This window comes from Lampetra fluviatilis, chromosome 9, assembly GCF_964198595.1.
Source record: "Lampetra fluviatilis chromosome 9, kcLamFluv1.1, whole genome shotgun sequence".
NCBI lineage: Eukaryota > Metazoa > Chordata > Hyperoartia > Petromyzontiformes > Petromyzontidae > Lampetra > Lampetra fluviatilis.
In genome coordinates, this window is record NC_136283.1 from 7,444,605 (window position 1) to 7,566,500 (window position 121,896).

The 121,896-nt window shown below is 41.3% G+C and overlaps 3 protein-coding genes across 3 annotated transcripts; 2 read left to right on the forward strand and 1 right to left on the reverse strand.

Moving 5' to 3' along the window:
* The first annotated feature begins 40,788 nt into the window (after positions 1–40,788).
* Positions 40,789–60,463, forward strand: LOC144934065 (polycystin-2-like protein 1). Its single transcript, XM_078859438.1, has 16 exons — positions 40,789–41,071; positions 42,879–42,989; positions 44,753–44,886; positions 45,980–46,230; positions 46,750–46,894; positions 47,869–47,948; positions 49,311–49,539; positions 51,234–51,404; positions 51,697–51,878; positions 52,384–52,504; positions 53,123–53,221; positions 55,718–55,839; positions 57,052–57,169; positions 57,456–57,526; positions 59,277–59,453; positions 60,251–60,463. Exons 1-15 carry the CDS (start codon positions 40,789–40,791, stop codon positions 59,422–59,424), a joined length of 2,265 nt encoding a protein of 754 aa, XP_078715564.1. The 3' UTR covers positions 59,425–59,453; positions 60,251–60,463.
* A 9,165-nt stretch (positions 60,464–69,628) lies between these two features.
* LOC144934066 (piwi-like protein 2) lies at positions 69,629–89,934 on the forward strand. The gene is made up of 25 exons (XM_078859439.1): positions 69,629–69,778; positions 70,129–70,216; positions 71,271–71,409; positions 71,711–71,901; positions 73,345–73,483; positions 73,795–73,985; positions 74,636–74,801; positions 75,518–75,628; positions 76,788–76,908; positions 77,152–77,273; positions 77,393–77,473; positions 77,886–77,999; positions 78,944–79,138; positions 79,660–79,744; positions 80,018–80,107; positions 81,263–81,403; positions 81,753–81,866; positions 82,555–82,749; positions 82,907–83,002; positions 84,349–84,465; positions 85,631–85,719; positions 86,574–86,679; positions 87,573–87,829; positions 89,079–89,186; positions 89,504–89,934. The coding sequence occupies exons 1-25, from the start codon at positions 69,629–69,631 to the stop codon at positions 89,658–89,660; spliced, it is 3,363 nt and encodes a 1,120-aa protein (XP_078715565.1). The 3' UTR covers positions 89,661–89,934.
* A 3,852-nt stretch (positions 89,935–93,786) lies between these two features.
* On the reverse strand, positions 93,787–116,331 carry DNAJC12 (DnaJ heat shock protein family (Hsp40) member C12). The gene is made up of 5 exons (XM_078859724.1): positions 116,112–116,331; positions 107,476–107,554; positions 97,141–97,280; positions 95,644–95,815; positions 93,787–94,913 (listed from the first exon to the last, which is right to left on the reverse strand). The coding sequence occupies exons 1-5, from the start codon at positions 116,202–116,204 to the stop codon at positions 94,819–94,821; spliced, it is 579 nt and encodes a 192-aa protein (XP_078715850.1). The 5' UTR covers positions 116,205–116,331; the 3' UTR covers positions 93,787–94,818.
* Between the last annotated feature and the right edge of the window lie 5,565 nt (positions 116,332–121,896).

Genomic DNA, 121,896 nt, shown 5'->3' on the forward strand with positions numbered 1-121,896 from the left:
GAATGTGTTAACTGGGACTCAACACGTTATGGCTGGGTTTAGAACACTGAGCTGTTTCACATTCACAGTATTTTTCCCAACAAGTATAATGTTATACGAAGAAATATTTGCATATTATTATTCAATTTTATTCCCGTGTCCATTTTGCGGGAGTGGATTGGGGCTTTGTCCATGCGTACAACAATGGTTACGGGGAAACAATGTCATTCAAATATTGTTTTGGTCTTTACACCAAAGGCCATGTACAAGCCAAGCAATGCACATCAATAATACATTCCATCCGTTCTCAATCCACTGATTGATGAAGCCCTCCTCATAGCATATCGGTCATGGTGGGGGGGCAGAACCCGATTCTGATTTTACTCGCCACTGATGTTAACCGTGGCCAGGAATTGATCACGGGTCGCCGAGTAATTATTGCAGCACACAAGCCAGTGTATCACCACTCCACTCAGCAAATATCTATACACACTACATGAATTGAGAAGGCAGGCTTGCTTGAGTGTTATGCACAGTGAATGCAATCACTGCACTGTACTCGAAATTCGTTTATTTCATCTTCCATCCTTGCGGATGTGCGTGGGAGGTGTGCATGTGTTTTCACAGGCAGCCGGATAGCTTTGTGGCGAGCACACCACGAGAGAGGGTTTACGCAGGGCCCTCTCTCATTTTTTTTCCCACTGCCACCTGTTGATGTTGCGGGTTGCTGCTGAAGCGTGCTGTCTGCGCGAGACTGACGCTGATTTCGATGCAGCAGCGTTCAGCTTTCTTGATATCTATGCTCGCCGGAGTCTCGTGGTGGGATTGTTCGTCGCATCGCTGCGGTAACGAACGAGCAGACCAGCAGTGCTGCTGCTGCGCGTGAAAATGGGCTATGGATTCATACTCTTAGGTTTTTTTCGGTAAAGTCACGTAGGTAAAAAGAAACAATAATAATAATAAATAATATAAATAATAATATAAATAAAATTATAAATTGTGACTTTACCGAAAAAACCTAATAGCATGAATCCTTGCAGTCACGAAAGCTTCAACTCTAGAATGGGCTATGGAGCCATTCAAGAGACATCAATAAAGGGGCATTATTGTTTACGACCACCTTGATGCCAATTGAAACGCAATTTCTTGTTTGCGTTGTGCCGATGTGTTTAAATGAATTCTAGACAACCAAACGGCACCATTTGAGGCATTTTTTTCCGTGAAAAAATTTATTCACTTATTTAAGTTGTTGCCGTGAAAATTGTTACATGTTTTTTATTACGATGTCTTTCCCCCCCCCCCACCAAATTCAAAACGAGAACTTCCATCGTGACGATTGAAAGCACAGCGGCAACCAATGCGATTGGGGGAAAAAGTGAAATTGCGTAGGCTTTGTGTCATCAGTGTCAGCGAACGTTGGTACTTTCGTGGTTAAGAACAGAACAAAGCGTTTTGAGTATCTTTAAGTTATACAAAAGAAAATGATACAATTTGTCTCCTTGAATGTTTTGTTATTACTGTTGCATTGTGATTTACCTCTTAGAAGAAATAATCAAAAAGTAAATGCTTGTTTATCAGACATTTTACACATGACGTCTATTGCAAATCATGAGCACGCTCCTTTAAAACGTAGTTTCCAAGCACAAACTGTAATCGTCAAGTGATTGTCTCCTCACGCTGCTTGCAACGTTGTGGTTTTACGTAACAAAAGCACATGAAAGGCCTAATAATGGGACAGTAATCTTTTGGTGTCACACTCTCCATTATTGAAGACGCTGGAAGTGTGATTGCAAAAAGTATTCTCGAGCAAAACGCTGACAATTGCATTTTATAAATTGCAAAGAAATAGCATCTGCAGTGGACTTGTCTTGAGTCGTTTCAATACATTTACGTTTCCTCTCTTGTACCTATTTCCATAACATTAATTTCTGAGTGAACTTGTAGGAGATGTAAATATTTTAAAGTTTAAATCTTTATACCATATTCAGTGTACACGACTCCATCTTCTTCCGTAATTTTTTTACAACTCGCTTGATATTTTTATGTTAAGATTGCCCCTGTCCTTGTGCTTCTGCAAATGGGTACAAATGTGTAATGCACTGACCATGAAATACATTTTTGAAACTGCCTGTCACCCGAGGCAGTGGGTGGAGAGTTGGGGACATTTTTAACCATCACATTCCAGCTGACAAAAAAGAATGCATGGTCAAGGTGAATATGTAAAGAGTGATTGCACAGGTATCAATATATCTCGAAGCAATGGCCCTTGATTCAAACAAGTTAATCCCTGAACATAAATTCTAACATGTAAAATTTTTTCTCAGTTGTCACTATTTGTAAATGTGTTACCCTCATTTATATTAATTATTAGTTATGATCCATTAACCTAATCGTAAGAGGAGCATATTATTAGCAATGGGCATGCAATGACTCTTCGCTCGTGATTTTATTATCATGTTTGGTATTGCAATACGATAAAATAGATATGTTGTGTGGTGAATATAACACTTACACTTAAAATGTGGTCTTCTGGGTTAGGCCACATGTTACGCATATCTTTTGCCATGCACTACTGTGTGCATATTTCATAGTTGAAATGAAGATGCCGACAATGGTGTATGGCTAAAGCTTGAGAGAAGAAATGCTCAACACGCAGCCTAATCCAGAAGACCAGACTTGAATCATGAGTGTCTAAGAAAATCTACGTGCTAAATATATCAATGACTGGTTCAGTGTTTGTCGCCTGAGTGTAAAAATTATTATAGTTGATTAATCGACGTGTCTTTGCACATATAATATTATTCTAATTTGCATAAAATTCAACTCACCACTTCTTACATGCAACATTTGATACACATCTGTGGGCCAATGAATCGATTTTAATCGGTAAATCGATGGATGTATCGTTTCATTCCTAATAAGTAATTCCTTACATCCTGCCCTTCAGGATGACAATGACCAATCACATGATTTCATACTGGTCTCTATTATTAGCTCATTCCTGGTGATTTGTCATCTACAGTAATTGGTAAAGCAAGTAATGGGATCATATATCTCACGACTGAATAAAGAACACTTTTACATACGCGTTGAAATTGTATTTTATACGGACACGAAATGCAATGGTTTGAAATCCATTTAGGCAAATAGAGTCTCTTGAAAAAGATGCGCATCTTCCCCCAGATAAGATAATCACAAATGTGATGTCACGTCAAATGTACTCTTATTATAGCTGTGGGCAGACACTGGTCTCGGGGTTGAACGACGGTATATTGTTCCAGAATTGCACCGCAGTTAGGGTTTCAGAGCCTCAGGGCAGAGCGCCATAACAACATATTATGAATAAATACGCGTGAATATAAGTCAACAAAGATTAATGGGCCACCATATTTCGCAATATTTCTTCATCAGGAGCAAAAATTTCAACTGTTAGGGCATCGTCTAAAAATACACGCTTCATTGTCTTCATTAATTTCCATGAATCCTCGAGTACAGCTTAGCTTTATTTTACTTATCCATGTGTGTGTGTGTGTCTCATCTACAAAAAGGCCACGTTTTGTTTTGGGTAAAGAGGCTTATTGGATGTGGTTGGCATAACTGCTGAATGCAATGTTCTCCTTTAGGAAAAAAAAAGAATGACGCAACAGCAATGTCAGTATCATAAGCGACCAACGCAACATCAAGCACAACTTTCCCTACCCATCTTCTTGGTTCTTTCGGTAAAGTCACGTAGAAGGGAAATAAATAAAAAATAAAAATATCACATTATTAAATAATTCTCACGACGATTCGGTCACAACGCAAGCAGCCGTCCTCAGGTGAAGACCAGGTCTGTCGGGGAGACAGCGTCTGGTCTTCACCTGAGGACGGCTGCTTGCGTTGTGGCCGAAACGTCGTGAGAATAATTTTATTATGTTTTATTTGTATTATTTATTTATTTCCCTTCTACGTGACTTTACCGAAATAACCAAGAAGATGAATCCCTGCAGTCACGAAAGCTTTAAATCGAAACTTTCCCTACACCTATATATATTTAAATTAACAAATTCATCAATAACTCTGCCTTAAAATAAAAAAAATAGGTGAAGTTTCGATTAAGGGCCCTTCTTCATCGCATACCATGAAGTGTTGTTGTTATTTGTGCTTGTGCACTACTGCCAACGCAGTATCGCGAAATAATGTATTTCATTATATCCACATGAAGACGTGCTTTAACACATCACGCTGCCAATACCAGCTCCAAGGCAGCCTGTGGACTTGGAACATTGAGACTTCAACATAGGTGGGCTAGCCATTTTTGATTGTGCCATGTAGCCGTTGAGAATTTGTTTTACATATTATTATTCCTTTTCGATGATATCATAAATATATCTAATGAGTAGGAGATCCAAATCTCATGACAGTAAAATAACATCAAACTCAGGTAGGTGGTCATATACGTATTGAAAATAAATGTTTTTCATTCAGGAGGAGCGGTGTTTGCATAAAGTCAGAGCAGTAAATCATGATTTTATGGACAGCTAATAAATACAGCGATTTCTGATGATAATAAACCAAAACAACAGTTTGGAAAAATGTGCGCCTCTGCATACAGGACATTTTAAAATATTTACTAAAGTAAATACAATGGAAATGTCTGCCTGTGTCCAATGCATACTCCACAAAAGCGTGCCATATTTTTTTATTACATATATAAAAATAAAGAAAATCATGCTTTTTCATAAAGCACCAATATCATGAGAAAAATAATAATTTGCGCTTATAAAATGCCTTTCAGAATGTCTCAAGGCACCTTACATGGAAAGGATAAAGACAATAAAGAGAAAGATCGAGGTGGCAATAAAAGGGCCAGGGAGCAGCAAAGCTACGAAGATGAACATCTGTGAGAGGAATAAAACAAAACGCAGAAAGGAAGATAAGAGAATGAATGTGAGTATTGTACGCATTAATTCTAGATTTTAATTTTCGTGACTGCAAGGATTCATACTCTTTGGTTTTTTCGGAAAAGTCACGTAGGTAAAAAAATTAAATAAATTAAATAGAATGAAAACAACTAAAATTAAATTAAATCAAATCACGACGTTTCGGGCGCAACACAAGCGTCCTTCTTCAGGTGGGGACAACAGCGTAAGTGTTGTGCTAATTTTATTTTAGTTGTCTTCATTCTATTTTATTTTATTTATTTTATGTTTTACCTACGTGACTTTACCTAAAAAAACAAAGAGTATTGTACGCATGTACATCAAGAGTATCATCTGCCAATTCATAATTAACCGATTGTATATATATACATCAAGAGTTACATATAAACACGTACAAATGATCTGTCATAAAGCTCATGACAGAAAAAAGCATGTTTCTTACATACGCATTGGATATTACAATTTACATGCAAGTGAAATGTGATATCTTGAAATGTGTTCCGGCAAATAGAGCCTCCATGAAAATGATATGCGTCTTGCCCCAGGTATGATATTCACATAAAAGAGGCATCATGCAAAACGTGGCATCACGTCCAATGTCCTCTATTCTTAGAGCTTAAATCCACTGAGCTGGGTGCCTTCTAACATTGTGTTTTAGTAATTTACAGTGCATATAAATTCGTTCGATATATGTACTGTGTGTCGGCTTGTTCAATTCATCCCATGAATAGAAAAGCTATTTTCATCATCTTATATTTTCCAATTAATTAATGTGGTGGTGCTGAGATCGGCCATAATTTGAGTGAAATCTCCAAAAGCTCTTTGCCCACATGTTTGTTTTATGACTGTGCTGCGCAATAAATCACTGCAATAGGAATAGCGTTCATTCTTAGGATCAGAAGTCGAATGATTCAGAAACTGTTCACGTAGTTCTAGATTTGAAGCTTTCGTGACTGCAATGATTCATATTCTTAGGTTTTTTCGGTAAAGTCACGTAGGTAAAACATTATAATTAATGAAAGTAAAATAAAATAAAAATCACGACGTTTCGGAGGCAACACAAGTCTCCGTCATCAGGTGGGACCGTCACAGCCAGATTTGCTGCATCACTTGATGCATCACTTGATGCAGCAAATCTGGCTGTGACGGTCCCACCTGATGACGGAGACTTGTGTTGCCTCCGAAACGTCGTGATTTTTATTTTATTTTACTTTCATTAATTTTAATGTTTTACCTACGTGACTTTACCGAAAAAACCTAAGAATATGTTCACGTAGTTTTGTATTCTAATACATTGCATGAGACTGCATTGGCAAGCTGTCTAGACACTCGTTTTTTTTTCCTCAAAGCAACATTACTTAATGTCTTCCAATTAATTAATCGTGCTAGTAGTCATCAATACAGCATTAATTAATGACTTGCAGATACACCATGGAATCTAATTTCACAGACAATTAGAAACATATCTATTTTTGCTCAATTTTATTGCCACAAATATAATAATCCACAGATTTTCTCTCAATGCTCCTGTTTCCTCTCACATGCCCAACACACATTCAAGGTATTAGCCAAATATCCTAATGCAAGAAAAGAGCCTTGACACTTAATGATACTTTTCTGGGTAAATACGGCAATTGCATTACATCTAGAAAGGAAAATGGAAATAATATTGATAGCTAGATTGTGCTGTGCCAACATGTTTAACAAGGACAACATACTAAACACAAAAAGCAGTTATGAAGAAATTAATTTTCAATTCAGATTCAAAAGTGCATAGCTCCCAGTGGCATCCTAATATCGGAAGGAAGAGCGTTCCAGACGACTGCAGAAGCACATCTCAAAGCGCGATGCGGTAACTGTCTTTGTTCGATGTCTGGATCGTGTGAAGTACACGATGCACAAATACAAGTAGGACACGCCTGCCATGTAGAGCTGTGGTTTTCAGACTGTGGGTGTCCTTTAATGACTCTGGGACCTGTCAGTTGGGCCATAAGGTGATTGCTTAACAGAATAACAATGAAAGTTTTTTAGGTTTTTATTGATATGTCACAAAGGGATGACCCCTTTTTATGGCAATTGTCTTCAATGTTAAAAGTCAAAGTTGAGAAATAATATGCTTGGAAATCATGGTGAAAAAACACATGGGAACCAATACACATATATAATAGCCCAGATCTGTCATTATCTATTTCATTCTGTGCCTGTGATTAACGCGGCACGGATTGGTTGAAGTGCGTCACGTGACCGCGAGCAAGCAGCCAAGCAGAGGTGAGTCTCTCCCAAACATGTACGCCCCCAGCAACATACAGGTGTGTGAGAGTGAGGCAGAGCCGTGCTCTGTCCACTGCTGCCCTGAGGGACCCCCCTGCTCTCCACTGCTGGCTCGAGGGAGAGCCGCGCTCTCTCCACTGCTGCCCTGAGGGAGAGCCATGTGGTTGTCCGGGGACGCCGCAGGCTGTGGTTGTTGTAGGTGAGATGGCAGAGTAGGAATGCTAGGTGAGCAGTGCTCCAGTGAAAGGATTGTAACTGATTCATGAGTCTAATACCACGTGTGACTTGAATTTCAAATATTTCATTAAATAGAGGTTTAGCAAATCCTGGTAAATACGGAAGAGTTATTTTGTATTGTTCCTTCAATGAAATTGAAAATAGTAACCATGGTAATTTAATAATTAAATTTATAAACAAGAGTTCCCCAGATTATACTAAAATGTCTTTATTTTTATAAGAACATCAACATCACTGGAGTGGTAATAGAAAAAAGGACCAATCCCCCCCCCCGCCCTATTTTTGTTTTCTACTAAGTGTCTGCTTTTATCGATGGGTTAACTTTTCGCTGCAAACTTTTTCTTTTTAAAAAAATCGGTGTGCAAATCATTGAACTGGCAACATAATGGCATCAACATGACAACAAAAAACAGGCAGATGAGAGCCTTTGTGGAGTGCTATTGGAAAACTGAACTTGATAATCTAAAGCAAAATACCAATTTGCTGAAAGGAGAACTTTTTAATCAGTTTGTATTCCCTACTGTGATGTCTAGATCTGAAACACGGACAACGGAAGTGTGTAAAGCAGCATCGACGCGTGCCTTCAATTACAATGGCAGGCGGAAAGAGAAACACGTGGATCGGAGCGCACACACGAGTGAGCTTTTGCGGAACGCATCACAAGAAGGTTTGAAGGACGGTGGTTGAGACTGACAGCAGAGAGGCAATCAATGAAGGGACCACACCAGAGAGGACGTCCACCATGGAGATGGAGTTCGTTTGCAGAGAGCTAGATGGATAATTAAATCAGAGGAGGCCTTCATAAAGTGGCTGCTGTTGATGATAATTAATTCATGAAATTACTGCAATACACATTCTCGTGATAGAACATTGAAATTTGCGCACACTTTTGCGCAATTAATTTAATTAAATTCATTTAACTAAGATATAAATTCCTACAGGAAAAGCAAAATTGTACCTGCCTTAACGAATAGATATTGAAACTGCATGGATTCTCAACTGGCCATATTCGAGGGTGGAACAAAAGGTTGAGAGAGACTAATATAAAAGCTAATGTAGTGGAAATAATATCAGAGGCCATTGATGTTGCAACGATATAGTCATGCCATGCAATGTCGTTTAACATTGAAAACAATATCAAGCAAACAATATGCTAGCATAATTTTTTAAAACAATATGCCAGCATATTGTTGAATTTCAATACAATCTGCCTAAATATCTAAAGGCTTTAAACATATTTAATATACATTAAAATACAATAAATTTGAAAAAATACCATGTCTTTGAGATATTTCCAAAACAATGATGGTTTGGCATTTTAGTTTTTAGTGTAATAAATGGCACGCTTATTTAATTATTTTGCGTGCTTTTTAGAGACGAATACATTGAAAACAAATGCTATCTAAAAATAAAGAACACATTTAATCGGGCATTTCTACTTTTATTCACGATGCCATTATTGTAAAAAGCAGCGGCAGAGTTCAATCCCACAGTGCATCAGAGAGCACCTGCTACTTGCTGTCATTTAAAATCCATAAATATGACGAGGGTTGCTCAAACATCCATGCCAAATGCTATGTGAATGTGCACCATGAGTCCATCCATTCAGGCTTAGCACATTGAACAAGGTGAAATACAAATGGTCTTGCACTTGGCCCAAAAAATGCTTTCTCATCCTCAGCCTTTTGAAATGAACAACCATAAAGATATGATTGATATACTTGTTAGACAATCAAATGTTAGCAGCTTAAAAAAAAAAACTAAATATATTTCTGCAATCTAGTGATAATAAACGTAATAGACTCTACAAAATATATGATCTAAATTTTATTTTGTTCTTTTTTTCTTCAACATTCAATATCTACAATTGAAAATGAGTGCTTGTATAAACTGAATTATTATTATGTACGGCTTCATTTTGAAACCTTAATAAAATAATGAAAATGGGAAAAAATTGTGTACGAATCATACAAATTGTCAGATTATTTTGTACAGCATCAAGGCAGAATTTGATGTATATTCATGGAATTAAATAATGGTGAGAAACAAACTTTAGTTTAAACAGAGGATGATGCTTGGATCAGTGGGTGTCATTTTTGTGCAATTATCTCACTAAATATATTTCTGTTTATATAATTTGACCGTTTGTACTTTTATATTCTTGGTTCTGTCGGTAAAGTCACGTAGACTTTACTGAAAGAACCAAGAATATGAATCCCTGCAGTCACGAAATCTTTAAATAAAAATTTAACCGTTTGTACTTTGCTTAAAATCAATGAGAATTATGTACAGTATTTCAGTTACAAACTTGAGTAGAATAAATAATGTCACCAATTCATAAATTTTAAGGAATGTGTTCATGCAATATGCTTAATCTCTCGTAACATTTTATCCAGGACACAATTGTCAAACAAAGGAGGGTCCATTCCAGATCTGCACAGCAGCACCACCCACATGCCAGTCTGGATTAAACCACTGCTATCGTCATGTCCAGTTACTTTCATGACAACAATTACACACCACTACTCAGTATAATTAGGGTGGTTCTATGGAGTCATTAGACCGAAAATATGTGATAACTACTGATAATAATGGACCCATTACAAGTCTGGATGAGGCAGTGACCCATTACAGGTCTGGGTCAGGCCCTGTGACCAATTACAGGAAATGACAAATCAAATCCTCAAGGCCAGATCACCACAAAGATTATCAGTTACACTCACAATTCGGTGCCAAATTAAAAGTGGCGAGTAGCTGTGATCAGCATAAGTTGCAACACCGGGTAATGGCCATTATTTGTATTTTTATATTTGTAGGCAATGCGCGAGCTAAGGTGATGTGCCTGGGGAAGTAAAAATGACACCCGCACTTTTCCCCTCCCTAGAGTCCCATTTGCCACAACCTCCCTGAAAGCCAAGCAGCAGCATGAGTGAAAATTCATCCGTGGACTGGAAAACAGAAAGCGTTGATAGCACAACACCACCCACGCACAATGCCTTTTCGTGCAGTCTCCTCCAACACAGCCATTCCCAGTGGGCTCACCCGGGCAACACCGCCCCCATCTCCCCCCTTTGCTCCTCCCATTTACTCTCGCCAACCCTTGCCCTGTCATTCGCTTCAACGGAGCTCGCCCTTCCCACCTCGTGGGTGATTGTGCTCCCCCCCTGTTTGTCCAATTATGCAGCGCCCTTTGGAAAGGTGCCGTCATGAATGTAATAATTGAACATGTATAACTATGCGTGATTCTTCGGCGATATTTTGAAATAACTTTAACAGCAATGTGCTATGAGCCCTGGCGACTTGAGGTTGATTCCCTTGCTACCCATCAGGGATGAGTGATATCTGAACAAGTCTTGGCTGCCTACACAGACCAATGTGGCGAAGTATAGTTGAACCCCCATTACAACACACCGTGGGGAGGCCTTCATCCAGCAGTGGATTGATTCATCGTCATGATTATCAGCCATGATCTATCCACTGCTGGGTGAAGCCCTTCCCAAGTTGTTACCATGTCTCATGGTCCCGCGATGCAACAATCCATCTAACTCCTGCACACGAGCTGATCTCACTGCTTTATCTCCTCGGATGAAGCTCTGGTGAATATTGTCTGTGGGCCAATCCTGGTGTGCAACTGCATTAAATACTGCCCATGGCCACGTGAGGCCTACCACATAGCAACAGCCCACAAGTGATATTTATCCATCACTAATCGAGTACTTTATCCGCGGGGAATATTGTTTACCTTTTTCTAATTCTAGCACGCTCAGTCACCTGTCATCTTTCCACCCATTCTGAACGAGCGTGATCGTAATTTATTATAAGCGAATGTGTAGTGAGCGAAAGGTATTTGGGAGTCGTATTCGGACCTCACTAAAGCAAAGTACCCACCCCTTGTTTAAAAGCAACATCTATTATTCTGCCTGCAACGTGTTGGGGTCGAACGTGCAGGAGCACCTACGCATTCTCAACGTGCCTGAGCATAGTGAATTGACCAAAATACAGTAGTAATATCACCATCCACATATTGCAAGAGATTTACTGTCCCTGCGAGACATCTAGTAAGTGTGCTCGAGTGAGGTCACGCATCACGTCTATCCAGTTTGTTTAAAAAGAGTGTGGTCTCATTGCAAGAGGTCAGCAATAGCAACTTATCGATAATTTTCTTGAAGGGACGGGCCCATTAGGAACAGCTTCAGGTATTAGTTCTGTACTGTTTATCATTTCAAAAAGCAATGTCTGGGCTGCCCAGGCCTATGTGACAGTGATCATTTTTGAGGCAATGGGGACATCTGCCTGCGTGCCTATTTCCCTTGCCACACCCCTGTAAAACCAGATTAGTTCTCGGAGGAACCCACACAGAACAATGGGGAAATTTGGTATAAATAACAAAAAAAATTGTCAACAACACAGGCATAAAAAGGAATAAATATATAATGGGCATCACAGTAGTGATCTGGAAATTGTCCAGAAATGTCTAAAACATGTCTACAACATTGCTGCAATATTTGCATTTAGCTGGTAAGCTGAGGAGTTAAAGTGCAACTGTTTGCATAAACATGGGTGGAAATATTATATCCGTATATAAAGGGATTTTCACTTATGTTTGCTTTGTTTTGATATGGGATTAATGTTGTAGAATGTTCTCGAAGGCTTACCACATTTGATAAAGCACATTTAAGCAGGCCCTACGCTGTTGCTAGGTGTTCTTATACCACCTGCCAGGGTTGCATTGTGACACATGCAGTGACTGAGCAGTTGTTGATTTGCCTTTGCCATAAGTATAAAGTACTTGCATGATCATTGTACCTGTCCTCACATACACATCGACACATCTTCTGTATAATATATGGATGTTTCAAGATTGTTAGAAATATATATTCTTTTTAAACTGCATTCAATGGCAGTGGTGTATAAGCATAAATAATAAAAGCTCAACATATGCATTAATATACACTTCGTAAAAAATATGTATATAATAGGCGAAGATAGCCATGGTCTATCTACTGCTAGATGACGACATCCCCAAGCTTTTTCAATCTTTCAATTTAAAGCTTTCGTGACTGCAGGGATTCATCTTCTTGGTTCTTTCGGTAAAGTCACATAGAAGGAAAAAAAAACATTATACAATATGATAAAATAATATATGTTAATTTTATTATTTTCCTTCTACGTGACTTTACCGAAAGAACCAAGAAGACTTTTTCAATCTATCATGGTCCTGCGATAAACAATCCACCTGGCATCTGCACACCTGCTGATTTCATGGTTTCTTGTCCACCGTGGATGAGGTAACCCGGGGCAGGTTACTTCCCTTGACCACTCTGACATTAGTGTTCACCATCCACCATCAACCATTGTGGTGACGTGTCCTGACCAAGCCGACTTTGTGTTTTTGACCTGCGCATATCCTCTCATCCATTTGTTCATCTTTCTGCCTCTCGATGTAATTACAGGCATATATCTCTGCACGGGTCTTTGTGCACTTTAAATTTTTTTCAGATCATTTGTTTTCTGTTTGCGTTTTTACATTTAACCTTTAGCCCCCACGTTTGATGCAATTTACAAAACGCTGCTAGTTTGCATTATCAATTAGTGGTTACATCGATCAAATTAGTTTGCTCCTTCAGGCATTTTAATCTATCGCTTAGAGTTGATCTAACATCAGCAACCTCCGGACCTAGATTTTTAAAAAGTTAACTATCTTATTTTTGCCTGTAATTAGCTTTTCCCTCTCTTTGGCTCTGCTTGCTCCTACATTACTCCAATTGTGTCTTACATTTTGTCAATGCTGCAAAAATAATAATTTCCGCTTAATTGGTCTTAATTAAAAATGTGATTTGTATTCTCCATTCACTGGCTAATCCATTTAGTATGGAAAGTAAACTCCTTGAAAGTGATTAAGTTGATTGTACTATACTTTCCTACTATAAAAACACCTTTGGAGACAATTGTAGAGTTATAAATATATTATGTTATTGTCATATATTCAGTTGTCAAGAATATCAGGTTAGATTATTTTTAAAACAATCGCATGCATCATGACATCGATGCATTGTATGTAGGAAAGCTAGTTATCATATACAATTCTGATATGTAATATATTGTTCCATTCATTGATTATTAAGCTTCCATGTGCGTTTCTAAAAAAAACATTTTCGAATAAAAATATTTCATGAAATTAAATCAAGTTCATTCTACGTTATTATTCGCGGGCAATTTTTTCAATGTCCGAAAACGACTTACAAATTACACATCTTGCACAATAACACCGTTATTACTGTCATCAGATACTGTACACTGAAATGTTTTATGTTAGCGTGGAGAACTTCGCTGAGTGATCTTCTGATGAAAGAAAGAGGGGGACTAAACATTTTAATAATAAATCACAATATCCTGTGCATGGGAACATTGTACAGTCATTTGTTTCTGCCATTTTGGCGCATTACAGAATCATAACAGGACAATGAAAACTGGCGATGGTCAGTATGAGGAGCATGCATGAATGAATGCAGTTAGGAGCCAGGCTCGAAGCATAGATTTACAAGATATATCACAACACAATCACAATGGCATTAGATATGTAGCTATCCAAAAGTATTTTTTTGTTTTCAAACAAAGCACGTGGGGCTTAATAGGAGGCTAGGCATGAAGGCAATACAGTGTGACATGTTTGTATTGTACTGGTACACAGGAAGCCAATGGTGGATGCTGAGGATGGATGTAATGGCAGGGTGAGGAACCGAGGGCCCATCGACCGAATACAACCCATGGACCAAATCCAGCCTGCAATTTAATTTCATATGGCCCATGGTCACTTGAGGCCCACGACTTTGAAATTGCCTCCAAATGATTAGCTCATTCCAGCTTATGTGGCTTTTTATATCTGCAGTTTATCTTCATCACTTAGAGCACTAATCAGGTACCAGAGGGGAATATTTTCAACCTGGCAACACTGCTTCTACTCTTGACGCATCCATCACTTCTCCTACTGCAAGGGCTTCGTGAGCGACGGAAGACACTGAGGTGTGTGTGATAATGAGTGTCATGTTTGAAACACTGAGCCAGCACTGCTGGGATAATGCAATTATGTTTTGTTGTTTCATTAATTTTTTGCTGATGTCAGCACTTGGATATCTATGAATTTAAAAACATATATACTTTGGTTTTCCAACCATTTCTCATTGTAGGCTCTACTAAAAGGGGTTTCCCCCTCTTTTCTGGCAACAAAACTGACACTTTTGCAAGGAATCATGTTAACATTAACCACAATACTTGCAGTCAAATGCAAACAAAAACAATACTCTGATAATTTATGCATTGTCTACATCATGAGGCCTCATGATGTAGATGCTTACCCCTAGCTCTCATTACCCTGATAGTGCGTTGTCTTTGAACTGTGCGCCTTTTGGCGTCATCTGCTCGAACACCGTATGAGACTAGGCTCTAAGAAAAGCTGTCTCTGGTGTGGACCAATCAGTATCAAAGACAATGCATACATTATCAGAGTATTATTTTTTTTTGCATTTGACTGCAAGTATTGTGGTTATTGTTAACATGATTCCTTGCAAAAGGTGTCAGTTTTGTTGCCAGAAAAAAGGGGGAAACCCCTATTAGTATATTTTGGTACTGGCAAAGGAGGCCTCATGATTGTAGGCTCTTTTTATGAATGCTTTCCAACTGAAGCTGAAAGAATGTATGCATTAGATATTGCCGAGGTGTGTGGCCCAATAAAGGCATATGAAAGTCCTATTCAGTTAGGAAGAGCATTCCCACCCCTGGTGTAATGTGATCCGCTTAAATAGCTCGCTTGAAGAAGGCCCTATCAAGCTCATTTCAGCATATTTGGCATTTTTATATCTGCAGTTTATCTTCATCACTTCGAGCATTGTCTCCACCAATCCACCTCCCCTATGGTGATCCTCTCATGTGTGCTTGGATACATTTTTGTTTTAAATCCTACAGTGTAACCTAATTGATATTCATTGTGACATATTTATATTCAAGTGACCTTTTCGAAGAGGCTTTGGCTAATACCACCTTTAAATGAACGCACGATGTCTAGTAATGTCATGTAATCATCATCATATTTATTCACTGTTGACTGTGTCATCTTGATTTCTAACCTACAGCCTTGTGTTAATTTAATCCTGAATGATCGCCTGCCCACGCATTATCAGGGAATTGATTGACAGTACTTTCCCACACTGGTCAGAGAAAGTTAACAACGAGGTGGCTGAGGCTAGCACGAGTTTAGATATCACTCACCACTGATATGAGCTAATTCTAGATTTGAAGCTTTCGTGACTGCAAGGATTCATATTCTTAGGTTTTTTCGGTAAAGTCACGTAGGTAAAAAAGTAAAATAAAAATAAAATAAAAATCACGACGTTTCGAGAGGGCAACACAAGCCTCCGTCTTCAGGTGGAACCGTCACAGCACGCTTGCCTCTACCTACGTGACTTTACCGAAAAAACCTAAGAATATATAACTGATATGAGCCATGGATAGGAACTGAACTCAGGCTGCCAGGTTCACAATGCAATGCACAAACTACTGTGCCATCACCCCCTACTGTGTATGCATATGCATATCAGAATGGACTTTATTGCTCTGAGAATATTAAATATGAACCTTAATCAAAATCCATTTTTTTTTCAATCATATCCTCTACCGTGTATATTTCTAGACAAAATTTGCATTACATTACTTTATGAATATGTACCATCGTATAGAAACAGGGACACAAATAGATAATGTTGCTCTGTTTAATAAAGTTTTAAATTACATTTAAATCCTGCACACATTGCAAAGCAATAACTGTCATTGTTCGTGACAGATATTTAAATTGGAGACCAAATTGTGTTCTTGATATTAAAAAGGCCTTTCTCACTCTCATACAATGCCACATGGCTATGCTTTAACAGTCGGCATCAAAACATTACCCCTATTTTGCATCTAATGGAAAGTATTACCTTTTGAGAATTAAAAAAATAAACGAATAATTTTGCGAGAAAATAATATAATTAAACAATTCACATAGCTGCTTAAAATAATGCTTCAAATCTAGATTAAAGCAAAACTATTTAACTATTTATCACAATTACACTGCAGTACATGATGTAGTAGTAGGTCATGGGGGATGGACCAGTGGTGGATTTTGTTCGTGTACTGGCTATGAGCCCAGAACCTTGAGTTTAAATCCTGGCCGTGGCAAGCATCGGCGGTGATTCATATCCGAGCTTGTCCCAGGCCCTCGTTTCACCAACCCGCATTGACTCGCATGATGACATATGGTGAAACAACCCACACGAGTGACACGGTGTGGGGAGGCCTTCATCCAGCAGTGGATTGGCAAATATTATTGCGTGTGTATATATGTAGGTTGTATACATTATGTATATTTTAATGCTATTTGGGTGCCTAAATCCTTAGACAATTCCAACAAGTTACTTTAAAGTCACTCAAATTCAGGAAACAATGTGCGCGTGGCATTAGGCGTATAACAAGGTAATTCATAATTATCAATGTATTCTGAGTCTTAAGGCTCACTATAATAACAATATAAACTCCGAATGCACACAATATTCACGTGCTCTTGTAGAGAGAGAACAAATCAGAGGTGTTAAATCTCAAGGGTAAGAAATTCTATTTTTTTATAACTGCAAATTATTTGCGAGTCATGGTGTGTTCATTTTACATTATAGCTAATAAAGAAAACTGAAAGTGAGAACGAGAGAGAGGAATAAAAGATAGAGCAAAAGTCACATAAAATAACTGATTCTGGTGTCAAATCACAGCCCTCAATCATGACACTTTGTCCATTAGCCGTAGTGGAGGGAAGGTGGCGTAAATCTTTACACCCCAACACGTGTATGTCGATGGTGCAACAGGATGCCAATGTAGTATTATTGCCGCCAGCAAACCAAACTTCCCTCTTCATTGCTGTGCATAACATTCACTGGACTTTATGTTTTTCAGGACACGCTGGCTTGCAACATTTGCTTGGTAATGTCGAATGCTTATTAGTTTTGCATCAGATTATTATATTCCGCAGTGAAGTTTGTGTTCGTCAAGTGCGTGTGTGCGCTCATTAATTCGTATCTAGATCACCATTTCCACTCCACACTGTGATACATTGCCTGTGCTGTTTTGACTTTCCGCTAAGGCAGTGGCGCCACCATCAATGGCTGAAAATTATGATGTGGGTTTTTTTTATCAGCAAGTAGTTCATGCATTAGTCTGATTGAAATGGTAATTCTGATTGATGCCATACAAATATTTTAATTAGAATAGTATAAATTATTGAGTAACAGGTGCAAGGAAATTCAATTAGATACAGGTCCTCCTGAAAATATCACTTTGTCTAATTGAAAATAGTGTCTAGTATTCATATGAATGATTCTGTTTAATAGATATGGAATGAATAAATTAATATATAGATTAATAAATGGTTAATAAAATATATGAATAAGGAATGCATCCAAGATTATTGAACAGAGAATATCTCAAAACCCCTTACTTGTAAAATTAGCTTTAAAGTTTCGATTTAAAGCTTTCGTGACTGCAGGGATTCATCTTCTTGGTTCTTTCGGTAAAGTCACGTAGAAGGGAAGTAATAAAATAATAAAAATAAAACATAATAAAATAATTCTCACGACGTTTCGGCCACAACGCAAGCAGCCGTCCTCAGGTGAAACCAGGTCTGTCGAGGCGACAGCGTCAGCGTGAAACCAGGTCTGTCGAGGCGACCTGGTTTCACCTGAGGACGGCTGCTTGCGTTGTGGCCGAAACGTCGTGAGAATTATTTTATTATGTTTTATTTTTATTATTTTATTACTTCCCTTCTACGTAGCTTTACAGTGTTACAGTCATGGCCTATCTCCTGAGAGTTCTACAAGTACACATGTAGTCGTGGAATACAGTTAATTATTGTTGGTTTTGTGTAGAATATTATTGATGAGACGATGTTTTATCTGGATTATAGGATGTACTTTTTCACTCTGTATCTTAAAAGAAAAGGTTGTGGAAGGTGTATTGTAATATTTTCGCTGTGTGGGTGTATGTAACCAACATTTGTTTACTTTATTAAGACTGGGCACAAGGCTGAGGTGTGCCTTACTTTCCGGTACTACTGCACAAACCCTTTCGTTTGTCCCAGTGGACAATTATTAAGAAAAAATGTCGTGGTATAGACATGACTTTCAGTGCTCTTGGGCATACAATTAGTTATCAGTAAAATACTTCCTAAATGCTTGAAAATGATGTCAGCTGTCGAGCTCGTGAAAATCATTGAGATGCATTTCGAAATCTCCGCATTGCAAATATATTTTTTTGGCGTGGAGGTGAGCATGCCTTTTGTAATTTATTCACAAAGAAATTTGAACAAAAAATATATGAGAATAACATGATGCCCTTATAAATTATTACGCTTTTATGCATGAAATGCTGAGTATTAACATAAATTACTGGTGAAGTGCTGTGTGCCAGCCATTATGATTTATTTATAACTGAGTGAGACTTGTACATTATGAAGTTTTAAGTTGAATATTGTATTCATAATTATACTTGCTTCATATTCCGCGTGTAATTTATTACACTTTATAACATAATTTGCCAATCATGCGAGTTAAATGTATGAAATATGATTTTTATTTCAGCAAAAGATGGCTTCTGTTAAGGTTGAAGATGGCATATTCTCACTTAGCACGCGAATTGGAATGACGTAATTGTTTTGAGAGCATCATGCGTTATGTACAAAGAAGCCTTGAGTGAAGGTGCTCTATAAATATGAAATAAAATTACTTTGTAAGTTTATTGGTTTTAATCATGTTGTTAGTGACCCTATTATGAAATGAAAATTGTGCCATGCAAACAGACAAAATATTTGTCCGCAGGTCTGTTTATAAGCGTACCTTATCAGAATAAAGTCAGACCATTTTTTGTCCATTACAGGATATTGTATTCTCTTTAGTTATGACACACAAAAGAACGCGTCACAGTAATAATGTGCAGCATAACGGTATGCTGTATATGATAATCACCATCACCTACGTAGCAGGTATTCCTTCGTATAATATTGCCTTAAAATTATCTATTGCAGAACATACTGTTTGGTTCTTTCGGTAAAGTCACGTAGATATAAAATAAAATAAATCACGACGTTTGGGGCGCAACACAAACGTCCGTCAGCTGATGATGGACGCTTGTGTTGTGCCCTAAACGCTTGTGTTGTGCCCGAAACGTTGTGATTTATTTTATTTTCTACCTACGTGACTTTACCAAAAGAACCAAAGAGTATGGATTCCTGCAGTCACGAAAGCTTCAAATCAAGATATTGCAGAACAGTTGCATTCATACCTAATCGATATTTGTATCTCAACAGCAACAAATTAAAGATGAGGATTTGTATTTAAAGGGCACTTAAATGCTTCAGAAACTGAAAGTGACTCATATCGCATCTCATTCCAACCGTTCCAGCACCCTGCTGCAGTCTAGCCAAGGGGGCACCCAGTGGCAGCTTTTCCTGTGCGGCACAAGGTGCAAGTCGGCAAGGTCAGAAGTCTTCATTCGCATATCAACCGACAACGCTTGCTGTTGTAGAAAGGCGAACGCATACAAAACGTGTATATCGCTATATAACCATTGCCACCGCAGCACATGCTGCCAAGCAGCATACACGAATGAACAGCTGCATGGGGAATATCCCACGACTGTAAAAGAGATTTAAGATATGGCAAGGCAGCCTAGGTTTGATAAATACATCACTCTGCGATTGGACATAATAACCGTAATTGTGTGTTGTAACGCTCATCTGATCGCCAGTCCAATCGTATATTATGCACACGTGACGGGATAAAAACACAATGAGGAGTAATAATTCAGAACCCGAGGCTCGCCGAGGACATTACTCTGATAACGCAAATTAAGGCTCATTATCTTGCAACTGGGTCAACCGTGTGCCTTAACAAAGAAAATTTTAACGGAACACATCTGCACACAACATCAAGAATATAATACCGCAAAAGTATAAGGGTGTCAGCTGCGTTGACTGCACCTGCGTGTCCTGATTTCATATCGTGACGCACAGTTTGTACCGCGTGCACACACCATTACCTCGGTGTTGTCATATGCTCTGCGGCTAGAACACAGTGGGCCTGATGAATGTAGAGTTTGTTTTCTGCACTTTTTTTCAAAGTTCTGGCACCTGTATGGTCATGCAGTGATGCACAGTTTGTCAAAAAAATTGTTCATCGTGTACATACATCAGCGGACCGGTGTTTCTTTTTCTCAACTGCGGATATGCCACATGGCTAGGTCACAGTGGGTCTGATCCATATCGAGTTTGAGTCCGTACAACGTTAGGATACGCTTACGCTCGTGTTACTAATACAAATGTAGCCTTTGCAGCCCTTTGTGAATCCACCGTTGAATGTGGACCTCGACGCACCGTGTCGATCTTGGGAATTGGTTTGACCATACTGCACCACGCTGATCAATGCGGGTTAGTGAAGAGGAGGTCCAGGATTTGTCCAGATATCACGCGTCACTGACTGGCGTTAGCCGTGGCTGAGATTCGAACTCAGGTCGCCAGGTTCATATCGCAATGCCACCCACCTGCCCTGTGAATGTGATGAGCGCTGTGGTTTATGCACTCCGTCAGAATCTGTTATAAGCCTCTCTCATAGGTCGAATTAGCATTCAGTGTGTGCCTGATGCACGGTGCACACACAGGGACATAAGAAACGTTCACCATTGTTTTCACTGCCACACCGGGAGATTGAATCAGAGGCCTCTGACTCGCAAGTTCAGTGTACTAACCTTTACACCACGTTTATGCGCTATAAATAAAGGTCATTTCCCGAAACGTCATTGATTATATTTTATTTTAAGGCAGTGCTGTTGATGAGTGTGTTGAGTTTTTTTATTCATTACACCAGTGCAGCATCCAGAAAAGTAAACATTGTTACGAAGAGTCGGCCATAATTCTGCCAAAAAAGTCGAGGAATGGCGGTTACATGAATCAAGCCAAGTGTCTCAAAATAATCAGTGCTTTGTCACAGCAAGGACAATGGATGTTTGACAAGAGTGTTCCAACCCGAAATGTCACATTGTAAGATGCAGCAGCACTCAAACGTATGGGGTTTGGTGACCATGACATAGCACACCAAGGTTTGCTGGTTCGTGGCCCTGTGTCAGCCCTGTTATGAATGCTTTGATGGAAATAGCTTAGTACAGTCCTTAGAAGCAACATTTGTTCTGTTCTCCTTTATCCCCCAATAATACATACTGCTGACTCACTGCAGCTTTTCTTCTTTGGCCATTACTATCCCTCAATCTATAAAAGTGATTCCAATCGAGCCTTGCTTTAACAATATATAGTGTGCATTTCCCACTTCTCATTCAGTGCTTTTAAATGCGGTCGCATTTAGACGCTGTATAAATGTATTGCAAGCAGGTCCCATAAAAGCTCATTTTTTGACGAGAGGATGACAATTAAATGCGACTGCACCTCCAGATGCTTCCGTGAGGGAAGGAAGTGACATGAAGGTGGTGGCAACAGGGGAGGGGGCACTGGGAGCGAGGCGAGATGAGAGAGCGGTGCCGCGGTGTGGCCCAGGGTGAACGAGACCAAGTCGAGGGGACGATGCAACCAGGTCCCAGCACCAAAGAGTCCCAGGGGGCAGTGCGAGGAGCACGGCACCTGCGAGCCCCAGGGACAGCCAGGGCAGCCGGAACCTCACTACTAGGAGCATTATTTGACAAGGTGAACATGTACATCAGAAAAATAAGGTGATGCCAGCAAAGGTTGTGTTGGAAAACACAACCTTTTTATTTTATTATTTTTTTTATAAAACAAACATTTCCCATTTTTCCCTATCACATCATGCAAAGACGCATCCATTCAGATATCTCTCAAAACAGTGCAACCCTTCGTTAGACAATAGCTAATGGAAGCGGATATCAAAAGCCTCCCGCTGAGATTGCTTCAAGTCTCCTCTCGTCCACAATAGGGAACGGCAGCACTTTTAAACCCACTATGCTGCCAACAGTAATGTTGTAATTCATAATCGTTTTTTGTACTTCATCTCAATTTGAACAAATGTTTTGTACAGTCATTGGCGACAGGTCTGATAACGTCAGCTCACTGCAACTGAGAGACAGGTGGCTGGCTGGATACAAAATTATGATCGTGGACAGAGAAAGCGCAGCGCTCTGACCTCCGAGCCACCTGTGGAAACACAACTTGCTATGCTTTGATCGTCAGGGTGAAAAATTGCTATTTGTGTCCATACCACTTTGGACAGAGTGCAGTTGCATTGGATAGAAGGGAGCTACATTTTTTAATAATAGGTGTATGGGGCTGACCGTATTGTGCAAAATACTTTAAAGCTCTTTATGTGTGCCTTCAAGTGCATGTGCTTAAAAAAAAATACGAAAGATGTTATACATTAAGGCCATTATCATTTCAGCAGCCTTCACTCTGTACCATACAGCAACAGGCACACCCGTTCCAACCACAGTTTCCAAGCACCTTTTAGCAAAATCCAATTAACAGTCAAAGACTTTTAAAAAAAAACTGTAATAAAGCAAAGCCAACCCTCATTCATCATCTCTTTCCATTTTCTCAGTGTGATTTCCCAATAGAAAATGAAAACTCCAATGGAGGTGTGAACAGTTGGCACTGGAATTGGTATTTGTCATTCTGCCAGCATGTGGCACAATATAAATCATCTCTGTGGCCAATTGACATTTTCACACACCTCCTAAATCGATATCTGAGGTTTTCCTAGGGGTGAATGTCAATAGGTTTGCATGGGCTATGGGAAATCTATATTCCTCATCATCTCCGCAACTTTGCAAAAAAATATTTTGCTGTGGCACCACGGGACGCCAACCAAGCAACACCCACGGCTCTGATCACTTTTTTTCGTGTTATCTTTTTTTGTGGATGATATTTTTCTCCTAATTTCCCACCACGTAAGAGGCATCATGCTTCGCCACACACATTGTCTGATTTTCTTCCCCAACCTGCATTGTCTGAGTTGCGTGGCCCGTGAGAACTATGCTTGCTCTGTCTGCTAGCACTGCAATGTTCTGGATCGTCTTCGTTCCCATGGCAGCCGAGCATGACCAAAGCAAGCTGGTCTCCGAGGTACCTTTCTCACCTGAACATGGGTGATGCTACCCAGTCGCGGGCGGGGGGGGGGGGGTGATGGGGGGGCTAATTGACTTTGTGACTTGGGAAGGGGGTCAAAATTGTGGGGTGCAGGGGGTTGTGTAAGATTAGCGGTGTAATGATGCAGCAATTCGTCCACTGTAATCCATTCGAATGCACACAATACGCGCATTGACTCGTGCAGGGAAAAAATGGTTGAGTTGGAATCGTATACCGCCACCACTGCTGCGGTGAGTATAGAGGCTGCGACAATTTTTGTAATCGAAACTCAACCCCCCAAAAATAGTGATCTAATCACAAGGGGGCGTTGGGCGGGGGAGAATAATCGTCACAGACTTAAGTTAAATAAAAAAAATTTGCCACATTGAAACACCACAGTCAACATGATAGGACACAAGGCAGCTACGTTTAACGTGCAATTAATGGTGAATTACGAGTTCAATCTACGGTAGGTGCTACTTTAAAAGTAAAAATGGGCTACTAATAAATGCTTTTTGCTGTTAAAATAAAATCAGTTGGTGACAGTTCTCCTGCCCCCATCGTGCCTTTGAACCCAAACTACACGTCTAGGGGCGGGCAGACCGTGGACGTCAAAGGTTCAAATCAAAATAATGACAATCATACTCTGACGTCACTCTCTCGCGTTATTTCCCCTCTCGTGTTTGTGTTCCATAAGAGACATATACAACACATACAAAAACCACACAAAATCCACCAAAAAAACATTTACACGAGTCTCACTTAAACTATGCCTTTTCCTCGAGGGTAGCAGATAGGCATCAAAGGGGATGGAGCAGGAGCAAAAGTTTGGTGGGTTGGGCCCTTCTGGGGACCAGAGCTGCTGTTCCTGGTCCATTCTGGGCATATTCGTAGGCCAGCAGAACTTGGTTTCCAGTCGATATGGCAGTGAAGCAAGTATTCACATTAAAGATGTTCTCTTTCAAAGCAATATCTTCTCAAATGTGCTCACTCGAAGAGCAGCGATTTTCTTGCATTACCGTGCATATACAAAAATGTTACACCCCTTTTCCAACTGCGGCTGGATGGAGGCCTGTCAATGCCCTCCTGGCCATGGTGGCTGTTCGACCAGGCATCATGACACTGGTCAATGCTGGTTGGGGAAGAGTATTATACACTCTATGTTCTTTAATTTTAAAGTTAGACTTAAACGAGTCTTGAGGGTTTTTTTTGCAATAAAAATGTACTTCACACGTTTATTGTCTGCTCTTGTATGAGGAAGCGTTGCAATTTAGCGTTGGGTTTTTTTTTAGTACGAGTTTGAGCTTAATAGCGAAGACAATTGTGCAGGTTTTGTCCTCTTTAGTAATTGCCAGTTTCTTTGAAAAACACCAAAAATAGCACGAGTCACAACATCATCAGAATATAATTTTCTGCTTCACAATAAGCTTTTGAATTCGTGAATGCATGCATGTACTTTCCTTAAATTTTAATCTGTCAACTGTCAAAGGCATTAGTCTCTCAAATGTGATTGAAAATAGTCATGACCAGTGCTGCTATTTCTGTGATGAAGCAGATAGCATTTCCATGTACGGTTCCATATGCAGTGTTTTATCTTTCTTGAAAATACAAGTATGGCTTTATCGAATAGCGACTTGTCACCAAAAAACGAGTCCATAGTTCCTATCCATATAAATATGAACAAGGGAAGGAACTCAAGACCGGAATTTGTATTTTAGAACCATGTTGTTTCCAGGAAAACTGTAAAACATCAAGAAAGAAACAGCAAGATAAAATATAGACGAGAATTGTGTGATGGAAAGAAACATTAAATGTTTGGAGTGACAACGCGAGAGTGATCTATTCTGGAGGAACAAAAGCCATTGATGCGTAAGAGCACTGTTGTTTGAGTAGCCACGATGATTTCCACAACTATACCATCTTGTCCAGGACCTTTCCCTTTCACATGCTGTGAAGAGCAGTGTTTACTTATTCTCATCCTAAGTATGGAGTTCTGCCCTTATATTCTCACCTCGCTGAGGCAAACTATTCCCCATTTCTCAATTTAATTCTGTTTCCAGTTTGATATTGTTTCGTTCCAAAGATAGCGTCTGTACCTTGTATGTAATTATGGTCAAATTAAGGTGTCATATTCCTACCCAGTGCTTCTTAACACCGTCTCCCCTACACTTACCCTCCCACAATAACGTTTAATGAAATCATATTTGCAGGTGGCTGAGGACCGTGTTGCAGGCTGCGTGACCATTGAGGGGAAACATCTGTGACCATACCTCTCCACGCTAGTCAATGTGTTCTGGTGAAGATGCTCATACGATATGGGGACACGCAACACATACTCAGGCAACCTCTAAACCTCCCCCAACCTTTCCCAACCTCATTGTGGTTAACCAAGCATACATTAACCGAAGTGCAATTACGCCAGATTAAACTGAATTATTGAAGGTTCTGATTCTGAACGGCAATTTGCTTTAGATACAAATTTGCAATCATAGATATACGGGTTGATGCATATGTAGTGACATCACGGATGCCACTGTGTGGTTCCGGCCCTAGAGAGGCACGGCGTGCGATGTACTCACATCGCTGACATCACGTACATGTGGGAGTAGTACCAGCTCTAGAGGGGCTCGTTGAGCGCTGGGTCATAGCGCTCAGTGGCACCACGCGTAGCATGCAGTGCTGACTCCTACAGGATGGAGTGTGAGAGTGTCAGCCATGGAATGAGGTTAGCCCAGGCCATGGCACTCTGGTTGACCCTGGAAGGCACGTGACGGGTAAGATCTACACAGGGGCCCCAAGTGGGGGCTGGGGATGGTCACGTGCCGGGGCGAGATCCTGCTCGAGGGTTCGAGAAGGTGGTCGTGGCCAAGGGCGGGGCCAGCCACGGCCAGCGAACATATAAACCGGGTCCCCGAGAGGGACCGGGGTTCTGCGTTGCTGTTGTTATCTGAAGATCTACGATCTACGTTCTGCGTTCTACGTTCAAGAAGAAGTCACCAACACGTGGACCCGGACCCAAGCTGGGGTCCGGTTCGTTGTAGCTACTCCCAGTGTAACTAGTTTAGTTAGCCTGGTGGTCCACCACCATAGGGTGTTATCTGGTGAAGGGGCAGTTACCCCTTTGTATTAAGTGTGTTTGCATTAATAAATGTGTTGCCTCCAAAGAGTACGTCTGCGAGTCAGTTGAATCCACTACACATAATTCAAGGTCACAAAAATAGCACTATACCATTATTATCATGGTACAGTGCAAATCTCCCTGCAAAAATGCAATGCGTATATGCACGTACATGGACTTTACGTGTTGATGATCTTGGCAAAATATTTCCCACAGTCAATGGTCGGGAGAGTGATAATAACTCATTTGAATATTTCACATTAAAACTAGTAAACCCGATAATACTGCTACAGCAAGAGAGGCATTTATGAACTCTTTCATGAATACCATTAATCATAACATAGCAAGTGTTTGAATTCCGATGCATAATTTCCCAGATTGTTTTGTTTTAATTATAATTAATAAATCACGAGTTAACATCCTTAATGTTTTACAACACCACAACATTTCACCTCTCACCAACAGTTAAACGGCATAAACAGCACGACAATAATTACTCGCAAGCAAATTGTACATTAAACTTTAATGCCGCTGTTTGGCATTGCCATCTTATTAGCTGTGTAATGATTATGTATGCTGTAAGCACAATCATGAGGATTTACATTCCACCAAAGGAGCGAAGTTCTCTTCTAGATTTGAAGTTTTCGTGACTGCAAGGATCCATACTCTGTTTTTTTCGGTGAAGTCACGTAGGTAAAACATATAAAATAAATTAAAAATGAAAACAAATAAATTAAATCACGACGTTTCGGAAGCAACACAAGCAACCATCATCAGGTGTTGATGTCCACACTGATTGCCACAGCCCCCCCAACCCCTTGACTCCCCGCCCCCCTAACACCCTATATAAACACGTTATCTCGTAATAACTCTCTTCAGACGCCTCAGTTATTTTGCTGGAGCAGTCAACACCTGATGACGGTTGCTTGTGTTGCTTCCAAAACGTCGTGATTTAATTTATTTGTTTTCATTTTTAAGTCTTCACACTGTGTGACTCGTCAGGGTTATTTAGCTATTGCTTCATGCTGGTCAGTGGAGGTTGGTGAGAAAGGGGTTCTGCTTGGTTTACTGTTTTGGTTATTGCAAACGGAAGTGGGGGCGGGGGAGTTAAGATAGGTTTCTGGGTTGCTGAGGTGTCAGGGCACTGAAACAGCATTGCTGAGATCCTGGGTTCAAACGTGAGTTTTCGGCACCTTGTTAATTTATGGTCTCAGCCACCCATGAATTGAATTGATGGTCTCAGCCCATTCACCAATGAGTGCAAAAACCCCATCACGTTAAATTTGGGTTTTCACTTCATTTGGCTTAATTTCAGCTCTTAGAATAATTTACATCGGTTTTACTGCAATGTGATGGACATTTGAATGTGCAACTCATAGTATTTGGATTTTTAAAATGTCACTTGAAAGGCCCTCAGAAGTCGTGTTATGATATCTGCATCCACAGGCTGCTCTCTGACACACAGGCTCTGAGAATATTTAAAATGAATACATGTATCTCAATATAGGATGGAGCTAGCGCAATGAAATACAATTGGGATGATCAAACTATATATTTCCATTCCCTGCTAAATAAAAAAAGACTCAATACCTATTGGATATGTCGGTTTTTTTTCAGTTCATACTAAAACAGCCATACTTTTGTTTTTGAAGAGAATTTGCCCTGAAAGTTTAATAATGTTAATGCATCTTCGACGAAATGCATTTGCAAAGAATGAATACGTTGTACTGTATTATTATAATTATTGACAATGCACCACTTCATTATGGCTACCTGCCATCACTGATCCAGCGACACCCTATGGTCAAACCACAGCAAAACAAAGCCAATGCCGATTCTTCTGAAGTCAAGAGCTACAGAGCAATCTCCAACGTCACCTTCATGTATAAGGCTGTTGAGAGGCTGATCTGTCCATCAGCGTGTTACCTTCTTCGAGCATCATGGCCTGATCCCGGCCTACAGCATATTCCACTCAACAGAGACTTCAGTTCTCAAGGTCATTTAAGACATGCTCCTGAAATCTGACCGTGGTGATATCACGCTACCCACTTTGCTGCTTTTGATACAGTCAATCGCATCATCCTTAACAACCGGCATATTGATATGTTACTTTCATTATTAAGTTCAGCTTTCTAAAACAACTCTAGATATGCTCTCGCCCACCTCTTTATTTCATCATTTTGACTCCGGTCTTCAATAAATATCATGGAAACACACACTCAGCAGTGTAAAATTTCAATTTAAAGCTTTCGTGACTGCAGGGATTCATCTTCTTGATTCTTTCGGTAAAGTCACGTAGAAGGGAAATAATAAAATAATAAAAATGTAAACATAATAAAAAAAATGTGTATTTCCCTTCTACGTGACTTTACCGAAAGAACCAAGAAGACTCAGCAGTGTTTTCCAGTTATGTCCTTCTGACCTACATCAAAATTTTTTGAAAACTTTCTGTACGTGACCTTCCTTTTGCTCATATTTCTCGTGATCCCAACTTTGCACCCTTCTTTAATATTTTTTTATAACATTTCCTGCACTCCCATTAGATCTTAGAATAACTATGTCAGCAATTCAAACGTAATATTTTCTTCATTTACATGTGTAGTGTCGTTTGTGCGTCCGGATGGCGTGTGATTCACACACGGTCAGCCGGAGACGAGGTGGTCGCAGGAGGCACCGATATCCCCTTTGATTGTTGTTGCCGAGCTCACGCCACCACTCAGGCCCCCTCTCTCTCTTTCACACGACCACGCTGCTGCACGACCCATACCAGACACGACCCTGTCCGCGTTGCACCAACAGCATCGACCGGTACAGCCCACTACTGTTCCGCCGCGCAATGATCGGGCGAAGGCAGCAGCGACGAGGGTGGCGATGACGACAGCGACGACAAGACGAGTCCAATCCCAGAACCGGCAGCCCGGATCTCTCGCTCTCCGCTGCTTATATTCCCCTCGGCGCGGCTTGGCTCTGCCCTAGCCGCGCCTCCCTTCTCGAACCCTCCAGAGGGTTCCAGGGGCTTCCACACGAGGTCTACCGTGACCCTTGCCCCAGTTTTTCCGCCCTGCCGGCACACCCGCGTATATGCTCAGCGGCGTGTGCGCCAAGTGCCCACCTGCAGTTGCAGCTGCTGTCCAACAGTCAGTACTATGTCACTAGACATGTATGCATTTTCGTTCCGTCCACTTTTTGCAAAAGACACAATCTAGTGAATAGGTGTTGCCTGGTGTGACTCCCCTCCTAATTTGTTTGTTGGTGCTTTTCTTCATGTAATCTCAGTGTGGCTGTTCATTTTTGTCAATCGATTTTATTATTTATAAGTATTTTTTAATTACGCCTCGGTTTTTGAGATCTTAGACAACAACAAATTGTATACTGAGCCAATGTTGATTGAAATTCAGAATCTGATTAATTGTATGTGACCGACACTGAAGAAATGTTTTGTAAACCCTGCTTACACCTGTGGTTTATTATTCTGCTCCCAATCATTTTTCTGAAAATGTTATATTTGTGCAAACATAGGCGAATGGGTCTGTAATTCAAGTCAGTGGTATCACCCTTTTTGAATAGGATGATCATTCCATAACTGAGGTATTCCATAACTGAGGTATTTTATTTTTGTGTAATATGCAACAAAATTGTCAGTTATTTTGTCCCAACAACTGGTCTCACTTCTTTGATGATGTCTACAGTTATGTCATCTGACCCAGAATCTTTTCCTTTCATCGTGTGAATGTCAGTATCTACTTCTTCAAGCGTGGCATCTGGAACTGTATTTTATTCATTTTAAAAACAGTTTGATTCTTAGGATGATGACGACGATGATGATATGAATGCGAATTGTATATATATATATATATGTGTTTAATGTATATGTAACAGTGGGTTTAATGATTATGTATGTATGTTGAACTTATTTCGCACTGTATGTAGCCAACTGTGCTAATCAGAGGTGTGGGGCTAATCGGGAGTGTTGGGTCCACAATCATAGCATATACTCCCTTTATATTGATGATATCTGAAAATAAATGTAACTAAACTTCACATTTGTTTAGTAGTAATACATGAAATTAACCAAATTCCTTTCATATCCTTAATCTTAAAATTACCAAATTTATTTTTTCAAAAGTCAGCGATCACTGTTATTTTCTCTTGTGAGCAACGCGCATTTTAGGCACGTCCGCCTATTCACTTCAGCATCAGAGTAGGATCTGCGGTTATTCTCATTATTTCTCCAAGATTGACTCTGACTGACAATTGATTTGAACATAGAGCATGGACCCAGCAAACATCCAAAGGATCTGTCAGCTGAATTTGAAATCTGTACCACAGGCTTATGTAAATATGTGTGGATGACCTTCAGAGCACACCTTCTCGTAAACCACTGTTCACGCCTGGCACAAAGCTGGCTCTATACACCGAGCAGCCTTCCCATGCCTGCCTGTCAACACAGAGTGTAAATGTAGGTCAGGAAAATGTAATAAGATGTACTTGAGTTAGGATTAACCAGTTGACCTTTGGGGAAAAATTGTATTCTTGATGGCTGTTTCCAAGTTAAATGTATCATTATTATGAAATAATTTCTATTGCAGGACTGTGCATCTGTGAGTAGTATAAAGTGTATTTATATGAACACATTATTTAGTGACACTGCATTGGCAGTGATGCTAAATAAGTTCATCAAGAACACTGCCTTCAAAGAAAATGCATGCAACATGTGATGTAGTGGTGGCGAGATGTTATCTCCCTCACCTGGTATGCAGGTCGTGAGCGCGATCCCAACTGCATATTTGGAGTTTGCGTGTTCTCCCTCCCTGTAGGTCATGTGGATTTTTCTCTAGGTCCTCCGGTGTTTAGCTGTTACTAGAAATTCCCAAATAAGGCAAGCCGGTTCGATGAGCTCTCATGTGTGGTCATGTCGCCTCTGAAAAAGAATGAAAAGCTCAGTGGGCTTTACCTGGTAAATACATAGTTTAGTTTAGATTACATGTTTGTTATCGATATTATAAAACAAGTGTATGTTATTGCTTTGTTTGACCCAGATTTCCCTTGACGAGACGAGCCTAGTCTCAACAGGCTCTCATCTGGATTTCAATAAGGAGCAGATATGAATGAATGGATACCTGTGCTATAATGCTTAAACTCATTTTCAACCTTTGCAAGAATCCCACTTCACCTAAAACGTCACCTATAAAGCATTATTTAATTGTACAAGATAAAAACACGACATTTTAAGCCGTTTGTTTCATGAATGGAACAGAGACTAGTATAATTGCTGATTTGACAAATATATATGACTTGTGGTTTACAGAAATATGCAATATATGATCGTAATGTGTTGCATGCTGTTTATGTTTAATATAATTCAAATTAACTCCCAAATAATCCTTTGATTGCATGGCCTTTGCAAAAATCGTAACAAAAATCACCATTCGTTCGTTTAATTTTGCCATAATTCTACTTTTCGATATATTATTTTTAAAGAGCCGACATGATTAAATAGTGGGTTCATATAAAATATGAGCGCATTTTAGTTTTTGTTCATGCCTTCGTGCCTTTTTTTGAAAAAGTGTTGTGCAAGCATTTTCAAATATCGGCGTTAAATAACAAAAAAATTGTTCGAATTATATTACCTCACTCGGAGCTCACCTGAAGTCTGACGGTGAATCCAAATTCAGAAAGTCTGAACCGAAAAGTAAGCACAATAACCAGGAACCAATTTATCTTTCCATTGCACATGGATCACATTTTGCAATGACATGCAGAGTGCGGACAGTGGATGTTCTAAAACTGTTTTTGGAAATGCTTCTCATTATATTATCACACAAATGCATGTTGTAGTAACCAATTTACATATTGTATATATGAATTCGTTTGTATTTCTTTATTAACACATGTTGATTAACACACCTTAAGGATTGGGAGCGATCTAATTTTGATTCCAGTGATATCTAAACCATTCCTTCCCAATTCCCCCTCCTCCCCCAATCTCTTCCGATCCGCTCGGTTAAGTACATGGCTTGAGGCCTTCATTATTTGACACCTTATTGTGTTTATCTATCTAATTGCTACGTGATGTCATGCAGTCCTATGTATTTCCGTTTAATTGTTTTAATCTATAAATAAATAAATAAAGTTGCCAAGCATTCTTGACAATTAGTCATAACGTTGCATGCGTTTTGATTTAAAGCTTTCGTGACTGCAGGGATTCATATTCTTGGTTCTTTCGGTAAAGTCACGTAGAAGGGAAATAATAAAATAATACAAATATTTTATAAAACAATAAAAATTCTCACGACATTTCGACTGCAACACAAGCAATCATCATCAGACTGCAACACAAGCAATCACCATCAGATTGCTTCTGTTGCAGTCGAAACGTCGTGAGAATTTTTATTGTTTTTATATTTGTATTATTTTATTATTTCCCTTCTACGTGATTTTACCGAAAGAACCAAGAATGCGTTGTTTTAGACAATTGTATCCGCAATCTCTTTAAAACAATGCTGTTGTATTGCTTTTGTTTTGACCCACGTAACCCTTGAAAAGGAGACAGTTCATCTCAATCGCCTTTCATAATTATCACCATCAGTAGCCGTGAATAACACTGTTCAACAACAAAAAAAATTCTGGCCTGGACTTTTGTAGCTGTTTTAGACTAATTTCAGGGTGCTGATTCCAAATCTGATCTCAGATTTGCTCTATCACATCATTTTTATGCTATCGGCATACCCCATTTTCATTGATTTTACCCGAAATTAACTCTGTCACTTATGATTGCAAGTTGTTGCGAGTCAGTGACTGCTTTAGTGTTAAAATATGGTGCTGTATTTTTAGGATAGTGTGTTCATAATATCATTTTATGTAGATATCCACATGTATTTAATATTTTTCTTCTGCAGTTTTTATTGAAAATGCAATATTTGATATCTCAAAAACCTGATGTGATAGACAAAAACTGATGCCAGATTTGGAATCGGCACCCCAAAATTACCTTAAAACCGTTGGAATACCTTATGCCAGAAAAAGTGTGTTGACCAGTGTATAATCCATTGCTGGATGAAGCCCTCCTCATCCTCGTCTCGTCACCCACCCTCGTGGTCATGTGACGTCACGGCCCTGCTCGCTGCCGCACGCTCGCTGATTTCACCGCTCCATGACTGTGGCCGTTTGGGTTTTTTTTTTCCTCAAGCACATTCCCACCGCTTTTCCATTTTCCACCATCTCTTCTATCGGGATGTGCAACTTGCCCAATCCCGCTAATTTAAATGTGTTCATCTTTGTGTCTCTCAGCGTAATTCCCAGCGTGCATCTCTTCACATTTATTTGTGTCATGTTCATATTCCATTTTCTTCATCTATATCCATGTTTCTCATCCATTTGTCATCGTAGAAAAAAAACAATGATGTTGCTTTTTATAATTGTTTCCAAAAAGCACTCCAGCCTGCTCTCACTTGTAAATGAATTAGGTTTTCAATTCATAGTGAGTTAAAAATGTTTTTTCCTTCCATACATCTCCCCCTGATTAAAATCGCACATTATAGACCAATAAAAACCAACAGTGACTATGTGAAATGTTTGTGTAATGATTGGCAGTAAATATTATGTCTTTGGAAATGTTGGCGAACACAAAATTGCCTTTTTTTATCCTGCTTGTAAAATGATCTGAGGGAACATTTGAAACCTTTTAGAGTGCAGATTTTAGCTCCTAAAATGTTTATTTTCAGCAATGAAACTTGTTTTTCACTTGTTCATACATGAAACAATATGAATCTGAAACACAATATAGTTACTGACGTTAGACCTTTCACAAATAGGTTTGGCAGGGTTGCTTCAAAGGAAACTATGTTTGCTGTTTTTTTTATTCTGCATACAATTACTGACACCGTTCTGCGTGGTTGTCCCCCAATTGCTGGAACGTGATAATTGTCCAAAGTGTTGTTCTGCTAGATTTACAACAATGTTAAACTCTTCAAGATGTTTTAATCACCCACGGTAAAATTACGCCTTGTTATGACGTCACGAACAAAATGAATGTTAAAGTTAAGTGATATCTTGCAGCGGTGGATCAGTGGTTCGTGCAGTGTGCCATGGTTGACATCTAGATGAGTGACATGTGAACCAGTCCTGTGCCACCACCATTCACTAACACGCACTGGCCAGCTTCAACTACTGTAAAACAACCTCGATGGCTCACACAGCATGAAGAGAGGCCTGCCATAACAAAAGGAACCTTTGCGGTGTGTAATGGTACAGGTGCACATATATTGGAGACGAGAATTAATAGTGTGAACCTGCACCATTGCATGCTTTACCCCCCATATCAAATGTAATATTTCGGTGACATTTTCCATTTTTTGATTGACTAGTTTTGTAGTTGCGTACAAGTGGCCACTCACAATCTGGCAAGCACCATTGGGCAAAGCAGAAAATTAAAGCAGGTGAAAAGCAGATACAGTAATGAAAATGTGTTGTCAACACCTTTCTTCGCTTGAGGTTTTATTTGTAAATAATTATATCATTCATTATTGTGGTGCTGGCATATTGCCTTTTGGCAGCGTGGCAATATATCTTTTTTCAAACATCTGCATCTTCAAACAAAGTATCATAATTCTCGAGGTTAAATTGGATAATACAAGTATCCAGAAATGTCTCCACATGCCATTCCATCCTCGTTATTTCAGCGTGTAAAATAACCATTTGGAGAGTAGAATTGATTTAACCATTTCAGTCGGGGGTGGAGTGGTAACAGAGTGGTTAGAACCCTGCACTAGGAACTTGGCAACCTGAGTTTGATTCCAGGGCATGGCTAATATTTAAACTGGTCTCTCCTTCACTAACCCATACTGGTTAGCATGGCGAAGTATGGTTAAACAACTCCCACGGTTTTCACGCCTTCATAAGACCTTCATCCAGCGGTGATCTTGACAAACGACATAGCAAAATCGCCTCAGGCAATTGCAATCATGATATGGAACCAATTGTGATGGCTTTGAATGATACCCAGGTGTAAAGATGTTAAATGCAATTTACTCTGAAAAACGTGAAGACCACATGATGAACATAACGCCTGTTGCAGAGCATGCCCCTAATCAGATGAGTGAACATCAGGTTAGCAGTGCACTCAGGAGGCCTGGCTTGCCCATTCTAGCAAAAGAAGTTATGTATAAGATGCCGAATTGTCAGGTAGTGAGCTAGATTTTGGTGGGAAGTACAGCAAGCGTTGCATAAAATGTTCCCTTTACATCATGTGACTGTTGCTTCTAGAATGTGTTTATTTCCTTAAAGAACGTTAGCTTCCTCAAATGTGTGAAAAGACTCGAAGGAGATATTGGATTAATATCCCAAGTGGGACGCTGAAGATCAAAAAAATGTTTTTGAGACGTGATTATACATCCCTGGGTTAATGGTTATAACATCTACAATTGCCTTCACGGCATTGGCTTATATCATAGTTTCTGGGGAAATATTTGTTTAAGACCACACGTGTTTCAGTTTTAATATTTAAATGTACATTGTTGTCATTGTGTAGCAATGTAATGCATGCAGAAAATCCATCACAGAGCTGAAATGTAATTTCTAGAGTTGAATGGTATCAGCACGGTCACTAGTGATTGTGTATTTAAAAAAATAAACACTTCCCAAAAAATTGCAGTTGTATTTAATTTGATCCTCCTCTGCTCTGGCAGTCCAATTTGGATTGAGGAAATGAATTCTTAAGCCGAGCAGACACTCCACCAAATGAGTTACAGGGTCTGGAAGTCAAAACTCGAGAAGCTGAATTTGGCTTAGAATTGTAGAATCTTAGTGGAGTATGAAAAAAAATACTGAATTAATTTAATATAATAAAAATACGCAAATAAATAGTTTGTTATGCAATGAGCTTATCTGAATGCCACAGAGAACAAGGGCTCCGGTAAGAATCCGCATGCATTATGCTCATCGTCCCTGTTCACCCAGACATGAAGTCCATGGATATTCACCAAAAAAACATCTCCTCTTGCGCTCCCCACACACCGTTCATATCATGAAAAGAAAACAGATGGAGTGTTTATCCTCTATTTCGAGTCCAACATACAATTGAGCAGAGGCTTCGATCCTAAAGTTAGGCTTTTCTGCATACATGATTAATTTGTTGATTGAATGTGTGCAGAAAGCTCTGCTGTCTGTACACTTAACCCATTGACAAACGTTTCTAAAGTTTTGTTTCACGTAATTTCTTATTTTACTCCAAAAAATACATATTTACAATGTCCTATTTTCTAGCCCACTAATTTATTAAGGGGCAATTGTCTTGGAAAAATATTTCTGGACCTAAACCTTGGGCTTTTCATTCATTCAATATACCTATCCACTAAGTGACACTGAGGCTTTACAAATTATATTTGCTCGATATTTGTTATTAAGTTTACTTATTTTTGGAACTTTTTGTGACCAAATTTAAGATATCTTTCAGTCTGTTCAGATACAAAACTGATAGATACCCAATTAAATAATGCAATGCGCATAACTTGAAAACTGAAACTGACACTAATTCTCTGGCGAACACTCTGCCACCAAATATTCGCAGAGACACACAAATTGGAAATAAGTTTAAATGACAACCACCTAGCTATCAAACAAGACCTCATCGATGAACAGTGTTCCTGACACAAGTCTCGATCCCCATTCTGGGTTCGTGCTGTGACCATCCTAGAATCTCACCCAGATCCAGAAGAACTCTGACAAACAGAGTGGAACAATGCAGACATCCTGAATAAGCACCTCAGAGACCTATCAACATATGCACATTACCTTCAGAAATTGAAAATTAAAGACAACCCACATTATATTCTTGGTTGTTTCGGTTCTTTAGAACCAAGAATATGAATCCCTGCAGTCACGAAAGCTTAAAATCAAAAAATGCAACCCACATTGCAACTGTGGCAATGCAACCCAAACTATGGACTATATCATAAAAAAAACTTTAGTCTGCGCTTTTTCAATGAGGAATATCAAAACTATGCAAACTGTCTCCTGAAGCCCTCTCGTGGCTCGCAAACCTCGACATTGGCATTTAGCTTCTGAACAAATTGCCATGGGCAAGAATACAATTGTCTGCTTTTGTGATGACATTAGTCTGTTGTTGTTAGCGGAGGAAGGTAACAAATTGTTGGTTCGTCTATGAGAACAGATTCTTACTCTCACAATTCACGCATCAAATCAACGGGTGTAAGGATCAATGCGACTTTCGCAGATAAGCTAGTGAAAACACACTTACAAATTAGACAAAAAACGAGAAACAATAGCTTTGTTTTTGTTCAAAGGAGACAAAAAAATTAATAAATTATTTAATTAAGTTATAACCCAAATCGTGACAATTGATCAATAAGCTGGTGACTATACATGAGAAGTGAGTTTTGAGCAGGAACATATGGCTCAAAAACCATGACTTACAAAAGATAGTTTAACTCACTACTTGTGCCTCTAGAGTGCCCGGTCTCATCTATGCTGTATAAACAAAACTTCAAAACGTAGGGTCATTTTTAGGATTGTCCATTATATGCAGTATGGTGATTCAAAAACTGTAGCCACATCAGTGAATACTAAAAACCTCGCTATTCCGTTTACTTATCCCTATTGAGTGTGCCATCATCTTGAAAGGAGACAAAAATATCCAGTGAACCTGATGCTTGGCTGGAACCTGTAGACACTAGACTCCATTTGTCATTATGTCTACTATAACATGACTAGAATATTGTTTTTGTTATTTCTCTTTGTATTGCATTGCTTAGTTCTGACGACTGGGAAATTAATGCATATAATGTAATATCCGTATAAAATTGGTAATTACACTGCAACACGTTGGCACAAATTTACCAACAATCATGGCCAGAAGGTTATAAACAATTACTCTGAAAAGGTAATTACCGGACAAGATTAAGCATTCTGCTTTAGCTGACATATGTGTATATTTAAGAAGGAAGCCTACGTTATTTTTTGTCGGAGATCATGTTCAGCAGAAAAGACCAAGGGAGACCTCTGGTGGACATTGTTTTTGAAGCAAATCACACATTTTCAAACGAATGCTGAAATGTAAAAACCACCCGAGACGTTTGCTAGACTGCTGAACCATCTTACCAGTCCAGATGTTTTCATGCTTAACCAATATTTGCTGAATAACAGTGGTCAATAATGGCCAAAATTTTTTTTTTTCACATTTTGTTTCCATTTATCTTCATCCATTTACTCTCAGTATTATTTTAAAAAAATTATGAAACGTATGACAATTGACCAAATACCCTCTTAAAGATGCTTTCTAGAGCTCCCGGTCATAGCGATCCTTCCTCCAGCAGTGGCCTCAGCAAGCAAGTACAGGGCTGCACATTCACCTTTTATGCGGTTCAGTGTTATGTTAGTTTGAAAATGATCTTACTGCTAATTGTAATATTTTGTATATTATAGGGGAAAAGCTAAACGCAACGATTGGTACTTATCTTCTGATGAACGATATAACTCTGTCACTATCCCTTTACTATTCACTAGTTATTTGGGGCCTTACATGGCAAAATATAATTCGTTTCGTTTAATAGTTATTTAATACTACTTTCCAATATTCCAGACTAGTCTGGAGACAATATTTTAATATATTTTGACAACATTCAGATATAATTATGAATTGCTGCTGAGCAGGTGAATGTATATGCAAAGTTATTGCTTGTCTTTCATCTCACCGGCTTTAATGTAATGTAAATAACGCAATTATTTCAATCTTTGGTACCAGTGTGTGGCTTGCAGGTTATTTATCTTGATACATGGGACATTGTTGCCAATATATTTCCTTTCAGCAGTGTGTCTAAGAACCTTGGAGTCTGGTTTGACTCTGACGTTATTGGCGGTGAGACTCAAGTTGGCAGAAGTCTTGTTTCAGATTATTTCCATTTGCAGCATCACACTCACAAATTTGCTTACCCAAGATTGTGCTACAAGCGCTACAACACGTGGGAAAAAAGAGCAGGATGGAGTGATTTAACTGCATTTGATAAGAACAGCGAGGAAGGATTTTAGTCACGGTATCCAGGGTTATTATGATTATGCTTGTTTACCCATGAAGGACTTATGGAGTTTCACGACTCTTTTTAAGGAGACAACTGACAAGTTTTTTTGCAGTAGGGGGGCGATGATTGCTATGTAATTTCGCGGGTATTTTTAGTTTTATTTGGCAAAGTAGGATCATGACGCCGGCATAACTTGTGATTCATACACCCGCAGCATTCAACGAGGCGGACGCTCAAACCGAAAACACGAGCGTCGAAAACAAGACACGAGCGCACTACCGCAACGCCACCGTCCCTATTTATTGTATCATTCGTTGCTCATACATGGGACTAGAAACACGGACAAAGGTGATTGAACAAAACTAAAACTGAAAAGATCGCATAGAAGCGTGAATATTCGTGCTGGTTTTAACACCGAAAAAAGGCGGAAAGAGGACCGTAATGATCAGAGTTTCAACGTGGAAAGCGTAACAATGTCCACAATAAGACAACAACATCAATATCAACAACAACAAATCAATACAATCGTTGAGACCATTAACAACTCGACGCCAAGCACCGCGCCAGCAACACGCGTCATGGGCCAGTGCCAAATCGCTGTCCAAAAATATCAGCCAGGGCACCAGAGCAAAATGATGCCCCCTCCCCTACACCGCCCTCTGCGCGGACACCTCGCGTGGCCGGGCGGTTGACTGGTGGCAGGAAACTCGCTCGCGAGACGTCACCAGTGGAGCCATCAACAGCACCTGGCGGGGAGGGCGTTCCACAGCTGGTGCCCCCCAACACCACGAGAGAGATCATTGCAACACCGCACACAACAACCACCACCAACCACCTCCTCCTTCCTTCCTTCCTCCTCCCTCTTCTTCTCACCGTGTGTGTGTGTCTGTGGTCCACGCCTTGCGCATTGAGCACAGCTCCGCGAATCCCACGCAGGACATCTGCTCAAGTTTACCACCAACAACAACAACAACACTTTCGGCATAACCTTATCGTACCTGTGGTTGTTTGTTTGTTTTTGTCTTTCTCGCGGTCGGTTAGACTTGTCGAGAGAGAGAGAGAAAGCCAGCCATGCAGCACGGTGAAAGCGGCCAACGCCTTGGATCGACAGTCATCGACGATGCCCTCTCGGGCGGGAAGCTGGGAGGTGGCAGTGTGCGCTCTGTGAGCCACAGCACCGCGGAATCGAGGGGGGCTCCCGGTCCGGGCGGGCACCCCAAGGGGGAACCGCTCCCGGGTTCCTACCTGGACTCGGCGAGCGCAGTGTACGAGGAGATCCCGGAGGGTGGCCTGCACAAGGCGGAGAAGGAACAGAGCGACGAGCCAAAGAAGTCCCACAAAAACGTCTTGCGCGGTGGGTAATCGGCGCGGAGACGAAACGAGATCCCCCCCCGCATAGCCCAAGGTCAAGTGCCGTAGCAACCTGTGAAGGGGGTGGGGTGTGCCAACACCACACCAGGCCGCCTTTGTCTCCCCGGTGGCGGTGTTTACACACCGCACCAGGGTACTCATCTTGAGGCTGAGTTGACCTAGGGTTGGGATAATCGTCAACGGTATTTGTTGGCCGTGAGCGAGAATTGAACTCGAGTTACTGGGTCCGTAACGGTCAGCGCTGACCGCTACACCACCGCTCCCCATAATCGGGCGATAACCACGATATATATATCGTGTGATAATCGTATCGTCTGTGTTTTGCAAATCGTCGTTTACTTGCAGTTATTGTTGCTCGTGTGCTTGTCCCCACAACCATCCCCCAATATCGTTTGCTTTAAAAATAGGAATATGCATGCAATTAACAAACCGTTCTAAACAAATAGCCATGATCCATTGATGTTTTAAAAATGATTCTTTTTTCCCCAGAGTAAAACATTACTCTGGGAGATGGTTATGTACAATACCGTTGCTTAACGATTGGATTGTGTTTTGTGTAAATGCTCGTTATAAACGTTATACACACAGATGTTTATATCGCTGCAATGATGAGACGTATAATAGGAGTGGCAAGGGGCATTTGTTGAGTGAGTGGACAAATGTCTCTTCACTTGGTCGTGATCTGTATTTGGAACGAGATGATCAATTGTGAATGGATCATGACTATCACAGTGCTGTTCCGTTTTTTTTCAACTGCAGCCTGCTTTTGGTATTGCAGTTGTATCGCGAATCGTATTCATTTGGGTTGAATACATAGCTCATTGATTGAACCCCAACAACCTATTATTATGGGTGATTGACACGTGTTGAGATCGTATTTGTGTGCCAGCTTGCGTGGTGTGCTGCTGTGCTTACGTTATTCATATTTACAGTTACGAATTTCATAAATAAGTTAAAAAGTATGAATCCAGTACCCTTTACCAATCAATTGCTGGATGAGGACCTCTTCACACCGTGTCAGTCGTGGGGGTTAATTGACCATCCTGCACCCCGTCCAGGTCAGTGCGCGTTGCTGAAGGTGGAGGAGCATAGACATGTCAGCAGAGTACTGTACAGCACAGTGAAATTTGCTGCGCTGTCCTCTGCTGCTCACAATGGAGCGCCACCGTGTTACACGTGCCACGTTTTAATTGGCACAAATAACCATATTCTTAGGTTTTTTCCCGGTAAAGTCACATAGGTGAAAAATTAAAATTAAAAAAGTAAAATAAATATAAAATAAAAATCACGACGTTTCGGAGGCAACACAAGCTTCCGTCTTCAGGTGGAACCGTCACAGCACGATAGCTGTATCAAGTAAGAGAAATTCTAGAATTAACGCGATACAGAGGTTTTTTCGGTAAAGTCACGTAGGTGAAAAATTAAAATTAAAAAAAGTAAAATAAATATAAAATAAAAATCACGACGTTTCGGAGGCAACACAAGCTTCCGTCTTCAGGTGGAACCGTCACAGCCACGATAGCTGTATCAAGTGAGATGATAATAAGTGAGAGGACAAATAACCATCTTTGTACGTAATGCTGGTCGGTCAGTGAGATCCTAAATACCAGGACAGTTCCCGTATGCGTGTGGGACAGCTGATGGACCTCCTTTGGTCCGTGGTGAAGTGTGGGGATGTGGCGAACTGCATGGGTCTCTCTCTCTCTGTCATCTGACTGATAACCACTGTGAAATATTCACTGCCAGTAGTACAGCCCCTGGCGTTGTTGAGTTGAGTGTTTCTGTGGCAGGGCTATGGGGGACCAGGCTGACGGAGGACATAACCGACCGCGACAAGTATGTGAAGACGACTTTGCGCGAGCTTTTTGTCTACATCGCCTTCCTAATTAACCTCATCATCCGTAAGTCCAGACCCGATGCTTATGTTCTAACACAGATCAATAGGTGCAAGAGAGCCACTTGACATCAAGCACAATTCTTTTGGGGTCATAATTAATGAGCTATCGCAAATTTGAAGAGGTAGCTTCACAATGCTAAAATGAAGGCCCTAAGCCATTCGTAGGTAATGGCGAATGAAAGTAGATTACTTGACCTTTTTAAATAACATAAACATGTTCAATGATTGGACTAGATGCGTGTGGATTGTTTTAATATAGCCGGGGAAATGAGGAAGCAAATCGTGTTGTTTATAGTACATGCAACAGTTTACATATATAATTAAGATCAACAAACTGTTGGGATATATAACTTTGGTCTAATCCCCACTCTGTCAAGCACTCCGTGAATTATGAATGTTACTCCACCGAGCTTGACTCGATTCCTGAACCCTAAACCAGGGGCACTATTTAAATCATACAGTAGGACCACAAGAGCATGTACGGCAAGTGTGCCCATGGCTACGGCTATTGTCTGAGCAATAAATAGAACCTATACTTGTTTTCTCTTTGTTCACAAACTAAACGTAAGGTTGAAATGTGTGTGCTTGGGATAGGGTGTCACATACATAAATGGGCTGTGTCAGAACACAATGAGCAGTTATCTGATCCCAGCAACAGGGCTTGTACAGAGCCCAGTCAAATATTGCACATTGTTCCATTATAGCAGATATGTCACTGCTTGTTGACGTGTTGAACCTTATCTTTGGTTGCAATGTCCTGTGGCATATTATCACAAAACACAGACCTACCTAAATGATTCACAAACATAATGGTAGAGTTTTTATACATTGGCGCTGCTATTTTATTACCAGCAGTGCTTTGTTTTAATGTCACAAAACATGACCTTTTAGCTCAAAAATTAAATTCGTTGGCATATGTAGGGTCAGGTGCCTTGGGGAACACATCAACAAACACATTTTTATATATATTGCAGTTATTTACAGTAATTTAAAGGAATTCTGTCTTGTCATATACTAAAACGTTGCAAAAAAACTAAAAAATATCTGCCATAGCTTTAATAACAAATTTAAATGTTGTGTTTGTATTACTAGGGTGCTTAGGTGCCAGCGTTTTATATTTTAATATTCATTCAACAGGTCCATAAATATCTTAAACGTGTTTAATCAAACAAGACAAAAAGGTTAATTCTGCGGAAAACGTAACTGGCGATAGTTAAATATACAAAAAAATAAGCCTAACTTCGGATGACATGTAGAGCTAATTTGGGTGTAAATACATTTTCAAGATTAATACATGCTAAGCAACACACATTTTATACTGATATTATACACCATGAATTCTGCATTAGATGAGAGGTTTTTATTTTTTCAGTTAATTTGATCAAAGGCAGCATTTTGATCTAAATTGAATGCTTGTAGAATTCATAAATATTGAAAGTGGAATTTTTCACAAGCATGCAAACTGCATCATTTTATTGTGCAAGATAAACGTAGTGGACACATTCATCAAAACTCCACAATCACCACCTAATATAATACAACCACTTTAAAATGCTTACAAGCCCTTGGGCAAGTACATCTACTTGTATTCGCTCTACTGATTAATATATGTTAATATATGTTCTGGGACTGATTGTTATTTTCCATATTGCTAAGCTGATTTGCTGCTCTAAAGTCTCGTTAAATAATGTATTTGTTTTGCTGTTGCACATAGTTTTGTTAACATGCCCATGTGCATCATTTACTCTACCACCATTCTCTCCCCAGTGACATTTGGCATGACCAGCGACCTCATGTATAAGTACACCCTGGCAATGGACAACCTTTTTCTGCAGAACACGGTCTCACCCAATGACAGTGTCAACTTTAATTCCATCTTCACCTTTGATGACTTCTGGAAGGTACTGGCGACGGTGGGAATGCATATGGATAGCATTGCTACAGCATTTTATAAAAAAAAAAAACATATTTCTTACGTAGCATGGGCAGGGCTTAATTTCTTGATATTGTTCGTAATGCTGCTCGGCTGGCTTGAGGTAGGGATTATAGGTGTAAGACACTACTACCACGAGAGTACATCCATAATAGCCCTATGTTATTGTGGCCTATATTGCCACACACCACCACAGACTAATGACCAAATAATAAAGTGAGTTTAATGTGGTGTGGCCAAAATAGTTTCCGGACCGATCCCGCTAAATTGTATCACTGAGCGCGGGTATGCACTCAGTTGACACATCGTGAATACGAGATGTTAACAATCGGTGGTTACAAGTGGGCTGCGGTAGAGTCCTAAACATTTATTTACACCTACAAATAAATGTCTTTTTTTCTTCAATATAATACACACTAAACAATGATATGCTTATTACGTCATTCAGACATACTGAGGCTTCTTAACACACATGTTATTAAAAAATAGTGATCATGTGTATTTTAAGTACAATATCTTATGCTCAAAGTATTTTTGACTGTTTCATGTATATCTCATGGCACCATGTGCATGAGGTGAGAGCATATGGAATTGTCTACATCCCCTTCTAATTTGGAATGTGTGTACTCTTTTATCCAATTTTAGTGTAGCTGTTCCAATTTCAATACATGTTTTCATACTTTCTCTCTACCTTTTTGTAAATGAAAGCCTTGGTTTGTAAAATATCGAATGAATGAACCAGTTTTTATTGATCCAAATTTATTTTTGGTCTGTATACTGTAGTCTTTTACAAAATTACACCAGAAGATGTTTTTTTAAAAATCAAACTTGGCTTTGAGAAATAAAAACATGAGCACAGATATTGAAATATGTAACCATCTAATATTTTCTGCAAACATATTAATTCTGACAACCGATGGTAACGAATTACAGGAAAATTATTGAAGGACCTAACAAAGACACCTCTAAAATGCAGTGCTAAAGATAAATATGAGCAAAGCAATCGTTATGTGCAGTACCAGCCATTGCTGTCCTTTGTATGTCAACTTCTACTGCCTCAGGTGGTACAGGGCCCAGTCCTCAACGGCCTCTACTGGGATAAGTGGTACAACGACGTGCCGCTCGTGGAAAATCAGTCGTTCATCTACTACGAGAACTTCCTGCTGGGCGTCCCGCGCATGCGCCAGCTCAAGGTGCGCAACGACTCGTGCACGGTGCACGCCGACTTCCAGAAGGACGTGCAGGGCTGCTACGCCGCCTACTCCGAGGACGCCGAGGACAAGGCCTCCTTCGGCCCGGCCACCGGCACCCCGTGAGTGGAGCCCTGCGGCCGCAGCTTTTAGCAATGGGACCAAGTGGGTTCGGCAAAACTGTTTTGCGGACACATGTAGATTGCTCGAACAAAGTTGTCTACTCCGAATGATGATCTTGAACGAGTGGTTGGAATTGTGTGCCTCTGCCTCCACAGGGCTACCGCACTTGACCTTCAGATCCCAGAGGAATGAAAGGGATGATTTGAACTCACTGACTCACGATCGGGATTCTGCTGCCCTAATAAGCAATGCCCCAGCTGCAATGATAACAGTGTTGTTATAATTCATGACCAAATTTAAATATAAATATAAAATCTATAAAATATTGCCCATTTTATTCAGGTTTTTATTCCCCATGAGACTTATTTAAATCAGTCTGTGCCATTTGATGACGTGAAAATGCATGTTGATGCTTTTAGCCACGGTGCATTGGTACGAACGTGGTGGCTCGCAGAGTGTGGAAAGCCAACGCCAGGCTAGACGTGGTCACATCACGAGTACTGTAATTTGCATGGCAGGTGGAAGTACTCTACCAGCTCGGAGATGAATGGCTCCTCGCACTGGGGGCTGCTGGCGACCTACAGCGGCGGAGGTTACTACCTGGACCTGACCCGGAGCAAATCTGAGAGTGCCACCATCTTGCAGGACCTCTTCGACAAACAGGTCTAGTGTCGTTCATCCAGACTACTTCTGACAAAGATATTTATGCATTCATAGGCTGTTTTAGATGGAGTGGAGTAACCGTTTTACTTCATGGAATGTAAAACGCTTATCATTATCAGCCATTCATAATAAAGTTGTTTGGGGTAGATCGCGTAAGTATAAATGTGTCGTAACCCTCCACCCCCCGACACAGCCGGTAAGGTTTGTCATGTAAACAATTCGCCAATTAGTTACTACATCAGCCCACCAGTGTTTTCGAGAGTAAATCCACAAAATGTAAAAATGTTACTCTTCAACACACCGGTGGGCTGAAGTAGTAACTGATCGGCGCGTTGTTTACGTGACAAACCTTACTGGCTGTGTCGGGTGGCGGAGGGTTACGACACATTTATACTTACGCGATCTAACCCAAAACCCTTTATTATGAATAATATTGGTCGCGAAAGCCTACGTGTTAAACTAATAATCAGCCATGTTCTCTCCATTGCTGGGTGAAAGCTTCCCCACACCATTGTAAACCAACAAAGCTCTGCATTGCCACAATCCATCTTGAGCCTGCGCGAGCTGACCCCATCACTTCATCTCCGTGGCTGTCATCATCTCGGGGATACTCTCATTTCATGATCAAATAAAGTTTTTCAAAAGCACCCCATTCCGCCCTTGTTCACTTCTCTATTTCATCATTTTGCATGTGCTTGTATCACAAGCTTGGGAAAATACAGTTGGTTCTTTCCACATTTAACGTCTAAAAATCCATAAAGTACAATTTTTCATAGGTACATACATTTTGATTCAGAGTGCAGGGATGTGATGTTTTACAGATATACATGTTTACACCTATTTAATGTTGTGTGGGCTGTTTAATGATGTGTTTTTGGTCTGCACACTGATGTTAATACTGCGAATTCTGCATTTGTTGTCCCATGAGTTTCGTTTCAGTAAACTTGTCCGATGATTTGTTATTTTTTAAATAGTGGCTGGACCGAGGCACCCGTGCCATATTAATTGACTTCTCCTCTTACAACGGTAACATCAACCTCTTCTCAGTCATCAGGTAACATACGCATACTGTCTTCAATTAAATATATTGAATACACAGAAGAATATAACATCAATCACCATTCCTTCGGATATTCTGCACATGGCCTTGTGGTAGCCATCATCTCAAAAGAGCCGAGGTTATGGCATTTTTTGTTAATTTAAGTAACAGAAGAATAACAAAAGCAACTGCATACAATTTTCACCTTTCTTATGACTCATCAGGACAGTATCGCCATTGCTGCCTAGTGCTGCCATTTGTACCTGAGGGGCTTGTGTTGATCATCCGTCTCCCTGCAATGGGCAGAATTTGTAAACTACAGAATAATTACATTTTGACTTAAAACTTTCGTCACTGCAGGAATTAATATTCTTTTGTTCTTTCGGTGAAGTCACGTAGATAGAAAAATAATCATGAAAATAAAGTGAATAAAAATAAAATAATATTAAATAAATAAGCACTAATGTAGACTGTAGCCTGTATCTTAACTGGAGTGAGTGCACTGGCAGTCCATAATGTAGACTGCCAGTACACTTATAGACTGCCAGTATACTCACTCCGATTAAGAACCAGGCTACAGTCTACATGAGTGTTTTTTGTTTTTTATTATTTGTATTTTTTAATTATTTTTTTATTCACTTTATTTTTATTATCATTTTTCTATCTACGTGACTTTACCGAAAGAACCAAAGAATATGCAGAATAATTGTGTCATACATGCAAAGCATCCTGGGATTTCTATTTATTTGTTGCTGTTGAAGATACCCATGTGCATATGCTCCAATTTGTTTCTGACTTGCACGTTTATTTTTCTGGCTGTTGAATTCGTTCTTTAGATAAAGATAGTGCTTGACTTTGATTGAGTGTATACTTTATATAAAAACACACAATCTCTAAATTAACACAGTCATACAATAACATAATTATTTACCCAGGAAAGTTTCACCAAGTCTCCTCCATTAGGGTGTTAGACCAATTCAATCAATGAGTTACATGCGTGAGGAAACCACGGTACCTAGAGAAAACCCACACATTAGAGGGGGGTGATCTATCCAGGTTCAAACTCGGCTGAACGCTGCTTAGCTTCCAATATCTGATGCGATTTTCAGGGTGATTTTTACAGAATTTGAATGTCAGACAAAAAAAATTGTGAATGTGATCCAGCAGTAACACTGAACTAAGTTTTCCATTGCATTTTATTATACCACTGCATGGATAATGCTACCGAATTAACTAAATATGCTTTAACTAATTGTTAGAATTGCCTTCATCTTCATGGGGATGGAACCCACCACCTCCTGCATACCCGGCGAGGGAGTTAATATTTCACCACTGCGGCATCTGATGGAGGGCTGTGGTTGTCTTGTTTATGGGCAGGCTGCTCGTGGAGTTCCCTCCCACAGGAGGGGCCGTGCCATCCTCACAGATTTACACCGTGAAGCTCATCCGCTATGTCACCGGCTCCGACTACTTTATCCTGGCCTGCGAGGCCATCTTTTGCTGTTTCATCCTCTACTACATCGTGGAGGAGATCCTCGAGCTGAGCATCCACAAGTTTGCCTACTTCAAGTCGGTTTGGAACTGCCTGGACCTCCTGGTCATCATGGTAGGGTGTGGTCTGCGCGTAGGACACATTAAAAATAGACAAGCAGAGATGACACGACTAGTTAAGGTGATTCATCGACCAAAAATTGTAATTGACTACTTGTTTTGTAGTCAATTACTCTGGCCCCTTAAAAGAATTGCAGCCGCCCTGACATTCTACCTCTTGAAGGCAGGCAACCCCCGATAAGCCACGCCCAGCATGATGTGACTAATGATACCTATGACATCACTAAGCCTGCCCATCACCTCCCATCCACTGGCACATGTGGGAACAGAAGTGATTTTTTTTGCTCCACTGCACTTATGTTATCTGACCAGTTGAGTAATGGAACCAATAATCTGTAGAGTAACTGATTATTTATATAATTGGATGTCCTAGCATTGAATTGCACGAATGTAATGGGTTCAACCGAGTCGCAGATGTAGACTTGGAGGCAACACATTTATTCAACTCCAACACACGGGGTAACTTTCCCCTTAACAGAATAACAACCTATGGTGGTGACCACCAGGCTAACTACACTAATTACAACGTAATTAGCTACAACGTAACTGCTACTATGGACCGGGAACAACAGCTTCGGTCCGGGTCCACGTGTTGGAGACTCGTTGAACGGAGAACGTAGACGAAGGTTTCTTCCAGGATGAACATCCCCGGTCCCTCTCGGGACCCGGCTGATATTCTCTGCGGCGTGTCTGGCTCCGCTCTTGGCCACGTCCACCTTCCAGAATCCTCGGGAAGGATCTGGGTCCCAATCACGTGACCACCCCTAGCCCCCACTTGGCGCCCCTTTGTAGACTTAACTGGTCACGTGTCCTCCTGGGTCAACCAGAGTGCCATGGCCTCGAGTAACCTCATCCCTCGGCCGGCACCTACCCACCCTGTCCTGTAGGGTCGGCACTGCACGCAAAGCGTGGTGCCATCTAGCGCTATCATTCAGCGCTCACCGGGCCCCTCTACGGCCGGTACTACACCCAGACCTCTGTGGTATTCGCGATGTCGCTACATCGCATGCCGTGCCCCTCTAGGGCCGGCACTGCACCCAGCATGTTGACATTCAGCGATGTCATTGCACATGTACTGATTATTTACTGCCATTACTAAAAGTACAAAAAATGCTAACACTGTTAAGATGAATAAATGCTATGAACAAATTGGTGGTCCAAATATATTCAATGTGTAAATACAGTATAAGAATAGGTGTTACCCTTTCTGGCAATAAAGCAGGTGTTAAGATGTTCAAACACCAAACAAAAACCTTTTGCAAGGAGTCCAGTCTGCATAGACCAAAACTACTTGTGTTGAAACATGCAAACAGCTGTTCGCCTTTTGGCATTCTCTGGTCTAAGACTGGTTGAGACTAGGCCCTAAAGAAGGCAGCCTCTGGTATAAACCAATCAGTTTCAGAGACAATGCATTTATTACGAGAGCATGTTTTTGATTGCGTGTTCACTACAAGTATGTGTGGTTAATGCAGACATGATTCCTTACAAAAGGTTTTTATTTGGTTTTATTGCCAGAAAGGCTCAAACCTATTCTTATACTTTCATAATGGCAATAAAAGTCCCATGTTGTGTGAATACAGGTTAAACAAAATAGATTAGGCGAAAATAATTGTCACCAAAACGTGAAATGTGATACATTTAACTAGGGCTATTGGTGAATCGCTTTTTGTTTGTTTTTTTGTTTCGCAGCTGTCGGTGGTGGCCATCATCTTCAATGTGTACCGCACGGTGACTGTGAACAAGCTGCTCAAGGCGCTGCTGGATGAACCCAATCGATACGGCAACTTTCAGTTCCTGGCATTTTGGCAGACGCAGTACAACAACATGGTGGCAGTCAATGTTTTCTTCTGCTGGATCAAGGTGACATTTTGAGATTAAAAGTAAACCTAATATTAACGACTTGGGAGGTGTCTGGGTGGCTCGGTATTTCCGAGGCTCTGGGTTTATGGCCTGTGTGTGACAGATATAAATTGGGATAACAATCTCAGGGGTAAAACTGTTCTCAGATATGGCATGACACGTTGGAGGTCTTGTCGTCTCCGTGCAATTACTAATAATTGTACAAAAACCCCACTGTAATAGAATTGCTCTTTAAAAAATACTTGACATTTCAACATGTCGAGCATTATTACATTGTGTGTGCTCTTTTTAGTTTTTCAAGTACGTGAGCTTCAACAAGACGATGACGCAGCTCTCCTCCACGCTGGCTCGCTGCGCCAAGGACGTCCTGGGCTTTGCCATCATGTTCTTCATCATCTTCTTCGCCTATGCGCAGCTCGGCTACCTTCTCTTCGGCACTCAAGTGGAGGACTTCAGCACATTCAGCAACTGCATGTACGTCTTAAGTGAACACATTCTCTCCGGCTCATAGTCAGCCGAGACTGAGCTAGCGGAGACTGCACTCGAACGAGTGGTGTGTGACAGGCGGGTTACATTCACCTTTTGGTGGTGGCGTTTGAGAGGGAGGGCCAATGCGGCGGAGGAGATGATGAATTGCGATACATTAGCATTATGAGAAAGATGATACTTCCCTTCATGCTGGTTGTGATAGTGGTGCAAATATTGATGATAATGATGAAGGTGGTGATTACAGCGATGCGAGTAGTGGTGATGATTATGTCACTGATACTGCTGATGGTGGTGAAAATAATGTTTGGTGGTGATTACAGTGATGGTGGTAGGAATGATTACTATTTTACAGTGGTGATGCTCATTGTGACTGTGGTGGGAATGATGAATATCATGAGTAATGATGACGATGACATAATTATCAGCATAGAGAGACATGCAGATAGGCATATGATGTTTTTATTTACACAGTTTACTGATGCTTTCACAGTTTCACACAGTTCCGCATCATCCTGGGTGACTTTGATTTTAACGCCATTGAAAATGCCAATCGAGTGCTGGGCCCGCTCTACTTCACCACCTATGTGTTTGTCGTCTTTTTCGTGCTCCTGGTGAGTGCTATAACCAATTTCTAAATGTGATTTGTGCATGCTCTGTGAAGTTTTAGGACTTGATACGTGAGCAGTTATGTATGGGGAGCGAAGGCGCAGTGCTGTTTAGGTTTTCGTAGTTGTGCTGTACAGCTCTCTGATGTGTCTATGGGTTGTGCTGCGTATTGTTCAGCATGATGTCCAACGTTATTCTGCGCATGCCAGGAGTTTCTTCGGGAATTTAATTGTAATGAAAAAAAAACGAACTTCCTGAAGAAGCTGCCAGCAAGAGGAGCATAATGTTGGTTGTTATACCGAACAACACACGGTGCAACCCCAACACAGATTAGAGAGGTGGTGCAATATAATAGTCTGTGCACTGCGCAGTGAACCCAGCAAACCTGAGCTCAGTTCTCAGCCATGGTTCATATCGTTGGCAAGTGATATCTAAACCTGTCCTAGCTCTGCCACAACCCCTTCAACAATCAGAACTGCCCAGTGTGTTGAGGTATGGTCAAACAACCCCCTTGAGTGACACATAGTGGGTAGGCGTTAATCTAGTGGAGGATAAATATAGTGCTAAAACGTAAGTTAATATCTGACCATGTGACTAAATATGTTTCTTTTTTGTAACCAAAGAACATGTTTCTGGCCATCATCAATGACACCTATGCAGAGGTGAAGAATGAACTTGCGGAGAAGGAGAATGAGTTTGACGTGGGTGGCTACTTTAAGAAGGTGAGTGTTTCCTAAACGTGGGGCAACACGAATTAAGTTTTAGTGTGGCCTGGGTTTTACATTCTTCAGTTGCAGCTAAATGGTGAAACTTATCGCCGAATCGATGGAAAGTCCCAACAATTCCAAAGGAGGTAATACCACTGCATAGGTTTTCGCAACTGTGCTGTACAGTGCTCAATTCTAAAGGTTTATTCCAATGACTCAGTAATGTGCAATTGTTTCAAAATATAAGCAAATTATCAATAATATACGTTTTTTGGGTTAGATCATATAAATATAAATGTGTCGTTAAACCCGCCACCACCCGACATAGCCAATTATTAAGGTTTGTCACGTCAACAGAACATGCCAATTCGTCACTAGTACAGCACACCGGTGTGTTGGAGAGCAAATCCACAACATTTACAATCTGAGTACGACGTTTCGCCAGTAATTACAATTAGCTTCATCAGGCGACAGCCAGATTTGTGGAGAAATCCTCCTGTTTCATTCCTTCGAGGGATAGCTGTGATGACGTCACTTGTGAGCCCTTCACGTGCGAGGGGGGGAGATTAATGAATGTATATAAATTACAATGGGTATCCATTGCCGGTTGGGTTATTAATATGGTAAACAACGCACATTGTGCATGCACATTTTGTCTTGCGTGCAATCAAATAGCAGTACCTGCTATTATCTGCGTACACGTACGTAATTCCCGTTGATGTATGGTGACATGTATAGGCATGCATTTAAACAATGTATAATTTAATGACTCGCTTCCAAGCAGCACCAAACCTGTAGCTATTCAAACGGTTAAAACATTTTTTTTTATAAATTACGATAGATTATCTAATTCGTCTTGGCCATTAGTAACTAGTTTTGCACAGATCTTCAACATTATCAAAATCAATTGAGTATCCTTGTTGTCTGCCAAACAAAGTATTTTCCACAGGTGCAATTAATCTGGTACACACTTGTTGATAACTTCGGTAATGCATCTTTAGTACCAGATATTAGTTTCTGTATTTTATCCACCGTACCAAATCTGACTCAGATGTTTTGTTTTTCCAAAAATCTGGCTAGTTTATCAATTACTCCCGCAAAGTACGGTATTTTAATCGTTTTAATTACCTGGTCAGTTTCAACTGTCGTGTTATTTGATTTGGTTTTGGCATTCAGTACCCTGTTCATTTGTGCATTATTGTAACCGTTCAATTGCAGCGCTGCTTTAGCGTGTTTAATTTTACTTCTCAGACTATCACGTTCTGACACTTTCTTAGCCTGACGTATGAGCGTCTTGATGAGAGGATTTATGTGCGAGGTGATGGTGTGACTGCATTCAGATAGGCGTCAATGTGCATTTTCTTTCGGTAAACGCCGTGTTATTTTACCATTTCGGCCGCGTCTGAGCAGAATATCCAGAAATGGTAGAGTTCTGTCAGCTTCTACTTCCATAGTGAACTGGATGGATGGGTTTTGCGAGTTGAGATGATTTAGCAATTCGTTAAGTGTATCTTTGCCGTGTGGCCAGACCATCAGCGTGTCATCCATATATCTAAACCAAGCAGAGGGTTTAAATGTGCCTGAGGTTTTTTGCTTCAAAATCTTCCACGTACAAATTCGCAATCACAGGAGACAAAGGAGAGCCCATTGCTGCTCCTTCCTTTTGTTTATATAAATCACCTTTCCACAAGAAATAGCTGTTCTTTAGATAGTGTTCAGCTAGTCGTGGGATATATTTGGCTAAACCTGTGTTAATACCAGAGTATCGAGTAATTTAATTGACTTGTGAACAGAGAAGTCACATCAAAACTTACGAGAATATCATTAGGGTTCAGCTTAATAACTTTTATTATATTTACGAGATGTTCTGAGTTTTTTATTACGTGAGTTTTTTTTAATGGCCGCGAAAGCCGACATTAAAAAAATAGTAATCGAGTTGTTTTTGTTATGGGATGTTGAGAAATATTTTTAGAATGCAATTAAGCTACATACACAAAAGTTTCACATTTAACTTTACTTTTAGAATCTTAGAACTTCAACCCATGGGGCCACAAGTGTTATTTGACTAGTACACGCTGATGTTATATTCATGTGATATCATTTTGATTGAATGAAATGTTGAAATTATTTTTTACACTCATAAAAAAATGTAAAAAATTACAACTTAGAAATAAACATGCTGTATAATTGGTAAGGGGTGAAACAGTGACGGTCGTGGGTTAGTGCTCTGTAACATCAACCTGACAACTTCAGTTTGATTCCTGGCCACAATTAACTACCATCAGTGGGTAGTGAGATCTCGTCTCACCAACCCACACTGACCAGCGTGTGGTGTGATATGGCAAAACCCCAGGGAATGAAAGGCACGTCGAGCCCATTATTCAGCAGAGGATTATTATATTTAAAATGCATTTGTTATTTGGACAACTTCGTGAGATGGTAAGTGGATGCCAGGCTTTAACGTTGTCAACTCGACAGCACATAAAATGAGCGGGTAATGCCATGTTGCAGGTCTACCTTGACATACGGATGAAGCTGGGCAAAAATCGGGGAAACATCGTGGACATGATAAGCGTGCTGGATGCCTCCAGCCAAAAGATCAATTACGGCGACTGGAGACAAAAGCTGAAACGGTCAGTTTGCACTTGCTGCACCGTCTGTGGTGACCCACTTGATGTTACACTGTGGATCAAATAGCGTCTAGTTTCACATTGCAAATGAGCCAAACCGGTTAATTTGAATACAGTGTATCGTTAATTATGCAGACATTAATTACCAATTGCGTCACTTCTACAATAACTCGGGCATCCCCACGTTATACTAATCCCCACGCTATACTAATACATGAATGTGCATATATTACAGGCATGTATCAATTCACCCACACAGCAATTCCATGAATTATATTATCAACATTAGGGGTCACAAACTCATTCTATTTGGTCTCGTTTTAATGTAGTTTATGGATATTTTTGGTATTTATTTTCTTAGCGGATGCTTGTTTTTTTCCATTAGCCTAAATGTAACGTGAGCATATAATCTACGTATATCATACATTGGAAATTATTCTCATGTTCACACATTGATGCGTTTATTGTGAACGTAAGAATACAAATTAATAATGCAATGGATGAACCTTGACATGTGTATTACATTGATACTATATATGTGCAGTACTTCTGTTACACGTTTTATTCATCAATTAAGGAACGTATTACATTCGTCATCAGTTTAATAATAATTTAAATGTATAAAGCGCCCTTAAACAATCAACCTCAGGGTGCAATGCATGGACAATAACGAAAGAGAAAGGGCCATGTTTTTAGTGGAGACTTGAAGATGTGCAGTGTCTCACAAGTCGTGACCTCGAAGGGCAACGAGTTCCAGGGTTTAGGAACCGCAATTGCAAAGGCGCCGTCACCCCAAGTGTGTGTAGCCTCGACCGTGGGGACATTGAGCAATGAAACGATCACGACGCAATGGTTGTTCATCAGAGCAAAGGCTTGTTTTGGTACTCTTAGTTTTTTCGGTAAAGTCACGTAGGTAAAAAAAATTCAATTAAAATTAATAAAAATAAAATAATAAAATCATGACGTTTCGGAGGCAACAGCTGTATCAAGGTACAGCAAATCTGGCTGTGACGGTCCCACCTGATGACGGAGACTTGTGTTGTCTCCAGAACGTCGTGATTTTTATTATTTTATTTTTATTAATTTTAATTTAATTTTTTTTACCTACGTGACTTTACCGAAAAAAACTAAGAGTATGAATCCTTGCAGTCACGAAAGCTTCAAATCTAGAATGTTTTGGTGTTGGCTCTCTTTTGTTCTCTCCTTCACGAGCAGCCTGGGACACAGCGACGAAGAGATCGAGGCAGCTTTTGCCAAGTTCGATAAAGACAAGAACTCTGTGCTGGACTCAAATGAGATGAAACTCATGAAAGACGAACTTAAAAACCAAAAGGTACCTCTAACCTCTTTTTGCACCTGCTCCGAAACAAAATTATTGGAAATCCAATGACAGTAATACAGTACAATGATCCTCATTCATACGTGCTTTTTGTTTACTCTGTTACTCTCAACTTTCGTACACTATTGCCAGCAGCAACTACATGGCATCAAACGAAGCTTGGTTGAAGGATATGCAACATTTGATATGTATTGTAGACCGCATCACTCTTGTCCACGTGTTTTTCAATTTGCACGCAATCCCCCATTGCTGTAACTTAACACCTGGTTTTGTGCTGCAGGCAAACAAACAGGTGGACATGACAGACGAGGAGAAAGACAGCGTCGATGTGTCTTCGCAAGAGTTCAAAGGGTACGCACAATCATTGTCTTCACTGCCCATGCTAGGTGATCTTAGAGACGTAACCAATAGTGAGTGTGGGATTGCATCACTCATGAACATTGTAATGGTGTTCTGGGGTGTAGATAGTTGGCATAATTATGGTCTGGACTATGCTTACAACTACAAAAAGCCGCCCCCCCACCCCAGAAGGTGCACACCCCGGATTTGTTAGCATTTTCTTAGTTTTTTTATGAAGTCTAAAAGAGTTTATATCTGTAGGTCTTGAAGGATGATGAATAATCACCAACGGCCATGATATGTGTGATACAAGACAAATAATTGAATATTTTACATCAGTATTCTCACTTTTTGAATGGAATGAGACGTTATTACAAAATTCAATTGATTTACGTGGATAAATTTTCTAAACATTTCTGCTCCTGATTAAAAAATTTTTTTTTACAAGGATGGATCGTGTACAATAATGTAGTGTCAACATAGTAATCGGTTAGTGTGAGTATTAGGGAAAATGGACAGGTGTGGCAAAAATAGAATCCGTGTGAAAAATAAACGAAGGTGATCACTAAAGCATGATTATAATAATTTGGGGATGGGATATAAATAGCCTGGAGGTATGTTAATAAATTAAGTTGTGTAGGGTGAGGGAAGACAATCAACATTGTTTTATTCGTTTCAAGTTGAAATGTGTTTTTACAACAGATGATATTGGCTGGTGAGTGTTCACTACACTAAGGTTACATAAGGGGCCGTCCATAAATGACGTCACGCACCTAGGGCGGGGGGGGGGTCAGACATTTGTGACGATGTGTGACGAGGGGGTGGGGGTTTGAGAAATGTGACGTCACATAAAAATGCGCAAGTTTAAATAAATATAGACAACACGTTCTACTTAATTAAATAGACTTTTTAATAAATGTTTTCTCCTACAACATCAGAGTGCAGCGCCACATTAAATACGCACCACAAAGACAATAGTTTAAAGCGATTTGAAGCATGTTTTTTTTTTTGGGGGGGGGCAGAGCTTTGTGACGTCATATTTGAGGGGGTCTAATTACAACAGCCAATGTAAATTAATCACAACAAATGCTGTCGAGCTGCATGACAAACTAAATTGTGTTACGAAATGCACTCCGCATTTGTGTATAACCCAGAAACCATCAGCAGTTCCTTAACAACTGCATTGTGGTTCTCTTGTCTTAAATCGCCATAAAAAATGTTTAAATGACTGAGAGAGAAGACAGAACACCATTGTAGACCGGTTTCTGTCTTATTGTGACTGTACAGTACTGTAGTCACAAATGCTCAATGCTGGAATGTTTATATTACGATGGCAATTAGCAAGCATTCATTATTTATTGTAAGGAAAACATGTCAATGCCATGTTGGTTGTGGGAGTTGTTTGACCATACTTCACCACACTGGTCAGCTTGGGTTCATGAATTGCGGGGACCCAATAGCGGTTAATTTATGATTTCCACTTATGTTTGTAATAGCGGATTTATAATGTAGTACGTTAACCACTGCTCTTTCATACCATAGTACTTTATATACTGTTTATAAAAGGTGAAGAACAATCTTTCAAATAGCGTTTATTTAGCTGCAATGATATTTCAATGAATAAATAATACAAATGGGATTGCCAATATTCTTTGCATGTAAACAGGTAGCATGCAAGATGATGGATAGTTTCTATACCCCACTAATACATCACATGAATAGCATATAAATGACAAATGTGTTTGTGCCACTTGCTCTACAGACTGATGCAAAATGTCGATAACCTCGAGCAGTCAATCAGCACCTTGTTCTCCAAGGTGGATGTCATTATGAAAAAAGTGGGATCCTTGGATAAGAATTCAACCAAGGCCCCCAAAAATGTCTATCAAAATGCCCCCGGAAATGGTTAAATCGGGAAATAAAAACGGATCTACAGATGGTAAGGTAACATTTTTACTATATTTTTTAAAATTATATATGTAGTATACGTTATGACCACTCATAGTTTAAAATACTCATTTTAATAATCATTATGGAAATATAGTAGTAAGTATACAGTGATACCTCGGTTCACGAACTTAATTCGTGAACTGACTCTGGTCGTGAACCGAATTGGTCGTGAACCGAGGCACATTTTCCCATAGGGTTCAATGTAAATCCGGTTAATCCGTTCTGACATTTTTTTTTGGTTTTTGAAGCACAAAAATATGAAACAAATTACAATACACATTAGTACTGTACAGTATAGTAATGTATAAAGAGAGAACACTAACCTTGCTTGAGATGACTTCAGTAAGCACTCAAACGGGTGAACTGTACAATACAGTAAGTACAGTATTGTACAGTACAGTACTGTATGTGCTAAAAAGCACACCAAAAAGCTAAAAGTCACTGAAAGTGTCTTCACAGTACTCACAGTACTTCTTTCTGTGTCTCTTCTTCTCTCCACGATCTTCCTACAGGAAGTCACGACCACGTGACAGCCTGGAAATAGCATTAAAATGGCCGCGGCTCCTGTTCGTAAACCGAAGTGGAGTTCGTGAACCGGAGCATATTTTTATGAACTTTTCTGTTCGTGAACCGAGTTGTTCGTGAACAGAAGCGTTCGTGAACCGAGGTATCACTGTATTAGCACACCTTAATGTACAGTAATAACTGAAATGTTGTTGTTTAAAATATACTTTTAAATTGTACACATGTATTTCCATATTGACAAGTCGTGTGTTTTCCTTAAAGGTGAGGATTTCTGAAGGCAACCAGAGGACAAGAATCATCTTTCTGAAATATCTGTAGATGTATTTTCCTTTCTCTGTACTCCAACTAGCCATTATGAAATGCAATACGAGTCACAATTAAAAAGCACAACTACAATTATTTGCATAAATTCAATAGTTGAGTATAAGAAACCTTAGTTTAATGTATGTTGATGATCATGTCTGTGTAATCAGAGCCGTGATGTAGATTTCAGCCACATCTCATCACAACGATTGACTGTTGTAAGGTTTTTGAAATACAGTAAACATTAAATAAAACCTCAGCAGAAAAACTCATGGTTATTTTCTTGGTTCTTTCGGTAAAGTCAGGTAGAAGGAAAATAATAAAAATAAAACATTATTTTATTTTTATTTATTATTTCCCTTCTACGTGACTTTACCGAAAGAACCAAGAAGATGAATCCCTGCAGTCACGAAAGCTTTAGATCGAAAAAAATCTACTTTATTGCAGTCTATAAAGTTTGGAAGCCCAAAATCTTATTTAATGTAGTTGTATTAGCAGAATACTTGGTGATCTTGATCTGTTAAGTGGCACATGTTAATTAAGATATTAAAGTTGGAGATGAGAACAAGTGCTCAAAATGTTATGGCTATATAGAAGTTATATAAAGGCATCTTCTACTATTTCCTATCTCATATCAGTGTGAATACTGTAATTCATATTGCATCACAACCCACTGTATGTCTCGAAGTCCATATTGTTACAACAATTTCGGAGTTAACAATGCAGGCCATCGTGCTCTGGTAGTGCCATCTGAAACACTGTCATGTGGTGAAACAAAACACACATGTGAATGTCACAGTTTCAGCATATGTATCACTCTGATGTGTTCTTGGGTTGTTGGAAGCTTCTTCTTGAACATCATGCCAAAAGTGTGGTCCAACTCGAACACACAACGGAGAGCAATATAGTACAAATACGAAAACCTACTTACATATTGCAAAATCTGCAACAACAACAAAAAAACACGTACTAAATGTTGCTCAGTTGTGTTAAGATAAATGTTTAACACATGTAAAAAGGCATACAGCCTCTCGATTAAAGGTAGGAACTATATGCTCTATCTTGTAGTGTATATTTAAAGTCCTGCTGTAAATGTTGATGTAATCTTTGCATGCAAGTGGGAAAATTACAATATAGTGAAAATATAAGCAGTATTAAATTGCTTGTAGTTACATCTCTCATCTTTGTTGCTTTATGAAGAGATTAAATTGATTTAAGTACAGTACAATTTCGCATATCTGCCACGATCGTGTAACCACCCACACCCAATGTATTGGATAATAGCTATTTATATTTTTGTTCAGTTTTTTGGTCCATATTTTGTCAGGAAAAAATAATGTTGAATAACATGAACAACTATAACGATATATTACAAAATTGACGATATAATTAATATGGATATTACATCGTACGATACTTTGTATTACCTGCATATCGTGGCAACCCTGTGACCAAAATGGCTGAACTGATTTCTGAGCTTTTCGCATAGCTGCCTATACCCCAATCCCTGGCAAGTTAGATATCCGATGTTGTACTGTTCTTTATACTGGTAGGAACCTCCTGGTTACACCAGCCCACAGGAGATTATTGTGTCTGTCCGTCCTGCATCAAAAAATGGGAGGGGTGGGGCTGGGTGGAGAGGGGAGGGTGGGGAGGGGCTGGGTCGGGAGGGTGGGGAGGGGCTGGGTGGGGAGGGGAGGGCTGGGTGGTGAGGGTCTGGTCACCCCGTGGTGCCCTTATAAAACTCAACGTTTAACCTCCTCACACCGGCTTGTGCCCACCCTCAGTCGGCCATATTTGCGGAACACACCACGCCGCCGTTGACCCTGCCCATTGACCGAGCAACCCAACATTCCTACCAGCTCCCCCCGCAGGAATGTTTTTTGTCTTCAGATTCGTCATATAACCAAAACATTGTCTGATATATTGTCCACCTGGAAATGTATGCATGCCTAGTTATAAACTATTTAGGCCATGGTCGGCATTCCAGACCTTAGGACCACAGATTACAGAAATATACCTTTTCACAAAAAAAAAACCTGTCTGGTCTTGTAAAGTTGAAGAGGTATTTCCTTAGTTAGTTTTCATATTGCATGGTAAGAGTAAATTAAATAGGGAGTGGAATGGTGGCCCAGTGGTTAGTGTAAAACGCATTGAAACTGGCTACCTTAATTCGATTTCATCAGCAGCCATATCAACCGTTTCTGGGCCACTCGTTTACCAACCAACACAGACCAGCATGAAATATGGTCAACCAACCACCGCCACCATGACAAGAGATCAGAAACATGCGGCTCCGGAGCCACATGCGGCTCTTTAAGGACCATCTCATTCATATGCTTTGTAACTCCTGAAAAAAAATTGCTTATTTTGGTTGCCGACCCCTGCCCATGACTCTCCCATCAGGGGGAGGGTTTCGTCCAACAGTGGATTGAAAAATGACTCTATACATGGTTATTTTAAAGTGATGTAAAATATTTTGAATACCCTCCACGATTCATAATTATAATGTTGCTAAGTTTTTGAGTACTTCAGTAATGGAGAATCCAGTTTTCAAAAATACCATGGACCATTAATTTTGTGGAAGACCAGATAGGTTATATTCAGTTTTGCTTGACATTTGCAAGAATGCATTTGACGTGTTATGCATGTTTTAATATAGTTTACCCCTTCCCCAATAAAAAAAAGTGTTAAATTAACTTGACTAATCAATTGTCCACAAATATTCAAGGACTGTACATGTACATTGCAGCATGTTGCTATTAGAGTTATGTTCTCCCTGTGGTCGTATGGATTTCTCTCTGGGTCCTCCAGTTTTACCCCATTTATATTATTTGGCTCTTATAAATTCCCACATCTAAGCCACTACGATGAGCTGTGTGTCGCCAGGTCGCCTATGAAAAAGAGCAAAAAGCTCGGTGGGCTTTACCTGGTAAATACCGAAAGGACCAAAGAGTAATAAGAGTATTAAGTATTGTATGTATTGTATTGCATATTTATTGCATCAAATAGGAACTGAATAAAGCACTTTAATCCTCGAGGAAACGTGGGAGCCACATGAAACGTGGGAGCCATCCGATGAGCAAATGCCAGACCAATGAAAATAATCACCTAAGTTCTTCAATAAAGAAAATGTATTTAAAACTTTTTTCCAGAAAGGTAAATACTATTTCACAAAATATAGTTTGATATTTTTTTTTACTTTTTCCAAATTTGATTCAAGATCTACACGTCAATTGTATGGAATTTTCTTTAACCCAGGAATATGAGTTTTGTATCCTTATTTTGAAGGGTCCTGCACTTTCAAAGCCGTAAACCAAAGTTACGTACTTTTTTTTTTATCTCGCACCTTTCCCCCCACAAAACGTACAAATTTAAAGCTTGAACCTCCGGCTAAGAAAGTTTGCATTTCGTTTTCCGATTAAGTATGTCGTTATACCTTACAATCGGGGAAAATCCTCACTTTTGACGTTTTCAATCTCAACGTATTGAGTACCGTACAATTTTGAATTGACACAAACGTTGGTAGAAAGTGGGCAATGCCCAACTTCCATCTATCTTCGATTTGTAATAAAAAGGAAAGTATGTCTGTTCCGAATACAAATCCAGACCGTTAAAACTATCACCGCCAAACTTAGCAGGGTTGGTTTCCTTTTAAAAACTCATCAGAAAACCTTGGCCACATGGCGAGCCAACATTGTATATAGGGGGGGCCCACAGACCCCCCCAAACGGCACCCCACACGCTCCCAGTGACGCCAGCACACGTGAACCTGGCCCCACACATCCGACAAGTTGCACCATGACCCCCTCCTCATCATCATCAACTTAATCTCACAATCGCCGTTGATTGCATCAACAGAATTAAACGTCGGGAGATTCCAATTAACAGTCAATCTCCGTGAGACAAACACCTCGGCTTCATCCAGGCTTCAAAACAAACTTAGCTGTATCATGCCGTAACCCTATTGTGGGCACGTTATATTACATTTAATGGCCCCATGGCAAAGCGAAATCTTAACAGTTTCTGTAACGCCATCGACCCCCCTCCTCCTCCTTCTGAATATAGTGATTGAGCCACTCTACATTCACAAAAGTACCCGGGCAACGCCGGGTATTTCCTGCTAGTTTACCGTCATGGATATCATTTAAACAATGCCAGTGGCTTCTCAATGGGAACTGGCTGCACTAACCCTCTGCTGCCCACAAATAAAAGAATTTACACAATTGCGTGTGATGTACATACGGTACATTTTAAAGAAATAAGCAAACGCCTCTTTTGTTATTACATGCTTTTATTTAACTGTTGTATCCTCAAATCTTGGAACTCAATTTTAACCCACTTCCCAATGTGGTATCGACTGCAAACTTGGTATACTTAGGTCATACTGATGGTAATACCATATTCTATCATAAACAAAAGTATTTTTAAACATTATTTTAAACTGTTATGTTTCGGCTTGGCTCTTAATTGTCCACGCTCAACTCACGTTGGCTGTAAATCACCACGGTTCCTTACGTTGTGGCAAGCCTCAGGGCCAATTCTTGGAGTCGTGGAGTTCTTCCATAACTAGTAGGGTACATTTCATTAAAGCGTGTTTAAAAAAAAAAAGTTTTTTTTAATGTTACTGATTTGTATCACGTTTATCCCACCACATAGGCCATCATGTCAACCCCTTATCAGTGCCCTAACTTATTGCAGACCAATTCAGACATTATTTGTCACCCAGTGCCCCTTATAGATCTCAACGTTCACCCTACAGTCCCATCACAAGGGAGAAAAACAAATAAGACATTATTTTGCCCGTAATTTAAATGGTTATACGCCGTATGGACCTGCAAACTCAATTTACCTGCACAATAATACGGGTAAGACCGCATGGGTTTAACAGGTATGCATAGATTTCGATTTAAAGCTTTCGTGACTGCATGGATTCATATTCTTGGTTCTTTCGGTAAAGTCACGTAGAAGGGAAATAATACAAATAAAACATAAGACTTTACCGAAAGAACCAAGAATAGGTATGCATAGGTACATACATATTCCACCATTGGAACCTCATTTGCCAGTAGCAAAATATAATTGGTTTTTTACCCTTTTATCTGGCAACAAAACTGACACGGGTGTGGACCAATCAACTTCAAGGACAGTGCATACATTATCAGTTGTCTTTTATTTGCATTCCGACTGCAGGTATTGTGGTCAATGCAAACATGACTCCTTATAAAAAAAAAGGTGTCAGTTTTGTTGCCAGATAAAAGGGTAAAAAAACAATTATACATACATATTGTTACACATCCCAACAGCCACACGGACCTTTTGGGAGTGCAGTTTTTCTGCAGCAGTATTTGGTCGATTATAGGCACTGAATGTGGAGACCGGCAGTGTACAAAGTTTGGGAAATTCCACATTCCAGCCGGTTGCATGGATGACGAGGAGCGGTGGATGACTGCATCTAAAGACGACGTCGTGTGGAGGAGGCCTTCACTGAGCGGTGGCGTCACCACGGTGTCTGTGCCAGGCTAGGTGCACCTTGAGGCCACGTGAATTGTCGAACGCTAGCTGGCCTAGGAGGTTTCGGGGACAGACCCAGTAGGTGTCATGAGTCGACTGACTGAGATGACCGGAAGATGCGCCACCACCAGCTGTTCCAACTTGCTTCCTTTTATCCGCCTGGCGTTCCGCTCGATGTTGTGAGCGTCGTTGCTGGAGGGCGACTGCCTCCAACTGCCCAGCAGCAGCAGCAGCGTCCTTCACGAGCCTCGTCGGCAAGTCGTCCACTCAGCCCCACGTCCTCCCCCCCCTACCGCATCAGCTCCATCTCTTCTCCAGCCCGTGTCGTGCCCTCGATGCGGGCATGCGGTGGCTGGCCACGTGGGTTCTCTACACACACCGCCACCCCCAGCAACATCGCGAGTTATCGCGAGATTTCGAGCGTGCTCCCAAACAACACTTGGCTCACGAAGTCTCGCGAGATTGGAGGAGGAGGGGGCGGGGCCCACATCGAGCTTCCGTTAGACAACCTCTGATTGGACGCTTTCAAAAATTTGGCCGGGAGGGGGGGGTTGTCACGTGGGTGATCGAATCGACCAATCCAGTGTCGGCACGGCGGAGAGAGTCACGTGGCGTGGAGGGTCGTGGCGGACACGTGGCGGGCGAGTCGGAGTGGCACGCGGTGCTTCGATCTTCCATTCGGTACTCTTCAGACTCCATTCGATTGTGTCGAATGACAAATCTCAGGCGCTAAATGATCATGTTTTAGGTCTGCTGGCGGCGACGAGAGAGTTTTGCGTGGAGGAGCGCAAGGCCCCACCAGTGGTCACTGAGGATTGTGTCTTTCGTTTTGTATTTATGTTGGAGATGTGGTATCCGGTCTAGTAATGGCTACCACCGGCGTCTTGCGGACGTCTGGAACGCTCAGTCGTTAGGAAGCCACTGGAACTATGACACTTTTAAATCTCGATTGAAAACGCATTTATTTCGTGTCGAGTTGTCCTTTCCCCCGCACCTCCGATTGGCACGGTTGGTTACGTACGGTGCGAAAAAGGTTGACCATACAGGCAGGAGGTGTTGCCACTTTTGGGTCGCCAATTGGGGTATTATATTAGACTTTTGAAACGCTTCAGTAAGTCAAATGTTGGGGGGGGGGGCTACATTTGTACCTGGCGATGGCTTATTTTTAAAATGTGGTCACACGAGCCCAACGTTTTTAATTCGCTCCCCCAACCTTTGCCTTAGAATACCGGAGCAAACAGTACGTCCTAGCCGGGAACACGGGAATAGAGAGAGAGCACTTGTCATGGTTATCTCTTGCAGATCAATTTATTATAGATTCAGTACCCCGTTTTATGATGACCGTCACCTCAACACGGGACAGTGTTCAACAAAGTGTGTTCTTTTTAGCCGGGGTCTGTCTATTTGTGTTTGATAACAAAGTGACATCTTACAAATCGACGCTATTATACAACACTTGTTATTTCATACACGTTAAGACGTGCGCCTACCTATTAACTGGTTTCCAATGTACAGTATGTAGTACTGTACTGTGCTCCCGTTTTTTATCATTTGCTACAGTTGCTTATGATACATGCTGTAGTCAACACTGCACATTGTGTCGCGTTAAGTACAGTTGCATGTTAATGTTTTGCAATAGTTTTGAGGTATTATGGCGCAATGTGGAAATGTTTCTCCCAAGTCGTTCAACTTCTAAATTAACACGACCTGGATCCCTTATTGCGGAGTTTTGGAGGAACCACAACCACCTGTGGTACATAAACTTGTTTTATTATTTAAAAGCGCCTCCTAAAGTTCGTAAATTGAACATTTGCGTGCGCTGCATACTCACACACAAGCGTCACACGAGTCGTGGGGGCCACGACTCTCTCCAACCGGGGACGAGAGAGTCGCTGATTGAGTACGCCTCGGCAAGGTAAGGTAATTTACCCTTTTTACCGGGTAAAAGGGTAAAGGTAAAGGGTAAAGATGTCGACATGCCAAGGGGTAAGGTAAAGGGTAGGGTAAAGGTAGCTCGGAAGAATTCCCCGGTAGGGTAAAGGTAGCGCGAAGTATTACCCGGTAAATACGGTGCCTTGTTTACCGCTAAAAGCTCCGTGGCGCAGTCCGTGGCCTCCATTTAATAAGTAATATATTTTAAAAAAACTTTATTAAAAACACGCTTTTATTAAATGTACTAGCAGTGACAGAACTCCACGACTCCAGGAAGTGGCCCCGAAGCTTGCCACGACGTAAGAGACCGTGGCCAATTACAGCCAACGTCAGTTGAGCGTGGACAATTAGACCCAAGCCGTGTAAAAAAATAATGTTTAAAAACATATATTTTTATGATGGGATAAAGTATTGTCATCAGTATGACCTAAGTATACCAAGTTTGTAGTCGATACCACATTGGGAAGTGGGTTAAAATTGAGTTACAAGATTTGAGGATACAACGACAACAGACAGCGTGAGTTAAAAGAAAGCGTGTAAAATTGGAATAATCGAGAGTATTCTATATGAGTAAAGCGCTCTACCTAGCATGCACCGTTATAAACCTTGTTCATGTGTAGTAGTCCCCTAGTAATTACCCTGTAATTGGGTAATTTATATGGGGTAAAGGTAAAAGGTAGGCTCATTGCTTTTTACCTTACCTGCTAAAGGGTAAAAGGTAGGGTAGAGTGATTGTGGTAAGTTAAAGGTAGGGTAAAAATAGGCTCGTTTTTAACTTTTACCTTACCTTGCCGAGGCCTAGAACCCAACCCCCTGTGGTACATAACTTGTTTTATTATTTAAAGGCGCCTCCTAAAGTTCGTAAATTGAACATTTGTGTGCGCTGCATACTCACACACAAGCGTCACACGAGTCGTGGGGGCCACGACTCTCCAACCGGGGACGAGAGAGAGTCGCTGATTGAGTTAACGAAGTGGACCTCGTCTCTGTGTTCCTTGTGGGGGAGGGACCCCCGTCTGTGTTCCTCGTGGGGGAGGGGGACCCCCTCGTGGGGGGGGGGGGACCCCCGTCTCTGTTCCTCGTGGGGGAGGGGACCCCCGTCTGTGTTCCTCGTGGGGGAGGGGACCCCCGTTCCTGCGGCTCGGGGGGAGCCGGGAGGGGTCCTCGAAGATCACGCACATCGTCTGTCACGTGATGCCCTCGTGGTTCGTCAGTTGCGTTTTGAGAGTTGGATGTGAGCTGTGGTTTTTGGTTACTGGGAGGTTAAATGGTGTTAATGTTCTGTAATATAATGACAGTGAAAATTTTTACTCGCATTAATATATTCGTCTCTGCAATTGTTTTAATGCAGACCTTTGGCCCCACGGCCTTTAGGAAGTGCATCATTTCAGCAGCATTGATCCAGTAAAAACAATTGCACCGTTTTCTATGTGCGGTCTCATCAGCAGAGACAGGTTTGCTACTGGTAGGAACCACCTGGTTCCACCAGCCCACGGGATTATTGTGTCCGTCCGTCGTGCATCAAAAAATGAGAGGGGGAGGGTGGGGAGGGGCTGGTCACCCCGTGGTATCCTTATAAAACTCAACGTTTAACTTACTCACGCCGGCTTGTGCCCGCCCTCATTCGGCCATATTTGCGGAATACATCAAGCCGCCGTTGACCCTGGCCATTGACCGAGCAACCCAACGTTCCTACCAGCTCCCTCCGCAGGAATGTGTTTAAATAAATGCTGGCAAACTGCCAGATGTTATTGACAGGGCCCCTCTAATGTATCGGTACTGTTTATTTGCTTTTCACAAGAGGACAGCATATGCCTCTATGCATTTAATGTTATTCCTGTTATCGTCATGCTAAATATTGTGTTTGACGTTTACTCTTGAGCGTAGAGGATGGCAGACCATGGAGAGAGGCGGTTTGGCAGGGGTCGTTCCGTGCTGCCCCCAACCGAGCCCAAACTCCCAGAGACTCCACGTCCTACCCAGCACAGCCTGGAGCAGCAGCAGCCAACAACGGCAGGGGCAGCCTATGACCAAATGCAGGTGATGTGCTGCATCGGAGGTTGTCATTTACCGTCGTAATTTTTCATTGCAATTTAGAAGTTTTAGGCATATTAATATTTTTCAGGGCAGAATTTAAAGTCGCCTTTTCACGACAGAAACAAAATAAGGTGGTATTTTTTTCAAAGTCTTATAATTGTAGGGCAGACAGAATTCAATACCACGTTTCTGTGGATGCAAAATTGGTAATTTTGCCCATCAAATATTTTGAGTCACATTTTTAATGGTGTTTTGAGCTGAACGGCAAAAAAATACTTTGTGAATGTGTAGGAATGCGAAATATTGTTTGTGTTTGCTTGGATAGTGACATGAGTCCTTAATTATATCATCAGGTTCCAAGTTATGGACGAAGTAGCACTTTGCTGGCCAGCCTGCAGCACAGACCCCCAGCGGCTCTGGGCCCTGGCCTCAGCATTTTTGGTATGTCCTCTGGTAAAAATGTTTCCAGCTGCATTATACCTGAATTTATTTTGACTCAAGAAGGCAATGGTGTGAAATGACATATCCCACTTGGTTCATACTTTTGAACATTTCAGATGCTAGTTTTATCATTACACTGAACAATTTTTTTTTTCAAAATATAAATAAGGAAAGCAAAGCCGTAACATGGGAGAGATTCATATTCTTTGGGTCTTTCGGTAAAGTCACATAGATAGGTTCAAAGAAAATAACAAGAAACTACGACGTTTCGATCGCAACACAAGCGGTCGTCATCAGGCAAATAAGTTAGCCTCTGAAGTCAAAATGGGAGGGGTTTCAGTTATTCTACACTTTCCCTCCCAAGAAAAGAAAACTGCAAACAAAGATGAAGGATTGGGTGATGGCTTGCTGCTACACAATCTGGAACATAAAAGGGACACAAGGGAGAAACCTACCAAAATATTATATCAGTAAAACTCATAGTTTATAGATGATTGCAAGTAGTTGTGAGGAGTGGTGGACTTTAAATAGCAGCCAAATTATTTTGGTCATCCCCTAGTCTGCCCTGCACCCGAAAGGTCAAATGTTCTAAAGCAGCTGAATGGAACATGTTGTTCATCCAAAACTTTATACATAGGGGCTTATGTTTTTTTTTCCCAATTGCATAGTACAGTAGAGCATTGTCATTCCTGCCATTTTGTAAATATGTGAAGGCATGTTTTGGTCTGTGGTCATGTCTACGAAGCACATGTTAAGTCACACTGGGCAGTACTCACCTCTGTTGATAACTTTTAACCAGTGGCAGGAATTCCACATGTCCATAATCATAGTCACTCTCCATAGTGTGACCACTTTTGACGTAATACAAATGTAGTAGTCAAATTATTGATCATGGAGGGATGATGGGCTGAGTGGACCACTGACTGCAATATTAAGTCTTTTTTTTATTATAAATTGAGAACTTTGATCACAAAAAACCACCATACATACAGATTGGACAGAAAAGCTAATTAATGTTGCTTGCATTTAAACCAAAAGTATTCCAATACAACAGGTCGAGGAATTTTATCAGCTGGGAATGCTGGAAGACAGGTCGCCCAAGGGTTACAGGAATCAAAACCGTCGGTGGCTTCGTCAAGCAGTGGACTATACAGAGGTGCAGAAACGGAGCCGATCGGTAAAGAAGTTATTAGGTATGTCCAACTATGTTGTTCGTTTTTGAATTTCCCAGGCATCTTAATTATGCATTGCTTAATAACGTAATAAAATTATTAATTATAATTGAAGCTTTCCTGGCAGACCTTATATGGTACTCAATCTATAACTGATGTTTTTATAATCTGTTTAATAAATACATTGTTTATGCAGAATTAACAGTTAACTTGTTGTCCATTGTGTGCTGCTCATGTGCACATTTAGTTTAGTTGGAATGTGTCCATCTTCTGCCCACTTGTGTGATTGTGTAATTTGTCCTCTGTGTGCGCTTTGCTGAAGCTTCGGACGAGGCGTAATACAGCAGGGACTCCTTGCTGCTCCCGTTGTTACTGCTGCCTTGGAGAGGGGTGATCATGGATTGGCTTTGCTTCCAAGCTCATCTGGGGTCTCGTATATTGGGCCCAGCAGGGCTACCCTGCCATGTCCTGATAGGGCCTATTTGGCTCAACAGGAAAGTGTTCTTCATGCAGGTTAGAGCTGTCTTATCCGTTTAGTTCTTTTGTTTAATTATACGTAAATATATAATTAGCAGGTCATGTGTGGTGGGGTAAAGTGTGGTATTCCCACCTCTTCCCACTTCCAACCTCTGGCCAGGATGAAGAGCTGACCAACCTCTAGAGGGGCTCTCTAGAGTGGAAAATCACCGGGTCCATGAGAGTCCCATGCTGGCTTTGCACAGAGATGCCAGTAGGAAAGAGGGGGGGTACTAAGGTCCCATTGACATTGTTGTCATCTTGTTAGGGCATCTTAATGTAACGTTGCCATATCTTGGCAACATGTTGCTTATTGTTTAATACAGCTTTTACTTCAGTTGACTTTGCTTTGGGTGTGCTATGTGTTTTTGCAAGGGGCAATAGATATATATTTTTTGCTGCTGTCTTTTCTAGCATCGAGGTGCATTATGCATATACATAAAAGGGAAACATGGAAGAACCAGACCAAAACGTTATATCAGTAAAACTCATAGTTTATGGATGATTGCAAGTAGTTGTGAGGAGTGGTGGACTTTAAATGGCAGCCAAATTATTTTAGTAAACCCCTAGTCTGCCCTGCACCCTATCGCTCAGATGCTCTAAAGCAGCTGAATGGAACATGTTCATCCAGAACTTTATAAATAGGGGGTTATTTTTCCAATTGCATAGTACAGTAGAGCATTGTCATTCCTGCCATTGTGTAAATATGTGAAGGAGTGTTTTGGTGTGTGGTCATGTCGTCACACTGGGCAGTACTCACCTCTGTTGACAACTTTTAACCAGTGGCAGGAATTCCACATGTCCATAATTATAGTCACTCTCCATAGTGTGAGCACTTTTGACGTAATACAAATTTAGTAATCAAATTATTGATCATGGAGGGATGATGGGCTGAGTGGACCACTGGCTGCAATATTAAGTCATTTTTTTTAAATTATAAATTGAGAACTCTGATCACAAAAACCACCATACATACAGATTGAACAGAAAAGCTAATTAATCTTAATTTGGAGCTTTCGTGACTGCAGGAATTATTCTTTGGTTCTTTCGGTAAAGTCACGTATAAAGATAAAATATTAAATTAAATACTAGCATACGACGTCTGTCTGCTTATATGTCTGTCTATGTTTCTGGTTCTGTGTTTAATCTCTCTCTCTAAATTTAGCATTCTCAGGAAGAACGTAATCAACCAGATAGGGTGTTGACTGTTATGTTATCCGACTCTCTGTTGTATTACATTACATTTCTAAGTATACTAGATTTGTGTTTCTATTTAATTTATACCTGATGATGATTGCTTGTGTTGCAATCGAAACGTCGTATGCTAGTATTTAATTTAATTTATTATTGTATCTTTATACGTGACTTCACCGAAAGAACCAAAGAATAAAGCTAATTAATGTTTCTTGCATTTAAACCAAAATGATTCCAATACACCAGGTCGAGGAATTTTATCAGCTGGGAATGCTGGAAGACAGGTCGCCCAAGGGTTACAGGAATCAAAATCGCCGGTGGCTTCGTCAAGCAGTGGACTATACAGAGGTGCAGAAACGGGGCCATTCGGTAAAGAAGTTATTAGGTATGTCCAACTGTGTTGCAAACCTCTGTATTTCCCAGGCATCTTAATTATGCATTGCTAAATAAAGTAATGGAATGATGATTATGAATTATAATTAAAGCTTACCTGGCAGACCATATATGGTACTCAATCTATAACTGATGTGTTTTTATAATCTGTTTAATACATACATTGTTTACGCAGAATTCACAGTGAACTTGTTGTCCATTGTATGCTGCTCATGTGCACATTTAATTTTTCTTTGGAACGTGTCCATTTTCTGCCCACTTGTATGATTGTGTAATTTGTCCTCTGTGTGCGCTTTGCTGAAGCTTCGGACGAGGCGTAATACAGCAGGGACTCCTTGCTGCTCCCGTTGTTACTGCTGCCTTGGAGAGGGGTGATCATGCATTGGCTTTGCTTCCAAGCTCACCTGGGGTCTCGTATATTGGGCCCAGCAGGGCTACCCTGCCATGTCCTGACAGGGCCCATTTGGCTCAACAGGAAAGTGTCCTTCATGCAGGTTAGAGCTGTCTTATCCGTTTAGTGGCTTCTTTTGTTTAATTGTACGTAAATATATATTCAGCAGGTCATGTGTGGTGGGGTAAAGTGTGGGATTCCCACCTCTTTCCACTTCCAACCTCTGGCCAGGATGAAGAGCTTACCAACCTCTAGAGGGGCTCTCTAGAGTGGAAAATCACCGGGTCCATGAGAGTCCCATGCTGGCTCTGCTCTGCTTTAGGGCATCTTAATGTAAGGATGCCATATCTTGGCAACATGTTGCTTATTCTTGATTTGAAGCTTTCGTGACTGCAGGAATCCATACTCTTTGGTTCTTTAGGTCAATTCACGTAGGTACAAGGCTACATATAGCCTTGTTGTAGCTGCTTTCTCGCTAGTTCAGCAGTTCCACTGCTGGATGATATTTTTTCCGCCTGAGGACTACTGCTTGTGTTGCAATCGAAACGTGATTTATTTTATACCTACGTGACTTTACCGAAAGAACCAAAGAGTCTGTTGCGTATTGTTTACTATAGCCTTTAATTGAGTTGACCTTGTTTTGGGTGTGCTATGTTTTTTTGCAAGGGGCAATAAATATGTTTTGCTGTTGTCTTTTCTAGCATTGAGGTGCATTTTGCATGAACAAAATATAATTATTATTATCAATTGCAGTGTTAGGTGGACGGGGAAGGTCCATCTCTTCCCCCACGTCCTCTCTGGGACTGCAGACTCCCTCCGAGACTTCTCGCCAGCCGCAGTCCACTTCGGTGGAATCGGGCAGCTCTACCTCCCTGGAGTCAACCTTCAGCAAGCTGTCCGTTGCCACGCTCCCTGTCGAGTGAGTGAGCGGCTCGTTGTGATTCCTTGTTGTAAAATAATCCCTGTGGTGTGGAGGTGATGAAATGCCTCGGAGAGGCCCATGGCTTTTAGCCTGTCAGTTTTGAGGGTTGTTTAATCATAACTTTTAATGCTGGTCAAATATGGGTTGAAGGACACACATGCTGTCTTTCCTCTCGGAGTATCTTACTGATATGTGTGTCCATAATCCATGAGCCCTTTAAGGGGGCTCTCGAACTTTAGTTGCCACATCCAAAGCAGTCTTCAGTGACTGGAAAAAGCCATATATTATGTTGCCAGATAAAAGGGGAAAAACCTATTCTCATATTATACGTAGTTTTTTTTACTTAAGTTTAATTCAGTTATCCAAATGTTTCAGTGGAAATAAGATGTAGATAAAGACCTGTTTTAAGTCATTTCCACTGGTAAATTGGTGACATTCTGTGAGACTTGTCATTGACAGAGTGATGCGTCGCTAGCGTTCTGTTTCAATATTTCCTCTTGTAACAGTGCCGATGTCATAATTGGTGTGGAGGGAAAACTAAAATTCCCCATTTCATCTGACAACATTTTGGTTATGTAGAAGGGTGAGTGATTTGCTTGGCTGAAATCACACCATAAAAGTGTTTTTTATCTTTTTGTAGGTCTTGGGTGTAACTATTAAAGGACAGCTGGCAATGTGTTTGGCATGCTGTTATGTCTGGAATGCTGTGTTAGGAAACCTATACAAAAAATCGGAACCCATGGGACTCCTCTGGAGATTGCAACAAATTACATCCATCTGAGGTGCTCCAACGAAGCCATCTACCAGTATCACGTGACATTCAGGTGGGACTTGTTTTTTACAAATTAGTCTGTAGACTTGCCGATTACATCACTGCCAGACAGTCTTAAGTGTCTCCTTTATTTGAACAGGTGGTGGCATTAACCCGTTGAGATACAAAAAGCATTGACTTTTTTTGCAAGGGTGACCCACCACTTTAAGTTATAAAAAAAAATATTTAGCCTGGAGATAATCTATTGAGGTGGAACAGCTCGTGTAATGACACGTACACATTTGAAGTTGATAACTTCAAACAGTAAGCATTTGGTGCAACGATTATCACACCCACTCGAAATGCTTACATATTTTTAAATATTGATATAAAGCTTTCGTGATTGCAGAAATCCATACTCTTTGGTTCTTTCGGTAAAGTCACGTAGGTAGAAAAATTAAATAAAACAAAATAACATCACAACGTTTCGATCGCAACACAAGCGGTCGAAACATCGTGATATATTTTTTGTTTGTTTTATTTAACACGCGGTAGAAAAAAAACTTACGCTCTCGCGCCAAGAATCGATTCTTTAATTCGAGAAAATGAATCGGAAGGTTGTTATCTTTAGAATCAGCCTATTCCCGTTTAATCGATACCACAAACGCTCACAGATATCGATTCTCGCCAGTCCTGTATGCGGGTTGACGCCACACACTGCATGGTCATTTCCCCCCCCAAAATACAAAAGTCTATTTTTATACTTTTTACATTGTGTACAGTATGGAAGCTACGCACATGCCAAATTTCAAGTTTGTAGCATGTTGGGAAGTATGCTAAACATTTCGAACAGACGCACATATCCACAAATGTCCCTTTTATATTAATATAGATTTGTGTAATAATGTCTAAACAGGGTGTTATCAAGTGCAATATCAATATTTTAATTTAAATGTACAATTGTGTTCTCACAAGATGTCGCAAAATTGGGTGTACAACTCTGAAGCTGCGTTTTCTTGCAACCATTTAAATCTCACAACGAAGTGGTAACTTATGTATGCGAACTTGTGCATGTGAGCTCGCATTCTTGGCTCACTCTCCAGTCAGTCGGGTCTCAAGAGTTTGTTAGCTCATAAAACCATTTTCTGCCCACTGTACACAAGCTTAATCGAGACATTTGACATGTCCTAAGTATATGTGACTGCTAACGATCTCACTTGTGCCTCGGACAGCCCTGAAGTGGACAGCACGAATACTCGCTTTGGCTTACTTAACGAGCACAAGTCGGTGATCGGCAACACGAAAGCGTTTGATGGGTGTGTCCTGTATCTGCCTCGTAAACTCGACGACAACGTAAGTGCTGGAGATTCTAATAACTTTCTTTATTGTTTTCCAACTCCCAAGTGCCGCCATACTTCCTTATACTCTGTTGATTTACCCTTGTCACAAGGTAATAATCATGAGGTCTTAAGGCTTTGGGTGCAATATTCAATGTTCGTTTAAACTTGTTACGTGGTAGTGTTTTCTCTTTGCCATAATGGTTTACTGAAGTTAGATTAATGTTGTTTTTGATGTGTTTAATTGTGGGTTCGTCAGCTAAACCTCACTTCCAAGCGAAATTCAGACGGAGTGGAGATAACCCTGTCCATCAGGTGCACCAAGATCATTGAGCCAGATTCAGACCTCTGCCTGCCCATCTACAACATCATATTTAAAAAGTGAGAATATATAATTTGACGGTGTATATTGTTAATATTACTTCAGTTTGTACTTGCATTTCTCACTAATTGTTGCGTTGTTTTGAAACAATATAGCCTGCCTTGTTTCCTCTGCTTAGGATAATGCGATTGCTGGAATTAAAGTTGGTTGGAAAAAGTTTCTTGAATCCTCGAAAGCCAATCGTCATCAACAGATACAGGTCAACTACAATGTAGTCCGTGCTTTACTTGAATCTGTATTTCTGCCCTGGGCAGTCATTAACGATTATTAATCCCTTACATTAACCTTCATCTAATACACGTTCAATAGTTTAGTTTTTTCTGCTTACTGCTTGGTGTGTTGGGCTTGTGCTTAACAACTGAGATGTATATGTTTAAACTGCCCCTTAAGCAATGTCTAAAAGCACAGTGAAACTAAAGTATTGATGATATCATTTAGATGTGATTCCTAATGCTGCTAGAGTGCTTACTATTCTGCTATTTTATTTAATAATGCTTACTCGTGTTCATGCGTTCAAACGTTTTACTAAAAACTCGCCTCCATCTGCATTCTTATTTTTCTTCACCTGGATGACCTACGCCATGTAAACGGTGCTTTTGCGTTACCCATAGGATTCATATTTGGCCTGGCTACATCGTTGCTGTGCAAAAGAAAGACGGTGGATTGATGCTGATGCTCGATGTGTCCCATCGAGTTCTGCGCATGGACAGTGTGCTGGAGGTCATGTGAGTGTAGCATGAAGTTGGGCGGCCCTGTGCCGCTGCTGCTGCTCATGTGCGCTATCATTTTGATCCCGGGCTGCCTGTAATAACTGCCCTAGGTATATATTTATTCTCTGATATGTTTTCCAATTGTGTCCCTCCAACATGTAAAACATTTTTGCAATCTGTGTAGCCTACAAAGGCTAGGCACACAGTGGCATTAAAATGAATTGGTTTTTGTTCAACATGATAGTGTTTGGTCTGGTAGAGAAACCTTTCGTAAACTTTTCTCCTGTGATTTGTTGGATTCTAAATTTCACTTTATTCAATTCCCAATTATCTATATGAACAGTTATATAGTTGCAATGAGCGGCTAATGCATCTGTAGTATAAGTTTTTTTTACCATAATTTTTTAGAAGATTTTTTTTTTATATTTCCATGATGGTGTAACATTTAACAAATATGTATGTTATTGCTGTTGTTCCAACAATGGGACCCAGACTACTTTGATGACCACAGTTAAAACTATCTGGTCCAAGAGATTTACATTTAAAATCTCTTGCTTTTCTTTTTCAACTGTGACACCGCTTCATCTGAAGAATAATGGTTAATTTCCTTGGCTATATGCATTATTGTGCTATCAAAGTCAACATAAATTCCTCCACTAAATAAAAATAACATCCGCCGTTTTATGGTTCCATCTTCTAAGTAAGCGGCTATCATTTGTGAATTGAAAATTTCAACCTGTCTTTTGCGGAATTTATTTTGCCAATTGCTGGCCATTACATTTTCCAATGATTTTTGTGGTGTTCTGCAATTTATTTTCTTATTTCTTTCTCAATTATTTTACAGAGTTTAAATGTATTCAGTCTTATGGTTTAGCATCCCACCCCCTTCTCCCCCCATGTCCTCTTCTTATTATGTCTCTCCCACTCGTCAACGTGCATCGTGGCATGTCCGCTAACAGGACCCATCTGTACGAGAGCTGCCACAGCGGCGCCAACTTTCAGGAGGAGTGCACCAAGGCCTTGGTGGGCCAAGTGGTCATCACGCGGTACAACAATCGCACCTACCGCATCGATGACATCGCCTGGGACAAGACACCCAAGAGTACCTTCCTCAATTCGGCTGGGAACACCATGTCTTTTGTTGAGTACTACAAGTAAGGGCAAATTTGTTTTGTTTTTAAAATAACTCGTATGCGAAACATTGCACTTGTATGCGAAACAACACACAACGTGGCAACTTAAAGCGGGGGGATTCCTGAATAGAATGAAGCGTGGAATCCGGCTAGCTGGACTCTGGTTAACAAGCGTTTTGCTGCAGGGTTTTGAGATGTTGTGGTTTCACTCTTCAACACACCGGTGGGCTAAAGTAGTGAACTATTTGTCTTTTGTCAACGTGACACTTTTTTGCTGATTGGCCGTGTCGGGTGGTAGAGGGTTACGACACATTTATAAATAACGCGATCTAACCCAAAAACGTTTATTATGAATAATATTGTTCGCGAAAGCCTACGTGTTAAAATGCAATTCTATGATGAACACTATAAAATAATTATAATCAACCTAATGGAGGATGACACACAAGAGGTGTAAATATGGCTTTTCACTTTCAGCTGTATCTGCTGTTTTCAACCAGGACACATTACATTTTACCTGTCTCGTCTCTTTTTTTTCCCAGGACTCAGTACGAAATTACAATAGATGACCTTGGGCAGCCACTGCTCTTGCATCGAGCAAAGCAAAGGAATCGGGCAGATGATCAGGTTAAGTCTTTTATTTTATTCTCTTTAATGCTTTTGTGTAACTAGAGATCCTTATTCCTTAAATCATGCTAAACTCGCAGTGCTATGCAAACTTGGTCAGTTGAAATTACAGGTACATTATGATGGCAATGTATTGTGAATTACAAGTCTGGTGCTCTGTTTATTTTGCCTGGTGTTTTTTTATAACCCAATAGCACTAGGCGTGAGTGCTAATTAATCAGGAATTAAGATTGTACTGACCGTTAACAGGGCTTGTGTCGATTGACTTTGCAGGTGGCGATTCAGACCATTTGCCTCATCCCAGAGCTCGCCTATATGACTGGCATCACCGACTTGATGAGGTCAGACTTCAGCATGATGAAGGTAGCATGTTGCACAGTCTCATACCAATCTTGTACATGACACTTGGGCTTGGCTTGATCATGATACATGGATTCAGCAACACTTTCAAACTTGTGGTTGTTATTGGGTGTACAATGTTTAATTAGCGATAATTTTACCTTCTGAGTAACGTCACCTGGCGCGTGACATATACACTCAGCCCCTAATAGCAACACCACTACTAATATGATTTGTATTTGATCGTCTTTACAATCGTGTCATTAGCTTGGTTATTATGATGGCGACAGAAGCGGTGGACAAGTTAAAGCTTTTCCTCCAGCCAAAGGTTGTTTTTGGAGGTTGATTTCGGATGAGGCGAGGAGGAAATATTCACATTGTTGTTGCTTGGGATATGTTTTGGAGGAGCTCTTTCAATAATCCAAGACAGTTCAGTTGCTCAAATGGTGTGTGTCCTTGTCGAGTACCATAAAAAGTAACACTAGAGCTGAACTTTTAAATTATGTAATTGAGTACATATTATCAGTTTGATTACTCAACTTAACCAGATACAGTAAAACCATGGATTGCGAGCATAATTCGTTCCGGAAACGTGTTTGTAATCCAAAGCACACTCGTATATCAAAGCACTCGTATATCAGTTGTGATCACGTGACGCTCGGGAGGGGGTGGGGAGGGTGGGGCTGGGTAGAGGGTGGGGCTGGGTGGGGAGGGGCTGGTCACCCCATGGTGCCCTTATAAAACTCAACGTTTAACCTACTCACGCCGGCTTGTGCCCACCCTCACAGTCGGCCATATTTACGGAATACACCATGCCGCCGTTGACGCTGGCCGTTGACCGAGCAACCCAACGTTCCTACCAGCTCCCTCCGCAGGAATGTGTTTAAGTTTCATATTGAATTACTCTCATGTTGTATTATGCGTTGCAAACATGTTGCCATGTGTGTATGTTTGAACTTCTTTCGAACAGTGCTATTCGGAGGTGCTGGGGAAGGATGTCAAACTAAACGCAAAAAGCATTTCTAAACAAAGTAATGTAATATTTGGTAAAAACTATGGAATTTAGCAAAAGGAAGCGCCGGCAAATGTTGATGCTGTTAATGGCGTCGATCACGATGACTATTGAGCAAGTTCCATGAATGTTTTGTACATGTACACTAATTGTGCTTCCCATTGCAGGCAATATCTGAGCACATGCGCCTTGGGCCATCCTTGAGACACAATTCTCTCATGGAGTTCATCAGCACTGTGGAGAATAATCCTGAAGCCCAGCAGGAGCTATCAAACTGGGGCCTGCAATTGGACAGTGACATTTATAAGGTAATCTGTCATTTCTCTCCATACTTGTGAGTGGAGCTACCAGTTCTGTTTATAAAATAAAATCTCATGTTTATTGCATACAAAAAAATGTGCTCAGTCTTTGCCGGTGTTCGGAGCCTATTGATTATTACCACAGTGCTTGGGATTTTTACCAAGCAGTTACCACCACCAAGACTTAACACCATCCAAAAACCTATAAAACACAAATGTAAATGCTTGCCTATGAAATGTATTGTATACTTAGCAATGCGCTTGAGTGCTAGGTGCACCAAACCGAGTGAAATTATTGTTCGCGCGTGTTTTCATAGCCGGTATCGGACTCGCAAACGACTTTCCTTTACCATTTCAGTTGAGTGGCCGCCAACTCCCGCCCGAGATGATTCGACTGCAGTCCAAGGCTTTTGCGGTTTCGCCTGAAGCTGATTGGACGCGCCATATTGTCAACGCCCCCTGCATCACGGCCGTGAGTCACTGCCTCCTTGGGCTCGAGTTTGTGACTTTGTGTCTTGAATATGTGCTTACGGATTTGTTTAGTGGGATAACTGACTTTCATTCCATCTCAAGTCGTTCAGTCATCTGTTAATGTATTATGACATTCCAAGTGATAGCCCAGTGTGTTAGCAGCATGGCCATATTTAGGACATTGCTAAACTACGAGAAATGAATAGGTTTTTTCAGTTGTCTGTACACTCTCTGATGTGTTTGCCGGTTTATTGTACTGTGTTGTTCAGCACAATGTCCTACGTTTTGCTCATCGCTAAGTGAGAGCTTCTACTGGTCATCTGTGAAAATTACTGCGCACATGTGAAAGAGAGCGTCATAGCTCATGGGATTCCTGTAGTATAAATAAATATTCTGATTCTGATTCTTCAAGGAACTGAATCCAGTAGCTCCTATATAATCCTGTGATTATGAGCACATGGGAGTGAAATACCGAACAACGTGCGGTACAACAAACCGAAAAAACATCGAAGCCATACGCTTAGTTTTCCTTCATTCGCACGTCTGTTTGGCTTTAGGGACCCCGTTCCCTATTGATGAATAATTGACAAATGCAAAGTAAAACAGAAGACTTATTTCCCCCCACGAGTGGATTGACGGTTTAGCCTTGTGCCCGGTGTACGCTTTTTACGCACAATGTGGATGCACAGGTGGCGATGAAGAACTGGCAGGTGCTCTGCACGCAGCGGGACTCGTTTCTCGTGCGCGAGTTTGTGAACATGATGTGCAGCGTGGGGCCTCCGATGGGCCTCGTAAACCAATTCCCCAACATAATAGAGATGCCGAACGATCAGACCAAGACCTACGTCGACTGCATCCGCAAGAACTACAGCTACTCCCAGGGCGTAAGTGATGGGCGGCGGACTTGAGAGAAATGCCTTAATTGCCACCAGGGTTTTGGTTTCAAAAGTATGTGTGCCACACCTTGATGCCCGTGGTATGAGCATTAATCACCTTTGTCGTTAATTGATGGTGCTGCTGCTGGCTGTGGGCGACGTGCAGGTGCAGATGATCATGTGCATCTTTCCCACATTGCGGGACGACCGCTATAGTACTGTGAAGCAAGTCTGCTGTGTGGAGCTGGCGGTGCCATCGCAGGTACACACATGGCAGACTTTGTCACACCTAAAGCAATCATTGGATTTGTCAAACAAAGTGAATGCTATTGTAAGGAGGTAAACGTTTGTAGTGTCACTTATTTACATTTTCCAGCTGTTAACAGCATTGAAGTAATTGCTTTACCCACTGCACATTAGGCATTGTTAATCAAAACGGCAACTTGTTTCTTCGTCCAAATGATCGTTATAATGTTTTTATTTCTCGCTTAAGGGGAAAATAAAATGTAGTTCTCCAGTTATGTGCCACTTGTGTTTCTCTGTATAATGATATCTCCGCAACCAGATGCACCAACCCCACAAGACCTCTTTCAAAATTCTTTGGCATTTACACCGAAACCTAAGGCTTGAACAGCCAAGCTACAGCAACTTGGCAAAAATCCTAAGAGGACCAGCATTAGGATTCAAAACTATTCCACGCAATTGCCTTGATTACCTATTGCTTGACCAACGATATGAATAGTTACCTTTCCACATAACCAAAGCAAGTGTGAAGATATCCAACTTAAAAATATCTATCCAACAACCACACAATGTCTGGCATTATTCAACAATAATAAGATTTACCAATGTTTCATGCATTGCACTTGATAGACATTAACTATTTATTGATTCCGAATTTATTTTCGGCAGTTCATTCAGGAGTGCTTATTTGATGGCAATGATTCGATCAATGTATAGTGCTGCAAAATGTATGTGGCCAGAAGATGGAGCTAAAAACCCATATAACCATGTCATAATACCATAATGGGTTTTGTTGCGACGTGGTTATATTTATGATATCTTATGTTGTGTGTTTGACAGTCCAAAATAAGAATTGCAAATACAAATGTAGTAAGATGTGTGCTGTCTGACAACCCTCATAACCTACCCAGTGCCTTTTGTTTTTCTGATTAAAGACTCTGGTAATAAAGTGTCAATGCAGCATCATAATTATCATCACATGAATACGTGGATTGTGATTCGAGTTGTAAACAGTCAAGGCATCGGCACTGCGTAGGTAATGACAGCAATGAGATTTGGTGTGTATCATAAATAATAAAAACATTATTGTCAATCCCCTGCTTGATGAAGGCCTTCTCACAACAATTGGTCATACGCGAGGTATGTTTGACCATGCCTTGGCATGCTGGCCAGTATGGGTTGGTGAAGGTGGGGTCCAGGACCATTTCAGATATTGCTCGCCATTGTTGCTAACCGTGGCTGGCAATTGAACTCTGGTCATTTAGGTACGCAGCGCATTGGGATAACAACTCCACACAGCCTCTCCCCACCACTCCCCTCCCCCCGTGTAAGCGTGTTTCTCCCTCTACTGTGGTTCCTGTGCAGGTTGTGCAGACGCGCACAATTAGCCAGCAGAAAAGAATGCGCAGCGTGGCTCAGAAAGTGGTGCTGCAGATGAACTGCAAGTTGGGAGGGGAGCTGTGGATTCTTGACATCCCGCTGGTAAGCGCCCGTGTGGTATTGTCAACAGATGGCTTTAACTGGTGACATTTTGTACAGCCTAGAAGAAACTTAATTGACCTTTTTACATTCACAAATTGTTATTCTGGAATGGATGTCTACGTTTTCTGCTTTTCTAAAACAGTCTAGCAAACGGTGCAAAAGTAATTGGGCACACATGTTACTTGTAAGTTCATGGGTGATTGTGTGTAGACTTGGAATACATTCCGAACCACTCTTGAGTGTTTATGCATGTGTGTAACTAAATTAGTACATGTACAGTTCGCGTACCACGGGTCCATCTTCAGGCCATTCCTGTTTTCAACATATGTCTCTCCGAACGCCGATGTCATCTCATCGCATCACATCAAATTCCATCAATATGCTGATAAGACACAATTGTATACTGCAGTGTGAAGTCAGTTCGATATGGAGAGCCTCGGTAACCTCGAAGATTGCGCGCCAGCGGTGTGCGCACGTGTCTTTGCACGAAATGAAATTCTGCTTAATACAGTAAAATCAGAGGTTCTGCTGGTTGGCACTCAGGCTCGGGTGACAACAATTAGATTTTAAAAAACAAGTTTTTCAATTCATACACTTTTATTAGCACTCAAAGGTAGAAAAAACACTCTTAAAGAAAATTAAACATTGAAAAGAAGCCACCAACTTTTATTTAGCACATCAAATTTGAATAATTATTGGGTCAAACGAATGTATATTCTACTTTTGAGTGCAAATATAAGAGTGTGCATTGAAAAGCTTGTTTGTAACCAAACTTTGTATCCTTGTTGCTCTCGCGCTAAGGAAAGGGGAAGCACAGCGGCTGCTCCGTCGCCATGACGAGCAGCGATAAAAGCGCTCCTTTCACATTGGTCATAGGCTGGCCAGCAACAGCCACTGTGATTGGACCAGAAGTTTGTCGTCGTAGGTGGGCTTGACCATTCGTGATTTCAAGAAGGGGGGTAAAATGTAAAAACGACTTATTCAAATTTAGTTGAAAACACGAAAAGGACAACAATGGATGGGACCTGGACTGTTTTTTTAATGAAATCTTGAATTGTCAAGCGAGGCGAGTCTGTGTAGAAAATTTCAGCTCGTTATGCTTCGTAGATCCAAAGATATGAAGCGTTACATTCTTGTTCAGTTATTCATGACTTTCTGTGTCCAGAAAAACATCATGGTGGTTGGAGTTGATGTTTTCCACAACGTGGTGCTCGGAAAGCAATCTGTGGTTGGCTTTGTGGCCAGCATGAACAGGTTGGTGTCTTATGTGCCACGTGGCATTTACTTTGACTCCAGTGGTTAATCACCTTAACAAAGACAAAGATCCCCCATTAAAGCTTCAGCAGACTGTTGGGGCAAGTGCTGTTAGCGAGCACCTATGAAAGACGGCACGGCACACGAGGCGAGGTGGCCAACAACATGATCGGCCGCCTTTGTCTCCGTAGCGGTGATGTTTTAAACACCGCACGAGGCACTCATTTGAGGCGGAGTTGACCTAGGGGAGGCCCAAGACTGGTTCAAATATTCGCCACTGTTATTGATTTTTGGCGAGAATTAAACTCGGGTTGCTGGGATCATAACGCAGTGCGCTAACCATGACACTACTGCTCCCCCATGAATCGCCTTCGACATGTATTGACATGCATAGACAGTCGCATCAATCTCACGCCAGCATTGATAGGTTGACCCGAGTTTGTGTATGTTGCGAAAGGTTGTGTGTAAAATAACTGAATGGTTTGCAAAACATTTGTGTATTTAACATGCTAAAACCACAACCGTACTTGGGTTTGCAGTTGAATATTCATGCAATGTTGTCTGGTCAGAGCTACCTGGGTTGGTGGCACTGGTTATGCTAACAAAGGGTGAATGTCAGAACTGGTCTTAAGCCCTACACCTTGATCATCTCGACCTTCAATAACTATCTAATGCGGTATGTAAACATCACCATTGGGAGAAAAAAGTCTGCCAGACATGTTGCTGCTCACGCTACCCCGTCGTGCGTTGTGTCGCCCTGTATTGGTGCTCGCTTAACAGTGTTTGCCCGACAGCCTGAAAATCCTTCTCTTTGGTGGATTAGGATTGATTGGGCTCCTGCATTGTCGATACAGATCCGTGAGCCGCTGGTACTCGCGCGTCGTGCGACAGTCGACGGCCCAGGAGCTGGTGGATGGACTCAATCTGTGCATGACCTCGGCCATTAAGAAATACTACGAGGTATGCTCATCTGAACATGCAAACTCTTTTCCCAGTGGCACACTGCTTGGTGGAGGGGGGCCGCCTTATACCAATTCATTATATTCTTTGTTCTTATTTATATAATATGGTTCTTAATCTATATTTTACGGTGCCTCACTTAATAAAATGAGTGTGCTGGGAGGCAGCTTGACATCGTATGTTGCAAGTACAGACATTATGTTGTTACATAGCATCATAACCTCCCTATATTTAAACAATATGTATTTCTTGCCTCCACGGGAATTTTTGTCTTGTTTATTTCACTTTGATCTCAGCTAATTTAATCATGTCTCTACAGCTCTCTCAACTCCCATGTCCGGTGTAGGTCTCTGATTGCACTCATCTCCTCTCTGGGGTCATCTCGAGCAGTCCTCGGCCTTGAGGCCAGCTTGGACACTTTCTCGGCTCTCATGATTGGCCTTGGCCTCAAGAGTTGTGGCCTTGGCCTCAAGAGTTGTGGCCTTGGCCTCTAGAGTTGTGGCCTTGGCCTCAAGAGTTGTGGCCTTGGCCTCAAGAGTTGTGGCCTTGGCCTCAAGAGTTGTGGCCTCGGTCAAAGGACTTGGCTTAGAAGCACCAGCCTTGACCCTGGCCTCAGCCTAGAGGATCCAGCCTTGCCTGGCCTTGACTTAAAAGGGTCCTTGGCTTTCGCATACAGCTCCCTCTAGTAAAAGCCCCTTCCGCCGTAAGAAAGTAATTGCAGGACTATTCCTTTTTAGCCTTTAACATAAATCATAAATGGTCACTTCTTAGGTTCTCAATCAGTCTTAAATATAGAATTGACTAGAATTGAATCGATGTGTCATCACATGCCTACCTGTATGTAATGTTTCCTATCCTGCCACTTGCCATTAACTGGCCTTTTCTCTGCACAGCTAAACCACTCCCTCCCGGAGAAGATCATCATGTACCGCGACGGCGTGTCTGACAGCCAGCTGGCAATCGTGCGTGACTTCGAGGTGATGCAGCTGACTAACGGCTTCAGGACCTTTGACCTGTCGTACCAGCCCAAGATGCTGGTGGTTGTGGTGCAGAAGCGGATCAACACCAACATTTTCTTGAACAACAACGGCGCCATGGAGAACGCGCCTCCGGGCAGCGTGCTGGACACTGTCGCCACCAGCCAAGAGTGGTGAGCATGGCTTGTTATGGCAAGCAACAGCACCCCGCACCCCTCTGAGAGTCTGCTTCTTCATCACGCGTACATTGTCACATATCCAGCCACTTAATGGGGACCGAGGTGTAGTAGTTGCCTAGGTATGTGTACAATTGGATCATTTAAACTCTGGGACTTGAGCACATGGCCTTTGATTTATTAATCTGGTGCTGGGCTATAGTGCCACCAAACCAGATTCCTTTTGTATAAATGAAGTGATAAATTTAGTGTTTTTGGAGGTTCTTATATGATTATTCAAGTCATAAAAATTCCCTCGTGAAAGGGCCTCACGAGTAAACCTTTCTATATTCGGTGCTTGCAATGGTCTCCAACTATTTGGTATTTACACGAATTATGGGTTTGGTTTTTCCCATCCAACCATTAAAGACGAAATAAATTGACTTAAAGTTAAACTGTGCATGTTTAGAAATCGTGGAAATCTGAGTAAGAAAAAATCTACTTTTGCACCTGGTAAGTGAGAGGCTGCTTCCTGTCGAATACATGTATAGCCCTTTGTCAATTGACTGTCAGATGAAGGTTTTGTGGTTGCCTATCCAAAGGCCTGGACAGGCTCAAAAAACCTGTACGGCTTCCAAGATCTGACAAGTTTGGGTGCACGTCGCCAGGCATTTGTTCAAAGGCAGTATGTCGAGTAATTTGCAAGAACTTCTGTGTAAATAATACTTGCTGTGAATAAGTCTTTCTATTTCTCACCATTTTATATACAGTTATTTTTTCTGTCTTCTTGGTTCTTTCGGTAAAGTCACGTACAAGGGAAGTAATAAAATAATAAAAATAAAACATAATAAAACAATTCTCACGACGTTTCGGCTACAACGCAAGCAGCCGTCTTCAGGTGAATAATGAGGCTCGTGTGTCTCGATCCTCCTCATTATTCACCTGAAGACGGCTGCTTGCGTTGTAGCCGAAACGTCGTGAGAATTGTTTTATTATGTTTTATTTTTATTATTTTATTACTTCCCTTCTACGTGACTTTACCGAAAGAACCAAGAAGATGAATCCCTGCAGTCACGAAAGCTTTAAATCGAAATTTATTTTTTCTTATTTTATTGTCTTTTTTTATATAGCTGCTGCACTGTTTGGGAGAGCGTGCAAGTAAGCATTATCATTGTACTGTGTTACACTTCGCTGTATCCTGTGCATATGAAAAATCAACTTTATATTTTGTTAAGGGTGTGCGCCTGCTGCGTGCGTGTTTCTAAAGGCTTGACTTCTTCCTGGTGTCGCAACACGTGCGTCAGGGCACGGTTTCCCCCACGCACTACGTGGTGATCTTCAACAGCCTCATGCTTGGCGCAGACCACATTCAGAGGTGGGGGTGGTCTGTGAAACGTAGAAAAATATGCCAGTTTTGTTATGCGCAAAATAGTTTCACCAGACAAAAAGCACAAACTGCTTCAAACATTGGAGAGAATTTTTTATTGTAAGCAAATGTTGTATGCAAGGTTAAAAATTAATGACCGCATGTGAAAAAGTCAGGATTTGTGAACATCTGTAGAACACAACAGCTCTGTTAAATGATCAGAGTGGATGTGTTACGGGTTAGATGATATGGTGTTGTGGTGTAATAAAGAACTGTTTATCACCTCTTTCCCCCCCCCTCCGTCCCTACCCCAATTCTCACCTCAGGCTAACGTACAAGATGACTCACCTGTACTACAACTGGTCTGGCACTGTCCGTGTGCCAGCTCCGTGCCAGTATGCCCACAAGTTGGCTTCGTTGGTTGGGGAGAATTTGCACAGCGATCCAGATCCAGGCCTGTGTGACAAACTCTTCTTCCTGTAATTCCACGCAACAAAAAAGTGGCTGGCCAAAGAGACGAGCTTTATTTGTAATCGTAGTCGTATTACTGATTTTTTCACCCATGCATATCTTACCCGTACATCTCTTCCATTTTAATCTTTTGTGACTGCAGAAATCCATACTCTTTGGTTCTTTCGGTAAAGTCACGTAGGTAGAAAAATAATAGATGTTTGTTTTTTTGTTCACGAATAATTCTATGATTTTGCACGGTCGTTGTTGTTAAATTTACGATTTTAAGTGTGGAATTTTTTGTCTAATTGGCTTTAAAAAGGTGGGGGGGGGGGGGAGTTAAAATAGCAGGTTTATTTTAAACAATGGGCTAATTTAAGAAATGTTTTAAGTTTTTGCCATTTCAAACCCCAAACTGCCACCACCAACCGTCTACCGCTGATTCTTTATTGACTGACCTGTGATCAGTGTTGTCCTCGACAATGTACATCACCGGCTCGTGTGTCTCGATCCCCCTTCTGGGATCGCGCTATTAGAATCCTAGAAATCTCACTCAGATCTGGAAGAATGCTGGCCAACAAGAGTGGAACAATGTTGACATCCAGAATAAACGCCTCGTTCGAAACCCAAACGTCACACCCCCTCTCTCAGGGCTTTGATATTCCTTGAAGACACTGGTGTACCATAAACTGCATCAGCACAACACGCAGATGAGCACATCTCTCATGAATTTAAAAACAAAGACAAATCTCAGTGCGAATGGCCATGCAACACAAACTGTGTATACCATTGTACATTAGTTGGAGCTCCTGCAACAAAGGAATAGCAAAACTACACAAACGCTTTCCAAAAGTTGTAGATTAGAAGTTTTCGTGACTGCAAGGGTCCATACTCTTTGGGTTTTTCGGTAAGTCACGTAGGCAAGCTTCCGTCTGAAGATCGAAGCTTGTGTTGCCTCCGAAACGTCGTGATTTTTTATTTTTTTACCTATGTGACTTTATCGAACAAACCAAAGAGTATCTTTCAAAAAGCCCTCTCGTGGCGAGCAGACCTCGACATTGGCATTTAGCTCCTCAACATTGTCATCGTACGCAACCCTTTATTAATTCTGACCTTACTCCCTCCCTTTGATGCTGCTAATCCTGCATAATGCATGGGCATAATGACTTTAAACCCCTCGCCAAACCTACGCATTTCACAAGTAGTGCTAGTCGCATATCTGCATTTCCCATACATATGCTAAATTCCTCTTGATATGCAAATTATTTTGTCAAGACGCTCTTCGCTCCTCTATCCCAGCATAAATAGTCGCTCCAAGCCTGGAGCGTGCCATTCAGACTCTGTCTACTTGACGGACCTGTTCTCCACCTGAGGACGGCTGCTTGCGTTGTGGCCGAAACGTCGGGATAATTATTTTATTATGTTTTATTTTTATTATTTTATTACTTCCCTTCTACGTGACTTTACCGAAAGAACCAAGGAGAAAAAACTGACACCTTTTTTACAAAGAGTCATGTTTGCATAGACCACAATACTTGCAGTCATAATGCAAACAAAAAACATAACTGATAATGTATGCACAAAAAACATAACTCTGATAATGTATGCACAGTGCATACATTATCAGAGGTATGTTTTTTGTTTGCATTATGACTGCGGGTATTGTGGTCTTGCAAACATGAATCCTTGTAAAAAAGGTGTCAGTTTTGTTTCCAGATAGAAGGGTAAACCAATTATCATATTGTAACCTTGTGCATAAATGTTGTTTGTAATGCAGATTTCAAATAATTATAATTTGCAATGAACAAAAGGTCACTTAAGTTTACATTTTTCATCTTTGGATACCGAGCCAGCACTGGAATTACACTTTCAAGCCACAGGGTTGGATGGTCTGAAAAGCATTGAAACATTTAATTGTTTGCACTGGGCCCTATGCTCCCTATGCCTCAATCGAGTCGTGCATTTAAAAATAACCTTCATTTTATATAGCGTCATTTATGCTAATAGCATCCCGTAACACATCAAGACGTGAATGTTTTAAATTGACGCACATTACAATTTTATCTTGTTTTTGCTGTAGTCATTATCAGTTGTAGTCTGTCTCCTGCTGGATGATGGCCTTGTGACATTACCATCATCCCTCACGATCCCACAATCGAGGCATCTTCTCTCCTAGGACTGTTATTCTGTCACCCGTTTTGCTGGTCCATTTGTAGCAATGTGTCCTGCCCAAGCTTACTTTTATTTGTTTAAAAATAAATACCGTGTGTCAATACGCATGTCTTATCCATACGTGAACACTTTAATGATAATACTTCCAAGCATGCGTGTTGTCATGCTTTGTGCAGTTTTCTGCTTTTGTTGTTTTCAATCCAAAGTCGTGGAAGGTAATATGCACGATTAAAAAACGTTCCTCTGTCGTGTTATATTTCCGTTGTAACAACATCTTTGCTTGTAATGAATAGCAATGATAACCGTGTGTAAACGTCCGTTATCGGATTAAACAAAACGCGTTCCTTCGGAGTGGGCAGGTAGGAACTTGGTTGGACGGCGCATTCGTGCACGACAGGCAAATACGCATAACAGACAGACAAATAATCCCTGGTGGGCAGTGTGGAACCTGTTGTTCCTCCCTGTAGAATTTGGTGATGCTGCATTGGCAGTGGTGCACAATGTAAAACTTACGTTCGTCAATCGCGCTGCAGGTGGTGGCGCACACCGGTAGTCCAGCAGCGTGTGTTGCTGGATAACACAAACGTGTGAAATTCTCTTCCCGTCTGTTGAGTTGCCAGATACCCGAGCTTGCCATAAGGGGCCATCCATAAATGACGTCACGCGATTTTGGACGATTTTTGACCCCCCCCCCCTCGTCACAAAAAGTCAGACCCCCCCCCTCAAATATGACGTCACAAAGCTCTGCCCCCCCCCCCCCCCAAAACCATATTTCCATTTAGAAAATAAAACATGCTTCAAATCGCTTTAAACTATTGTCATTGTAGTGCATATTTAATGTGGCGCTGCACTCTGATGTTGTAGGAGAAAACATTAAAAAGTCTAAGTAGAACGTGTTCATATTTATTTAAAGTTGGGCATTTTGAAGTGACGTCACATTTGTCACCCCCCCCCCCCCTCGTCACACCGTCACAAATGTCTGACCCCCCTCCTCGGTGCGTGACGTAATTTATGGACGGCCCCTTAGAGTAACGCGGCGGCATACCCTTTGGTGTCTCCCGCCATCTAACTGCGTACGTGTCTCGCCAAACCTTTACGTTATATTCGTTGGATGGGGAAATGGTTCTTGCCTAACACGTTTTTATTATTACACGCTTTTTATGAAATCTGTATCCTCAAATCTTGCAACTCAATTTTTACCCACTTCCCAATGTGGTATCTACTGCAAACTTGGTATACTTATGTCATACTGATGACAATACTATATTCTATCATAAAAAAATATTTTGAAACATTTTTATATGTTATCTTTCGGCTTGGGTCTAATTGTCCACGCTCAACTGACGTTGGCTGTAATTGCCCACAGTCCCTTACGTTATGGCAAGCTTCGGGGCCAATTCCTGGAGTCGTGGAGTTCTTCCATTACTAGTATGGTACATTTCATAAAAACGTGTTTTTCTAAAAGTTTTTTTAAATATTACTTTTTCGCTTCACGCGGCTTAGGAACGCATCTACCGCGTTAAACGAGGAATTGCTGTACAAACAAAATGCAACAAGTACCATTGTATCTCATTTTCGTGAAGCTTTTTGATACGTTCGCAAAAAGATAACATGCATGCTTTGTTTACTTTTAACATGAGCTACTTGAGCATCGGCATACTTTGTGTAGACTGCATTTTGTTCATATAAAAGGCAAATACAAGTTTTATTTGGCATTACTACGGTCGCAAGGTTCATTTTATACGGCTAATGCTTGTCACTGGTAATGTGACAATTGCATTCCTTGCCATAGTTTAGGTTCCGTAGGGCACCTATTATTTTTAAAGTCTGCATACATTGGATATCCCGCGGAAGGGATCATTACTGGTTTCGTATAGCATTCTGTTGCAAAGATATATTTGGTTTTTAAGTTTGTGTTATAATCGGGTGTTCGTATTCACACGAACAGTGCTTATGCTTTGTCATAGTTGCTCTCGTATGCACAATCTCACGACTGACACAAACGCCTGCAATCACCATTTTTATTATGCAGATGAAGTGCACGAATGCACAGTACACACCACACTTGCTGACAATCTCAACACTGGTACATTTTCACATTGGAATTTTACAACATGGTATTAACAAAGCCCAAAAAAGTCTTTAAAGCCAAATTTTGTTACATTTTTCTCTCCATTTCATTTTGCCTTAAACACATTTTACAAATGGATCCCTCTTAACCAGCTTGGGTTATTTGACAATGAATATACCGACAGCTTTAAACTGCCTATTGAATTATCTGTCAGTTGAATTTGAGCTATTATAAATTAACCCCTTGTATTAATTTTGATAGGTTACAATATATTGGTATCCCTTTTATGTAATTTAGTTTAAAAAAATGTTTATGTATAGCTTATGAATAATGTGACATCTTAAGAACAATATTTTTTTTAATTTCAGCTGGATAAAATATGCCTGCTACTAGCAACCTCAAAGCTTTAAACATATTTTGCAGTCAGAAATTATTCTCAAATTTGTGTTCTATCAGTTTCTTTTACGGAGTTGTGTCCATTAATAATTTTATCATTAGTACAAACTTTGAAGGAACATTGGCCATTAAATGCAACAATTACTTAGATTGTGAAGTTTTATGCCAACAATGTGAAAGCACACTACCAATCATTTGCACACGTTCACAATAACAGTTCATCTCTTTGCAATTAAACATTTATGTTTGTATCCACAAGCAAAATCACTAATGTACAGCACACATTTTCTACACTGCAGCTTTGAGGACGATGGCCATGAACTGAAGTTGCGATTTGTGACTTGTGCCCAGTTGACCTTCACTTTATTATAGCAGCAATTGGGCCTACACTGCATTCATTGCATTGTGAGGGACCCGCATGCTGCACATTCTCTCACTTTATTGATCGACTGGACCGTTCACAAATGCCTGCTTTTTCTTAACTTTCTATAACGCTCGCCATGGAGTCGGGTATGTTCACTGTCACGTTGCATCGTTTTCCTCGGAAGGCCGTCATATCTCGTAGTTTCTAAACTTTCTCAGCAGCTCTGACGGAGCGTCGGATGACCAGCTGAAGCTGTTACGCCAGTAGGATGTCTCCTGGGAACCTGTGGAAGGATGCACACCACGTCGTGAGAAGACCCTGCAAGCCGCACTCCTCTTAACCACAATTTAAGTGACAGGGAATTCGTTTTGAATAAGTGGAGTTTTCTTTTCGAAGAAAATAACTCCCCCCTTATTTGTTTGCAAAATTTTGCAGACTCGGATCCTCTGAAAAAATGGGTAACTGGATAAAAAAAAATATCCAAACACAAGAGGCTGGACTGGGACGTGTACTGCATAAATCGTTTAGTCGAGAAATGAGGGCGCATGGGACTGCAGGTCACCCCAGTTACGGTTCTTACCCGCACTCTTGTAAGGTTTGGATGCTCAGAGCGGGTAGCAACCAAAAAACAAAGAATGGGGGGAGGGGGAGCAAAAGGTGAAATGCAATTGAAGATTAAAAGCATGGGATTGAAAAGTAAAAAGTCAGAGGAACAGAAATTTAGACTGATGGATAGTAAACGGTGACACGTGTGAGGTAACAATGCACAAGGGAAGAAAACCAAGAAACAATGAAAATTGCCAATAATCACAATAAAAATGTGGGTACAGTATGAATGAGCAAAAACAGCCCAGTTGTGAAAACCAAGAGAGATGCAGAGAATAACATGGGACATAAAATAGGTTACAGGGAGCAAAGAGGAATGAGGAGAGTGTGAAATGAAAGAAATGGGAAAATAAAGACATTTTATTTCGAATGATGTTCAAGGAGAATAGAAACAGGTGGCTTGGTACCGGGTGAGGTGGGGCTCTTGGGTAGCGAGCCGTCGGGGGAGTCTCCCTCTCGCGCCGCGTCCTCCTTGCTACGAGCCCCCAGGGCCTCGTCGGCCCCGCGGCCACCCGTGGCGTTGGTGTCGGCGTCCGCCAACATGGGCTCCTTCTTGTTGCGCGTAGCCCAGTGCATGGACTGTGGGTGAGCGGTGGCGCTGCGGTTAGCGTGACGCGCTACGAACCTGGCGATTCGGGTTTGATTCACGCTCACGGCCAACACCAGTGACGATTATCTGAATTGGTCATGGGCCTCCCCCTCAAATGAGTACCTGGTGCGGTGTGTAAACATCACCGCTAGGGAGACAAAGGCAGTAGGGCATGGTACTGGCCACTCACCCACTCGTGTACCGTGCTGGCCTTCATAGGTGCTCACTTGCAGCATTTGCCCCAACAGTCTGTTAAGGCTATACGGGGGATGTTTGTCTTTGGACTGCGTGCACGTGGACGGGGTGAATTCAAGGGAAATGTCAATTGTCGTTTGGATCCATCGGCAACAGCCACGGCAGAGATTGGCAAAACACATTCAAATTAGGGGAGTACTGTAATTTTAATATTGCCATTTAACCACGCCAGGTGTAATTCAGATTCACATAACAATTGAATGAAACTTTAAATTACATGTATGTTAGATACTGCCCATCTCTGCCAACAGGTTTTTTATTAGTGTGTATACATGCTGAGGGTGTACGTTTAGTTGATCATAATTGTAACTGCAATGTCACATTTAACAATTGGGTGTGGACTTTTTTGCTATTGGTTACAACCAGCAGCATCAGGCTGGTTGGAACCAATAGTTAATTCTAGATTTGAAGCTTTCGTGACTGCAAGGATTCATACTCTTAGGTTTTTTCGGTAAAGTCACTTAGGTAAAAATAAATAATAGAAATAATACATGCTTTATTATTTTGATTCTATTATTATTTCTATTATTTTTATAATATATTTTTACCTACGTGACATTACCCAAAAAACCTAAGAGTAAGAACCAATAGTTATTCGGCACGATGTTTGTATGTTTCCACATGCTGGGAACTTCTTTAGTATCTGGATCGTAAGGAATTGTGCTGAACAACACATGGAACACATTGGAGAACGAGAACTAAACTTGTTTTTATTTTACCAGGTAAAGCCCACTGAGCAATATAGCTCGTTTTCAGAAGTGACCTGGCCACAAATAACGAAGTGGCTTATACGGAAATGTATAGCGGCCAAATCCTCTAAACGCATGTTTCTGCGATGTGGAGAGAAAAACCGAAGGACCCGGAGAAAAATCAACACGACCACGGGGAGAGCATTTAAACTCAGAATATACAAGAGTCGGGGTCTGGATTGAACCCACCACCTGTATACCAGGTGAAGTATTTAACATCCCGCCACCCTGGCGCCCATACAGCACAACCGTGGAAACCTACACATTCTTGCTGCAAGGAATCTGTTAACCCGCCCGTGCCTGGGCCTCACCGTCTGCACGGAGCTGCTCAGCGCGTTCCACTGTTCGAAGGGAATGGCGAGGCCGCTGCGGCGCCACTTGTCGTAGCGGCCCCGCGTCTCGCTGTCCGTCAGCACCTCCTTGGCTCGCAGCAGCTTCTTGAAGTGCTCCGCTGCAGGGGGCACGGCACACGCAGCCGCACGACGGTTGGCAAAGTCGAGGGTCCTCAAAGCCACCATGCAACATGCCATTTTTACTGGTAGGAACCTCCTGGTTCCACCAGCTCACAGGGGATTATTGTGTCCGTCCTTCGTGCATCCAAAAATGGGAAGGGTGGGGCTGGGTGGAGAGGGGATGGGGAGGGGCTGGGTTGGGAGGGTGGGGAGGGGCTGGGTGGGGGGTGGGAGGGGTGGGGCTGGGTGGGGAGGGGCTGGTCACCCCGTGGTGCCCTTATAAAACTCAACGTTTAACCTACTCACGCCGGCTTGTGCCTGCCCTCACAGTTGGGCATATTTGCGGAATACACCATGCCGCCGTTGACCCTGGCCATTGACCGAGCAACCCAACGTTCCTACCAGCTCCCTCCGCAGGAATGTGTTGAATCGATCGAGTAAAAAATGCAATCCACTATGTTATTCGATTACTCAGGCACCTTACAAGCCAGGCCCCACATGATGCAGTTCCTGATGACGCCACCAATCCCAGCCCATTACCTTCCATCCAGTGGCACATGTGGGCACAGGTGAGACGTTTATCCAACTATTTCTATATTTTCAGATTCGTCGAGTGATTGAACCAATCGGCAGAATCTGATAAGTGATCAGATCGTCCGGTTATAGTCCATTTCAACACCTTTTACGATGAGCAACTATGGCAACTGGCTGTGACATTGTTATAGTGGGATGGAATTCCATCGAGCCAACAAAATCAAGAGCTGAGAGCTATGATGAAGGGAGTGCATAACATTTTGTAGTCGTGTGACCTATGTGATCGGGAGTTTCCAATCAAGATGCCCATTTTGATGGCTCCAGCGATCAGATTTGTGGGTAACTAAATGTTTGACAACAGGAAATGGTGCCGCAACAATGTACAGTGACTTTTGCCGGCAACGGTTGTCATACAATGTCCCTGGTTGTAGTGATGGTGATATTAGCGAACATTTATTAAGGCTGGCACAGCATGTGGGGGGGAGGTGAGGCCAGTGCCATGCACGCTTCGCCATTTTATATTCCGAGTATGGATGTTGAATACAATGTTCGAGGAACTCATTTTTGGGCTGAGTAGACCTATAGGAAGACCCGGCCAGCTTCAGCAGTCGCTACTGGTGTGCCTGATTAATACTTAAACCCACATTACCAACATTTCCTCGAAAACCATGACCCAGACATTTTGTATTGAAACCTATTTGGACGATGTTGGTGCTTTTGTGAGATAGCTCTCCGTACTAATTTCAGTTACTGTTTTCCCCAGTTAAAAGAGACGACTAATGTCAATGTCGTCTCGGCTTATTAGATGTGGAACATTGATATTCTAAGTGTGCTGCTTGATAATTCCAATATCTTGCCCTGCTACAGTGGACATAATGGGAGTAAAACAACGTAACATTGGCCCACCTAATGCAGCCAAGAATGCAATGCGACCTAAACAGCCCAATGCAATATCAATGGCCATTCACCTACCAAACTCTTCAGAGGGTTTTTGGAATTCAAATGCCCTTCATGGTTCATATCGGAAAGTTAGACATGCAAGATTTCAGTACATTTCCTAGCCAGTGCAATGCCGAAGAGCATTTGCTTACACACGTGTAGAGATTAGCAACCCACCGAGAGGATAATGCAGTTACCCCGTGTTTTTCATTCCATTTCGCATATGCAAGTGCACTGCAAAGTTTACCGAAGAGAGGATGATTCACTGCCAACACGAGGCACTTTTATTCCCACGCGGTGACATTAAATCTGCTTTCAAACAGACCTGATATCGGGATTTAAATATTGCCTTTGTGTGCTGTTGGGTGGGTGAAAAGGATAATAATTTCAAAAGCATAGCCATCACCATCTGGCTTCACAGCACTGTACATGTGGTGACGCATAATGACATACATGACACTCGCCACTTAGCATGTAGTGACTGCCTTTGGTTTATCTCCTATTGATGTATGTATATTGAACTTCTTTTGCACCCCACGTAGCCAACCGTGATATTCGGAGGTGCCGAAGCATTTGCCGTAGCATGCACTATGCTTACCACACATGTTGAATGATGGATACTTGTTGATTTGGGTTATTAACAACAATCAGTGCAGTTCAATTAAATGTTTAACTTACACGGAAAATTCCGGTTAGCCAGTTACCAGCTAGCTTGCAAAGGAGATCCGTGGTGCACAAAACAAGAACAACATATGGTGCATAAAAATGCAATTAGTCTCAAATTAGCTCTTACCTTGGTCATACATATCTCAGTATTACATATAACGTAACATTATAATACTGTGTGTGTTAAAAATGTACAATGTGTAGCTAATTTTAGACAAATTGTAAAAAAAGGAAAATGCATCTTCCAACCACTATGCTGAATATATTCTAGAATTTGTGCAAATATACAAACTGTAAAGGCTGTAGCAGTGGCACTGGTACGAACCTCCTGGTTACACCAGCCCACAGGGGATTATTGTGTCCGTCGTGCAGGGAGGGGCTGGGTGGGGAGGGGAGGGGCTGGGTGGGGAGGGGCTGGGTGGAGTGGGTGGGGCTGAGTGGGGGGTGGGAGGGGTGGGGCTGGGTGGGGAGGGGCTGGTCACCCCGTGGTGCCCTTATAAAACTTAACGTTTAACCTACTCACACCGGCTTGTGCCCGCCCTCAAAGTCGGCCATATTTGCGGAATACACCACGCCGCCGTTGACCCTGGCCATTGACCGAGTAACCCAACGTTCCTACCAGCTCCCTCCGCAGGAATGTGTAACACAATGCACTATGAACTCTGTGTTGTCTTGCTGTGGTCTGGGACTGTTGTTGTTTTGCTGCATTTGCCCAAGCTTGCATTTATTGTTGAAAAATCTGCAGGAATTGGTATAAATGAGCAATTTGTACTTCTGATTAATTTTTATTTATTCGTGACTTGCTTGCCTTTCCTATACTTTGCACTCCTATCGGCTTTTTGTATTTTTGTTGTGAATTTCTGACCCCACCCCGACTGGACATCGGTGAAAAGCAGCTTCATATCTCATCGGATTCCTCCAGTCTGAATAAAGATTGTGAATCTCAGAATCATAGTCTGCAAACGGAGTTCAACTCCTGGCAACAGCTGACATCGGTGGCGAGTGGCATCAGGAGCATTGGTGGCGCGTGGCATTGATTGTGAGTGACATTGGTTGTGATTGGCATCGGTTGTGAGTGGCATCGGTTTCAAGTGGCATTGATTGTGAGTGGCATCGGTTGCAAGTGGCATTGATTGTGAGTGACATCGGTGGTGAGTGACATCTGAACTAGTGCTGGGTGTCCCTCTTCCTTTCCTCACTGACCGACGTGGCGATGTTAGGCCAAGCAACCAACATGACACGGTGGATAGCGGGGGCCTTTATCCAGCAAGTGGATTGACAAAGCTTAGTAACAACTTGACGTCTATTGTGTTTGTGTTACATGTATGTATGTATGCAGTACATCCATCTCTGCATATGTATTAAACTGGTAGAATCATATTCTTAGGTTCTTTTTCGGTAAAGTCAGCTATCGTGCTGTGACGGTTCCACCTGAAGACGGAGGCTTGTGTTGCCTCCGAAACGTCGTGATTTTTATTTTATTTTTATTTTACTTTTATTAATTTAAATTTTTTTACCTACGTGACTTTTACCGAAAAAAAAAACTAAGAATATGAATCCTTCCAGTCACGAAAGCTTCAAATCTAGAATGGTATAATCATATATTGTATGCAATCTGTGCTGCTGTAACTTTTTTTCCAGCCCATCCATGTGAATGCATAGCTAATGCAATCTGCAGATGTGCCTCTCTATCAGTCACATTCAACGTTTGTAATAATTTGTTTAAATGCTCTTCAAATATAGCCATGTGTAGCTATTCGGCATGGATCCAAGTTATAAAATCACACACAATAATATCCTTTATCCATCCACCTACGCAGAGACTGGCCACACGATGTAATCTACTGTTATTCGCATTGCCTGTACCAAGAAATAGATTCCTCCAGCAGATTAATTCCAGCTACATGAGCCCATTGATAGGCAAAGCTGAGGTGACGATTGCAAATGCATATGTGAAGATCACGTTACTGAACGATGTTTTCTAAAAAAAAACATGGCAATACACATTTCAGGAATTCACAATACTGTATGTAATACTAGTTTACGGCTGTTGATCCACCGCTGGATGAACCTCCCTGGGCTGCGTCGGTCTTGTGGGTTGTTTGACCATACTTCACCGCACTGGTCAATGGAGGTTGGTAAGGCGAGGGTGGCAGGAGGCAGTACTGGCTTGGGTATAATTCGCCATTGAATCGAGCTGTGAATGAGGAATGAAGCTCATGATGTCGTGTTCATGGCTCAGTGTGTAGAGCATTGCGTCACTGCTCCACTGACAATGATTTGAATCGTCCAGAATGCACGCCGAATATCCACAACTTCAGTATGACACATGTTTGTTATGCCGAGTGCGATGTTTGTTTTTTGCAGTCTTGAATGGTGTGGGGTCTTGCAGAAGAGAAGCTGATTGTCCAAATCGGTTTAATTGTGATTGTGCTCTTTCTAACGACACAGTAATATTTTTTACATGGCTAAATTATTTAACATGTAAAATTACTCAGTCTAAATTAAAAAAATTCGCACGAAACAATGCATAGCTAAAAATTAATTTGATGGAGAATCTAAACCTTTCTCAGATGCAATTTAAGTGAATCAGTTTCATGAGGCCTACTGATTAAAAATATGCAATACAGTACGTAAACATTTCATATGTTTTGTTTCCACACTATCATTGCGGTGACTTGGTTTAAACGGCGGAAAAAAAATTCAGCGTTTCTACACCAGTCTGTAATAAGTCTTTGCAGTCTCAATAGGCCTTCACCTAATTTTCGAAAACTGTTTCATTCATGCATGCAGTGGTGACATTTTAGACACCTTCCATATGACCACGTTTAACGTCATTCATACCATAAGAAAATTGTCGCTTGTGCTCCTTGTTTTTTTATAAGTGCAAAGCAGAAGTGGCATTATATTTACATATACAGTAAATAAATACGTATATTTAAGAAACACATACATTTATACTCTCTACATTTATTTGGCATTGTATAATCATGTTTTCGACATTGTATGTTGCATATATTCTAGATTTTAAAATGCCTGTATCGTGTTACGTGCTTGTAATATGTCACTTGGTACCCTGGAGACCCTTGCAAATGAGATATTCCATCTCAAGGGATTATCCAGGTAAAATATGTGAGTTGGATAGCCAATTTAATTCCTGTTGAGTGCACACTGTAAACCGAGACTTCAATGGTAATGGGCCAGATCCACGTTCACCAGCCAGGATGACGAGCGGTCTCCCGTGACACTTGCAAACCTAGCTTGTGCATGACGATGATTCATCACCGTGTGGCGTATGACTGCGTTGTCTCTGCTTGCGGCAGACCTGTATGTTGGACTGGGGGGTGGTGGTGGGGGGGTTGCATGAGTCACTGACGAAGAGCATAAATGATGAAAAGGTTACAGAGACGTATCTGCTGCACTCCCCGCAGGCTTTTGCAGGCCGTAGACCTTTTCATTCTGTGGCTGCTCTTTCCCCACTCAGAACAAAACAGAAGGGTTGTGTCAAACATTATGGATTGAGTGTGCTCAGCAGATTTGTTGAACAGTTCATGTATTACCTTTCTTTATGTATATTTAAAAATACTAATACAAATGTGGCTGTTGTACCAGAGCACCATATCACGTAATTGTTTTTATATCTAAGTAATCTTTTTTACAACCACTCTTCAGCCAAATAAGTGATTCTTCCCTCTCTCCAAATGTTCACAAAACAATGGATCTCAAAACTGTGTGGATTAAGTGAAACTACCAATCTTTAAATGCAGACTGGGTTGTGAGCATCAACCTGTTGTCTCACCGAGTGGCAACAGGCTCATTACACTGATGTGCGAATTAAGCCCTCCAAGCCACGCAGCCAGCTCCGCATTGTGGGATTTTTGAGATAGTGAGTGGGTGGAAACTAAGCTTAAAATGTCAAATCCCAATGTACTTTGCCCGATAGGAATATTGCCCATTCATAAAAAATAAAACCTGTCAGTGGGATCGCTGTGGAAGCGGAAATGATATGTGCTGAGTGACAGACATATTTTGGTTCATGGTATCCATGGTTACATTGTAACCCAAAATAACAAGGTATCAGGAACTTAGTCACCGATATCAAAATGAATGCGGTGCTGTCGTGACGACAAAAACACGTGACTATATTTAACGGGCTTTTACAAGCTTTTAAAATAAATCTGGCAAATGTATGCTCCAAATGTGCTCTAGTGTTAAGAGATGTATACAGTACTGTTAAGCTTATTTTGCTAACACATAAACTTATAGTTAAATTAAGTCGTTGAAAATGTATTTCTAAGAAATCTTAAAAATCAGAAAACACTCAAATTAGAAAGTCATGACAAAGAGTTATGCAGAATCAACATAATAAGCCATCTGTTACATAACAGCGACAAGATATGAAGTACGGTCTTTGTGTCGTGGCCTGCTCGTTTGTTTTCCTGGTAGAATTTTTTTAGAAGACAGTGATTAAATAAAACAATATAATCGTGGCAAGGCTACAGAATGTGTCAGAGGAATAATGACTGTAATTAAATACAATAGTAGTCTTGAAGGACATGGATAATAAAGCTGCTTAAATTGCATTCTAGATTTGAAATTTTCGTGACTGCAAGGATCCATACTCTTTGGTTTTTTTCGGTAAAATCACGTAGGTGAAAACAAAATAAAAATGAGAACAACTAAATTAAATCACGACGTTTCGGAAGCAACACAAGCCTCTGTTTCTAAATAGCTCGCTTTATACGCTACAGTAATTTTGCCGGAGCAGTCACACCTGATGACGGAGGCTTGTGTTGCTTCCGAAACGTCTTGATTTAATTGAGTTGTTTTAATTTTTGATTTTGTTCTCACCTACGTGACTTTACCGAAATATCAAAGAGTATGTGCTTAAATTGAAGTTGAAAAATCAAGACCAATCGAGGTGCAGCCTCCACACAGCGATTGTCTTGTCAAAAGCTTCGTATAAGACGTGATGCACGTTGTATTGTGGTGCACTGGCACGTGACTTCAAAATGTATTCAGTTGCAGAGATTGTGCTGTTTCCGAGTGTGCTTCAATCAATGATTAGATGTGTCATGATGACCTTAAATATATATTCGAACGCGCAAGAACCTACTCAAATTAAATGTATGTGCGCATGCAGTGATTCATGGATTACAGTACACAGTATTTACAGGTTAATGACATAATTCAAATCGTTGATAAGCATTAAACGGCGTTGGCGGGTCATGTTGCTCAAAGCGATTTTGTCTGGTGGTCTTGAAAAATGTTGGAGTAGCGATGAAATCAGCTCGAGTGCAGGTGCTAGGATCACAAGAGATGGTGACAGCTTTCGGAGGCCTTCATCCAGCAGTGGATTGGACATGGCTGATGATGACGATGTGAAATGATTACTAGTATAAAGTGTTAACAGTACTGGATACGGTACAAGCATTGCAAACATCCATGGAGTTTTAAGTATTAAGACACAAACATGAAACCTGCAGTATAACATCCTCTTGAAGGCAGGGACACTCTGCTACAAATGCCATAGCAGTGACTCATGCTAGCAATAAACCTGTAGATATAACATTTTATAAATAAATAACAAATCCAACCAGAGATGGGGTTTAGGTTCGCAAGTGTGAAATTGTATACACCCCCTGTTTCCAATGAGCCATGTTTCTCTGTTATTGAATAGAGCGGCCTATATCACCAACTGTTAATAAGTGGCTACTCAATAGAAGTCCACAATTTCTACTGGAAAATTGCCGCGTTTAAAATTGACGACCTTCATTCAGAGAAAGTGTGCCTTTTAAATTGAACAATATTGATTCGGTTGAAACGTTCACAGCTGCAGTCCGTTTCTTTTTTTTTTAGAGAAACACTCGAAATATGTCTGGAAACTGATTGAGACTCAAATGAAATGATTTTGATTCTACACACAGTTGACAGAGAATGGTAAAAGCGAAGCAAGTGTGGTGTCACCATATACTTTGTTGTGTCTGACTAAAGTACAGGAGCAGATTGAATTGAATAATTCGCTCATTATTGACATTAGCAGTGGCAATTTGAACATTCTTATCCAGAGCGCTTTAAAAAGTCTGCCATTTACAAATTATCCCTTTCCTGGAAAAATAATTATCTTTCATTTTGTCTGAAATACGTAGATATATATTTTTTATTATATACATAACATGTGTACGTTATATCACTTATTTAATTTCGGAATGAGATATCGAGTTACAAGAATTGTACTGCATTTGATATTTCACGATATTAGACTTTGTCAGAAAATGAAAAATACCCATTATAGAAATGCTTCCGTAAAAAAATGTGCAAACAGCAATGTCAAAAATCCTTTCATGTGGATTTTCATGTTCACCACATCCTTGAATTATCAATTTCACGCTATCATTTCTCTAAAATATTCAATGTTAGAAGTCGAAATCCAAACACTTTTGAACCCAGAGTCCCATTTAAGTCACAAAGTGCTGTCAGATGCTACGATCTCTGAATGAATAGTTGTGACGTCACTCAGGACGAAAACTCAAGTCAGACGGCCCAGTCAGACAGGCATTTACGCAAAAGCCACACCAGGTTTGAATGCCACCCACTGAGAGTGCACCAGAGAAATATATATATCTTGCGTCAGTTCAGGATATGAAAACAATACCAAATATCAGATAGCATCGCCCGCCAAAATTCCAGCTTCACTACTCTCCGAGCCGCCCAACATAAGCTTCCATGTGTTCTCCACCACTGAGAATTTAGGCATTTGCCACATTGATGTTTTGCTGTCTGTAATTAGTTAAGATTATATTCACTGAATGTATACAGTATAAGTTATGGGGAGTCAAAATATTTTGAGAATGAGATCTTAATCCTAGAATGTTACAGTCGACTTATTTTGAAGCTTATTTTTTTAAATCAAACTCAATTAATTACAGTGAGTCCAACATGCGCATGACCGCTGTTTACAATAGGAGTTGTATAATAATAATATTGCACATTCAGCATTTCTGTATTTACTCTTGAGTATTTATTATTTTATGTTTACATATATACCAAATCGCATGCTGCCATGGTGTGTATATGGTTAGCATACTGGAATTCACAATCCAGAAGTTGCTGGTTTTATTTGACATCGCGATTCCTGTACGGACAGATTATTATAAATGTGAAATGCAATGGTAGTGCTTCCTGTGCTCTGCTGCCAGTTTACCAATATTATTTTGATTGCCCTATAATGGGCCAACAAGACAGAGTGGACACCGGTAAGAAGATTAGATACTCTTTCATTCTAGCATTAGGATAAAAACGGCTTTTGTCATTTCACCCCAATTTTAACCCGTTAATGCTCTCAGCGTCGTGTCAAGAGACACAGTTATGCAAACGGATCTCTCGCAGAGCACACGCAATCCTTTGTGTTAGAGAAGCGGATATCATAGTAGATGGAAACACTTACCCACTCGCACCGCATATGAAAGTAATAGTCATCACGTGACACTCAAACTGATATTTGATTCTCAGAGCTGGAATTTGGCCAAATTAATTGCAAAAGCAAACTATAACGAAATACTTTTTTTTTCGTGCAGTCAATAGTGGATGGGCTTGGACAATCAAGGAACAGGCGGATGCCTGGATCTAAACCAAGAATATCAGTGGTGCCAGCTCAACGCTCTGACCTCTGAGTCACCATTCTAGTAATAAGCATAATGTTCAGTTCTTAACTGTAAGCATATAAGTAAATGCCCAAAAATTGTCATTAAAATTACAAATAATGTTGTCTTGCACACTGTAACATTAGTCTCTGTAGAGTGCACAGATAGATTAGCCACTTGTGCTGTCGACTGCCTCCCCCTGTTCCAGTCCATGCTCAAGACCTTGCTCTTCTCCTCTGGATGTGACTGGCTGCCCCTTTCTCACTAAACAATGAATACGTCCATTTCTGCACAGCGTCTTGAGACGCAGACACACGTAGATGCTATGTAAAGAAAAAAATCACACTTTAATGCTGTGCAAATCCCTGTTGCGTTCATGCATTAATGCTCTCACAAAGGCAATGCGCGTTACCTGCAGAGGCGTCGCTGGGGTGTTTGTCTGGGTGGCACTTAAGGGCTTGGCACTTGAACTCTGCCGAAATCTGCTCCGTCTGTATGCACACACCACCCAGCGCCGAGCACAAACAGCGTGGCTAATTCGCATCTGATCAGTGGGGCGCTGCACGGGAGTTCATAATACACAACCATTTTCGGGCATTTGTCCATCCATGCCATGTGAGTAATGGGGGTTGTTTGACCTTACTTCATACACTTGTCAGTGGGTTCATGAGGGCGCAGTGACTGGGTGGGTTATCACTCACCACTGGTATTAGCTGTGGTCAGGAGTCAAATCGGGACACCGAGTTAATAGGCAGCAGTGTCATATTTGGTCACAGTCAACGACAAGGGCAGTACACTGAACATTGGTCCTACCCCTCCACTCCAAGGCTATGCAGGGTCAATAAATATTTGCTGACCTCTGGACATGTATTGTTATTGTAAATATTTTTTGTTTCAAAGGGGTGGGCGTTAGTAATATGTATTTACATATGGGTCACTTTGAATTATTTCAGATTGGGACTGAAGAGTCGAGGACAAGCTATGGACAATGTAACCTCATACCAGGGCTGGCGTAAACATCAGATGCTCTGTGGAAATACACGGTCAACATAACAAGGCCACATGGCAGAGCTGCAGTCGTTGCAAATGTATGACGAGCGGTCAAAATTATTTCAGAATGAGTCATTGAAAAATTTTATATAGTGAATGTGCTTTTGTTTTAATAGGGCATAAGCATTTTCTTGCCGGTCATTATATTAAGAAATTAAGTCTGAGGAGAATCTGTAAATTGTTTTTTACAAACTTGTCCTCAATAGTTTTTGTAGACCACCCATTTCCTTATTATACTAGACATTAAATACTGTACATATACAATATTGGTCAATAGCTCTTCATAAAGTTGGTGCATACTCTTTGGTTCTTTCAGTAAAGTCACGTAGGTAGAAAAAAAAATCACGACGTTTCGAACGCAACACAGACGGGCGCTTGTGTTGCGTTCAAAACGTCGTGATTTATTTTATTTTATTTCTACCTACGTGACTTTACCGAAAGAACCAAAGAGTATGGATTCCTGTAGTTACGAAAACTTCAAATCAAGATTAAAGTTGGTGCATTATAATAATTCCCGCTCCCCCAACCCTTCACAGCGATTCGATATAATTTTGCGATTTAGGATCACAATTTGAATATATTTTTTGTTATTTGTATGGTTTTTTATTTATATCTCATTCGTACAAATTTGTTGCCTCTTAAGTTCCTTAATGTAACATTAGCCTAGATACTTTTCATATCCTTGGTTCTTTCGGTAAAGTCAAGTAGAAGGGAAATAATAAAATAAAAATAAAATGTGTTATATTTATATTATTTTATTATTTCCCTTCTACATGACTTTACCGAAAGAACCAATAATATGAATCCCTGCAGTCACGAAAGCTTTAAATCAAAACTTTTCACATCATTTCCATATTACAAATAATGATTTTTCACATCCGCAGTACGATTGCATGCACAGTATTGTGAGTGTGAGAATAGATTGCCATCAAGGAACTTATGCATCATTACTTGCATACTAAATAAAGGTTCCATCATCCACAAGACTCAGTGGCCACAGGTTTTTCAGGGCAGACATAACGCTTATATTTGTAATGGTAGAAATAAAAACTGTCGTGACAATGGGATCAGTTGACCTGAGTGGCCTCTCTGGGTAAAGTGGCTGAATCAAAGCCAGAAAAGAATCTAGTGAACACTATCCCTCCCTCACTCCCCATGCCCCACCAGAACAACCGACCAAGTTGTTTTGAGGCTCTAAAATTGAGAATAATGGACTTAATTTGTCTAGTTAGCGATAATGAATGCAGCGGTGTTGTGTAGTGTTTTTGTGTTGTGCAGGCAGACGTTCCAAACAAAAAGGCCTGTTTGAAATTTCATTAAGCCAGTGTTTATACGTCGCTTGAAAACTGCAGTCATTGGGAAACTTAACAAGGTCATTAAAAATGCCTAATGAAGTTACATAACACTTCAGAAGGTCAATGCCAATGTATACAGACTGGCATTCATCATCACTGTCGTGTTTTGAAAACCATCTAACAAAAAACAAATTGCAATACTTCCATTTTGTCCTGCAGTGCCAGTACGTCACTATGCTCGTTTCCACAACGTTAAGCCTACAGACTAAAGCAGCGTGCTTCCGGGCAGCAATATATTACGTGCTGCAATTAACTTACAATAGAAAGAGTATAAAAACCCAGCAAACAGTGCTGGTCAAAGATGGAAAACACACTTGTGACGCAAATGCTGGTACCAGAGCACCAGCATAAATGAATCACTTAAGGCAAACACACACACAGGCAGGAGCTGCTGCGTTAAATGCCCTATCCCTAACCGTTCCCCTGCTTGATGCGGTAATTGATTTTGCATCATTCAGTGAGCTGCAACATGAGTTTTACATCCACCTGCAACTGTTGTGCCCAGTTTAACTCGGCAGTCCTCTTTGTAATTTGATAAAATCATAAATTACCATTCTGCTCTATACACAAAAGAGATTACTGATGGCACTAATGCACTTCTAGCTCACGTTCTGTAGAGAATTAAAAATTTGACGTTGTGAGTGTGAGTTAACGCTCTTACGGTGGGTAAATACTGTAATATAGACACGACACATTGAGGACTAATGCTCTAAACCACGCTCTGCTTGTGTCGGTGCTTTGCAGTCTGGTAAATGACGAGACCTTAGCAAATTGTCTGCTTGTTGTAAAACGTTTCGCTTGATGCTCCTTTATTTCACCTAATGAGAACATAGAGTTTCATTCATTTCATGCCTTGCAAACTAGATCTAAGAAATCACGGCTGCATGAAGACATTTATTATTAATATTTATTATTTAGTCTTTGTAGGAGATTTTTTAATTTAAGATTTCCGCCATGAAACTGGCAGACGGCCCATTGAAAATGATGACGTCTTATCACAGGGTCTTTCGAATCGACGACTGAACCCCTCTGATTTGCTGTGACAAAGGGGCATGCGATTATCCGTGGCAGCGAAGGGATGGAATGCATCCGACAGGATGTCGAGCAAGGAGATGGAGTGATGGCATCGGCTCAGCTGGGTGGATTGTTACGTCACAGGACCAGGGTACATAGTGAAACCTTGGAGAGGCCTTCACCCAACGTTAGGTTGACCATGACTGATAATGATATGTACATATTTATCCATTTATCCGAGTGTCAAAGTGCAAATAAACATGAATAGGATCAATTTGTAACCGCTTCAGGGTCCCTCTGGCTCTTATCCACGTGAAGCCTCGGACAATAGAAATACAGTCATTGCCTTGCAGATGTTTTAAGGGCGCGGATAAGAGGCAGGCTGGATAATAAGTACGAGCTTTTTTGCCCGTCCGAGGACGGGTGTATATTGCAGTAAGTCTGAAATATGCAAAAGAAAAATTGTTCAGCTCATGATTATTAATGAGGGGGGTTGCCCCATGTGAAGTGACGTCACCCGCTAATGGTTATTGGGGAGGGGTGCGGCATGTGGAGTGACGTCACCCCCTCATGGTTATTGTGGAGGGGTGCCATGTGGAGTGACGTCACCCCATCATGGTTATTGTGGAGGGATGTGGCATGTGGAGTGACGTCACCCCCTCATGGTTATTGTGGAGGGGTGCAGCATGTGGAGTGACGTCACCCGCTCATGGTTATTGTGGAGGGGTGCAGCATGTGGAGTGACGCCACCTGCTCATGATTATTAATTAGGCGAGGGGTACGGCATGTGGAGTGCGCGACCTTCTTGTGCGTTCGTGTAAATTTCCACGCGGGCATGAATATTAATGAAGGGGGTGGGGACTCTTTTGCAGTGACGTCACGCACGGTTGTAGCACTGTGCTGCGTAGATTTCTTTTTTACCGTCACTTTCTGTAAAGAAACGTCATATTTGAAGCGACTTTGCGTAATAAGCTATTTAATTCCTCTGCGTTGGCGTAAAAAACCACCCACTCATGAATATTAATTAGGGTGGTGGGCCTCATGTGGAGTGACGTCACGCACGGGACGGACAGACATTTCTGGGTGATTATAGTAGGTAATATGTATGTCAAATAAGATCAGTTTCAATGTATACAGCATACAGCTTCTCAACTATAATGCCGCATGGGAATCAGTGGATGTCAGCGGGAATCAAACTATGGAGCGTAATAATTGTTTCAGTGGTGGGCATCATGATGGCTGCAGCACCCAAGCATAGGTTGTCACCATGTGCAGTGTTTCTGGGGATCGAGCACGTAAAAAGGCTGATGAAAGCAGAATGGCTGAAACGACGGCTTTAACTTTTAGTTTGGAGCTTGCAAGCAAAGGTCCTTTTACAACATCCCGTGGCTGTTTGTATGAGACCAGTATAGAATAACTAAAAATTATTAATGACAGGCCTTTGTCAATACAATGCTGTTTGATACATTCCCATGTTGGTTAGCAGGCTTGTTTGACCCATACTTGACCAAGCTAGTCCTTGTGGGTTGGTGAAGGATGGGCCCACGACCGGGTCAGATATCACTCGCCACTGATATCAGCAGTGGATGGGAATCAAACTAACAGCAAAGAGCCTGCATTATCCACAGCTTGTTGTGCAATAAGCACTTTGGCTAGCATATCATTTCATTATTTTATTTAAAGTCATAATGCGCTTGGAGGACAAAATGATAAACGAGACATTATTTACCCATGTCGAAAACAAGCAAAAAATATATATCTTATTTTACATTGGTCATCACTGATAATTGCATGGATTAATCTCATTGGGGACAAAACAACAAACTTAGTCTTGTGATTGCATGGGACTTTAACTGCTAAGTGCTTAGGTCTACAGGTGGTAGAGCAGTGCACTGGCGAGGTGATATGAGTCTGACCCATGTCCGGTTAACTTAGTCACTGATGTTAGTTGTGAGCTTAACCACTGCACTACAACTCCCCGCCTATGATACCCTATAACACACAAGCACTCTAATTCATTTCCGGTTCCTACACGGCTCATGATTCCTGCACATCCTTCCATATTAAGGGTGGACTCCTAAAATAATGGGCATCAATAGGATTGCTTCAAGTCGAGATGGAATATGTGCTCTGTGTGCAGAGGGAGGCATTACCACTGCCCACAAGTGTTGATGAGGATATTAGAAACACATCACTGGTCTTGTTACAAATCAACTTTGTTTCTTTTGCTTATTGTACCCAGCTTTATGAATGTATCAGGTGGTTAAGTCCCCTCACATGGTTCTCCCCAGGATGGCTTTATTTCGGAAAATGCTCCCCACCTTTAGGCAGAGAAAGTCTCCATATTCTTAGGTTTTTTTCGGTAAAGTCACGTAGGTAAAAAATCTAAATTAATAAAAGTAAAATAAAAATAAAAATCACGACGTTTCGGAGGCAACACAAGCTTCCGTCTTCAGGTGGAACCGTCACAGCACGCTTGCTGTAATCAAGTAAATGAGAGATTCCAAGGGATACTACCCCGTATATATACTGGTTGAGGGGGGAGAGAAAGTGTCCATGCATTGCGTACGTACACCGCATAATGCAGAGAGCCGCGTGTGCTACACTCCAATTTAGCTGATTACCTCATGGTTTATTTCATTATGCTTTGCCAATGTTTGTCCACGTCATTAGGCATAGAGGAATGAATTGCAAACCAAATCCCTCCCCCCACACACGGCAAAGAGGAGCACAATAAACATTTTCTATATCTAATTCATTCGACCTGTCCCATGTCTTTTTTTACATCAAGTTATGCCCATTTTGCTTCAATTCTTCTTTTTGTAAGCCTTAAGATTAAGCACATCCAGGCTATTTAGGTGTTCCAACTCGAAAGTATGCTAATCCTGCATGTCACAGGATTCTCAAAATAGCATGGGGGAATTAAAGACGATGCTATGTGTGTCAAGTTAAGAACAAGTATATCCGAAACATTGTGATGCGTGCAAAACACCCTCTGACCTCAGTCATGAGTTCTACAACTGGGTCAATGGCCGCTTAACAGGAGGGGCGTTCGACACAGTAGCTATGACGGCAACGAACGATGCTGTGATGTGTGCATGTGACAGAGATTGGGTTGTTCCCCACCTTTAAATAACAATTTACACCCCTTTGTCAATCAGCTGCTGGCTGATGGGGTTCCTCACTGCACCTCTCGGTTATAGGGGGGGGTTTGGGAGGATGAAACGGAGGTCACCAGGTTCATAATGCAGTGCACTAACCGCTGCTGATTCATGGTGCATGCCCATCTTGTAGTTATATTTAGATATTTGGCTAAGACACTTCTACAAAAAAATGTATTCTTTATGAATGACCTAGGGCCTGATTCACATAGCTATTTTGGCCACGATTCCACTACTTTTTAGTGGAATGACAACCCGATTTCACGCCACATTGCAAGGGTTTCACTTTGCACTTCACTTCCGACCAATTCCGTACAAACAAGGAACCGTTCCGCCACCGCACGTGCACGATTGCGGAATGGTCCAAACAGTGAGCTGGGTTAGGGGCAAAGCCAACACTTGAAAAATTGCGTAAATCATGAGCTGGGCACGTGGCTTGACAGGGCTTTCCATTTTGTCTGTATGGAAACTTTAGAGCAGGTATTTACATCTCTTAAACTTTCGATCCCATTTCAAAACCATATACAAGCATACAACAATTCCCCGTGTAGCCTAATAAGTTCCTGGCTTAAGTCATGTGTTGGTGAAGGCAGGTGGAGGGAAGATGGCAGGTAGCACTGCGCTCCTTGCCTGGCGATCTGAGCTTGATTCCTGACCATGGAAAAAAGTCAATCAAGTGGAAGATGATATCTGAAACAGTTTTGGATCCCCACATGCATAAACTCCAACTGAGTAGTGTGGTAAAGTATGGTTAAACAACCCCCATGACTTGCACGGCGAGAAGACGTCTTAATTCAGCAGTGCATTGTCAAAAGCACTGTAAATTATTACAATTTATTATAGTAAACAAGATTTCATTGTAAGCAGCTTGAATTAGCAATCTAGTTCTTGCTATTACCCAGGTGTGTTGTTTTAGCAGCCTTTTCTTCCTTTGATCCTGAGCATTAAAATAACTTACCCATTGTCAATCCACCGACCAGAGCCTTATTGGTTGGCCTGGTTAAGCTCGCCTACTGATAAAGCGTGTTTATAATACATTAGGTATTCGCACCATTCTTATAGCACAAGGCTATCACATAGGCACTATATTTCACAGACCGAAATAATTTGGCAATACGGGGTCAATGTTGTTATGTTGTTATACCCAATCAGGTAATTGGGTAATTTGCAGAACATTTTCAAATTTGGACCTCAACGACAGCATGCTGGCCTACCTATTACTTAAACAAACCACCCGGTCTTTAATTTGCACTGTGAAACAAGACAATTCTGCAAAAAAAAAAAACTCATCAGCCAATCAGTAGCCGAGGAAGTGCCGACAGCGCGTATTTTTTTATTAATACATCCGCAGTATTAACCAGGGTGGCCGCTGGGTGCAAACTGCGAACATCTGCAACAAGCAGCAAATGCACTGCCCCTCGACCATGTAAGCACGCGCTCGGGATTCACATCGGCACTTCCTCGGCTACTGATTGTCTGATGAGTTTTTTGGTTTTTGCAGAATTGGCTTCCACCTATTCCAGGCAGAAATTTTTTCTGCTACGAACGTGGCAAGACAGAAAAAGCGATCCAAAAGATTGCAAGAGAAACATGGCAAGTATTGTGGATATGATCAAGAAAAAATGGTTGTGCTGGTGGATCGGCTACCGAGACATGGATTGTTATGGTCTTCAAAAGTTGGGCGACCAAGCGGAAAATTCTTAGGGCAGACGGTGGGATTCTGTTCGGGCAGATATTGGAGGTCCGTGAATCTATCCACCTCAGTTCCATTTCTGGGCACGGCTAACATCAACGTTGTTGTGAGTATTACGAATTATTGTGGTTCATTTAACCATATTGGTATTCCTGATCTACATATGGAGGTTGGATAATATTGGCGTCTGTTATAATTCGATCGTATTTTTTCTTTGTTAGAATGTAAAGGATGTAGTAGCATTTTGTATTTTTGGATTGTCATGTATTGTACAAAACATGTCCAATGATACATTACAGTCGAAGATCCACTAGACATTGAAAAAAAATCACAAACTCATCACTGCTTTTGATTGACAGTATTACCTACGTTTTATTGCTATTTTGTCATTTGGAAATGTATGAATGTAATGTTTTTTTTTTATCAGTGACCACTCCCATAAAGTTCGCACACCCCTTGTGGTACGGGTTAATCTCTTTTATTTTTGTCCGTCTGGTCAGTTTGCCACCTAAATGCACATGATCCATCTCTCCCCATCATTTAAAGGATATCGCCGATCATATGTCATCTTATCTAAACCCTTACCAGAGACCGTACGGTCGAGAGCAATTTAAAATTGCAGAGCAAATGAGGGCTAGCTGCACGAAATAGCATCGAGCATGAGCCACAGGTTGCGCAGACACACTGAGTGTGGTGGTGGGGTGGGCAGAGTTTAGGGGTGGTGGTGAGAGATTAAGGACTGTCATGCACGGTGCAATTGCAGAGATGCACTCACCGAAGAAAGCTCGTCGCAACCCAGAAGGCTGTAGTAGTCTTCCCCAACGTCCTCGGCACCACTTAGGATGGCGTCCAGGGAAGCGTTGTCCATGATTTTTTTATTCCCTGCCACACCTAGGAGCCAAGAGCAGCGACGCGAATGGATGCGAGGCGGTTGTGGCACCACAGTTTATGTGCTGCGTGCGGGGTAATTGGGGGGAGGGGAGAGAGAGACAAGGAGTCTCTTCTCCGGTTGGGAGGAGCGACATTCACCCGCAAAACACAGAGTGGGTGGGAACGTGGGAATCCGTGACCCATTGGCCAAGGGCCAGGATGGCTTTCTCCGCCTACCCATTCGGTGATGTCACATGTACACAGCAAGAGTTACAATGAATAACAGGCAAATGCAGCAAGTGTAAACGTGGCGTAGAAGGGCAAACATATAGGAGCGTTGGATAAGTATGTAATCGAGTTAGGGTGTTATTCACCGGGCACATGCACAAGCCCTTTGTAAATCCTCTGCCGAATGAACCCCCCCCCCTAATAGAGATTGGTGAAGGTGGGTTGCGTAGATGTGGGAACACAGGGTGGTGGGTAACTTTGTTTAAACACGAATCTAGTTTTTAGTTTTTGGGGAAAAAAATCTAACTTTCTCTGCTGGATTATTTTGTTTTTGCAAGAATATATATAGAACGTGACTGTAAATCCCATTGAAAATTATTTGGAATACATTATTGTTTGGGGGGGGGGACGTGAAAAATTATCAAATGTAAAAATGTGTATGTCTTTGTTTTATATTAAGTTTTTATGGAAAATAAAGAAAATGTCGCGTAAAAGGTTTAAATATTGGACTATGTAAAAATAGGAAGTGATGAGATACTTGTTTATAGGCATTGATTTGGTGAATAGGGGTCAACAAATGTATCTAGTTACAGTTATACCGTTATAATATGTAACAAGAACGAATATATATTCAAAGCTACCACTTGATGCAATCTTTCATTTTATAATCTGACATCCCTTTCAAACGTATTTACATTAATCTATGTGGTTTTTGTGAAAATTATATTTTCCACAAATGCCTTGGAATTTGGATGGATTTTCATCTAGATTTATACATGGCACTGTTGAAATGTTTAAAATTAAAATGGCTTCCTGTATATTAATGGTTTTCTCTCACCACTCATAATTATCTTATCACCTCTACTGTTATAATCTGTCCGGCTTAATTCCAATGTCCATGAGAAGGAACATTGCAGGAGTATACATATGTTGGCAATGAATAGACCAGAATCTTGCCATTCCAGCACAAGGCCAACCTTTACTATTCAAAATGTGTCGTGCTCCAATGGCCTCTCTTCAATCCTCATTCTCCTTGATGCTATCCTTAGCCTTCGACACAGTTGCTCACCGCACACTCCTTTCCACCCTCTCCAATCTCGGTATCTCCAGTACAACCCTCTCCTGGCTCCAGTCTCATCCCTCTTCACGCACTTCCTCTGTTTTCAACGACTCAACGACGCCCCCTCACTCCCCGTCACTGTTGGGGTTCCCCGATGGTCTGTCTTAGGACCCTTCCTATTCTCGCTCGATATCTCACCTCTGGAAGCTGTAATTTCTTCATTTAACTTTCCCCATCACCTATTCACTGACGACAGTCAAGATTTTCTTTGCCTCCTGTACCTCTGACCTTGCTTCCCACATTTCCGACTGCTTAATCACTGTCCAGTCCTGGATGCCACGCCACTACCTTTCTCTCAATCCTTCTTAAACTGAAATCCTTTTTTTCCCTCTCCCTGTTCCCTTCCACTCTGTCCTACCATCTCATTCCCTCCCTTTTCCCTCACTCCTGTCTCATCTGCTCGCAACCTCGGGGTCATCTTCAACTCCTCTCTCCCCAAACATATATCTGCCACTACCTCTACTTGCCGCTTTGACCGATACAATATTTGCAAAATCCGTCCCTTCATCTCACGATCTGCTGCTAAACTCCTGATTCACTCCCTCATTTTCACTTACTTTGACAATTGCAACTCTCTTCTTCTTGGTCTTCCTGCCCTTGCCTCTCGAACAGATACAAAATGCCTCAGCCCAGATCATTTTAACCTCCCCCCACAATTCCCAAACTTCTGCTTTACTTTTACAACTCCACTGACTCACTCTTTACTATCACTGTATATTTACATTTCTCATTCTCGTCTTAAAATCCCTCCATGGTCTTGCCCCACCTTCATTTGTGTCTCTAATCTCTTACTATGTCCCTCTCTACACATTTGGACCGTTGTACACCTGTGCATAACGCGTGGCCTATTTTGACTAATACATTAAAACTGCCTGTTCAACAAAGGTGAAACAGATATTTTACTAAATTGACCTGCTGCTATATAGAGTACCCGAATGTAATAAAGTGCCCATGTTTCGTATGAAGTATACTCTCGGTGCTTTCCACGTCTGTAGAAAAAAGGTCTCCATAAAATGATGGTTGCACACTAAGATAGGTCAGAAATTGAATCTTAATCACCTCAGCGTTATACCTGCAAAGTCAAAGTACTTCATACACCAATTTTCTGAAAAGGTCTTCTTCTGCCAGAACTAAGGATGGCCCAAAACCCTTTGAATCCTCTTACTGGAGAAAAAAGAGTCAGTTTAGCCTTCTTAAAAAATAAGACGCCGGCTGCAATGAGAAACCCCCTGTTCCACAATCATAATTACATTCTCAAGAGACAGTCAAAGCCATAGCCACCAGACAAGAGACAACAGGTGTGAGTTATATGCTGGTCAAGGACCATGAAGCATGGTGGATCACTCAATGTCTTTTTTTTTTCCAAGACAGAGATGCATGCGGCTTAAATGTAGGTCTGAAACGATTAGTCAACTAAGTATCATTGACTGAACACTGTAATTGATAAATTACTGAGGCCAATGTAAAATTGGTACTGCCTATGTCCTGTTTCCTGAAACCCCCTAACAGCCCCACCAATGACCGCCCGTCCAGCAGCACACGTGGAAACAGAATTGAGCATTTCCCCCCAATTTTATGTTATCCCATGAGTCGACTTATCGAACCAATAATTGGAAGAGTCATCAATCACTTTTTATTCGGGAAGTTCAGCTGCAGAATCCAGAACTTCCCCAAACACTGTTGGGAGTGGGCACAGGTCTATACAAATGCATTTATTTTTTCATATAAAGATCCAAATACAATTAATCCCTAATAGAGGTGTTTTGGGTTTGATAGTGTAAATATATAAATGTGTTGTTAAACACGCCACCACCCGCCACAGCCAACTAGTAAGGGTTGTCACGTAAACAAAAATATGCCAATTCGTCACTAGTACAGCACACCGGTGTGTTGGAGAGCCAAGCCACACCATTTACAATCTGAGTACGACATTTCTCCAGTAATTACAACTAGCTTCATCAGGCGACAGCCAGATTTGTGGAGAAGTCCACCTGTTTCGTTCCTTATATAGAGGCGTAGATGTGGTGACCACACTTCTGCACTCTTGAGTCAACATTATGCATGTGTGGGGGCCGATGTCCACCCCACCACCCTCGCTGGGCAGATGGGGCACGACGTCCGCCCCCTCCACTTCCTCCTCCACCGCGTCGATCGACTCCTGCCATGCCCCCCGCTGACTGGGTGATCAGCCCCCCCACGCTAGTGCCCTCTTTGAGGGACGTAGCTAAATTGCTGGCTCACAGCCGCACGGAGTTAACCCACACACCCGCGCATACCACAGCTAGCGCTAACACAGCACACAGCGGCACGCTCGCACTTACCCCTGCGAGCGATTCCCTTAACGCGCCTCCGTTGCACACCACAGCTATTAAATTTCGATTTAAAGCTTTCGTGACTGCAGGGATTCATCTTCTTGGTTCTTTCGGTAAAGTCACGTAGAATGGAAATAATAAAATAATAAAAATAAAACAATAAAATTTCGATTTAAAGCTTTCGTGACTGCAGGGATTCATCTTCTTGGTTCTTTCGGTAAAGTCACGTAGAATGGAAATAATAAAATAATCCTCGACAGACCGGTTCTCCACCTGAGGACGGCTGCTTGCGTTGTGGCCGAAACGTCGTGAGAATGATTTTATTATGTTTCATTTTTATTATTTTATTACTTCCATTCTACGTGACTTTACTGAAAGAACCAAGAAGATGAACCACAGCTATTGTTAACAAAGGGGCGCGAATGTTCTTGCACCTGCGGGCGATTATCTCCTAACGCACGCGCCCACCACAGCTAACGCTAACATAGCACGCAGCGGCACACTAGCGTCCACACCGACGAGTGATTTCCTCTTCACACGTGCACACACCGCAGCTAGCGCGGCGGCATGAACAAGTCGCACCTGCGTGTGATTATGTCCTAACACGCGCGCACACGCTGCGGCTCTGCGTTCACTCCTCTCGCAACGCGTCGCTCCACACACACAAATCACAGACACGACACGATGCTCTGTGCTACTTTTTATTCGCGGCGCAAATACCCACAACCTGGGGGAATATTTCGTGAGAAGAGCCTAGCCTAACTCTGCCTACGTACGCAGTCACTCAGACGTCCTACCACGTACTTCAAAGCTGTACTCACGACATCGCACGGACGCTGTAAGAGTCGGAGAGAGAAGGACGAGAGATAACTTTACCTATCACTGCCTCGTAGCAGCACTCGCTGGCATCACATGAATACTGCGAACGGCTCGAGGAGGCAGGACGGCAGGGAGTAGGTCTTGACAAGCCCAGAGGTTGAAGACAAGAGCTCGAAAATCGTCCAGGGCGACTCTTTTTATTCCCTAAACTTCAAAAACCCAGGGTGACGTCGCACCACGCAGCCAATCGTGCACTTACCTGCGCCGTCGCTGCCTTGGACCTTCCCTACCAAGGCCTAATCCCCTCACTTCAAAGGCCCGGGGTGGCATTGTACCGCGCAGCCAATCGTGCGCTGATCTGCGCCGTTTTCCCACTTGCCCCTCTACATGGAGTGCCGCGGGCCAATCGTGCGCCTACCTCTGATTACCGCTCACTTGGACCTTGTGCCATACTGCGCCGCTCAACCATTGTTCTCCCATGTTCACTAATTCTGACCTCCTGGTCTGCCCTTCTTGCCTAATATTCCACGCTCAGCCTCTCCCAATGTCGTGAATAACTTATTGCGGTTGGCCCATTGAACCTTTTCTTTCTGCGCCCATACAATTTTATGCCAATTTATGGGCACCGCAATGCGAGGGTCGGCCAATCTCCTGGCACCGGGAAACCGTGGGACTCTCCCTCTAGGGGCCCTTCGGATTAAAACCCGATGTGCCAGACAACCTCCCGCCAGGACACTATGTGTGTGCGCTGCGTGTGTGCTCAGTGTAGGTGCCAGGGGGGAGTCGCTGCGCTTGCAGAGTTTCTCCGCGGCCGTGGCATCACACATGTGCATTATGCGAGCTCATTGATCTTGTTCTTCCTGTCCATTGTGTGTATGAAAATAGCCATACCAACAGTAACCATATTGAGGTATGGTGGCCTGTATAGGCATGCATTTAAACAATGTATTATTTGATGATTCGCTTCCACGCAGCACTAAGTCGGTAGCTATCTGAACGGTTAAAATTATTTGTATTTCTTTCAATTTCGATGGATTCTCTAATTAGTCTTGGCTAGTAGTAGCTAGTTTAGCACAGAACTTCAACATGATCAAAATCAATTATAGTGTCCTTGTTGGCACGTGTGTTCTGCTACTGCTGACAGTTGTATTTGGGAGTATTTAATATTTCTTTGGTGTTCTTTTAGTCTCGTGCTGATCATTCGTCCTGTT

Excerpts from the sequence above, each read along its gene's own strand:
- LOC144934065 (XM_078859438.1), top strand. The coding sequence starts at position 40,789 with ATGCAGCACGGTGAAAGCGGCCAACGCCTTGGATCGACAGTCATCGAC. Across the intron at positions 44,887-45,979 it reads CCTTTGATGACTTCTGGAAG|GTGGTACAGGGCCCAGTCCT; the intron begins GTACTGGCGACG and ends CTACTGCCTCAG. Across the intron at positions 55,840-57,051 it reads TGGAGACAAAAGCTGAAACG|CCTGGGACACAGCGACGAAG; the intron begins GTCAGTTTGCAC and ends CTTCACGAGCAG.
- LOC144934066 (XM_078859439.1), top strand. The coding sequence starts at position 69,629 with ATGGCAGACCATGGAGAGAGGCGGTTTGGCAGGGGTCGTTCCGTGCTG. Across the intron at positions 78,000-78,943 it reads GACAGTGTGCTGGAGGTCAT|GACCCATCTGTACGAGAGCT; the intron begins GTGAGTGTAGCA and ends GTCCGCTAACAG. Across the intron at positions 81,867-82,554 it reads ACGCCCCCTGCATCACGGCC|GTGGCGATGAAGAACTGGCA; the intron begins GTGAGTCACTGC and ends GTGGATGCACAG.
- DNAJC12 (XM_078859724.1), bottom strand. The coding sequence starts at position 116,204 with ATGGACAACGCTTCCCTGGACGCCATCCTAAGTGGTGCCGAGGACGTT. Across the intron at positions 107,555-116,111 it reads GTTGCGACGAGCTTTCTTCG|ACGGAGCAGATTTCGGCAGA; the intron begins GTGAGTGCATCT and ends GTGTGCATACAG. Across the intron at positions 95,816-97,140 it reads TGAGCAGCTCCGTGCAGACG|TCCATGCACTGGGCTACGCG; the intron begins GTGAGGCCCAGG and ends GCTCACCCACAG.